The 114,039-nt window shown below is 41.1% G+C and overlaps 2 protein-coding genes and 1 long non-coding RNA gene across 6 annotated transcripts; 2 read left to right on the top strand and 1 right to left on the bottom strand.

Moving 5' to 3' along the window:
- The first annotated feature begins 11,179 nt into the window (after positions 1-11,179).
- On the top strand, positions 11,180-67,661 carry pik3cd (phosphatidylinositol-4,5-bisphosphate 3-kinase, catalytic subunit delta). 4 transcript variants are annotated; one of them, XM_021616137.3, is made up of 23 exons: positions 11,180-11,689; positions 12,769-12,943; positions 14,246-14,474; positions 14,912-15,144; positions 15,881-16,060; positions 16,695-16,850; positions 17,440-17,529; positions 18,814-19,035; positions 32,652-32,748; positions 34,108-34,238; positions 34,464-34,514; positions 34,821-34,988; positions 36,729-36,850; positions 37,680-37,823; positions 40,740-40,839; positions 44,018-44,196; positions 44,464-44,573; positions 46,962-47,040; positions 50,116-50,283; positions 54,350-54,473; positions 63,373-63,518; positions 64,028-64,160; positions 64,653-67,661. In XM_021616137.3, exons 2-23 carry the CDS (start codon positions 12,803-12,805, stop codon positions 64,788-64,790), a joined length of 3,141 nt encoding a protein of 1,046 aa, XP_021471812.1. In that variant the 5' UTR covers positions 11,180-11,689; positions 12,769-12,802; the 3' UTR covers positions 64,791-67,661. The 4 variants fall into 4 exon arrangements, with proteins under 4 accessions (XP_021471812.1, XP_021471810.1, XP_090040727.1 ...); XM_021616135.3 differs by having other exon boundaries at positions 54,347-54,473; XM_090184601.1 differs by having other exon boundaries at positions 11,190-11,689; positions 17,443-17,529.
- Positions 67,662-70,364: 2,703 nt separating this feature from the next.
- ctnnbip1 (catenin, beta interacting protein 1) lies at positions 70,365-103,010 on the top strand. The gene is made up of 4 exons (XM_021616134.3): positions 70,365-70,829; positions 81,288-81,402; positions 83,176-83,266; positions 100,911-103,010. Exons 2-4 carry the CDS (start codon positions 81,307-81,309, stop codon positions 100,967-100,969), a joined length of 246 nt encoding a protein of 81 aa, XP_021471809.1. The 5' UTR covers positions 70,365-70,829; positions 81,288-81,306; the 3' UTR covers positions 100,970-103,010.
- LOC149981269 (uncharacterized) lies at positions 83,306-101,010 on the bottom strand. Its single transcript, XR_016483322.1, has 2 exons — positions 100,885-101,010; positions 83,306-84,852 (listed from the first exon to the last, which is right to left on the bottom strand). It is a non-coding gene; the product is annotated as an uncharacterized LOC149981269 (long non-coding RNA).
- Positions 103,011-114,039: the final 11,029 nt, after the last annotated feature.

The raw sequence follows: 114,039 nt of genomic DNA, 5'->3' as shown, positions 1-114,039 counted from the left end.
TAACAAGTCTGTTGGAGGAAATAGATTTTGTGCTTCTGTTCAACTCATGAAATTAGCTTTGTAGTTTCATTATGACCATCTCTAAGACATTAGATGTGTACAATGCATTTTCTATGTTCAGTGAATTATGAGTAGGTTTGGAATTCTGTGTATGAAGAAATATACACTCCCCTCATTTACTTGGGACAGTGAAGCTGAAACTCCTAATTTGGCTCTATACTACAGCATTCTGGATTTGAGATCTTAAGTGGGAGATTCTATGAAAAGCTAGAACCAAAAATAACATTTTGGGGATCTTATCATTTAATCCACAGAAGGGTCCTTTGGAGGAAGGAATGTTTACATATATTTCACATTTTAAAGTATGACTGAGAAATAATTAGTTGGCATATGACATTTTGGGCTTACCCGGGCCTCTCACAACTTCATGTTTAATCTAGGTGCTACAAAGCAGACCTTGGTGTAATATGAAGCTTTATTGCTTGCTCTGTAATATTAGTATTTTGATGTCAATGACACAAACATTTATGAATATTGAAAAATATAGACTTAAATATTGAAAATATAACATTTGACTAATTGTTTAATATTGCTGGACATAATATACTCTACGGGTATATCAAAGTTCCAGAGTGGGATCTCTGCTACTTTTAGAATTTTGATCCAATTTGTAAGCATTTAAAACGGAGTGGATGTGAAAATGGATTCAAAATGGTCGCCTTGATTTGCAGGGCTGTGATTGGTTACATTGCCTACTATGCCAATTTCTATATGTTAAATGGGCCATAACTTTAAAACTAGCAGAGATCCCACTCTGGAACTTTGATATGCACATAGAGTATATTATGTTGAACAATCTATATAGAAACTTTTGCCAAATCATCTAATTGTGTATACAAAGACATTTCTGAAATGTGATTAATGAATGAATTTTCAATAATGAGAGGCATAAATATCATACCCCCAACATGCTAACCTCCCATGTTATTGTAATGGTGAGAGGTTTGCATTTTTTTTTTGGGGGGGGGGGGGGGGGGGTATTATATTTATGCCTCTTTCTCACTCATCATTATTCAGGATTCATTCATGATTATCTATAATCTGGTAGCATCCACATTAATGGAGAAGTGTTCAGGAACATACTTATTTACAATAGAAGTGACTCCATTCATTTGTATTGGGCACATAAGGAGTCTTTCTAAAGATATTAGGGCCTGTGTGTGTCATTGGGATCAAAATTAAAACAAAAATTAATATTTTCATGCAGTTCCACATGTTAGAGGAATAATAGTGAATATATCCAAATTGACCCGTACGTAACTCCTATACAACGACATACAGTGCATTCAGAAAGTATTCAGACCCTTTGACTTTTTCCACACTATGTTATAGCCTAATTCTAAAATGTATTAAATATATTTTTTCCCCTCATTAATCTAAATACAATACATCATAATGACAAAGCAAAAAACATTTTTTTCCCAAATTGTTTGCAATTTAAAAAATAAAAAACAACTAATATCACATTTTCACCTTTTGCAGCGAATACAGCCTCGAGTCTTTCTGTATGACGTAACAAGCTTGCCTCACCTGTATTTGGGAAGTTTCTCCCATTCTTCAATGGAGATCCCCTCATGCTCTGTCATGTTGGATGGGGTGCATTGATGGTCAGCTATTTTCAAGTCTCTCCAGAGATGTTAGATCGGGTTCAAGTCCTGGTTCTGGCTGGGCCACTGGAGGACATTGAGACTTGTCCCGAAGACACTCATACATTGTCTTGGCTATGTGCTTAGGGTCATTGTCTTGTTCGAAGGTGAACCTTCGCCCCATTCTGGGGTCCTGTGCGCTCTGGAGCAGGTTTCAACAAGAATCTCTGTACTTTGCTCCGTTCATCTTTCATCGATCATGAAGAGTCTCCCAGTCCCTGCCTCTGAAAAACATCCCTCCACCATGATGCTTCCACTACAATGCGTCACCGTAGGGATGGTTCCAGGTTTCTTCCAGACGTAACACTTGGCATTCAGGCCAAAGAGTTCAATCTTGGTTTCATCAGACCAGAGAATCTTCTTTCTCATGGTCTGCGAGTCCTTCAGATGCCTTTTGGCAAACTCCAAGTGGGCTGTCGTGCCATTTTTACTGAGAAATGGCTTCCATCTGGCCACTCTACCTTAAAGGCCTGCTTGGTGGAGTGCAGCAGAGGTGGTTGTCCATCTGAAAGGTTCTCCCATCTCCACAGAGGAACCCTGGAGCTCTGTCAGTGTGACCAGGTTCTTGGTCACCTCCCTGACCAAGGACCTTCTCCCCCGATTGCTCAGTTTAGCCTGTTGGCCAGCTGTAGGGAAGAATCTTGGTGTTTCCAAACTTATTCCATTTAAGAATAATGGAGGCCACTGTGTTCTTGGGGACCGTCAACTCTGCAGACATGTTTTGGTATCCTTCCCCAGATCTGTGCCTCGACAAATCCTGTCTTGGAGCTCTATGAACAATTCCTTCAACCTTATTGCTTGGTTCTTGCTCTGACATCCACTGTCAATTGTAGGACCTTATATAGACAGGTGTGTGCCTTTCCAAGTAATGTCCAATCTATTGAATTTACCACAGGTGCACTCGCAAGTTGTAGAAACATCTCAAGGATGATCAATGGAAACAGGATGCACCTGAGCTCAATTTCCAGTCTCTTAGCAAAGGTTCTGAATACTTACGTAAATAAGGTATTCATGTTTTTTATTTGTAATAAATTTGCTAAAAAATCTAAACCTTTTTCCGCTTTGTCATTATTGGGTATTGTCTGTAGATTGAGGAAAAATAATATAATCCATTTTAGAATAAGACTGTAACGAAACAAAATGAGAAGGGGTCTGAATACTTTCCGAATACACTGTAGACCTATTATACGTCCTTTAAGCAGAGTTTGTACAGACATTGGCAAGTCAAATTCAAGGCCTTTCATGGACTTTCTCAAGCACTTAATTGTAATTTTGAAGGACCTCAATGTTATACAAGTGTATAATTTATATAAATGTACATACAGAGCCTAATATAGAACATGCATAAAGTGCCAAAGTAGGCCATTACCACTTTAATAAAAAAATATTTAAAAATGGTCCTGCCAATGCATCGATACTCAAATTACTATTACATTCTAAAATATGTGAGAATAATGTGGACATTGCCTGACTAAATAGTTTGGATGTATGCAAGGCTACAGAAAAATGTTGACGGTTTTTAAATAATAAAGCCATGAATAGCGTTAGAATTAATCTCACCATTTTGAATCTCAACAATGTTTTTATAATGAGAAAGTTACCTAAAACCAGGTTCCTTTTTTCATGGAATGATTTGTATGGGAAGAAAACATTAGATGTTCCCTTCCTCATAATCGGTGGACTATGGGGTCTGTGGGGGCGCAGGGGTGTTTTATTACATTTTTATAAAAAATATTTTTTTAAAGGAACTAAGTCTGGGTTTAAACCTACTCTTCAAAGTTGTAATAGTAGAATGCACAAGGTGCCATTTCGAAGTTGGGTAGTGCATCATCAGTTACACTTGTCATGTTAGTCATTGCATACCTTAGAGAGATATTTATAAATGGTCTGAAATGACCAGATTAGCCAGCCCGAGTTAGCTAACGTTTTTTTATTTAGCCCATAGATATTGTTGTAATTTTTTAGTCACTCAAATATCACATGAATACACATTAGACATGGCAAAATGTATAGAATTACAAATTGCAACATTTTCTTTGCACCCCATGACAAAATGTGTAGAATTGCAGGAAATAAGCTTTCAACCTGCAAAATTCTCTCCAACAACAAGAGTGTGAAGAGTTTATCAAGAACAGTGTTTGTGCCCATAGAAATAGATGTGGGGGATGTTCCACAATGCTGGAAGTGAGGGGCCCTGAGTGAAAAGGTTTGAGAATCCCTGCTCATAATAACACGTGGTTTTACCACAACACTCTTCAATTGAACAAATGAAAGTGGCCACAAAAACGGATCAAAATGGAAATCACTGAAAATTATAAGGCAGCAGGGAGAAATTATAAATTGGCTACAATAATTACAAGGACTTTTCAAGCACCAAATTGAAGACCTGTGTGATTTTCAAGGAAGGCGTAAACCAGTACTTGAATTTCTGAGCTCCAAGTAGGCTAGGCCACTTCAAGACCATTTTATTGTTTAAACTTGCAGGTGTAACATGGAAAACAAAATGAATTTTTCATGTTATTACATTACCAGATCATATTGTGAATAAGATCACTACTCTGATTTTTTGTCATTATATCCATAATAATTAATAGGAATAGCGTTGGGTGTTGCTCAATAGTCTATCCTACACAATTGCGCACAGACTGTGTCCAATCCGAGGCACGAAAACATGAACACATTACCGTGACGTTTTCTCTGTTACATCTAACTATACCCTGCTGTAAATCAAGCAGCCAATGACAGATGATCAACATCAATTCACTAGGAATATTAGATCCTACGTGGATCCAGGCACAACTGTCTTCCCCGCCATAACGAATGAGAGCGACAAATATTCTGGACATTGTTCTCAAAAACCTTTTTTTCCAGCACTTGGGATGTTGAATCACATGCGCTATCATAACAGCTGTTTGTCACTTGACTTGGAAAATTCCTTCCTAGATCAGATTTTGGACTAATCTTTCAAGACAAAACCATGATAAAGGATGAAACAGGTTTTTAATCAACTTGTGAATTTTTTGGAATATATCTATGATCCCCCTTATATTTTAATGTAATGACATGGAAAAAATTGGCAGATTATTATTGCTGATTCATCAACAGCTGTAAAAAGTTGTCAAGTGGTAGGAAATCCTCACTGATACCCTAGTTTATAGAAAGACCCATAATTTGAAACGCAACCAAAACAGACTGCCAAAGTATCCAAGTTTGTAGAGTCACAAGCTTCATGTAGTCATTGCGTTCTAGGAATATGTAACCAAATACTAAGCTTTTGACAACTTTAATAGACTCCAAGATTGTGTTTTATCCCTGTGTTTTATCCAAAAGGCTCAGGGTCTTCTGTTTCCATCTAAGCTGAACGGCACCAGTGTCTCACTGGGCCATGGCTCCGGCACACCTGCTTTAATTTGAGGCCAAAGCCAGGCCACTGAAACTAACCATCCCACATATACATAACAATGGCTAATTTAACATGAACAACTTCTCACAAAGCAACCGTTTTGATTATACAGAGGTTACAATTTCCCTAGTGTGTGTGACACTGGTGTTAGTCAAAAGTGACTAACTTTTGACACCTTCAAAACGGGGGACTAGATACATAGTGCTTTCATTTGTGAACAGTAAAATTGATATTTATGACAATACTCTCATATGAAACATTTGATGTCAAATCCAAAATGCTGGACTATGGAGCCAGTTTTTAAAGTTTTTGCTTCACTATCCAAATAAATACGTAGGGGAGTGTATTTAGTTGATATTTCACTATCAGTACAAATAGACATCATTTGTAAAGATATTGAACAAGACTGACACACATAGCAACCAAACTGAGGTTGAAGACAGTAATACATAGAGCCATGGCTAGGTGGAACTCTATTCCACATCAGGTAACTGAGGCAAGCAGTAGAATCAGATTTAAAAATACACCTTATGGAGCAGCGGGGACTGTGAAGAGACACACACACACAGGCACAGACAAATATATACATGATAAGACACGCACTCTACACACACGTACACATGGATTTTGTATTGTAGATATGTGGTAGTCGAGTAGTGGTCTGAAGGAACACAATGTGTTGTGAAAAATGTTATGAAATGTAATGTGATGTAATATTTTAATTTGAATATAATTGCCTTAATGTTGCTGAACCCCAGGAAGAGTAGCTACTGCCTAAAAACAAATACTGGGAGGCGAGTATAAAGAGGCCAGACAAAAAGTGTATGTTCCAAATGGCACCCTGAACCACAACAACAGATGTGATTTGTTTATGGACATCATAAAACAGTCATGAACTGACTTCAATGTCAGACTGACCCGGATTATGTCCTATGAAATGTTACTCAGTATCGTCTTGATTGAAAATGGCAACTAACAACTGAACATCAAGAATAGCCAGGTGAGCAGGCAACAAAATGATCTCTGCTCCTACAATGTTCAACTATACTAGACAAGTTTGGCCATCACCTTGAGCTCGTGAGCAAAGCCGCTTCCTTGATGCAGACTACGTGCTGCGCTTAGGGCCCCTCGTCTGCTAAGGGGCCCCGACCCAGGGGGAAAAAGGACTTACTGATGAGTGTTAAAACGTTCGGCGGTGCATTAGCAGTTTCCCGGTTATGTCAGTCACTCAATTAGCCCATGTCAGCTAACATTTTTTTACGTTGCTAGGTAAGGTAGTCTAACCAGCTATCAAAACCTTGTGGTAGGCCTAGACATCACCAAATTAATCAACCAGGCACACAACGCATGTGCTCAGGAGCCCTGACCTCCAGGGGGCCCCCATAAATGTTGTTCATCACTCTCACACAGATCTCATATGAACATGGCATTGGTCATAGCAAAATGTGTAGAATTGCAGAGCATTAGCTTTAAAGCTGCAAAACGTTCTCTGACCTGAAGCAAATTGTGAGGAATTGAGGAAAATGTACTAGAGGCATGCAATATTTTGAAACCCCACTCAGCTGTGTGTAACATCCGTTTTTATGGTTCTTCCTCCTCACTGTTAGATTCACGATAAGTTTGCATGCTGTTCCAAACAAGAATGTTGTTGCTTTCCAAATTGCGTCTTAATATAAATAATTATATTTCTATGATTCCAACAGTTCACCAAAGTGTTTTGATCTATAGTATATCGCAAGTCAAATCACAATTGCAATATTTGGAGAAACACAAAACGCAGTTAGATTTTTGGGCCAATATTGTGCAGCCCTAACACTTAGAGACAGTTTCCCAAACACAGTTCAATTGAGATTCCAAAAACTAGGCTAGACCTGTGTCTGGGAAACCAAATCATATCGTGGCACTAAAATGAATCAGAATTGTAGTCATTTCAACTTCCCACTAGGGAACATGCAAACACATGCGACTGGGGACAAATCATATCATATTCACTTCCATTATTAGCCCATCAAAGATGGATACAGTTTGTGGTAATTTAAGATTAAATCTGACATTTTTTTAAGCTTTCATCCATTCTGTATACATTTATCTTTTAGGTAACACTACTTCAAGCCTGAAATTACAATGCATTATGATACAATGCATTGTGAGACTTGTCATGAGCATGTATGATCCCCTTTGTGTCAATTTAAAACTTGCACAAGGCAGTTTACAGAATTGTCCATTTAAAGAAATCTAGCCAATTTATTCATTACCACATTTAGCTAACAGGTAGTTAATCCAGAGATTCTTACCGTTGCCTTGATTTGGCAGTCTCATCCAGATAATCATGGCATTTGTAGTTCTTCAGGATATTCTAATTACCTGCTAATGTGACTGTCATATGTTGGGGGTAAATACAGGTGAATATATTGATAAAAGTCACATTTTCTTTGAGAGATATACAAGGTTATCAAAACGTCCAGGGTAAGCCTACATGAACACAGCCCTTATTTTAATTTTTTTTAAAAATCTCACTATGGGAAAAATGAATGGTGGAAAAACGATTGGAACCATTTCCCTGTTTGACCACTAGGTTTTATGGATATTATGACTCATACTGAGGTACTCTATAGACCCCTTTTGCACCAACTTTTTAAATTTGATTGGATTTTGTCATGCATTGTCTTGCACTTTGGTGACTGCTCAGTGATGGTGGATGGGTAAGGGCTATGGGGTCTGTAACTTTATATGGCTTGCAGTTTCTCTTCTGCACACTAACTTCCTGTTTTCACCAGCTGGTTGTAAGTGCACTCTTGTTACACATTGGTGTGTTTTTAGACTCTGATCCAAGTCCTCCAGCTGTTCACATTGATTGTAAAATGCTATACCTAAGCCCCTCTATCTAATGGTTTCCAAGGTAAGATAATACAGCACCCCTATTAAGGTGTGTGCATTTTGGATTCACTTATATATTTTTGGAATTCTTAGTACTGTCCATGTTTTCGTCTAATATTTGTTTATTCTAATTTGGTATCTTATTTCTTTATACTATATTGTCAGAAAAAAATTCATTTACACTATATCATCCTACATGTTTATATACGTTAAACTTCAATCTTTTTTTGACAGTGGTCTTGGGAATGTGTAAATAAGGAAGAGATTCTTATGGGCATTTCAGATCATGCAGTTCACTGACTTGAGTCTGACGGTTTCCATTTTCTACAATAGTACTATTGTTGGAGCCAAATTCCCTTACTTTCTGTCTCATGATAAATGTTTGTTTTGCCTAATTAGAATCATGAAATGTTGACTAATCAAATATAAATATGAATATTGAATTATGGAGTATGGTTGATGAAATCATGTTACTGGTTTTCTATTATGGTTATCATGGGAAAGCAATATGGAGCCACACCTGGGCACACCCCTTTTTCCCATGTTCCCCTTCACTATACACTGAGTGTACAAAACATTAAGAACATCTTCCTAATGTTGAGTTGCACCCCCTCATTTTGCCCTCAATTCATTGGGGCATGGACTCTACATGGTGTTGAAAGCATTCCACATGGATGCTGGACCATGTTGACTCCAATGCTTCCCACAGTTGTCAAGTTGGCTGGATGTCCTGTTGAGCATGAAAAACCCAGCAGCGTTGCAGTTCTTGACACAAACCGGTGAGCCTGGCAACTACTACAATACCCTGTTCAGAGGCATCTAAATCTTTTGTCTTGCCCATTCACTCTCTGAATGGCACACATAAACAATCCATGTCTCAAGGCTTACAAAATCTTCTTTAACCTGTTTCCTCCCCATCATCTACACTGATTGAAGTGGATTTAATATGGGATCATAGCTTTCACCTGGTCAGTCTGTGTCATGGAAATGTACACTCAGTGCACCTATTTAGTGGTTTGGCATTATGGCTCAGCTAGGGCTCAGGTATGGCGGTACCATACAGTTTTGAACTAAGTACGCTGCTACTATACCCTTTTGTTTTCCTTTGAATCCGATCTATTTTTGCTTTGATCATGGATAGATTCTAACCTTTGAAATGACCTGTGTTTGGAAACGGGGAGCCTTTTTAGCTTGTATTTACAGTAGCGGAGAGTTGAAATCCTTTTTTATGGTTGCTTTGGAAGCACTTCTGATCGCAGAATCACATACCTGTAGCCTCAAGGCAAGTTTTGAATTGTATTACGAATGGCCTTTTAACTATTCTGGTTTAAGTTTCGCTTTCCATGGGAATGGAGTCATTGTTTGCTAAGTCAGTGTGGATTTAGTGGTAGTTTGTGTGTGTGCATGTGTGTACCAGCAGAGGGAACACCCCCCTATCCACATCGATGGAACAGTAGTGGAAAGGGTAGTAAGTTTTAAGTTCCTCGGCGTACACATCACAGACAAACTGAATTGGTCCACCCACACAGACAGCATCGTGAGGAAGGCGCAGCAGCGCCTCTTCAACCTCAGGAGGCTGAAGAAATTCGGTTTGTCACCAAAAGCACTCACAAACTTCTACAGATGCACAATCGAGAGCATCCTGTCGGGCTGTATCACCGCCTGGTACGGCAACTGCTCTGCCCACAACCGTAAGGCTCTCCAGAGGGTAGTGAGGTCTGCACAACGCATCACCGGGGGCAAACTACCTGCCCTCCAGGACACCTACACCACCCGATGTCACAGGAAGGCCATAAAGATCATCAAGGACAACAACCACCCGAGCCACTGCCTGTTCACCCCGCTATCATCCAGAAGGCGAGGTCAGTACAGGTGCATCAAAGCAGGGACCGAGAGACTGAAAAACAGCTTCTATCTCAAGGCCATCAGACTGTTAAACAGCCACCACTAACATTGAGTGGCTGCTGCCAACACACTGACTCAACTCCAGCCACTTTAATAATGGAAATTGATGGGAAATTATGTAAAATATATCACTAGCCACTTTAACTATGCCACTTTGTTTACATACTCATCTCATATGTATATACTGCACTCAATACCATCTACTGTATCTTGCCTATGCCGCTCTGTACAATCACTCATTCATGTATCTTTGTGTACATATTCTTTATCCCCTTACACTTGTGTCTATAAGGTAGTAGTTTTGGAATTGTTAGCTAGATTACTTGTTGGTTATTACTGCATTGTCGGAACTAGAAGCACAAGCATTTCGCTACACTCGCATTAACATCTGATAATCATGTGTATGTGACAAATAAAATTTGATTTGATTTGATTTGATTTAGTAGGCCCCTGGTGAATGTTGCTTATTCATCATTTTACTGTTTCTACTATTTCTGTGTATCTTGTGGGTTTTCCTTCACTGAAAGCAGGAAACTGTTGGCTCTGTTAACGGTTAGAGAGAGAAGTTTACTGGAATTGTACCACATGATGAAAACTGGATATCCGTGTTTTTCTGAATGGCTAACGTCATTGAACCCTTTCCTAATTTTGTGCCGAACTGATCTAGTTGGTGGTTTAGTTGTAACATGAATGGTAAGCGCACAGTGCACATCTATTTGGCAGTTTCACCCTAGAACAACTGATCTTCATTGAATAGAGACATAAGGCATTTACATGCTGGGTATCCTGTTTAGGAAGTAATTACTGTGTTTTTTCCCCTTGTCCTTATTTGGAATTTTGAAAATCGATTGTGTTGGTTGCTTGGGGACTGCATGATGTTTGATCTGATCTGTATCAGCTTTGTCTAGTATGAGGAGACAATGTACTGTATACGGTTTGTTGATGGGAAACTACACTCAGGCTACAATCCCTGTTTGATTAAGCCTACACCACACTGAATCAATCTACATGTTGGTATGAATTGTAGCAAATTTGACTTTATCAGTGGCCAATCTTTAAGGAAGCATTTTGTGAAGAGGGTTGTGTTATATGGAGTCCGTTAAAACAGATTTGTGTTTAGAGAAAGCTTGAGTTTAATCTGACATGGATTTTTATGTGAATGAATGCATTATTTATTGATTGATAGATGTTTAACACATTTTGGTTTGAAGTCTTTGCCTCACAGTTGTGTTGCAAATGCTTTGTCCTGATAGGCTATGCATGAATATTATTTCACACACACACACACACACACACACACACACACACACTTCCTAGTCTAAACAAACTTTGTAGACGTTCCCTTGGCGTGTTCCGCGATGATGAGGCAAAGCGCATTGTCGAGCAGTGAGCGCACCTCGCCGTTCCTTTAGAATAGACTGACTACGCACTGAAGGATCTCCTCTCGCCTAGGAACCTTTCAGTTATAAAGCAAATTGCGAAAATTATCTTGTGTCTTGTGTGGGAGAACAGTGATACGACGGAGAACCATAATAATCATTTTTTGGGCACGCTATTTAGCAATGGATGAAAAGCATTGCCAGCGCTGGTAGAAGATGAAGAGATGAGCAACTGGCTTGTAGCAGATAAAGTGACTGAACCATAATACAGTAGCTATGTTGACTTATCTTTTGTGTGAAACATACATTTGCTTTATGTATTGCACAGTCTGACAACGTTTTTGGGGCATGGGACCTTATTTTAATTTTCGTTTTTAGACCATTTTGATGCACGACCATTTGAACTCCTGTAGTTACAGGTATTTTGTTCTTCAATCTTGCTGATGTTTTGTGCTATAGGCTAGTATTTTACTCAATGTATATTGTTGTAGGGGTACATTACTTCCACAGTTAGCCTACGTATAGTTCTACGTAAAATAACGGATAAAATGTTTAACAGAATGTCAGCCTCTGTCTTGGCTGTACGTAAGCACTGCAGGCTGCACTCAAGTAGGTTTAATCATTTCATTAGCACAGAATTGACACATTTTTTGAATAGATACAGAATTCAGAAATTGACAAACACATTCAAATTATGTTTTTGACATTCTAATTTTACATCTCCATAACCCCCAATGTTCTGCTAGTTTGGTATAATCATTTACTGCCATTGTGAGTCTTTCTATGCCCCACTGGTGACTGGCACTATTCGATTCTGAGACAGGGCTGAATGCTTGAAGGGATCTGGTTCATCGTAGTAGGCCTTCACCAATACTTACTATTCAGTAGGCTACCATGTCTTTAAAAATAACATAAACATAATAATTTTCATATTCTAATAATAATTGTATTTTTTATATAATTTTCAGCCATGGAGCTGTTGCCCCCCATTTATGCCTAGAAACATAAGCCTTCCTGTGATATCAAACGTGAGATACGATGTATAAAGTTGGCCTACACATAAGCCTACAAGTGAGCCTACAAAGCTAGCAGCATGTCTACTAAGACCATAACAGGGTTGGAGTCAATTTTATTACATTTCACGAAGTAAACAGAAATTCCAGCCGACCATTCAGACATCATAGCAGACGCAGCACACAACGGGTTATCCACGTAACGGGTCAATTATATTTGTGTTCAGTCTATTCAGGAAGTAAAGAAAGTCAAATGTTCATTTCTTTGCAATTGGAATTCAATTTTACTTCCATATTAGACGGAATTTAAATTGAATTGACCCTAGCCCTGCTATGGTGTTAGTAGGCATGCTGCTAACTTCGTAGGCTCACAAGTAGACCTATGGTAGCTACATACATAACACGTTATATTGAGCATTAATTAAGGTTGCTGCGTTGTCTTTGTGTCCTGAATGGCCGGCTGGGTTTCCTTTCCCGTTATACAGCAGTGGAGCTGACAGTAAATGAGAGACCGTCACGATGCCCCCGGGGGAGTATGGGATGCTGGGCGAGTGGGAGAAGGAGGGGGACCATGACATCATGATGGACTTCCTGCTGCCCACCGGGATCTTCCTGAAATTCCCTGTGTCTCGCAATGACACCATCGGGGCCATCAAAAAAGTAAGTCCTAGTTTCCCGGTCTGTGGCTGCATGACCCACGTTTAGCTGACTGTGTAAATGTGCACACGTATCAAGAGAGACCTGTATGTTGTCATATTTTTGGTACCTTACAGATATTGTTAATTTGCTTGAACATGGAAACAAATCATATTGAATCGATAAAAATTACACGTGCAAATGACAAGAAATCGATAAAAATGCATGTGCAAAAGGTTTGGGTCATACAGTATATTGTCATATATTGAAATTGTTCTATGTTTGTATTGCATTTACTGTTGATTGACATGAGTATTATTCTGTGGAGAGTCTGATGGAGTTGAGCCAGCTCAGTGCAGTAAAGCAGGTCTGATTCCTTTAGTACCAAAATGGAACTGGTATTTTAGTGCCAAATGGTATTCACAATGAATCTCAAAGAAACAGTCATATTTAGGAAATATTGGGTGACTTTGAGATTCTACTTGTAATAAAAAGCGGTATATAAAATACATATATTTACTGTTATTAATATTATGGTTAGTCTTATTTTGAAGTAAAAACCAGGTATAGCCAGGTCATTATAATAACATGTTGTTCTCAGTAACCTACCTCTTTAGATAAATGTTGGATTAATAAATTAACTTCACTACCTATTGAATTGTAGCTTGTTATGGACGGGCATGTTTGGATGTGATGGTACAGCGGTAGAGAGAGTTAATGTCTCATCTCTCTAATACAAATCTGTCTGACAATTTGCTGTAGCAGTCAAAAATGCCCCCAAATCCATTGAATTTGCCTGTTTCTATGCCAACAGTCATGCCTCTTCATACTGTTTGATTTATATGTGTTAAATAAGGATACTGTTGGCAGCTTGCTTCAGAGATTTTGTGGTTTTATTTACAGGCATTTAGACTTTCCCCTGTAAATTACTCAATTGGGTGATCACTTGTTTTATAATTAAATTAATGTTTTGTAATTTTGATTAATTTAAGATGGAGATTTAAAAACCCTGGCGGCGTGACCACTTTTTTGTTGTTTGAATCCCCGATTGCCCCTTTAAAACATGCAATACTCCATTTATAACACCTGATTTGAATGCAGTACCAGTAGTGTTGTAGATGTTCCTGTTCATTTTAAATGGTGTTGTTTCTTGCTCTAGTGTGTGCAGTCAGCTTCCTCTTTCTCATGGTGTGATCAGTTGATTTGTGTGTTTGGGTATGGTCAGCTACTCTGTGTATTTGCCAGTCAGAATGTGACTGGGTGTGTAAATGGTCAGTATTGCTCATATTGGTTATGAACCCTGTGTGTGCTTGTGTGTTTGTATAGATGGTGTGGAGGAACGCTAGCAGCGAGCCCCTGTATGGAGCGCTGAGCGACGCGGACGCTTACGTGTTCACCTGCATCAACTCGACGGCAGAGCGTGAGGAGCTAGAAGACGAGACCCGTCGTCTGTGTGATGTCCGGCTCTTCATGTCTGTCCTGAGGCTGGTGGCACGGGAGGGTGACCGTGTGGAGAAGCTCACCAACACCCAGATCAGCCTCCTGATTGGCAAAGGTCTACATCACCTCTTTCCCTAAGTAGTCATAGGTTAAGTTGTATGTATTTTCTCTCCACAATCTAGTCCACACAGCCACGAGAGAATAACAATTATGAAATCTACGTTTGACGGCCAATCTTCGATGTATGAACTAATGAAAATCACTTTTCTGGTCTACGAGTGCCGTGAGTGTGGGTCATCGAGAGAAATGATTTACTACGTTAGCTGCAAATGCTTTGGGAAACCCACCTAGGCCTGTTAGATCTTGGGTAGAGGTAGCATAAAGTTAGTGGAAAACATCTTAGGACTAGCTTTTTGAAAATGGCACCTAACAAACATAGATGTGAATTGGCATAATTGGTTATTAGCTCATTGTCACTGAATCACCAAATGCACTGTATCCTGCTCGTTTCCAACACCAGACCTTGTGTCCACTCCTGTTCATGTCTCTCAGGTCTGCACGAATTTGACTCCCAGAAGAACCATGAGGTGAACGAGTTCCGGACCAAGATGCGGTCCTTCTGTGAAGAGAAGGCCCAGGACCGCCAGCGGTTGCCATGGTACCAGTGGATGGAGTACAGCTTCTCGTGTGATCTAGAGCCATGTGTTTCCCTGGCAGAGCCTGGGGGCATCAAGACAAAAGGCACTAAGAAGATCTTTGTCAATGTCAAGTTTGAGGCCAGCGATGTAAGTGCCTTGTTCCTCTGGCCTTTTTTACTCTTATTCTTAATGTTTGTCCTAGTAAATCAATCAGTTACTTTTTGTGAATTTGGGAAGGGACATGGGATATTGTGATTGGATTGGGATGTGAATATTCACCTTCTGTCAGCAATGATATCTTTGACTGGAAAATTCAGAATTTCTACCAATGCATAGACCAAGTTAAGATCTGGAGGATGACTTTAGGTATAAAAAAATTTAAAAAACGTTCACACTTTGGAAATTCCCTTCCCCTCCCACACACCACAAACACCACTCACTGTCACTTTACAAGTCTTCAAAACAACAGTTCGGAATCACTATGAATGTAGAAAGAAAAAAGAAACAGTTGAAACAGAAAATCATTAAGATGTGACATTTTTGCACAAAAACGGCCATAGTGACGATGGAAAGAACACAGTTTGACGTTATAGCTACTACATGATATACTTACCAAGCCTACTGTCTAAAGTATTATTTTATAGAGTAGCCTTCATACCAAACGTAACTACAAAATGTACTGTAAACAGCACTCATAAAGGACTTAGCTTGAAAAGAAAGCTTTTTTTTTTTTATCAAGCTACTGCCTTTTCAAACTGCCTATCATCTGAAGCTATGGAAGACCATCGTTCAAGAATTACCAGATCAATATTTTTTCAAGTGACGTTGAAATTCTGATTGTAATGAAAACCGTTATATAAAATGAATCTATTATTTTCTGTAGGAAAGCTTTATGCTTCAGCAGGAGCCCCAGGACCTGCCGGTGATCTTAATGCGCAGTGCCCTAAAGAAGAAGGCCACTGTGTTTCGCTCAGTGCGACAGGAGAAGCCAGAGGACTACACTTTACAGGTCAATGGGAGGTGGGAATTCATATACGGGAAATACCCCCTGTGCCAGTTCAAAGTGAGTAAACACAATAATACAAGCTTACTTCACTTTGAGTTTACCCATTTTCTCCATTGATGTTAACTGTTTATTCAATATGTTGTGCCTGGTATGTTAAGTCTGAGTTGGTCTGTATTTGTTTCTTATTTTGTCTACATGTTGCCTCTGTCTGCTCTGTGAATGTGATCTATTTTGTCTGTATATGCTAGGTATGTAATGAGAGCCTTTGGCTCTCTGGTCTCTAGTGGAATGACTCAATGTTTCGGTGGCAGGAGACTCCGTTGTTGGTTTTGAAACTCCTGCTACCTTCAGACCAACGATGACTCATATCTCTAGCAGCCCTCAGAAGGGAACTGCATTGCACATATTTCAGCTGCATTATTAAGCTTCAGTAAATAACAGCCTCCAGTTCTTGAACATGAGTACACACCAGTGAATATCTGGACAGAGTAGGGTGGAGTCACCCCTAGACGCTGGTCTTGCATTTTGCCCACCAATTGAATTAGGATTGGGGGAGGGGAAGCTGATCCTAGATCTGTACCTAGGGGAAACTTCTCCCCGGAGTAATCTGGACCCCGGGAAATATGTGCGGTTGACATCCAACCCTTCTTCTTCCTCTCTTCCCTTCTTCCTTTCTCTACTCCTTCCTCAGTACATCTTCTCCTGTTTGAGAGGGGGTCAAACCCCCCACCTGACCATGGTTCATCACTCCACCGTTGTCAAATACCAGGAGGAGCAGGGCTGCCTGGGCAGCCAGGTGTCCAAGAGTCGCTCCTTGTCTAAGCCCCCCCCTCTACCTGTGAAAAAGGTGAGTGGTCAGCCACTTGGGACCACAGTCATTTTTTATTAACAGAATGTCAACCTTTTTTGTACCTCTTACAGTTGTTCCTCAGCCAGTGTTATGGACTTTGACATGCCATGCTGGGGGGGGGGGGGGGGTCTGCCTGAAATCATTTACTTTTTACACTTTTTACGTGCATGAACTTTGCTGATTTGAACTCACTGAGTTTTCTTGTTGTTAGTGGTTTTTACTGTCTGCCTTAGTTGTATGATCTTCAGTGTAGCTTTGAAATGGTAGCACCTATCTCTCCCAATTATCACACACAATGCTGCTAAATGACAATACATTTGTGTGTGTAGTTTTGTATTGGTTAAAACTCTACTTCCCATAATTGATACCAACACAGAAAAGATGAACCAGGTTAGCCTTGTATCAGCTTCAGCTTTTGGAAGCTTTAGTTCCTCTTTTCTTCTCATGTTTTGTTGTTGTTGTTGAAGGTAAAAAAAAAATCACATTTTGGGCCTTGCATGTCACGCTGACATTAATAATTCACACAAAGCAGGAAACAATTTCAATGTTAATCTAAGCACATGTCCTATTTCTTTCTTACTATCAGCAGAACACGTCGTCTTTGTGGTCCATTGAGGAGCCTTTCCACATTCACTTGCTACAAGGCTACAGAGTCAACGCAGATGAAGGAATGAAGGTTGGTGTGGTTTCATGTGGGCTTTCGCGCTCTGACTGTTGCTCAATGAAGTGCAGCTTCGAGTTGTTTACCAATATCTCACTTTAGGGTGTACAAAGGAGAGGTGAAATGTAAACGATGGGGGTCATATGACCCTTACCGCACATTTCCCATAATTCATCAGAGGCAGTTGGTTAAAACTCTACAAAACAGGAAGTGGGGAGGGCCTATCTGGCTTTCACGTTACACTCTGGTGCCTAGATTCTTAGAAAAGGACAGGCTTTGCGCTCTCGCTCGCCACTTTAACTTTTTTTGTTGATAGGAGAGATGGTTGTCGTTACTATTGCAGATAGGGCATGTTGATGGCTCTGACCTATCTTGAAATTTGTTGAGTTTCTCCGCCCTCTAATTACTCTACATAGAATTGTGATACTGTACTGTTGATATTGCATTGAATAACTGGGCAATATTATGTAGAAATGGACTATGCTGCAAATGATTTGATATACATGTCATATTTTCATTATAGAAAGGTTGTTTAACTTGGATCCTGTGAATTGGATGTAAAAGAACAACCAAGAAAAACACATGGGGAATTGGCTTAATGTTTTGTCTGTGTGTGTTTGATTCAGCTTTTTTCTTACTGTTACTGTTTAGATTGGTTGTTGTGTAAGTGCACTTCCGGACTCTTACCTCAGAGCCGAGCATGACTCACAGTAAATTATTTGTCCTGTCACATTGTTGGCAGGCAGAAATTTGCCAAGATACCCTAGGGGGAAATATCCACTCATACAGGGTGCGTCCCAAATTGCACCCTATTCTCTATGTAGTACACTACTTTTGACCAGAACTCAATGGGACCTGGTCAAATGTAGTGCCCTATGTAGAGAATAGGGTGTCATTTGGGTCATACGCACACAGTACTTTTCTAATCTGGCTACAACCCAGCCTGGTTTGAATATATCCAGGGTAGGCAATACACTGAACCTTGAGGAATTGACTGCTTGATATTGAATTAATCACATTGGAAAAATAGACTCCACTGTTCATTCATGATTTTTCATTTACTGTAGCCATTTATTGTTCTTATGAAGGCAGTATGCATTGCTTATGAAAGAACAGATTCAGACACCGTACCATACCTTACCAAAAGCTATTTTATTTGCTTTGTGGAAAAAAAGAAAAAAAACAGATCAGTTAACACAAGGATGTCCAACTCAGTCTCTCATGTGGGTTCTTATTATTTGTGTGTGTGTGTGTGTACGTGCGTGTGCATGCGTTTATGCACGTGTTTGTGTCTCCCAGCTGGTCGTCCAGGCAGGTCTGTTCCACGGCAGTGAGCTGCTGTGTAAGGTAGTGACCAGCGGTGAGGTTAACGTGTGCTCCGAGCCCTTGTGGGACCAGAAGCTGGTGTTTGACATCAGCGTGAGCGACCTGCCTCGTATGAGCCGCCTGTGCTTTGCTCTCTACGCCGTCATCGAGAAGGCCAAGAAGCCCCGCTCCACCAAAAAGAAGAACAAGAAAGCTGTAAGTCTGCAGCTGTGAGAGCTGTTACACCTTGATCACAACGACAGTGTCATTGCGCAAAATAGTACGCAGCATCATCTGGATATGTGTGCAACAAAAGTTAACCATTCACCTTCTTTTACAATTTCTATCAACAAGCCGTCTACGCATACAGTTTGACGCATATGTTCGATAAATCCAATGTATGCACCACACAGAGCGCACTGCAACTGCCCCTGCAACGCAATGCTGCAAGGCAAATGCAGCGTTCCATTGGAAATGAATATGCTTCTGGTGTGCCAAAATGCAATGTCGATGTGTAAGAGCTCAAGAAAGCAGAGTTTAAAAATATCTATTTTGAATGAATTTGACAAGTTTTATTGACAGAGAGAGAATTAAAAAAAGAGAGTTAAAAATGTAGATGAGGATACAGTAAGTGGCAGAACGGGGGTTTCGTACCACTGCTGCCAGGGGTATATGTGGTCTGGGGGAGGCAGCTCTTAAAGCAGGGTTTTGTTTCGTCAAATTATACAAAAGCTCTAGACCATCACGTTAACAGCTACCTGTTAACGTGATGGTCTAGAGCTTTTGTATAATTTCAATCCCCGAAAATGTATATTTTGTAAGTGCGTAACCCTTTACTCTTGTACCTGTATACGTGTTGAAAATTGCAGGATTTGGGCACTGATAAGTGCCTAAATTGGAACTCAGTGACTGTACACTAACATAATATAAATGACGTCAGAGCTCAGGCTCTGTGCTTCACATCGCTTTATGGGTTTTGACTGACAGACGTTCTGTTCTTGAGCACCGCACGCGACAAGAAGTTGCCCCCATCCCTTAGGGGGACTATGTATTTTGAAAGTTTAGACGCTGATAATTATAATAAATATCGCTATGATGTCATACATGCAAGCGAAACACCCATGAGTCTGAATGTGCACTTCAATTTTCCATATCATAAAACTCATGTCATATACAGTGCCAACGTTTATGATCACTATGTTTGATGTACAGTTACAAGATGACATGGCGTCAAACCTTGAGTTGTTCTGAACAGAATGAGCCTATGTTAGTCTATTGTGAAGAAAATGTGCCATGGAACCCGCACCTGAATACACGCATATAAACTCCTTACTATGCGCACTGAAATTAGGATGCGTTTCTCTGAATTGCGCTGTGGAAGACTTAGACTGTAAGATCATATTTTATACAGTGCCTTCAGAAAGTATTCAAACCCCTTTACCCTTTCCACATTTTGTTGTGTTACAGCCTGAATTAAACATTTCTTAAATTTAGATTTTGTGTCACTGGCCACACAATACCCCATAATGTCAAAGTGGAATTTTTACAAATGAATTAAAAAACTAAAAGCATTGAGTCAAAAAGTATTCAACACCTTTGTTATGGCAAGCCTAAATATGTTCAGGAGTAAAAATGTGTTTTACAAGTCACATAATAAGTTGCATGGACTCATGCTGTGTGCAAGAATAGTGTTTGACATGATTTTTAAATCACTACCTCATCTCTGTACCCCACACATACAATGATCTGTAAGGTCCCTCAGCCGAGCAGTGAATTTCAAACGACAAAGACCAGGGAGGTTTTCCAATGCTCGCAAAGAAGGGCACCTATTGGTAGAAAAAAATAGATATTGAAAATCCCTTTGAGCATTGTGAAGTTATGAATTACAATTTGGATGGTTTATTAATGCACTCAGTCATTACAAATATAACGGCGTCCTTCCCAACTCAGTTGCCGGAGAGGAAGGAAACTGCTCAAGGATTTTACCATGAGGTCAATGGTGACTTTAAAACAGTTACAGAGTTTAATGGCTGTGATAGCAGAAATCTGAGGATGGATCAACAACATTGTAGTTACTCTACAATACTAACTTAGATGACAAAGTGAAAAGAAGGAAGCCTGTACAGAATACAAATATTCCAAAACATCCATCTTGTTTGCAATAAGGCACTAAAGTAAAACTGCAAAAAATGTGGCAAATTAATTTGATGTCCTGAATACAAAGCCTTATGTTTGGGGCAAATCCAACACATAACTGAGTACCACTCTTCATATTTTCAAGCATGGTGGTGGCTGCATCATGTTTTGATGGCAGTCTAACAAGGAGCAACAACCAATTTGATGATTTTAAAAAGAATAATGGGCAAATGTTGTACAATCCAGATGTGCAAGGCTCTTAGTCTTACCCATAAAGACTCACAGCTGTAATCGCTGCCAAAGGTGATACTAACATCTATCGACTCGGGATGTGAAAACGTATGTAAATGACATATTTCTGTATTTCTTTTTCAATACATTTGCAAACATTTCTAAAAACATGTTTTCACTTTGTCATTATGGGGTATTGTGTGTAGATGGGTGAGATTTTTTTTTATTCAATCTATTTTGAATTCAGGCTGTAACACAACAAAATATGGAATAAGTCAAGGGATATGAATACTTTCTGAAGGCACTGTAATTTAGCTAGTCATATTGGCAGTAGAGCAAGCTTTGAAATGATGCCCACCTGAACCAGATTGCAATTTATAATGGACTGTTTTTGGATTGTGTAAACAACAACAGCAATTGTGTGAGTGCGAGGATGCAGGGTTGTGTTCCAAACAAAACAATTACAAGTGTGCTTGCTCTTGTTCCTCAACGGCACAGCTAGTAGAGCTCAAAAAGCTCCTATAGTTGAAGAGTCTTCTTTGAGTCGTAAGTGCATTGAAATTACTTATGCTTATGCATATACTTTTCATATTTCTTCTGTAAGAAATATTTCACCCTATCCATATAGGCCAATTCCCACGAGTGTTAAGGGTTAAGATCCCGGACTGCACCTTTAAGAAAACTGACTGAGAATTCAGTATAATGGGGGGGGGGTAGGGGGACACTACAGTTTTAGTTGAAGAACATATGTCACTGTTCATGAAATCCCTATCTGAATTCGGAAGAAATGTTGGCACGTAAAACTGCTTTACAGTGAGCTCCAAAAGTATTGGGACAGTGACACATCTTTTGTTGTTTTGGCTCTGTACTCTAGCACTTTGGATTTGAAATGATACAATGAGTAAAAGTTAGAGGCATAAATATTATACTCCCCAAAAAATGCTAACCTCCCCTGTTATTGTAATGGTGAGAGGTTAGCATGTCTTGGGGTATGATATTTGTCTAACTTGGGGGGGTGCCTGCTATTTTTGCAGCTACAACCATGTTGCTATTTCAACGTGCTCTGACACACTTTGTGTTTCTGTGGTTGCATGGGTGTCTGTGTGGGTGAGTGTCAGTGTGTGTATTTGTTTGCCTGAACAAAACATGTTTCTTTGTGTGTGTGTGTGTGTGTGTGTGTAGGAGGCGGTGTATGTTTTGCTGTTGGATTGTGCAAGCATTTTATTCGCTTCTACTCTTATCTGCTACACTATCACTCCAAGGAAGGAAGAGTAGAGCGTCAATTTCAAGGAATTATAAATGACGTTTCTAAGCCAACCCACAGATATTTGTTGTATGTACCTCTTCTCTTAAGTACTTCCACTTTCATTGCAAAGACAACTTCCTTAAAGTGGAACTGACAGTGTGTTAACTACTTTACAGATATGAAACAATCATATCAGTACAAAAATACCAAACTTTCTAAGAGATTTTAAAACTAGATTATATTTGACTGAAAATTCCATCACGTACAGTAAGGCATTGTTGGCAGAATAGATGGATGCAGTTCAATGCATGGTTAATATAATTCATCAATACATTTCTTGGTAGTCCAAAATATATTGTTATCAGGTTATAAATCACAGCTTGTCTGGTACATTGTTTGCTGCCTCCACCCATTCGGGATGCACTGTTTAAGTTTCAATGACTCAATATTTTGGACAAGCATGCATTGGCAGGCAAGCTGCAGAAGGACGAGCAGGCTACTATTCCCCATTGTTTATCAGTGCAATTAAAAAAAATGTTTGAGAGCGTTTAACTAATATTCCCTCATTAGATTTCAGCTAATATAGCTCTGGCTAGCATGTAGTTGTTCATCTTGTTGTTGATGTGGGAGTGAGAGGATACATTTTCATGGTTCTTTGGTCAATAGGACTGTAAAGTTCCCAAATGTAAGATGACTCCCGTGGTATTTACAGTTACACTAAGTTGACTCTTCCTTTATTAAACAGCTTGGAAAGTTCCAGAAAATTATGTCATGGCTTTTGAAACTTCTGATAGGCTAATTAACATCATAAGTCAGTTGGAGGTGTACCTGTGGATGTATTTCAAGGCCTACCTTCAAACTCACTGCCACTTTGCTTGACATCATGGGAAAATCAAAAGAAATCAGCCAAGACCTTAGATAAAAACAATTGTATACCTCCACAAGTCTGGTTCATCCTTGGGAGCAATTTCCAAATGCCTGAAGGTACCACGTTCATCTGTACAAACAATAGTACGCAAGTATAAACACCATGGACCCACGCAGCCGTCATACCGCTCAGGAAGGAGACGCATTCTGTCTCCTACAGATGAACATACTTTGGTGCGAAAAGTGCAAATCATTCCCAGAACAGCAGCAAAGGACCTTGTGAAGATGCTGGAGGAAACGGGTACAAAGTATCTATATCCACAGTAAAGCGAGTCCTATATCGACATAACCTGAAAGGCCGCTCAGCAAGAAAGAAGCCACTGCTCCAAAACCGCCATAAAAAAGCCAGACTACGGCTTGCATCTGCACATGGGGACAAAGATCATACTTTTTGGAGAAATGTCCTCTGGTCTGATGAAACAAAATTAGAACTGTTTGGCCACAATGACCATCGTTATGTTTGGAGGAAATAGGGTTAGGGTTGCAGGCCGAAGAACATCATCCCAACTGTGAAGCACGGAGGTGGCAGCATCATGTTGTGGGGGTGCTTTGCTGCAGGAGGGACTGGTGCACTTCACAAAATAGATGGCATCATGAGGAAAGAAAATTATGTGGATATATTATAGCAACATCTCAAGACATCAGTCAGGAAGTTAAAGCTTGGTCGCAAATTAGTTTTCCAAATGGACGATGACCCCAAGCATACTTCCAAAGTTGTGGCAAAATGGCTGAAGGACAACAAAGTCAAGGTATTGGAGTGGCCATCACAAAGCCCTGACCTCAATCCCATAGAAAATTTGTGGGAAGAACTGAAAAAGCGTGTGTGAGCAAGGAGGCCTACAAACCTGACTCAGTTGCAACCACTCTGTCAGGAGGAATGGGCTCAATTCACCCAACTTATTGTTTGTTGGAAGCTTGTGGAAAGCTATGCAAAACGTTTGACCCAAGTTAAACAATTTAAAGGCAATGCTACCAAATACTAATTGAGTGTATGCAAACTTCTGACCCACTGGGAATGTGATGAAAGAAATAAAAGCTTAAATAAATAATTCTCTCTACTATTATTCTGACATTTCACATTCTTAAAATAAAGTGGTGATTCTAACTGGCCTAAGACAGGGAATTATTACTAGGATTAAATGTCAGGAATTGTGAAAATGAGTTTAAATGTATTTGGCTAAGGTGTATGTAAGTATTTGTGAGTCGTTTCAGGAAACAAGGTGTATGTCGCGCGTCACTACTTCATAGGAGCGTTTTTTGGCATAAATGCCTTCTGGAACATGTGACCTTTCATGTGCCTTTATAGCAAACTTGTATGCCATCTGTAAATACAAATAAAGTTGTTATATTATGAGCCTAGTTGGTTTAGCCACGGAAACTAAGCAACCTCCCCGCTAGCCATGATTGGCTGAGTTAATGAGTTGGCTGGACATGCCGACAGATGAGTTCGGATTGGACTGCCATGTAGCACGCTTCTGTCTATAATATGAGCTGGTCAGTATGTGTAGGTAATCCTTTATAACGCAGCTTTTTTGAAAGATATCACATAGTAGAACTGCATAAGTGTTGCTCTCCACTTTCTGGAGGATTGAGTTTTTAAATCAGTGGAATTAGAGTATGATAGCTAAAGAGATTAGCTAAGGAAAATTCTGGCGTTTGATTGCAAATATGCAGACGGAGTAGAAAAGAGAACACACAAAAGGCTGTTCTATAAAACACCTGTCTCTGGATTACATTTTCAAACTAAGGGCAACCATGGCACCCGTAACAGAGAGGTATGAGGAAGAGAGTCTAGCTAGCTACATTTTCAGATATTACATGTTTCTAATTTTGTCAGAAAGTCATTTATTTCATGTTAAAGTGTACTGATGCTAACGTTGCGTGTGATTTGTTTAGTAATATTATCCGTATCTCAGAGCCATTTGCATTGCTAGTTATAGCCTAATGTTAGCTAGCTAATTTAGATCCTGCTTGGTTGGTTAGCTACCTGCAGATTCAGGCAGGGTAGTAATGTTATAAATTGGGATTATGGTTAATTGTTTAGCTAGCTAGCTGTCTAAACAAAAGACTCCACTATGCAAGTAACTACTTCACTGCGACAACTGTCGATAGACAGTAAATTCACTCTGGCTATCTATTCCGATTTCAGAGCACTCTCGTCTGAGTGTGCCAGAGCGCAGAATAACTGATGAATTTACGAACGCTCAACCCCCCTTGAATATGGCCGGTGTCAGTAAACTTAGGCAAAAAAACGTAATTCAATTGTTGCCATTCAGCACAGTTGCAGTCACCTACGATCTGGATAACATAAAAACAGCCTAACCAGCTCTGCTAAGGCGAGTAAAATGGTCAGTGAGCTGTTCTCTCATTTGTGACTGGAAGTAGTTAGCAAGCTAGCCACCGTTAGCCGGTTAGCTTGGATGATTGACTGCTGCTGTTAGTTCAGAATGCTTGGATTAACCCTACTTTTAGGCCAGAGCGTCCAGTGTGCGCTCTGAACGCTCCGAGAGCGAAACGCTCTGAATGTACTAAAGGCCAATCTTTCTGGTAGGCTTTCCAGTAGGTACCAAAACATTCAAGGGCCATTTTCTCATAAGTAAGGTTATACAGTGCCTTGCGAAAGTATTCGGCCCCCTTGAACTTTGCGACCTTTTGCCACATTTCAGGCTTCAAACATAAAGATATAAAACTGTATTTTTTGTGAAGAATCAACAACAAGTGGGACACAATCATGAAGTGGAACGACATTTATTGGATATTTCAAACTTTTTTAACAAATCAAAAACTGAAAAATTGGGCGTGCAAAATTATTCAGCCCCTTTACTTTCAGTGCAGCAAACTCTCTCCAGAAGTTCAGTGAGGATCTCTGAATGATCCAATGTTGACCTAAATGACTAATGATGATAAATACAATCCACCTGTGTGTAATCAAGTCTCCGTATAAATGCACCTGCACTGTGATAGTCTCAGAGGTCCGTCAAAAGCGCAGAGAGCATCATGAAGAACAAGGAACACACCAGGCAGGTCCGAGATACTGTTGTGAAGAAGTTTAAAGCCGGATTTGGATACAAAAAGATTTCCCAAGCTTTAAACATCCCAAGGAGCACTGTGCAAGCGATAATATTGAAATGGAAGGAGTATCAGACCACTGCAAATCTACCAAGACCTGGCCGTCCCTCTAAACTTTCAGCTCATACAAGGAGAAGACTGATCAGAGATGCAGCCAAGAGGCCCATGATCACTCTGGATGAACTGCAGAGATCTACAGCTGAGATGGGAGACTCTGTCCATAGGACAACAATCAGTCGTATATTGCACAAATCTGGCCTTTATGGAAGAGTGGCAAGAAGAAAGCCATTTCTTAAAGATATCCATAAAAAGTGTAGTTTAAAGTTTGCCACAAGCCACCTGGGAGACACACCAAACATGTGGAAGAAGGTGCTCTGGTCAGATGAAACCAAAATTGAACTTTTTGGCAACAATGCAAAACGTTATGTTTGGCGTAAAAGCAACACAGCTGAACACACCATCCCCACTGTCAAACATGGTGGTGGCAGCATCATGGTTTGGGCCTGCTTTTCTTCAGCAGGGACAGGGAAGATGGTTAAAATTGATGGGAAGATGGATGGAGCCAAATATAGGACCATTCTGGAAGAAAACCTGATGGAGTCTGCAAAAGACCTGAGACTGGGACGGAGATTTGTCTTCCAACAAGACAATGATCCAAAACATAAAGCAAAATCTACAATGGAATGGTTCAAAAATAAACATATCCAGGTGTTAGAATGGCCAAGTCAAAGTCCAGACCTGAATCCAATCGAGAATCTGTGGAAAGAACTGAAAATTGCTGTTCACAAATGCTCTCCATCCAACCTCACTGAGCTCGAGCTGTTTTGCAAGGAGGAATGGGAAAAAATTTCAGTCTCTCAATGTGCAAAACTGATAGAGACATACCCCAAGCGACTTACAGCTGTAATCGCAGCAAAAGGTGGCGCTACAAAGTATTAACTTAAGGGGGCTGAATAATTTTGCACGCCCAATTGTTCAGTTTTTGATTTGTTAAAAAGTTTGAAATATCCAATAAATGTCGTTCCACTTCATGATTGTGTCCCACTTGTTGTTGATTCTTCACAAAAAAATACAGTTTTATATCTTTATGTTTGAAGCCTGAAATGTGGCAAAAGGTCGCAAAGTTCAAGGGGGCCGAATACTTTCGCAAGGCACTGTAAGTTCATCAACTTTCAAAGCAGAATTACATTCCCATTGTTCCTCAGCTGTAGTGTATGATACAGTGAGGGAAAAAAGTATTTGATCCCCTGCTGATTTTGTACGTTTGCCCACTGACAAAGAAATTATCCGTCTATCATTTTAATGGTAGGTTTATTTGAACAGTGAGAGACAGAATAACAACAAAAAAATCCAGAAAAAGTCATGTCAAAAATGTTATAAATTGATTTGCATCACTAGGGGTATATATGAACAGATTTTAGTCAAATGTAATGTTGCTAAAAGGCTGTCAGTTCCACTTTAAATGGCTATTACACTGTGTTTCACATTACATTTAGAGCTGTGGATACTTTAAATGGAGGTGTATGTTACGTTCACCAGCAAGAAAACCAAAAATGTCGCTCAAACAGAAGGGGGAACTAACGAAGAGTCACTGATCAACAACTAAAACGAAAACAGGTGGGGTTTTAGGAGGGATTCTGAAAGACACTCATGTGGGCATCCAATGAAAGTTGGCTAGCGAGAACAACTGGAACCTAAAAGACACCCACCATGAGTGCCCACTAAATTTGCCCAAGAAGAGGCAAACGGGTTAAGCGGGCATTGCGTCAAGAAGCAGTGCAGCTTGGTTGGGTTGTATTTCGGAGGACGCACGGCTCTCGACCTTCGCCTCTCCCAAGTCCGTACGGGATTTGCAGCGATGAGACAAGACTGTAACTACCAATTGGATACCATGAAATTGGGGAGAAAAAAACACACCCAACAAGCAAACCAAAAAAGGTGGAGCAAAATTAAATCACCTTCCCAATAACAAGACTGCAACCAGCACAGGTGTAACACACAATCACGGATTACAAAAAGAAAACCAGCCCAGTCATGGACCAGGATGTCTTGCTCCCAGGCAGACTAAATAACTTTTTTGCCCGCTTTGAGGACAATACAGTGCCACTGACACGGCCCGCAACCAAAACATGCAGACTCTCCTTCACTGCAGCCGAGGTGAGTAAAACATTTAAACTGGCTGGTGTGTTTACGGACATATTCAATCAATCCCTATCCCAGTCTGCTGTTCTCACATGCTTCAAGAGGGCCACCATTGTTCCTGTTCCCAAGAAAGCTAAGGTAACTGAGCTAAACGACTACCGCCCCGTAGCACTCACTTCCGTCATCATGAAGTGCTTTGAGAGACTAGTCAAGGACCATATCACCTCCACCCTACCTGACACCCTAGACCCACTCCAATTTGCTTACCGCCCAAATAGGTCCACAGACGATGCAATCTCAACCACACTGCACACAGCCCTAACCCATCTGGACAAGAGGAATACCTATGTGAGAATGCTGTTCATCGACTACAGCTCAGCATTTAACACCATAGTACCCTCCAAACTCGTCATCAAGCTCGAGACCCCGGGTCTCGACCCCGCACTGTGCAACTGGGTACTGGACTTCCTGACGGGCCGCCCCCGTGGTGAGGGTAGGTAACAACATCTCCCCCCCGCTGATCCTCAACACTGGGGCCCCACAAGGGTGCGTTCTGAGCCCTCTCCTGTACTCCCTGTTCACCCACGACTGCGTGGCCACGCACGCCTCCAACTCAATCATCAAGTTTGCGGACGACACAACAGTGGTAGGCTTGATTACCAACAACGACGAGACGGCCTACAGGGAGGAGGTGAGGGCCCTCGGAGTGTGGTGTCAGGAAAATAACCTCACACTCAACGTCAACAAAACTAAGGAGATGATTGTGGACTTCAGGAAACAGCAGAGGGAACACCCCCCTATCCACGTCGATGGAACAGTAGTGGAGAGGGTAGTAAGTTTTAAGTTACTCGGCGTACACATCACAGACAAACTGAATTGGTCCACCCACACAGACAGCATTGTGAAGAAGGCGCAGCAGCGCCTCTTCAACCTCAGGAGGCTGAAGAAATTTGGCTTGTCACCAAAAGCACTCACAAACTTCTACAGATGCACAATCAAGAGCATCCTGTCGGGCTGTATCACCGCCTGGTACGGCAACTGCTCCGCCCACAACCGTAAGGCTCTCCAGAGGGTAGTGAGGTCTGCACAACGCATCACCGGGGGCAAACTACCTGCCCTCCAGGACACCTACACCACCCGATGTCACAGGAAGGCCATAAAGATCATCAAGGACAACAACCACCCGAGCCACTGCCTGTTCACCCCGCTATCATCCAGAAGGCGAGGTCAGTACAGGTGCATCAAAGCTGGGTCCGAGAGACTGAAAAACAGCTTCTATCTCAAGGCCATCAGACTCTTTAACAGCCACCACTAACATTGAGTGGCTGCTGCCAACACACTGACTCAACTCCAGCCACTTTAATAATGGGAATTGATGGGAATTGATGTAAAATATATCACTAGCCACTTTAAACAATGCTACTTAATATAATGTTTACATAGCCTACATTATTTATCTCATATGTATACGTATATACTGTACTCTATATCATCTACTGCATCTTTATGTAATACATGTATCACTAGCCACTTTAAACTATGCCACTTTGTTTACATACTCATCTCATATGTATATACTGTACTCGATACCATCTACTGCATCTTGCCTATGCCGCTCTGTACCATCACTCATTCATATATCTTTATGTACATATTCTTTATTCCTTTACACTTGTGTGTATAAGGTAGTAGTTTTGGAATTGTTAGTTAGATTACTCGTTGGTTATTCCTGCATTGTCGGAACTAGAAGCACAAGCATTTCGCTACACTCGCATTAACATCTGCTAACCATGTGTATGTGACAAATACAATTTGATTTGATTTGATTTTAACACATGACCAATGAGGTGACACCAATCGGTGCCCCTATGTGCTAATGAGCTATATACGCTAAAGTCCAACCTCAAAACATAAATGGAAAAACCAAAGCATGTAACAATGTATATCTGCTTAGAAACATTACCCAAATGTTTGTTCACTTATCTTTTCATCCTTCCGACCCCATTGTCAGTTTATTTGAAAATGTACCTACTAAGCAGTTTGCATGTGTCATATGGCTGTTATAAGGACATACAGAAAAAAGTAATGTCTGTGTTCTGTGTAGTTTGTTTTGTTTCGATCAAGTCAAGGATATCTCTTATGTTCCCCTTTCCTGCGAAATGCCATAATAGTTTCACTTCTAGACATGAACACACAGTTAACACCACCTCTTTGAATCCCCATGCCATTGGTTACTATGGACTTGTTTGCCATTGCTTTCAGGAAGTGGAACGTGTATGTAGTTGTTGTGTATAATACTGTACACTGAGGCCTGGGCTCAATTTCCCCTTCTTAACGTGGCTCTTGTCACAGTCCTGGGTGTATTCATTAGTGCACACTGTAGAAAAAACCTTTTGCAATTGAAAATGTTTTGCTACAAAAACAAGGCTACTCCCTCCCCGTTTTGCCCTGTTGCTTCCTAGTGAATACGCCCTGGTTTAAAAGAGGCATTGTGCGAGGCCACATGTGTGCTGTGGGGAGCTAGGCCTCAGCGACTCCACTTCTGCTTTCTGGGCCACTTCTCCCTTCCGTCACCCAGAGGAGAAGTCCTCTCAGCAGGCCAGACAGCGGGCCTGCATCCCTTATAGCACCCTATTTCCTGAATAATGCATACTTTTGATCAGGGTCCATAGGGCCATGTTCAAATGTAGTGCACTGTGCCATTTGGAACACACAACAGGAAGCGAGAAGTTATTTTGGCTAGCCATGGCCACTCGCATCGGCTTATTTTAATTTAGCTTGTTTTTTTAGCAAGTTCACAGCTGAGCGATGCACTATATTGGTTTTCCCGCCTTAGCTTGAGAAGCGCTTTCCCCTGACCATTTACCACAAGTCATTCTCATTAAACCTTGTGCCAGGAAGGGAGATTTGGACATTTATGATTCATTACAATCATGCAATACTTACAATACAATGACAACTCAATTAACCTTTATTTTATAACTCTAATATCAAGTGTTTAACAGTTTCTGAAGTTAATTGAAATACTTGTAATGGCCAATTAGATATTGTGTCTTGTATTGTTTTATGTATGCTGTATATTGAAATGCATTTCAAGCAATTTAATGTAACCATAGAGGCCTACAACACAAATGGCTTGCGAGACATAATGATATCAGTTATTATACGAATGAAGACCTGTTCGTTAACCACAGTGGAAACTCTTTCGCAAAGTGACTGTGCTTTTTGGTGGTGCAAGAATAAGTATGTTGTTCATTGCACCATTGCCATTCTCAGTCATTCATTTCAAGACTGGAGGCTCCATTTAATCAATCTGGAAGTTTCCAGTTTATGGCAACACATCATTCCTCCCATGCAGCCAGGTATCCAGTTTGAATTTAATATCAAGTTGTATTTATTTTTATTTCACAACGTGTGTTATTGATTGAAAGAATCCAAACTTCAACTTAGTGACACTGTGGGCCACATACTGATTTTGATTGAATGAAGCCCAAGATGTACTCACACACATTTGGGTTCTTCTAAACAGATGTAAATGAAAACAGGTTAGAAAGTTTGAATTTGTAAATAGTGTGCTAATGACTATCAACCTTGGTCGTGTTCATTAGGGCACACCGTAGCAAAACGTTTCGCGACGAGAAAAACAGTATTGTTCTTATTGGACTAGTTATGGTAGTACCTCCCATTCCACTTTTTTTTCCCCTCCTTTACTGAACATGACCATGGGGTTTCTCCCATAGAATTAGAATGGACGTTCCCATTCGAGTCATGATGCTATAATGGATGGACTGGGGCCATTTTGAGGGTCCCAATTGGAGCAAAGCTAGGTTGAAGATATCCAGGTTAAGACAACGTCCAACGTCATTCACATGCGGAAGCATTCAAAAATAAACAGATTCATGGTCCCTTAGTTTTAGAATTCTTCCGCATGAATGCAAAGAGTTATGGGATATTATAATCCTTTTGTCTTAACTTTTGTTATCCTCAACCTAGGCGCAAAGCAGAAAGTCAAAGCATGGAAGTTCGGCATTCAATTTGTGCTTTATTAACAGTCACCTCATTATGTGGTTTCTTCCACCAGGACTGTCCACTAGCCTGGGTAAACACCATGGTGTTTGACTATAAGGATCAGCTGAAGACTGGGGAGTTCCTTCTCTCCACCTGGCCTTCAGTCCCTGGTACAGTAGAAACACACACACACACACACACACACACACACACACAAACTAGTTGTTTTATGAACTGCAAAATGTACGCCATTGTTCCGATACAATTTTAATCATTGTACTATTTACCTACAGTTGTTTAAAATGTCATAAAATGGGTAGTAATAATACATGTAAAAAGCAGCAACAACATTTTTTACATTTGAATTACAACAAATGTGCAACTTTTATTTATATATATATATATATATCTGGGATAAGGAGTGACATTTAAATGCTGCAAAAATAAAGATTTAAAAAAACTTTTTTACGTGTTAAAAAAAATGTAGTTACTGATATACTAAAAAAGGAGTGAGGCTGGTCAAAATCTGTTTCACATTTACACTTTACCACTACATTTACTGAAAATATGCATGTAAGGGTTTTATAGTGCCATCGACTGGTTATGTTTGACGTAGCCACTATTCCTTTACAAAGTGGTTGTGATGATTTTGGAAATATCAATATGTGCTTCGGAGTGAACGTTTCTTGTAGTGTCCTTAAGCCGCTCAATCAGTATCATGTTGATGAATCAAATAACAGTTCAATCGTTTTTAGTTTAGTTGTGTTTGGGGTGGGGACAAATTTGACATTTTCTTGGTCATCTGTTGATGACATTTTTTGCTTTTCGCAAACTCATTAGCGACAGGGATCGTTAAAATATCGTCATACTTTTGAGTGAATCAAATTTTTGGTTCATGAAATGTTTCAATGTTTGTTCAAACATACAAAAGGTAAGAAAATCAGATATGTTGGAGGTCATATGTCCTTTAGGCAAATTTTTTGCCATATGCTGAGAAACACTTTTGTACAGACTTTTGAAGCTCTACGTCAAACAAAGTGGTGGGGCTGCGCTTTTGACATTGAAGTGCTCATCATATCATCACCTATGGGCCATTCAGTTCGGGATTTGGCCCCATAATAACTCCATTTGTGTTATATGTGTTTTCTATTTATTTTACAATCTGGCCTTTAGATATTTGCCCCATGCAATGACAAAAAATACAAGGCTTCCAACCACTAAGGCTTGGAACATTAAATAGGAAATCAGCAGTTGGTACATCCATTTAGCAGTTGTTACATCCAAATTATTGATATGTTCCTAGAATCCCAATTATTTTGTAAACAAAGTAAATGCAATGTTATTATCATGGATGGACAGTCATTGCATTCATAGCTCTGTCTGTGAATTTGAGAATGGTTACATTTCTCCAGCCCCATCTCACAGTGGTGGGGAGAACGCTGTATTGTTTCTACTGCTGATTGCAGCTTTAACACATCGATTTAGCTAATAGCTGAATATGTTTATTTCGGTTTAATTTGGCCTCACAGATGATAAAGGCGACCTCTTGAATCCAATGGGCACAGTGGAGAAAAATCCCAACGTTGATAGTGCAGCAGGACTCCTCATTCGCTTCCCCAATATCCGACCTCACCCTCTCTACTACCCCCATTTCGACAAGGTACACCTTATATTGCACACACGTTTCAATAGTTGACATTGTACATTTGTAGCCAACCTCGTACATTTGTAACCATTACACTTGTAACCATCTTGTACTGTACATGTAAAAAAAAAACATCTATATTAGATCTCACTATAGATTTTATGAAATTAGACATTAGAAATTGTATTTTTAGAACTATATTAAGATATCTACACATTTGTATGCTCCTCCTATTTTCAGTTGAGGGACCTAGAAAAAAATGGAGGGAAGGTTATAGCCACCAAGGTAGAGGTAAGGGACTCTCTATTGTTTGTTTGAAATGTATAAGATTACATTAAAGTAATCCTTTGAAAACCACATTAAACTTTTAAAACGCATAAACCATTTATTATTTGTATTATCTTATTGTATGTTTGAACTTTGAATTCATTATCAATACCATTACGTATAAATTATGTTCCTCACAATTACCAGTGTTTTTTCCAATTACTTTTGCAAGTATAGATTCATTGCTAAGAAATTACCATTCTAGTACCTACAGATCTACAGTATGTTCACTCAACCCCTTCCCTGTTGTCTTTGTATTGTGCTGCCCAGCATATGAAGCTAAAGGAAATAGTAGACAATAAGAACTACACAGAGTTCTTTGAGGACGAGAAAGAGCTTCTGTGGAAGCTACGCGGTGTGGTGCGGGAGCGCTACCCAGAGAGTCTGTCCAAACTTCTCCTCATCACAAAATGGAATAAGCACGAGGATGTAGCACAGGTAGGACACTTTCCTCTCGCAAAGACAACTGAGGTGTGAGTTAATGCAATGCAAGTGAAATTATCATCTGCATCTTGACTTAAAAGGTAACTTCCAAAATAAGGGACACCAACATAAATTGTCTAAATAGGGTGTTGGGCCAACACGAGCCAGAACAGCATCACTGCACCTTGGCATAGATTATACAACTCTTGCAGGAATACGACACCATTCTTCCCCCATTTATTGATGGTGGTGGAAAATGCTGTCTCAGGCGCCGCTCGAGAATCTCCCATATGATTTGAGAACTAGTGACTGAGACGGCCGTGGCATATTGTTTACATTGTTTTCTTAATTACTTCATTAACTCAAGAACCACACCTGTGTGGAAGAACCTGCTTTCAATATACTTTGTGTCCCTCATCTACTAAAGTGTTTCCATTATTTTGGCAGTTACCAGTATGTTGTAACTTTTCTTTAAAAAATTCCATGAGAGGAACTTTGGTTGAACCAGAGATTTAGTTACCTTGGGATACATACAGTGCCTTGCGAAAGTATTCGGCCCCCTTGAACTTTGCGACCTTTTGCCACATTTCAGGCTTCAAACATAAAGATATAAAACTGTATTTTTTTGTGAAGAATCAACAACAAGTGGGACACAATCATGAAGTGGAACGACATTTATTGGATATTTCAAACTTTTTTAACAAATCAAAAACTGAAAAATTGGGCGTGCAAAATTATTCAGCCCCCTTAAGTTAATACTTTGTAGCGCCACCTTTTGCACATCGAGAGACTGAATTTTTTTTCCCATTCCTCCTTGCAAAACAGCTCGAGCTCAGTGAGGTTGGATGGAGAGCATTTGTGAACAGCAGTTTTCAGTTCTTTCCACAGATTCTCGATTGGATTCAGGTCTGGACTTTGACTTGGCCATTCTAACACCTGGATATGTTTATTTTTGAACCATTCCATTGTAGATTTTGCTTTATGTTTTGGATCATTGTCTTGTTGGAAGACAAATCTCCGTCCCAGTCTCAGGTCTTTTGCAGACTCCATCAGGTTTTCTTCCAGAATGGTCCTATATTTGGCTCCATCCATCTTCCCATCAATTTTAACCATCTTCCCTGTCCCTGCTGAAGAAAAGCAGGCCCAAACCATGATGCTATCTCGGACCTGCCTGGTGTGTTCCTTGTTCTTCATGATGCTCTCTGCGCTTTTGACGGACCTCTGAGACTATCACAGTGCAGGTGCATTTATACAGAGACTTGATTACACAGGTGGATTGTATTTATCATCATTAGTCATTTTGGTCAACATTGGATCATTCAGAGATCCTCACTGAACTTCTGGAGAGAGTTTGCTGCACTGAAAGTAAAGGGGCTGAATAATTTTGCACGCCCAATTTTTCAGTTTTTGATTTGTTAGAAAAGTTTGGAATATCCAATAAATGTCCTTCCACTTCATGATTGTGTCCCACTTGTTGTTGATTCCTCACAAAAAAATACAGTTTTATATCTTTATGTTTGAAGCCTGAAATGTGGCAAAAGGTCGCAAAGTTCAAGGGGGCCGAATACTTTCGCAAGGCACTGTATGCAGTGCATCTGTTTTTGCAATTATTAAATATGTAATTATTTTCCATTATCATGTTCAAATTGATTCATGCCTTCAGTATGCATTAGCAATGCTCATGTATGCTGAAAATGAATTTAAAGTTCCAGTAGGTTCAATGTCAAAAAACCTGACCTGTGCCATTATGTCCAGATGGTGGCATTTCTGCAGAAATGGCCGGACCTCCCTGCTCTCCATGCCCTGGAGCTGCTGGACTACAGTTTCCCTGACCCAATGGTCCGCTCCTTCACCATCAGATGCCTAAGGAAGCTGAGGTATTGTAACCTTAGGCGTAGTTTCCCAGACACAGATTAAAGTTGCACTATGCAGAAATCGCTCTGCCATTTCCTGGTTTAAAAAAAATGTGAATAGGTTGCCTAATTTCAGTTTATGTGACAAAACAAGCATAGAATCTAAACCGCTGTGAAATATATTTTCCATAACCAAAAATATTGTATTTTCATCTGTTTGAAGCTGGTGTACAAATCCACAAGTAAAAGACACAAAAACTAAATGTAAGAAGTATAGAAATACCACACACAGAACAGATCTACTGCTTCTTACATTTGCTTTTAATGAGAATGACAGATCTATAACATACATTTTTATGTGAATTTGGTCGGGTCCCCCAAAAAGTTACATATTGTAGCTTAAAGCCTAGTCCATGACTAAAAAGCATGTTCAATGGAGAATTGTCATTGAAAGTGCTTTTTATTCCAGGACTAAACTCAATCCATGTCTGGGAAACCAGCCCTAGGTGACTAGAGAGCTATCCTTTGGCGTTCGCCATGGCCTCTTTTCTGCTTTTCATTTTGATAGGTACTCAAACTCCAGACAAAAAGTGACATGATTAAATAGGGATGTATAGGTTTTTTCCTCCTGAAATACAAACAAGTGGTACAAATCAAAAATCAAAACAAGTGGTACCTCTTTAACAATGGTGAGAAAACAATGTTAAGAATTGGTTTTTAGAAGTGTCAACAAGTTCCAACCATACTGGATGCCTGTAAATGACTTGGTTGCTCAGCTGGCAAAAAATAATTGTTTTCACAACATTGTGAAAATGTTGCTGTAAATGACTCTGTTTAATCTCCCTCCCAACAGAGATGAGGAGCTGCTCCAGTACTTGCTGCAGTTGGTTCAGGTTCTGAAGTATGAGTCTTACCTGGACTGTGACCTTGCTACTTTTCTGCTAGAGAGAGCCCTCTCCAACAAGAGGATAGGTCACTTCCTCTTCTGGCATCTCAGGTGAGTGAGTGAGTGAGTGAGTGAGTGAGTGAGTGAGTGAGTGAGTGAGTGAGTGAGTGAGAAAGAGAACAACATATCCTAAAAACAGGACAGATCAATGTAAAATGGACAGTATGCAATGTAATCAGGCTACTCACAACTGCTGTCTATGAGTTAAATCCTGTGGGCTAAATTGTTATGATCGGTGGTTTCAAGTTTGTATCTGTCTATTTTTGACGAGCTGATCATAGCGAAAAAGAAAGCACCTCTGCATTTCCCGCTGTGTAAACACATTGCAAATAAAGTTGGGTAGCTGATATTCAGAGCTTAAATAGCCAAATTGATTAGTCACAGGAAGTGTCAACCCATTTTATTTTCATGTCACTAAGACACGTGATGCCCAACTTCCATCAACACATCTCCAATGCCACTAGCATTAACAACCTTCCCTCGTCTGACATTCAGCAAATCAGATCATAACTCCATACTCCTGCTTCCTGTTTACATGCAGAAACTCAAACAGGAAGTACCCGTGAATCACTCTGTTGAGAAATGGTCACCAGAATCACAGATTATGCTACAGGACTGCTTTGCTAGCGCTGATTGGAATTTGTTTAGATACTCCGCCGTTAACATAGACGAGCTAACCACCTCCGTCACTGGCTTCATTAGAAAATGCATCGGCGACGTTGTCCCCACGGTGAGGGTTTGCTGCTTCCCCAATCAAAAGCCCTGGATTAACACGGAGGTTGGCGCTAAACTAAAAGACAGGGCTACCGCACACAGAGCTATAGTAGACAACCATGAGGCTACGGCCGAGGACAGGAATAAGTACGATAAGTCCCGCATTGACCTCCGCAGAGTCATCTAACGAGCAAAGGACAATATAGGAGTAAGTTGGAATCATATTACATAGGCTCCGGCACCTGCGAATGTGACAGGGGCTACAGTCCATAACGGTTTACAAAGGAACCCAACCGTGATCTGCCCAACAATGCTTCTCTACCAGACGAACTCAATGCATTTAAACATGATAACAACAACATCGTGCCAGGTGGGAGTGTCGTCACAGACTCAGAGGATTGGGTGATCTCACTCTCCAAGGCCGACGTGAAAAAGGTCTTTAATCATGTCAAGGCTGTGGGGCCCGACTGTATAGCAAGCAGGGTGCGTTCTCAGAGCATGCGCAGAATAGCTGGCAGGCATATTCACTGTAGTTTTCAACCTCTCATTGTCCCAGTCTGTAATCTCCACATGTTTTAAGATGACCAACATCATTCCTGTCCCCAAGAACATGTCATATGGACTACAGCCCTGTAGCATTCACTTCTGTAATCATGAAGTGCTTTGAATGGTTGGTTATGGCACACATTAACTTCACCATCCCAGACACACCACTCCAATTTGCATACCGCCCCAAAAGATCCATAGATGATGCAATCTCAATTGCTCTCCACAGTGCCCTCACCCACCTAGATAAAAATACCTATGTGAGAATGCTGTTCATTGACTACAGCTCAGCGTTCAACACTATTGTCCCCTCCAAGCTCGTCACCAAGCTAAGGAGGACTCTGGGTCTGAACACATCCCTCTGCAACTAGATCCTGGACTTTCTGACGGGCCGACCCCAGGTGGTGAAGGTGGCAACATTACCTCTGCCACGCTGACCCTCAACACTGGGGCCCCACAGGGGTGTGTGCTTAGTGCCCTCCTGTACTCCCTGTTCACCTACGACTGTGTGGCCACGCCCGGCTCCAACACCATCATCAAGTTGGCTGACAGCATGACGATGGTAGGCCTGATCATCAGCCGTCCTACAGTGAGGAGGTCAGTGACTTGGCAGTATAGTGCCAGAGCAACAACCTCTCCCTCAACGTCAGTAAGACCAAGGAGCTGATGGTGGACTACAGGAAACAAAGGGGCGAGCACGCTCCCATCCACATTAACGAGGCTGCAGTGGAGCAGGTCGAGAACTTCAAGTTCCTTGGTGTCCAAATCACTAAAGACTTAAAATGGTCCTAACACACATGCACATCGTGAAGAAGGAGCGACAGTGCCTCTTCCCCTTCAGGAGGTTGAAAAAGTTTGTCATGGGTCCCTCAAATCCTCTAAACCTTATACAGCTGTACCATTGAGAGCACCTTGACTGGCTGCATCGCTGCCTGGTATGGCAATAGTACCACACACACTCACTGCTCACTCACACATAATATGCACATACATTTATGCACACCCACTCACATACAAGCTGCTGCTACTGTTTATCTTATATCCTGTTGCCAAGTCACCTTACACCTATACATATCTACCTCCATCACTCCAGTATCCATGCACATTGTAAATATAGTATTGGAATTCACCCTTTATATAGTATGCTTGCTTACTTACTTATTGTGTTCTTCATATTTATTTTTATTTCTCGTGTTTTTTCTAGTATTACATTGTTATTGATTATCACATTGTAGGGTTTTGAGTTTGCAAGAAGGCATTTCACTGTACTTGTGCATGTGACAATACAACTTTAAACTTGAATCAGGACTAATAAAGCCAATGGCCTGTTTTACAAACGGTGGTCCGACATGGTAGGCTACACCCCAGTAAGCATCGACCGACGCCAACATCTTTTGGACGTCTTTTTTTGGTATTTTACAAACGGTAGGCCTACCACATAGATGGGCATTCATAAAATTAAATATCACTCGACACTGTAGGCTATACCTCAGTAAGCACGGACCGACACCGATGCCTTTTAGATGTCTATGTTTGGTTCAGATTTGGTCCAGATAGGATTTTTTTTTGTTGTCTCGTCTAGAACGGCCCGGACCAGCCATGTGTGTGCTCACGATTGTGGAACAAGCACTTATAACTCTGTATATGAATTGAACACTAAGGTGGTGTTGGTAGAAGTTGTGACAGAAGCCTTTGTTCTCACTCCAGGTCAGAAATGCACGTATCCTCGGTCAGTCTGCGTTTCGGCCTGATTCTAGAGGCTTACTGCAGGGGCAACATCTATCACATCAAGAGCTTATGTAAACAGGTGAGCACACCTTGAGACTATATACTTGTTAATTCTTAGACATCTGGCCATGATATTTGACCATGTCTTTTGTTCAATGGCCAGATTCCTTAGAAATAGCATGTGTAGAGGACTAGGGGAGACTGGGGACAATTGTAACATGTTTTGTATTTGACTTTATTGCTCAGAGACCACTCGAACTAGGCCACTAATGTTTTTATATGAGAAACGTACATCTGTCCGCTAATCATTCATACCATTTATAGGTCTGTATATAAGATGGTCTGATCACAATATTGATTTTAATCCGAAAAGTCCGGATGTTACATTTGCCGCTGTGTCAGAGGCAATTGCAACAGTAGGTGGGGTTAAATGTAACACCTAAAAAATAAACAAAATAAATTCACTTAACTTTGATAAAATGAATGTTTATGAATTATCATATTATAGACCTACTGTATGTAATAATTTTGCAAGAAATATAAGTATTTCTATGTACTTAACCAACATTTACAGTAACAGTATGCATGGCCATTCGGTAGCTCTCAAAACATCTGAAATGTCTGATGGTGTCCAGAATATATCTGTTTACAACTTATTTGGCACTGTACAGGACCCCAAGGCTATTTAAAGTTAGTAATTGTATAGTTAATGTATAATTCATACAACCTTAAAGTTAAAAAAATAAATACAAAATAAATGTTGCTGCTTGGCTCAGGATCATTTTAACACTGTGTTACAATTACCCCCAACCCAGCAGCCATGACAAAACCTCATGTGCCTAGCAATAGACAACACATGTCAATCATGCCAATGTTTAGCCAACACATAGTGATGAAAATGTTGCTATTTTGAATTCTTGGACATTAATGCTCAAGACAGCATAAGAACAATACAACCGGTGGGGAAAAAATACTACATTCACCCCTAAAAAACAAACATTTGCTCATGACATATTTTTATTTTTTAATTTTACCACCTTTTCTCCCCAATTTCGTGGTATCCAATTGTTAGTAGTTACTATCTTGTCTCATCCCTACAACTCCCATACGGGCTCGGGAGAGACGAAGGTCGAAAGCAATGCGTCCTCCGAAACACAACCCAACCAAGCCGCACTGCTTCTTAACACAGCGCGCATCCAACCCGGAAGCTAGCCACACCAATGTGTCGGAGGAAACACCGTGCACCTGGTGACCTGGTTAGCGTGCACTGCGCCCAGCCCGCCACAGAAGTCGCTAGTGCGTGATGAGACAAGGATATCCCTACCGGCCAAACCCTCCCTAACCCGGACGACGCTAGGCTAATTGTGCGTTGCCCCATGGACCTCCCGATCGCGGCCGGCTGCGACAGAGCGAACCCAGAGTCTCTGGTGGCACAGCTAGCACAGCACTAGCACTGTGCCCTAGACCACTGCGCCACCCGGGAGGCCCAATAGTGAGATATTTTGCTGAAACTTTTCAAGCAATAACCTAAATGGGCATGTACTGTGTGAGTTTAATCTCTATCTTGTTTATGTTTGGAGAAAGTCAAGATGTTACAATTGCCCCTTGTTACAATTGCATGGGCTCCCCTACTGGTTTTCTTCCCATTTGAAATGACCAACCAGTAGGTGCAAAAATGAAACAATACAGTTTTGAGTCGAGAACACAAAGAATGTGGTTAGCAAGGTTTGAGAATGACACAAATATTAATTTCCACAAAGTCTGCTGCTTCAGTGGCTTTAGATGTTTTTGAAGTATAACTGAAGTATAATTACAAGCATTTCATAAGTGTCAAAGGCTTTTATTGACAATTACATGAAGTTGATGCAAAGAGTCAATATTTGCAGTGTTGACCCTTCTTTTTCAAGGCCTCTGCAATCCGCCCCGATGGCAGCCCATTCTTGCATAATCAATGCTTGGAGTTTGTCAGAATTTGTGGAGTTTTGTTTGTCCACCCGTCTCTTGAGGATTGACCACACGTTCTCAATGGGATTCATGTCTGGGAGTTTCCTGGCCATGGACCCACAATATCGAAGTTTTGTTCTCCGAGCTACATAGTTATCACTTTTGCCTTATGGCAAGGTGCTCCATCATGCTGGAAAAGGCATTGTTCATCACCAAACTGTTCCTGGATGGTTGGGAGAAGTTGCTCTCGGAGGATGTGTTGGTACCATTCTTTATTCATGGCTGTGTTCTTAGGCAAAATTGTGAGTGAGCCCACTCCCTTGGCTGAGAAGCAACCCCACACATGAATGGTATCAGGATGCTTTACTGTTGGCATGAGACAGGACTGATGGTAGCGCTCACCATGTCTTCTCCGGACAAGCTGTTTCCCAGCTGCCCCAAACAATCGGAAAGGGGACTCATCAGAGAAAATGACTTTACCCCAGTCCTCAGCAGTCCAATCACTGTACCTTTTGCAGAATATCAGTATGTCCCTGATGTTTTTCCTGGAGAGAAGTGGCTTCTTTGCTGCCCTTCTTGACACCAGGCCATCCTCCAAAAGTCTTCGCTTCACTGTGCGTGCAGATGCACTCACACCTGCCTGCTGCCATTCCTAAGCAAGCTCTGTACTGGTGGTGCCCCAATCCCGCAGCTGAATCAACTTTAGGATGCGGTCCTGGCGCTTGCTGGACTTTCTTGTGCGCCCTGAAGCCTTCTTCACAGCAATTGAACCGCTCTCCTTGACGTTCTTGATGATCCGATAAATGGTTGATTTAGGTGCAATCTTACTGGCAGCAATATCCTTGCCTGTGAAGCTTTTTTTGTGCAAAGCAATGATGACGGCACATGTTTCCTTGCAGGTAGCCATGTTTGACAGAGGAAGAACAATGATTCCAAGCAACACCTCCTTTTGAAGCTTCCAGTCTGTTATTCAAACTCAATCAGCATGACAGAGTGATCTCCAGCCTTGTCCTCGTCAACTCTCACACCTGTTTTAACGAGAGAATCACTGACATGATGTCATCTGGTCCTTTTGTGGGCTGAAATGCAGTGGAATTTTTTTTGAGATTCAGTTAATTTGCATGGCAAAGAGGGACTTGGTAATTAATTGCAATTCATCTGATCACTCTGGAGTATATGTAAATTGCCATCATACAAACTGAGGCAGCAGACATTGTGAAAATTAATATTTGTGTCATTCTCCAAACTTTTTGCCACGACTGTACTATCCCAAAACGTTATCAATATTCCCTCCTCCTTGTCTCTCGGTGCAGAATGAGGCTCTGAACAAGATGAAGGCTCTGAATGACTTTGTGAAGTCGGGCTGGCAGAAGACGTCGCGCCAGCAGATGACAGACGACATGAAGCTGTGTATCAAACAGGAGGCCTACATGGAGGCCCTCTCATATCTGCTGTCCCCGCTCAATCCCAGCATCATGCTCTCAGAGATTTGGTGGGTACCTGACACACACAGATGAAGGCACGCACTCACAGACACACACAAAGTTGCAGACAGACAGACACCCAGGAATGCACACACACACGGAAACATCATGCACCTCCATGTTTTAAGGGCACTGATAGCCACATTCAGCATCTTCTAATTAATGATGTGTTAAAAATAACTATGTTGTGTATTTTTTTCCCTACAAATGGGTAAAATTATATTATATAGGGAGAAGTATTCTCCCAGTGTCAACAAATTTGCTTGATGTTGCAGTGCGGACAGATGCAAGTTCATGGACTCCAAGATGAAGCCCCTGTGGCTCATGTACAAGAACAAATGGGTGCAGGGGGACACTGTGGGCATAATCTTCAAGAACGGAGATGGTGAGAAATCCAAATAACACAGGGGATTCCACATGATACATAATTTTTTTAGGTTATATTTTGTATTTGCATTTTTTGGGGGGCACTGTAATGGTGACCGGTGGTGTTGGTTCTGTATGTCGCCTTAACTATTGTTATATTATATGTATTGTATGTGTATGACTGTCCTCTTCGTGGGAGTGTGTTAGTCAACCGATTATTGGAGGACCAAAGAAGCCGATACCGATTAATCGGCCGATTTAAAAAATATATATATATATTTGTAATAATGACAATTACAACAATACTGAATGAACACTTATTTTAACTTAATGTAATACATCAATAAAATCAATTTAGCCTCAAGTAAAAAATGAAACATGTTCAATTTGGTTTAAATAATGCAAAAACAAAGTGTTGGAGAAGAAAGTAAAAGTGCAAAATGTGCTTTGTAAGAAAGCTAACGTTTCAGTTCCTTGCTCAGAACATGAGAATATATGAAAGCTGGTGGTTCCTTTTAACATGAGTCTTCAATATTCCCAGGTAAGAAGTGTTAGGTTGTAGTTATTATAGGAATTATAGGACCATTTCCCTCTATACCATTTGTATTTCATTATTAGATGTTCTTATAGGCACATTAGTATTGCCAGTGTAACAGTATAGCTTCCGTCCCTCTCCTCGCTCCTCCCTGGGCTTGAACCAGCAACACAACGACAACAGCCACCCTCGAAGCAGCGTTACCCATGCAGAGCAAGGGGAACAACTACTAGAAGGCTCAGAGCGAGTGACGTTTGAAACGCTATTAGTGCACGCTAACTAGCTAGCCATTTCACTTCGGTTACACCAGCCTCATCTCGGGAGTTGATAGGCTTGAAGTCATAAACAGCGCAATGCTTGACGCACAACGAAGAGCTGCTGGCAAAACGCACGAAAGTGCTGTTTGAATTAATGTTTACGCGCCTGCTTCTGCCTACCACCGCTTAGTCAGATACTTAGATACTTGTATGCTTGTATGCTCAGTCAGATTATATGCAACGCAGGACATGCTAGATATTATCTAGTAATATCATCAACCATGTGTAGTTAACTAGTGATTTATGATTGATTGTTTTTTATAAGATAAGTTTAATGCTAGCTAGCAACTTACCTTGGCTTACTGCATTCGCATAACAGGCAGTCTCCTTGTGGCGTGCAATGAGAGAGAGGCAGGTCGTTATTGTGTTGGACTAGTTCTGTAAGGTTGCAAGATTGGATCCTCGAGCTGACAAGGTGAAAATCTGTCGTTCTGCCCCTGAATGAGGCAGTTAACCCACCGTTCCTAGGCTGTCATTGAAAATAAGAATGTGTTCTTAACTGACTTGCCTAGTTAAATAAAGGTATAAACAATTTTTTTTGTCAAATCGGAGCCCAAAAATACTGATTTCTGATTGTTATGAAAACTTGAAATCGGCCCTAATTAATCGGCCATTCCGATTAATCGGTCGACCTCTAATCTGAAGTGCATCCTTGGTGGTATCCATGGAGATGCAGAATGCAAGCAGTATCCAGATTGAGAGAACCAGGGGCATCGGGACTAATGTCGAGGCTGGAGAAGAACCAGTACTGGCTTCATGGGCAATACCATTGAACTGGAGAGCTAAAGAGACTCACCCTGGACCCTCCAGATTATCTCAAAGTTCCGTCAATGTAGTTAGCTAGGTTAATTAGCTGCCTATCTGCTAGCCAATGTCTGTAGCCTAGGCTACGCACAACCCACTGCTCCATAAAGTATTTTAGATATCTTCCTCAGCTAAGATCAGAGACACCATGGCCAACACCATGGAGAGTAGCACTATTTTTTAAGTTTGCTTTTTTATGTTGTGCTATCGTCGTCCAGTCAGCCTAGTAGCTAGGTCTACTGTGTGTATCCCCAAGCTACTATGTTAATTTCTTTATTTTCTGAACCACTCCAAAAAGAAGATGCCTTCAAGAATTTTAAGTTATTCTGTTCTTACACCGGTTAGAAAATATACCCTTTTTCTACTGTATTTACCTAATCTATGGCCATGCAGTTATTTGAAAAGATGCAACAAATAAACACTTGTTCATAGATTAATCATTTGCGGTGTAATCCCCCACTCCATGGCCCATCGATTTGTGTGTATTGAGTTATGTCGCATTTATATTGGTCCAATGCGGGAATATTAGCTACTGTCACTTGTAATTTAAAGTTATGAACTATTTCTCTTCAGACCGACCTTTAATCATGCTAATTTTGCACGAATGCCATTGGGAGCATTAATCATACTGGCCTAAATTGCAAGTCTGGCCACCTGGAGAAAATTCTATGGAGTCTGCATCTGGGATATTCATCCCATTTCGGTTAGATATAAATGTACCTTTAGCCTGACATAACCTCTATCCTTTCAGATCTCCGACAAGACATGTTGACCCTCCAAATGATCCAGCTGATGGAAATCCTTTGGAAGAAAGAGGGACTAGATCTAAGGTATGTGTTAGCAGCAGGGGTTGGAACCAAAATTATTTTCCAATCGTTTCGTTCTGAACAGAACCATTATTTGTTTTGTTCCATTTCACTGTTTCGACCTGCAAAATAAAGTTCTAAACTGGTTCGAACCAAAAATAAATACTGTTCTTTATCGTTCCTTTCTGTTCCTTTTTAAACCTCTAAAATCCTTTTATATATATATATATATACACTGCTCAAAAAAATAAAGGGAACACTAAAATAACACATCCTAGATCTGAATGAATAAAATATTCTTATTAAATACTTTTTTCTTTACATAGTTGAATATGCTGACAACAAAATCACACAAAAATGATCAATGGAAATCAAATTTATCAACCCATGGAGGTCTGTATTTGGAGTCACACTCAAAATGAAAGTGGAAAACCACACTACAGGCTGATCCAACTTTGATGTAATGTCCTTAAAACAAGTCAAAATGAGGCTCAGTAGTGTGTGTGGCCTCCACGTGCCTGTATGACCTCCCTACAACGCCTGGGCATGCTCCTGATGAGGTGGCGGATGGTCTCCTGAGGGATCTCCTCCCAGACCTGGACTAAAGCATCCTCCAACTCCTGGACAGTCTGTGGTGCAATGTGGCGTTGGTGGATGGAGCGAGACATGATGTCCCAGATGTGCTCAATTGGATTCAGGTCTGGGGAACGGGCAGGCCAGTCCATAGCATCAATGCTTTCCTCTTGCAGGAACTGCTGACACACTCCAGCCACATGAGGTTGTCATTGTCTTGCATTAGGAGGAACCCAGGGCCAACCGCACCAGCATATGGTCTCACAAGGGGTCTGAGGATCTCATCTCGGTACCTAATGGCCCCCCAAAGAAATGCCACCCCACACCATGACTGACCCACCGCCAAACCGGTCATGCTGGAGGATGTTGCAGGCAGCAGAACGTTCTCCACGGCATCTCCAGACTCTGTCACGTCTGCCACGTGCTCAGTGTGAACCTGCTTTCATCTGTGAAGAGCACAGGGCACCAGTGGCGAATTTGCCAATCTTGGTGTTCTCTGGCAAATGCCAAACGTCCTGCATGGTGTTGGGCTGTAAGCACAACCCCCACCTGTGGATGTCGGGCCCTCATACCACCCTCATGGAGTCTGTTTCTGACCGTTTGAGCAGACACATGCACATTTGTGGCCTGCTGGAGGTCATTTTGCAGGGCTCTGGCAGTGCTCCTCCTGCATCCTCCTTGCACAAAGGCGGAGGTAGCGGTCCTGCTGCTGGGTTGTTGCCCTCCTACGGCCTCCTCCACGTCTCCTGATGTACTGGCCTGTCTCCTGGTAGCGCCTCCATGCTCTGGACACTACGCTGACAGACACAGCAAACCTTCTTGCCACAGCTCGCATTGATGTGCCATCCTGGATGAGCTGCACTACCTAAGCCACTTGTGTGGGTTGTAGACTCTGTTTCATGCTACCACTAGAGTGAAAGCACCGCCAGCATTCAAAAGTGACCAAAACATCAGCCAGGAAGCATAGGAACTGAGAAGTGGTCTGTGGTCCCCACCTGCAGAACTACTCCTTTATTGGGGGTGTCTTGCTAATTGCCTATAATTTCCACCTGTTGTCTATTCCACTTGCACAACAGCATGTGAAATTGATTGTCAATCAGTGTTGCTTCTGTAACAGTATAACTTTAGACCGTCCCCTCGCCCATACCCGGGCGCGAACCAGACCTCTGCACATCAACAACAGTCACCCACGAAGCATCGTTACCCATCGCTCCACAAAAGCTGCGCACCTTGCAGAGCAAGGGGAACCACTTCTTCAAGGTCTCAGAGCAAGTGACGTCACCGATTGAAACGCTATTTAGCGCGCACCACCGCTAACTAAGCTAGCCGTTTCAAATCCGTTACACTTCCTAAGCGGACAGTTTGATTTCACAGAAGTGGGATTGACTTGGAGTTACATTGTGTTGTTTAAGTGTTCCCCTTATTTTTTTGAGCAGTGTATTATTATTATTATTTTAACATTTAGCTCAACATTAAATTACTTTGTGGATAGAAAAGCTTGCTATGGAGAGGGAAAGCTATAGCTCAGTGAATTATTTACATTTGTGATGGAAAGACAAGCGAGAGTGAGTGGAGGAGGCGGCTTGGCTTGAAGCACTGGGCATCTTGTGATAACATGCATTATCTAAATTAGGCACACAGAATTATACCTACAGAGGAGTGGCTTCTATGCAGGAACTTTTAATGACTTCAGAGTTGGCACCAGAATTAAAAACACATCTTACCTTTTTGTAGTTAATAAAGCCAATGTGAAATGTGATAATTATAGTATCCCGAACTAGCATTGAAAAAGTTAATCCATTCTTCTCTAATAAAAAATCTCTCCCTATTTTCTGAATCATGCTTATAATGTAAGTAGACTACAGCTTTGCTTCGGAAGGTGACGAGCAGGTAGCCTACACACATTCACTGGCAAAGATTTTCAGCTGGCAGACAGACACTGGAAAAAGTTTCTGATTGACAGAGGGGAGGGCTTTGCATTGGTGCTTTATTGTGTTTGTTGTGGGACTGGAAAAAAATCCTGTAATGTAAAATAACATTATTAACCGGTTCCCATGCTTTTAAAATAACGGTTCTGTTCCAGAACAGTATAGACCACTTTCGTTCATGGTTCTGATTCTGTTCCTTGAAAAACTGGATTATTTTTCTGTTTTTGGTTCTGTTTCATGAACTGGTATCAACCCCTGCTTAGCAGTGGACCTAGTTGTGGGTTCAGAGGTGGGTTCAGTGAACCACACTTACAGGATGAGTAACCTTGCTTGAGACCCATTGAATACCTGCATTAGCCCCATAAGCTAATACCTAGGGTTTTGCTTGTGGCGCGCAGGAATCCTGGATTTGAATTCAGTAGGTGACATTGCAGTCAAACGGTCCTACAGACATACTGGGAACAGGTTCGGGGAAAATTTATATGATGGTTTTGTAACAATGTACTTAGGGCATACAGTTATACGTTATTAATTGTTATGAGCATATAATAGGCCTTATAATGTTTTATGAATTAACTTTTTCTACTGTCTCTGTAAGGATGATCCCCTACGGCTGCCTCTCCACCGGGAACAAGACAGGCCTCATTGAGGTGGTGAAAAACTCAGACACCATCGCCAACATCCAGCGCAACAACAGCAACAGTGCCGCGACTGCTGCCTTCAACAAAGACGCCCTGCTCAACTGGCTTAAATCCAAGAACCCAGAGTAAGTGTGACAGAGACACTGGTCTAGCAGTCATGTCTACGGTGACGGCATGGGTTTGTATGGAGCCTACTGCCCTTTGACACAACCTCTCTCTATCTTTTCCCACTGTCATCCACTGTCTCTATCTGTTCAATACACACTGAGTATACAAAACATTAAGAACACCTGCTCTCTCATGACAGACTGACCAGGTGAATCCAGAGGAAAGCTATGATCCCTTATTGATGTCACTTGTTACATCCACTTTAATCAGTGTAAATTAAGGGTAGGAGACAGGTTAAAGAAGGATTTTTAAGCCTTACTACAATTGAGACATGAATTGTGTACCATTCAGAGGGTGAATGGGCAAGACAAAGGATTTAAGTGCCTTTGAACGGGGTATGGTAGTAGGTGCCAGGCGCACCGGTTTGTGTCAAAAACTGCAAAGCTGCTGGGTTTTTCACACTCAACAGTTTCCCGTGTGTATCAAGAATTTGCCACCACCCAAAAGGGTATCTAGCCAACTTGACACAACTGTGGGAAGCTTGGAGGCAACATGGGCCAGCATCCCTGTAGAACGCTTTTGACACCTTTTAGTATCCATGCCCTGATGAATTGAGGCTGTTCTGAGGACAAAATATATACACTAAGTATACAAAACATTAGGAACACCTGCTATTTCCATTATATAGACTGACCAGGTGAAAGTGAAGCTTTTAGGGGGGGATTAGGAAGGTCTTCCTAATGTTTGGTATACTTAGTGTAATCTGAAAATATCTTCAACTACACTACCGGTCAAAAGTTTTAGAACACCTTTATTTTTAATATTTTCTACATTGTCGAATAATAGTGAAGACATCAAAACTATGAAATAACACATATGGAATCATGTACTAACCAAAAAAGTGTTAATCTATTTTATATTTGAAATTATTCAAATAGCCACCCTTTGCCTCGATGACAGCTTTGCACACTCTTGGCATTATCTCAACCAGCTTCATGAGGCAGTCACCTGGAATGCATTTCAAATAACAGGTGTGCCTTCTTAAAAGTTAATTTGTGGAATGTCTTTCCTTCTTAATGTGTTTGAGCCAATCAGTTGTGTTGTGACAAGTTAGGGGGGGTATGCAGAAGATAGCCCTATTTGGTAAAAGACCAAGTCCATATTATGGCAAGAACAGCTCAAATAAGCAAAGAGAAACGACAGTCCATCATTTTTTAAGACATGAAGGTCAGTCAATATGGAACATTTCAAGAACTTTGAAAGTTTCTTCATGTGCAGTTGCAAAAACTGTGATGAAACTGGCTCTCATGAGGACCGCCACAGGAATGGAAGACCCAGAGTTACCTATGTTGCACAGAGGATAAGTTAATTAGACTTAACAGCCTCAGAAATTGCATCCCAAATAAATGCTTCACAGAATTCAAGTAACAGACACATAACAACATCAACTGTTCAGAGGAGACTGTGTGAATCAGGCCTTCATGGTCCAATTGCTGCAAAGAAACCACTACTAAAGGACACCAATAGACTTGCTTGGACCAAGAAACACGAGCAGTGGAAATTTTTCCTATGGTCTGGAGTCCAAATTGGAGATTTTTTGTTCCTACCGCCGTGTCTTTGTGAGACGCGGTGTGGGTGAACGGATGATCTCCGCATGTGTATTTCCCACCGTAAAGCATGGAGGAGGTGTTATGGTGTGGGGGTGCTTTGCTGGTGACGCTGTCTGTGATTTATTTACAACTCAAGGCACACTTAACAAGCATGGCTACCACAGCATTCTGCAACGATACGCCATCCAATCTGGTTTGGGTTTAGTGGGACTATCATTGACCCAACACACCTCCAGGCTGTGTAAGGGCTATTTAACCAAGAAGGATAGTGATGGAGTGCTGCATCAGATGACCTGGCCTCCACAACCTCTGACCTCAACCAAATTGAGATGGTTTGGGATGACTTGGAACGCAGAGTGAAGGAAAAGCAGCCAACAAGTGCTCAGCCTATGTGGGAACTCCTTCAAGACTGTTGGAAAAGCATTCCAGGTGAAGCTGGTTAAGAGAATGCCAAGAGTGTGCAAAGCTGTCATCAAGGCAATGGGTGGCTATTTGAAGAATCTCAAATATAAAATAGATTTAGATTTGTTTAACACTTTTTTGGTTCCATATGTGTTATTTCATAGTTTCATTATTCTACATTGTAGAAAATAGTAAAAAATAAAGAAAAACCCTTGAATGATTAGGTGTTCTAAAACTTTTGACCGGTAGTGTATATCTTCGAAGAAACTAATTACAGATAGGGTAGCTCTCAAACATGCTAAACTGGACCTATGATTTGACCTTAGAGGTGAATTGCACCAGCTCTGAGCTTATTAGCTGTTTAAACCTCTAAATCCAAGACAATCATACTGGCTAGTTGTGACAGCGTTTTTGCAGTTGCCTTTGATGCTGACTGGCGGGACCTCAATCCTAATCTCTCATAGACAGGCACACGTAACATAGGATGGTATCGTAGCGTCTGTCAACAGGCTGTGGGAGGCGACGACTAACAAGGAACTTTTTTCCCAGTGCGCAGATGTTTGTCACTTATCATTTAGACAAATCACGATTTCGCAGGTGAATTCAGGTGTATTCATCTTTTGAATTTCGGAAGGCAAGGGGACATTTGGCCAATTCTTTGGCTCACAGTTTCCATTTAGTGGGGTGGAGTCTCATTAGTATCTTTTCTCATACATTTCCCCCAAGAAGCTAATCGAGCATCTGATGCAATTACGCAAAAAAAATTACATTTCTGGCTTTGCAAGATTAATCTGGAGGCAAAAGAAACGCACACCTGTTTAGGCGAGGTGCTGGCTAGTGGAGTAGAACACCTGTTTAAGCGAGGTGCTGGCTAGTGGAGTAGAACACCTGTTTAGGCGAGGTGCTGGCTAGTGGAGTAGAACACCTGTTTAGGCGAGGTGCTGGCTAGCGGAGTAGAACACCTGTTTAAGCGAGGTGCTGGCTAGTGGAGTAGAACACCTGTTTAGGTGAGGTGCTGGCTAGCGGAGTAGAACACCTGTTTAGGCGAGGTACTGGCTAGTGGAGTAGAACACCTGTTTAGGCGAGGTACTGGCTAGCGGAGTAGAACACCTGTTTAGGTGAGGTGCTGGCTAGCGGAGTAGAACACCTGTTTAGGCGAGGTGCTGGCTAGCGGAGTAGAACACCTGTTTAGGTGAGGTGCTGGCTAGCGGAGTAGAACACCTGTTTAGGCGAGGTGCTGGCTAGCGGAGTAGAACACCTGTTTAAGCGAGGTGCTGGCTAGTGGAGTAGAACACCTGTTTAGGTGAGGTGCTGGCTAGCGGAGTAGAACACCTGTTTAGGCGAGGTGCTGGCTAGCGGAGTAGAACACCTGTTTAGGCGAGGTGCTGGCTAGCGGAGTAGAACACCTGTTTAGGTGAGGTGCTGGCTAGCGGAGTAGAACACCTGTTTAGGTGAGGTGCTGGCTAGTGGAGTAGAACACCTGTTTAGGCGAGGTGCTGGCTAGCGGAGTAGAACACTTGGAAAAAGAAAAGGAGAGACACACACTCTATTATTGCTCAGATGCAATAATTGAATAACCTAATAACCAATGTTTCGAACAGACAAGCTAAACCTTTAAATAATGTATAAACTATTGGCGTTATATAAGTAATGTTGGGTGGGTGCAGTACAAGGGCTGTCAAAACAGCTCCACATCACACAGAAGCTGCAAAGTGTTAAAGCCTCTTGGTTAGAATGGAATGGGGAATAGCTGTAATAGTTTAACATAGTGAACCCAATAGATGTCTAGACAGGACCGTGTAACATGGCTGTCAATCATCTGTCACCCTCCGAATCTTCCCTGCAAATATATAATACGAGCTGTGACAAAAACCTGCCTCATGCCTCAACTATATTGAGAGAGAGAGGGTCAAGTGTGTGCGTGCGTACCCCACTGTGTCCACTTGACTTGGGAATGTGAGAGAAAGGTAAAGAGATATAACATTCAATGGAGGAAGGGATAAAAGAAAGTGCGGAGAAAGCAAACTGATCCCATGTGGTCTCTCCTCTCTCTCATCTATTTTGTCAGCAGGGATAAACTTGACCAGGCCATTGAGGAGTTCACACTATCATGTGCTGGTTACTGTGTAGCCACTTACGTGTTGGGTATCGGAGATCGCCACAACGACAATATCATGATCAAGGAGACTGGGCAGGTGAGATGCACAGGATTTCTTTTTATGTGTAGAAACTTGATAATTTGTATAAGTCTGATTAGAGTGGGCATTCCTGGTAGGAATAGAACTCATTGTTTATACCTAAGAAACAAAAATGTTTAGCATTTTTATCTTACACAATTAATCATTCATAAAGTAAACTGATTAACACTTATTCTTAGACAGACAATGGAAATGCCAGTAAGTCAAAATAATCACACTTGACCTCTCAAAAACTATGATACTGACTCTACTACATGTGATAGGTGGATGGATCGATAGATGACAAAAGTATGTGGACACTTGCTCGTCAAACATCTCATTCCAATATCATGGGCATTAATATGGAGTTGGTCCACCCTTTGCTGCTATAACAGCCTCTACCTCTTCTTGAAAGGCTTTCCACTACATGTTGGAACATTGCTGCGAGGACTTGCTTCCATTCATCCACGAGCATTAGTGAGGTTGGGCACTAATGTTGGCCGATTAGGCCTGGCTCGCAGTCGGACTTCCAATTCGTCCCAAAGGTGTTCGATGGGGTTGAGGTCCGGGGCTCTGTGCAGGCCAGTCAAGTTGTTAAACACTGATCTTGAAAAAACATTTCTGTATGGACCTCGCTTTGTGTACAGGTGCATTGTCATGCTGAAACATGAAAGGTCCATCCCCAAACTGATGCCACAAAGTTGGAAGCACAGAGTCGTCTATAAAAGGCTGTAGCATTAAGATTTCTCTTCACATGAACTAAGGGGCCTAGCCCGAACCATTAAAAATAATCCCAGACCATTATTCCACCAAACTTTACAGTTGGCACTATGCATTGGGGCAGGGAGCATTCTCCTGGCATCCTCTAAACCCAGATTCATCCGTCGGACTGCCAGATGGTGACGCGCGTGATTCATCACTCCAGAGAACCTGTTTCAACTGCTCCAAAGTCCAATGGCGGCGAGCTTTACACCACTCCAGCCGATGCTTGGCATTGCGGGTGGTGATCTTAGGGTTGTGTGCGGCTGCTTGGCCATGGAGACCCATTTCATGAAGCTCCCGACGAACAGTTATTGTGCTGACATTGCTTCCAGAGAAAGTTTGGAACTCTGTAGTGTGTGTTGCAAACGAAGACAGACAAATTTTACGTGCTAAGTGCTTCAGCACTCCGCGGTCCCTTTCTGTGAGCTTGTGTAGCCTACCACTTTGCGGCTGAGCCTTTGTTGTTCCTATATGTTTATACTTCACAATAACAGCATTTACAGTTGACCAGGGCAGCCCTAGCAGGGCAGACATTTGAAGAACAAACTCGTTGGAAAGGTGGCATCCTATGACGGTGCCATGTTGAAAGTCACTGAGCTCTTCAGTAAGGCCATTCTACTGCCAATGTTTGTCTATGGAGATTGCATGGCTGTGTGCTTGATCTTATACACCTGTCTGCAATGGGTGTGGCTGAAATAGCCAGATCCACTCATTTGAAGGGGTGTCCACATACTTTTGGATGGATAGATGCATATGCGTAGTAGTTAGTTCTACCACAAAGTGACACGTCTTACTACACACAGCAATGCTAATTGTCTTGAAAACACAACCCTAGGCAACAGCAGTGACAATGGTTTGGGATCAATGACAGACTTTCTTAGTAACTTCAAAAAGGGAATCAATCACAAGGCAGACATGCCAGAATGTCGTCATCTAAAACCAGTGGTGGAAAAAGTACTAAAATGTCATACTTGAGTAAAAGTAAAGATACCTTAACAGAAAATGACTCAAGTGAAAGTTACCCAGTAAAATACTACTTGAGTAAAAATCCCAAAGTATCTGGTTTTAAATGTACTCAAGTACAGTGGTAGAAAAGGTACTCAATTGTCATACTTGCGTAAAGTACAAAGTAAAAGTAAATGCTATACATCAAATTCCTTATATTAAGCAAACCAGACGGCACGATTATCTTATTTTTTTTAAATGGACAGACAGGCACACTCCAACACAAAGTGTTATATTGATAGAGCCACTAATACTGTCCTGGTTGAGCATTATAAATGTAAATAAGTACTTTTAGGTGTCAGGGAAAATGTATGGAGTAAAAGGTACATTATTCTCTTAAGGAATAGAGTGGAGTAAAAGTAAAAGATGTCTAAAATATAAATAGTAAAGTACAGATACCCCCAAAAACGACTGAAGTAGTACTTTCAAGCATTTTTACTTACAGTTGAAGTCGGAAGTTTACATACACCTTAGCCAAATACATTTAAACTCAGTTTTTCACCATTTCTGACATTTAATCCTAGTAAAAATTCCCTGTTTTAGATCAGTTAGGATCACCACTTTATTTTAAGAATGTGAAATGTCAGTATAATAGTAAAGAGAATGATTTATTTCAGCTTTTATTTCTGTCATCAGATTCCCAGTAGTCAGAAATTTAAATACACTCAATTAGTATTTGGTAGCATTACCTTTAAATTGTTTAACTTGGGTCAGACGTTTCGCGTAGCCTTCCACAACCTTCCCACAATAAGTTGGGTCAATTTTGGCCCATTCCTCCTGACAGAGCTGGTGTAACTGAGTCAGGTTTGTAGGCCTCCTTGCTTGCACACACTTTTTCAGTTCTGGCCCACAAATTTTCTATAGGCTTGAGGTCAGTGCTTTGTGATGGCCACTCCAATACCTTGACTTCGTTGTCCTTAAGCCATTTTGCCACAACTTTGGAAGTATGCTTGGGGTCATTGTCCATTTGGAAGACCCATTTGCGATCAAGCTTTAACTTCCTGACTGATGTCTTGAGATGTTGCTTCAATATATCCACATAATTTTCCTACCTCACGATGCCATCTATTTTGTGAAGTGCACCAGTCCCTCCTGCAGCAAAGCACCCCCACAACATGATGCTGCGACCATGCTTGTGTTCTTCGGCTTACAAGCCTCCCCCTTTTTCCTCCAAACATAATGATGGTCATTATAGCCAAACAGTTCTATTTTTGTTTCATCAGACCAGAGGACATTTCTCCCAAAAAGTATGATCTTTGTCCCCATGTGCAGTTGCAAATCGTAGTCTGGCTTTTTTATGGCGGTTTTGGAGCAGTGGCTTCTTCCTTGCTGAGCGGCCTTTCAGGTTATGTCGATATAGGACTCGTTTTACTGTGGATACTGTGTATTTTACTGTTTCCTCTTCACAAGGTCCATTGCTATTGTTCTGGGATTGAGTTGCACTTTTCACACCAAAGTATGTTCATCTGTAGGAGACAGAATGCGTCTTCTTCCTGAGTGGTATGACGGCTGCGTGGGTCCATGGTGTTTATACTTCCGGACTATTGTTTGTACAGATGAACGTGGTACCTTCAGGCATTTGGAAATTGCTCCCAAGGATGAACCAGACTTGTGGAGGTCTACAATTTTTTTTATCTAAGGTCTTGGCTGATTTCTTTTGATTTTCCCATGATGTCAAGCAAAGAGGCACTGAGTTTGAATGTAGGCCTTGAAATTCATCCACAGGTACACCTCCAATTGACTCAAATTATGTCAATTAGCCTATCAGAAGCTTCTAAAGCCATGACATAATTTTCTGGAATTTTCCAAGTTGTTTAAAGGCACTGTCAACTTAGTGTATATACACTTCTGACCCACTGGAATTGTGATACAGTGAATTATAAGTGAAATAATCTGTCTGTAAACAATTGTTGAAAAAATTACTTGTGTCATGCACAAAGTAGATGTCCTAACCGACTTGCCAAAACTATAGTTTGTTAACAAGAAATTTGTGGAGTGGTTGGAAAAAAAAAGTTAATGACTCCAACCTAAGTGTATGTAAACTTCCGACTTCAACTGTAAGTACTTCAAAAAAAAACAAAGTTTGAAAGCAAAACCTTTGCAGTGGTTTTAGTGAAGACAAATGATGCAAACTAGCCACTTTATAAGAATTTATATCATTCATAATAATCTGTAAAGCATTTAAAAAATCAAATGAAATGTTATTTGTCACATGCACGAAAGACAACAGGTTTTTGTTAAATGCTTACTTACAAGCACTTAACCAACAATGCAGTTCAATAAATAGAGTTAAGAAAATATTTACTAAATAAGCTAAATAAAAAATAAATAAAAAAAGTAACACAATAAAATAATTATACCGAGGCTATATATATATACTGGTACCGGTAGGGGTACAGGTTAGTCGAGTTAATTTGTATATGTAGTTAGGGAAAGTGACAATGCATAGATAATAGCAAGTAGCATCAGTGTAAAATCAAAGGGTGGTAGGGGATGTCAATGTAAATAGTCCAGGTGGCCATTTTGTTAATTGTTAAGCAGCCTTATAGTTTGGGGGTAGAAGCTGTTAAGGAGCCTAGACTTGGCGCTGTGGTACCGCTTGCCGTGCGGTAACAGAGAGAACAGTCTATGACTTGGGTGACTGGAGTCTTTGACAATCCTCTGACACTGCCTAGTGTAGAGGTCCTGGATGGCAGGAAGCTTGGCCCCAGTGATGTACTGGGCCATACGCACTACCCTCTGTAGCACCTTACGTTTGGATGCTGAGCAGTTGCCATACCAGGCGGTGATGCAACCGATCAGGATGCTCTCAATGGTGCAGCTGTAGACCTTTTTGAGGATCTGGAGACCTACGCCTAGGGCTGTTGCGGTGACCACATTACCGTCACACCAGTGGTCACGAGTCACGAAGGCAGTCAAATTCCAAATGACCGTTTAGTCACAGTAATTAGGCTTCTCCAAGCTCTGATGGTGCTGCTGGTCATTAGTAGCCTACCAAACTTGCTTAACTGCCTGTTACTCAGCACTCTATTGTCCCTCTAATCACTCTGACATCAATGCAAATGTACAGTGCCTTGCGAAAGTATTCGGCCCCCTTGAACTTTGCGACCTTTTGCCACATTTCAGGCTTCAAACATAAAGATATAAAACTGTATTTTTTTGTGAAGAATCAACAACAAGTGGGACACAATCATGAAGTGGAACGACATTTATTGGATATTTCAAACTTTTTTAACAAATCAAAAACTGAAAAATTGGGCGTGCAAAATTATTGAGCCCCTTTACTTTCAGTGCAGCAAACTCTCTCCAGAAGTTCAGTGAGGATCTCTGAATGATCCAATGTTGACCTAAATGACTAATGATGATAAATACAATCCACCTGTGTGTAATCAAGTCTCCGTATAAATGCACCTGCACTGTGATAGTCTCAGAGGACCGTTAAAAGCGCAGAGAGCATCATGAAGAACAAGGAACACACCAGGCAGGTCCGAGATACTGTTGTGAAGAAGTTTAAAGTCGGATTTGGATACAAAAAGATTTCCCAAGCTTTAAACATCCCAAGGAGCACTGTGCAAGCAATAATATTGAAATGGAAGGAGTATCAGACCACTGCAAATCTACCAAGACCTGGCCGTCCCTCTAAACTTTCAGCTCATACAAGGATAAGACTGATCAGAGATGCAGCCAAGAGGCCCATGATCACTCTGAATGAACTGCAGAGATCTACAGCTGAGGTGGGAGACTCTGTCCATAGGACAACATTTAGTCGTATATTGCACAAATCTGGCCTTTATGGAAGAGTGGCAAGAAGAAAGACATTTCTTAAAGATATCCATAAAAAGTGTTGTTTAAAGTTTGCCACAAGCCACCTGGGAGACACACCAAACATGTGGAAGGAGGTGCTCTGGTCAGATGAAACCAAAATTGAACTTTTTGGCAACAATGCAAAACGTTATGTTTGGCGTAAAAGCAACACAGCTGAACACACCATCCCCACTGTCAAACATGGTCATCATGGTTTGGGCCTGCTTTTCTTCAGCAGGGACAGGGAAGATGGTTAAAATTGATGGGAAGATGGATGGAGCCAAATACAGGACCATTCTGGAAGAAAACCTGATGGAGTCTGCAAAAGACCTGAGACTGGGACGGAGATTTGTCTTCCAACAAGATCTACAATGGAATGGTTCAAAAATAAACATATCCAGGTGTTAGAATGGCCAAGTCAAAGTCCAGACCTGAATCCAATCGAGAATCTGTGGAAAGAACTGAAAACTGCTGTTCACAAATGCTCTCCATCCAACCTCACTGAGCTCGAGCTGTTTTGCAAGGAGGAATGGGAAAAAATGTCAGTCTCTCGATGTGCAAAACTGATAGAGACATACCCCAAGCGACTTTCAGCTGTAATCGCAGCAAAAGGTGGCGCTACAAAGTATTAACTTAAGGGGGCTGAGTAATTTTGCACGCCCAATTTGTCAGTTTTTTATTTGTTAAAAAAGTTTGAAATATCCAATAAATGTCGTTCCACTTCATGATTGTGTCCCACTTGTTGTTGATTCTTCACAAAAAAATACAGTTTTATATCTTTATGTTTGAAGCCTGAAATGTGGCAAAAGGTCGCAAAGTTCAAGGGGGCCGAATACTTTCGCAAGGCACTGTATATGAAAATCGAATCAAAAAGAGCCCATTACGCAACATTTCTATAGGCAATGCAATTGCGGGAGAAAACAGAGTGATGGCCGCTAATAAAAAGACTAGAATCCCATCAGCTTTCTATAGGCTAGGCCAACTATATTTTTTCTCAACTTTCCTAATATTAAGCACATTGCTTATATTTACAACAGGAGTATAGCCTATCTGGCTGGCATGAAAATAAACTACGGGGAAAATTGTCCTCCATTCGCTATTTAAGTGCATAGATGACAGATTTTTTTTCCCACTGCCCCTGTTTCGATACAGGTGCATGATAATGGTTCATTCTAAATCAAAACAAATTTCACACATATATTATTTAGTATATGTAAAGACAAGATGAAATCAAGAATAGTCTGATGGGTGACAATATTAGCCTATCAATTGTGAATTATATATTATCACTTGTGAATGATGCCCAACATAAGAAACTATGTATTTTTAAAAAACTTTTTGGAATCATTGTCGCACACCTCACGTGGCCTAGCCCATAGGCCAATGTGTTTTAATGAGATTTGTATCACAACTAAAGTGGCCAATACTTCTTAAAATTAAGCACATTAATTTGTTTTACAAGCCTAACTGGCATAGATAAGCAACGCTGAGTTTCCAGTTTGGGGAAGATCATTTTCACCATAAAAATGCACCTTTATAATATTAGCATTACATTAATAATTGCATTTGCAGTGACTTTTGATAATGGTGTTTTCCGCTAATGGAACATTCGCGCTTATAATTTGAAGAAATAGCCAAATAGTTTATCAACATTTTAAGTTCAACTTTCTGATCTGTTGCGTCATCCACATTGCATAAAAAATGTTTTTTTGATGCTAGTGGTTGTATTAATTTGGGATCTATCGCATCCCACAACTGTCCCCGAATGTTTGGAATATTTATTTATTGCACAGAATAGAATAGTTTGACTTTTGTGCTATGGGGATAGTAGATTGCTTTTGCTGTTCATTAGGCAGCCATCTTGTTGGCTGATGAAAAGTAAATGTGGACAGTTCTTCCAATATCTTCTCTATGCACCTCGGAATTGAATAAGCACGTGTGGAGTTGGGCAATGTGTCTCTTCACTTGTAGCCTGTGAGAAAGATCTGATCACATGATGGAGTGCGCAGCCCTCAGGGAGAAGGGCACAACGGTCACTGGCCGCAAAAGGCATAGATTTTTTTTTAAGGTGCATTACGGCCACACAAAGGGGATGCTGCCGTGAAATTCTAGCCATTATCAAGTCCTGGTCAAATTGTGAATGATTGACTGATGTAGTGTCTACAGGCTGCACAAAAAAACAGAGCAGAGTTCATGCCATTCAAGCAACTTTTTTCAATTCATCATTAAACATACAGTACCAATCAAAAGTTTAGCCTACTCATTCCAGGGTTTTTCTTTATTTTTACTATTTTCTACGTTGTAGAATAATAGTGAAGGTGTCAAAACTATGAAATAACACATATGGAATCATGTAGTAACCAAAAAAGTGTTGAACAAATCTAAATATATTTTATATTCTTCAAAGTAGCCACCCTTTGCCTTGATGACAGCTTTGCACACACTCAACCAGCTTTACCCTGAATGCCTTTTCAACAGTCTTGAAGGAGTTCCCACATATGCTGAGCACTTGTTGGCTGCTTTTCCTTCACTCTGCGGTCCAACTCATTCCAAACCATCTCACTGGTACTTTCTGCTTTATTTTTTGCTTGTAAGCAGGAATCAGGATAGAATTATGGTCAGATTTGCCAAATGGATGGCAAGTGAGACCTTTGTATGCTTCTCTGTGTGTGGAGTAAAGGTGGTCTAGAGTTTTTTTCCCTCAGGTTGCACATGCTGGTAGAAATTAGGTAAAACGGATTCAAGTTTAATGTCCCCGACCACTAGGAGTGCCGCTTCTGGATGAGCATTTTATTATTTTCTTATGGCCTTATACAGCTCGTTGAGTGCGGTCTAGTGCCAGCATCCGTTTGTGGTGGTAAATAGACGTTTACGAAAAATATGGTAGATAGTGTGGTCTATAGTTTATCATGAGGTACTCTACCTCAGGCGAGCAATACCTCGAGACCTGCTTAATATTAGAAATCGCGCACCAAATGTTATTGACAAATAGACACACACCAGACGTAGGTGTTCTGTCAATGCACAGACAACCCAGCCAACTGAATATTATCTGCGTCGTCGTTCAGCCACGACTCGGTGAAACAAGATATTACATTTTTTAATGTCCCGTTGGTAGGATAGTCTCAAGCGGAGATCATCCAGTTTATTTTCCATTTAATGGCTTGTTCATGAGTTATTCAATACTTGTGTTACCAACATATTTAATCTGATCCATTTTTAAGACCTCACTTGCCTGCAGCTACAATGGAAATCTCGAATAATGATGTTTCATAATAATGTTTGGATGGTGTGGAAAACATCTGTTAATCTCCTGCTTGTCTTCCCTCTTTTTTTTCTCTTTTAGCTGTTCCACATTGACTTTGGGCACTTTCTGGGAAACTTCAAGAGCAAATTTGGGATCAACAGGGAACGTGTGCCTTTTATTCTGACGTACGACTTTGTCCACGTCATCCAACAAGGGAGGACCAACAACAGTGAGAAGTTTGAAAGGTAAAACATGAAATCTATCAATCCCCTATCATGTGTTAAATTCCCGCTGGGGCCAACCATACGAAAAATGTATGCACGCATGACAGTAAGACTCTTTGGATAAAACCGTGTGCTAAATGGCATATTTTGTGTTATATAGTATTATATAGTATTTATATTGTATTATATATTGTTCATATCCAACACTGTATTGTCTCTGTTAATATAGAGTTGTATCTAGATAAAAAATAAAACAGAAAGATACATAATGATGTTTTACAAATCTGTCACCGTATTCATGTAATTCCATTTGTTGTTTTGTTTTTACTCCAAATCAGAGACTATAGGGGGCACATCCGATCATCTTAATGTATTTGTCAATCTCATATTATTGGTGATTTGTTAGCACCCAACTGTGAATAATTTTACTTATACCTGTACGTACTTATATAACCATGCATACTTATTTTACGGTGATCCTGAAGCTCCATTATAATGGTGTGGTACATCTCGTATTGTGCCACCAACAGGTTCAGAGAGTGCTGTGAGCAGGCCTATAAGATCTTGTGTCGCAATGGAACTCTGTTTGTTAACCTGTTTGCCATGATGAAAGCAGCCGGACTGCCTGAGCTGAGCTCCTTCAAGGACATCCAGTACCTAAAGGTGAGAGGGGCGCCTCCTTTTATTGCCGGATATGTTGAACGGAGCATTATGTATACTGTAGTACATCACTCCTACACACACAATGATTTATGCTATTTTACACTTGTTAGTTCCTCTAGTTTTAGCCACAGTAGTCAGATAACGTCTATGCAAGGTCCTACACCTGAGATCAGTGTCCTTTTCAAAATATGGTTATGATTTGGTGATGGTTACAAGGATACGTCTGCAGCTAGTAATGATGGTGATGATGTTGATGACTAGTGTGATTGATGATAATGGTGATGATGATGTTGGTTGCAAGGACCTCAATGATGGTGATTATGATCATGTTGATGGTGGTGGTGGCAGGGACCTTGCTAACAATGATGATGATAATCTAATGATCATGATATTGATGATGATTACCAATATAGTAATGTGAGTTGTTTTAAATGGTAAAGGCACATCCGTCATCCTTCTGATATTTTTGTTCTTGTCTCACCCTTTTCTAAGGACTCATTGGCTTTGGGGAAATCGGAGGAAGAAGCGCTGAAGAATTTCAAAGTCAAGTTTAACGAAGCTCTGAGAGAGAGCTGGAAGACCAAGGTGAACTGGATGATGCACTCTCTTGCCAAAGATAGCAGACTTTGAATAAAAGCCACTGCCCGGAGAAGCGTTCTGAACCTTAATACCCTGATTTGTCGATCTGATCAGGGTTTTCAGCTTATGGAGCCAAAAGGAATGAAAATGCACTGAAGTCTTTGTCGTAAAATAAGAGCATTTGGCAATGTTTTACAGATGTTTACACCTGACTGGCAGTCATGGTTATGGTTTATGAACTGATGCAAAACTGCAAGTACTTGTTGACAGTCACATTTCATTGGGAGTAATTGCCATTGTTACTATATCATACAGACAGTACAGGGTTGAAAATCATTTGCACGTGGGCACGCCCCGTGTCAACCAGACCTATCACCACATGAATAGCGCCCTGAAAGTGACAGTCTCAAACCAAATTGGGAGCAAACAACATAATAATGATGCCTAATGAAACAATGTATGAACATTTTGTCAGGAGAGTAGTAAGAGAGAGGAGTTAAATTATATGTGAAATACTGTAATAGGAGATTGATTCAATGACTTGATAAGTTGTTCGCATTGATTATAGTTAAATGACCAGGCCAGCGAGAGGTACGTAGGACCTCAAGTGTTTCATGCGGTTTACATTCATTCTATGATTTTTTTTAAAAAATTTAAACTTTTGAATTTTATTATTTTCATTGAAATATACTGTATCCTCTGTTGTACAGTGAGCTCCAAAAGTATTGATACGTTGTTTTGCTGTTTTGGCTCTGTACTTCAGCACTTTGGATTTGAAATTACACAATGACTACGAGGTTAAAGCACATACTGTCAGCTTTAATTTGAGGGTATCTTCATCCATATCGGGTGAACCATTTAGAAATTACAGCACTTTTGTAAATAGTCCCCCCATTTTAGGGGACCCAAAAGTATTGGGACAAATTAACTTATGTGTATTTAAGTAATAAAAAGTGAAGTAGTCGGTCCCATATTCGTAGCATGCTGTGACTACAAATTGGTTGGATGCATTTGCTGTTTGTTTTTGTTGTGTTTTAGAATATTTTGTGGCCCAATTAGAAATAAATGGGGAATAATGTATTTGGGGGGATGATACTTGTGCATCTGTAAATTTCTCACTCATCATTATTCATGATTCATTCAGAATTATCCGTAATCATGGTAGCATGGTCCACATTAATGTAGAAGAAGTGTTTAGAAACATATTCTATTCTTATTTACAATAAAAGTGAGTCCAAAATTACTCACTACATTATTTACCATCAATTTCTATTGGGCACAAAATAATCTGAAACACAACCAAAACAAACAGCAAGGGCCTCCAACAAATGTGCAGAGTCACAAGCTTGATGTTGTCATTGTGTGCTATGAATATGGGACCAAATACCTAACTTTTTACTACTTAAATACACAAGTGAATTTGTCCCAATACTTTTTGTCCCTTACAATTGGGGGACTATGTACAGAAAGTACTGTAATTTCTAAACAGTTAACCCAAAATACCCTCAAATTAAAGCTGACAGTCTGCACTTTAACCACATAGTCATTGTATAATTTCCCATCTAAAATGCTAGAGGACAGTCTGCACTTTAACCGTATAGTCATTGTATAATTTCAAATCCAAAGTGCTGGAGTACAGAGACAAAAACGAAACAATTTGTCACTGTCCCAATACTTTCGGTGCTCACTGTATTTAAAATCTTGAAAGTGTGTTAAAGGTTTTTGTACAAAGAATCAAGCTTTCTTTGTAAAGGTACTTTTTAGGTTTTGCCATGATAATGTCATGGAATACGGTCTTATTTGTCTATTGTGTATGTATGAGATTTTGCCATCTGGGATGTTTTATACCTTGTGGAATGAGATACCCCAGTCTGTTGTTTGTAACAGAGATGGAGTCAAGAGTATATTTCCTTCAACAACATTGCATTCCAGCCCTGCTCCCACATAAGTAAAGCAAGACGTTTTGCCAGCCAGGATTTTGAGTCACTGCTACTTGGCCATTTAACTCAGGAGTTGATATTCATACGGTCTTGTCAGAGACTATTACACGAGACCCAGACCCATACACTGGTGCCAGGACTCAAGCCCAAAACTTGGACAGTGATCCCCAGACCAAGTGATCTTGTGCGGTTCTTCAGACCAAGAACACAAGTTTGAGTCTATAATAAATGTGTAATAAGCCATAGCTCTTTATCTCAAGTGTCGCTCTTCAATGTCTCTATGTGGTGTCATTATACATAAGCTACCTGCTACATGCTGTGAAATGATGTAGGGTCGATTCTCATGATAGGTCAGTTGAATTGATCTACAATACCTTGAAGAAAATGCAGGGACAGTTCTGTATGTTTTAGCTTTCAGATATGCACTGTATGTTGTCCCCAGTGGCAGTCCTGACCTATGTGCCTCTCTATGCCTTTTACTTTTATGCTTGAGAAAATTATTCTAGAAAATAATACTGTACATACCTAGCGGGCTTTATCTCTCATCTCAAAATGCTGTGTCAATGCTGTGTAGAGTGACTGATGTTCTGTGAAAACAAACCATGATATTACTGTATTAATGTACATTTGTCGTTTAATTATGCATTCTGTATCTATTCTCTCCTGATCAGAGTATACTGTGGACAGAATCCACTAATGATTGTTTTAACCATAGGATGTGTGTGTGGGGGGAGGAAGCGTTGCTATTGAACACTGGTGCCTATTTAATTGATTTATCTTGTATGTCCATTATTTTCTGTTGTTGCAGATTGCAAACAAGGGTCAATTGTAAAACATAGGGCATTGCTGTGTGGAACACTGAAAAGCATGAATTGAAGAATAGCTTTTATATGCATTCCATTGCTTAACCTGCTCAGTAATATCTGCACTGAATGTTAATATAGCCAGGTAAATGGATATTTTAATAAATTACTATGTTTTAGTATTTTGTTAATTAGTCCACAATCCCATCTCTTGTATTTGCATGGCAGCAGTCAACTTTTCAAGATGGAGCACTTTCAGTACAGAGTAAAAACTGTGATTATGGGTTTATCTTGAAAACTTGACTGCTGACATGCACCATTTGGGGGGGGAGTAAAAAACAAGATTTTAAATATATTTTCACACTAAGGTTGGAATAATACTGGGAAAATGATGAAAATGCCCTTCTAGTTTGAAAAGACCACCTGAAATGTCAGCCTGTTATGGTGGGATGGCGTTTTGGCCTGCCAGGTTAATTAGTCCAAATTTCTCTGCCAATAACATCTAGTTTTCTGTTTTTACCGCCCCATTCCCAGACAGTCCTAACAAAATTCTTGCTTGAGAAATTGCACTGCTAAGAAGCAATTTTTGTTTATTTTTTACTACGTTAATTGAAAACAATCACAGTAAGGTATTTAATTGTTACCCAGAAAGGATTTGATATTGAGATAAAAATGTCTGCATTGGACCTTTAACAGTGGAATAATGAATAAATTACCAATAGTTTTTGAGTACGGTGATCATTTAAGTCAGGGCTCTCCAGCCCTGTGCCTGGAGAGCTACCGTCTTGTAGTTTTGGTTGGATTGAATACCTACAGGAGTGTCGCTCTCCAGGAACAGGGTTGGAGAGAACTGCTTTAAGGGTGTTCCAGAATACCCATATTTCCAGAATAGCCATATATTTTTAAAGGCCAGTGTGGAGCAAGATGTCTTTGTTAGGCATATGTGCCTTTTTGGTTTTCGCTATTGATAATCTTTATGTGCTGTGAAATACATGACCGTGTCTTTATTATTATTACGGCCATCATTATCATCAATATTATTGTCATCATCATTTCAAGCTTTATAAATTGATGGTGGACAGCCTCTGTGCTTTTCATTGCAGCATCTTTTTATGATCAAATATATTTGTATTTATGACCAGGGCTCTGAACATGTGCATAGACTTATTCTGAAAAAAATTGGAATTTGAGAACCATAGTTAATTTCCCATGAACCTTGTGCTCGCAAGTATACTGGATTGGCTGGAAATGTATCCCTGCTTTTGAACTACCTGAATCAATTATCTGAATGAGTAATACTATTAATCAATGTTTTACCATCATGAAGTTCAAGTGATAGACTCAAACATACTGTGTTATACCTATTCAAGTTAATGCGCTTTATGGCTCTTTCAACTCAACACAAATACACTGTAGACTTGAAGGAGGGAGGGCCTTTGTTTTTAATTTGGCATTTGCTAATTTGTTTAAACCGTGTGGAATCACGTTTGTGAAATAAAAAGGGGACACTATACCCTGTGTAGGCCAATTACTACTATTGACCTCTATAATAATCCTCATTCGTTCTTTAGAAATAAGCAGTCCTTAAAAATATCTACATCCCTATAGACGGGTTGGTTGTTTAACAAACAAAACCGTTGCGTGTACAACCATTGGGCAAAACCGACAGGGTTGGCTTTGATTGTTGACATGAAAACTATATTTTGTCTCCAAGGTTTATTGAAACCAGAAATACATTTGCACTTGTCTCTCCCATACATCGTTACCGTTGTTGGATACCTAGTTTGCGAATTTTAGCCATATTAGCATAGACGTAACATCGATCAAAACGCATCAAAACAAGACATGGTATCTAATCAAGAACAAGATATAAAATAAAGCTGCAAGCAGAAATTCTGGAATTCAGCTGTGGGCCTACTGTGCCACCATTAGGACAAATTGGATATCACCCTAGGATGAGCTACTTCTGTGCTGCTAACCACACTTGGCCAATATCAGAACTCAAAATCAAACTGATCATGCAATATGCTTTTGATGTATTTCTGACTATTTTGTATGATATTGACTACTTTAAACATCTTCTCCAGAACCACTGGACTGATCGTCACATTTTGTGCATCACATCGATGGATGCACATCTTAAAACACAATATTTTCCAGGACTAGCTGAAACAATATGGCCACTATAAGCCAATGAGCTTTCATAAATGTTTTTTTCCTGTCCAACTGCGGCACCATGCAGCCAAACTGAACTATAGTTTACAGGTTAGCTAGACACATCCCTGAGCATGTGTGCCAAAGTTCATCCTGAGTCAAATTGACCAAGAGATATAAACATGTGCCGGTTATAGCGCCACCATGTGGTCCATCTGAATGTGCCCGCTTATGTTGAGTCTTCAGTGTTTGGATCTTTTGTACCAAGTTTTGTTAAAATACGAAAATCCATATCTGATTTATATGCATTTATGTTTCAGACCACGCCCACGCGAATGTTTATTGATCAATAGCAGTCATGTCGTTTGAGATGTTAGCCTGGAAAATATTGCGTTGCGAGGCCTTGGTCTAAAGATACTATATATCGCGTTTTGTGCAGATCCGTCATTCGGTGCTAGAGGAATAGCATTTAGAATGTTTTTCACACAATTCTAAATGGCGAAAAATCCTTTATGGCAGACATTATTGGTCCTATAGCAAATGTGTTCCTTGTGAGCAGAGGGACCTATGTACCGAATTTCATGTCTCTAGGACACAGCATGAGGGGCGTTCGCGTTCCAAGTTTGCATTTTCAATTGTTTGTTATAGCGCCAGCATGTGTCCAATTTGCATCGCATGAGAGGGTGTGGCCCATGGTCCTTTACCATCATGCAAAATTCACGGGAATTAGATTTGTTTTAACCAAATTGACGGAACCAGTATAATAATAAATACAATCGAGTTACAATCGAGAACCCCCAACTAGCTGACATGAGCCACCTATACTTCCCTACATGACAGCTTGTCGCTATCTATCTTGCCATCCAGAATCACAACACACGGCCTTCTTCCCCTTTGAAGCTTGCGCATAGTTTTCGTGACGCCAGTTAACCTGTCTATAAATTACTTAAATGTAAATAACAAAATAATGAATAAAAAAAAGTCAGTCACAAAATTACATTTTGGGCGGACGGCTCCCCTAGTGGTCGCCTGGAACTAAAACAACAACGGGAGCCAGCTCCACCACGCAGCTCCAACTGGAGGGTTACACCAGATTCCCAACTGGAGGGATGTGACCCCGGAACAGGACGCCTTCGTAAAACAACACACCATTACAATAAAACACAGAAGAAAGGAAAACTGGACCAGGAGGGGTAAGCTCAAATGTAAAATGTTCTGACGTCGGGTAATTCTCCTCCGAGTTTGGGGGACGCTGTATTGTTATAAATATCGCATTTACTCCGTTGAATACTTACAATCGGCTAGCGGTACCTGGATGGAATTGCACCCCCCATAGCATAGGAACTTCATTCACAAGGCTTTTGTCTCGAGCCTAGTGCTGTTAGCATTATTTGGTGGCAAAGGGAAGCTCTGTTGTTACAGACACATGTAAAGTTTGCACGTTAGTAAGTAGTGTGGGTTTCGTAATATATTTCCAATGCTTTCAGTCCTGGTTTGCATGAGGGGATTTGCAACGATCCACGAGTTCGTCAGTTAATAGCAACCGACCAAGCTATACTGGGAGACAGGAAACGGCGTTGAGTGATTGCTGGCTAGCTCGCTAACAAGCTACAATGTTACACTTGGTATGCTGCAACAGTAACAACCAAGTAACTAATAGCTAGCTATAACCAGTGTAGTGTTCGTTTTACACTCAATACCATGTGTACAAAACATTTACGTTATCCCTATCAGGAAAATGGAACTTAGGAGTTTTCTGTGATTTCCTCTAGATATTTCTTATAGCCAAATATGAGATATTATATTGAGGAGATATATTCTATCAAATAAGCCTCATGTAGCAATTTAGCTATTACATTTTTTGTTGACTCACTTCGTGGTCTATTTTTCGTAGACAGATTTTGGGCAGAGTAAACCCTCTTGCTTCGCCTCGTCTGTTGTAGCTTATTGTTTGAATGTTTCAACATTCCGGACGTAACGTTATCAGTGATTTACGTCCTGATATCAAACAAGGGGTCTTGAATCGAACAAAAAATAGGGATGTGTTGGGTATGAGGTGTTATATTTGCCACATAATTAAAATAATAAAAGTTACTGACTTTAATGCTCAACCTATTTGTATATATATAGTCAACCCTATTGTTATAAATGAAATTGTCCTTTTTCAACTTTCCTACATTATTTTCAATAATATAATAGCCAACAGTAATAATGTTTTGTTGGGGCATTTAAAAATAAAGCGCTCTACCTAGCTAGGCTACCTCTTCTACTTCTAAAACCTCATCACATTGACTTCTGTAGGCTATTTTAGTCTCTCTCCACACCCATGAGAGCATTGTGCTCAGCCTTGCAAGGTCTTATTTCCCCAACTGGCAGATGGCTGACAACACATTCAGCTGTGAAGCTGGCATATTGCCTGCAGTGGAGCATTGACGAGTGGGTGTTAGGGCAGGCTACGGACAGGGGCTTGAGATTCTCCTGGAAATGTGTGAACTTGGTTGAACCGTATGGCTCTCTTAGTCTGCACATTCCCCTGTGTGTCTGGGGTTTGGAACCAGATTAGGGCCCTTGCCCTACCCTCCCTCTCAACCCTACCCCCCCCCCCCCCCCCTCTCATTATGCCAGGGAGGTGCTGTTATCAAGTACAAGTAGGGTACTCGTACATACAACACCAAACCTAGTGTAAAATGGACAGTGGACTCAGTCCACCACCATAAGGTGTTGGACTTGCTGAAAGTACTGAACTAGGAGGATGATGCTTCGTCCTAGTAGATTGTATGCAGCAGATGCCTTTTCAGTGTAACTGGGTAGTTGGTTCAAATTGTCCTGTTGCTGTCATTTCCCCCTAAAATGTCTTCTCAAATACTGGTAGTATCAGCCCAGATCTTACCTTGGCAGTAATAGCCTATGCCATTCCTTTTGTAGAGCTGGCACTGATTTGCAGAAATTATTTTATTATTTATCTATATCATTGTTTAATAGGTGCCAGACATCTTTGTCTCTTTCAGATCTCACAGCCATGTCCCAGTGGGACCAGATTACTGCTGCCACTTCTGTCTCAATTCCTTAGAGGTTGTGTAGAGCAAGAGGAAAAAGCTATGCATTGTATTTCGTAATGCAGTAGTCCAACTTCGTCTCTGAAATTCTTTATTTGATGAAGATCAACTTGTGTGTATGTAGTATGTACTGACGTATGTGTAACTGGTGCACAGACACTACATGTTGATGTTTTTACATGTATGGAAATTGTAACGTTTTTTTGTCTGTGATGTATTTTTTGTTATGTATCGGAACCCAGTAAGACTAGCTGTCGCCATTGGCGTCTGCTAATAGGGAACTTAATAAATCAAATCAAAAAGCAATCATGGAAAAAGGGCAGGCAAATTTTTACTCAGGTTAATTGACACAGTCACATTATTAGTCAAGTTGACACACAATATTTCTAGTTTGCTGCTGTTTGTAGGCCCTTCCACTTAGCTTTTCAACACAGACTTAGTCATAATGATATCATTTTGTAGAACTATATGAATTTATGCCTCACATGGTGATAACAAGACATGACCTACTTATCAATCATATTTTCACAATCCAGTTCATCACCATTGTCTTCAAATACTGTGGCCATTGTTGCTGAACTGCAAATGTGAAGAGGTAGACTAGCCAGTAGTCACAAAAGCAGCCTGCTGCAGATATACAGTAGCCTAGATCAGGGATGGGCAATTGGTGGCTCATGGGCCCTTTTGTAGGCCACAGACCAATTTCACCAAACAAATAAACAAAATGTATATATATTTTTTGCGTGGAACTCAGTCGGGGTCTCAACTTACTGTTGAGAGTTAGAATACACAAGGTGCTATTTTGACATTTGGTTGTGCATCAGCAGTCACTCAATCAGCATTATTATTTTTTTGATTGGTAAGTTAGTCTAGGGGCCAACTATCTAAACTAGTAGCATGGTTGAGTTATCAACCGGGGTGGGGCCCACTGATCATTGGTTACTATATTAAGAACGGCACATTTTTCTCTCCGCCACATGGAAAAATGTGTAGAATTGCATGAAATTTACTTTAAACTTATAATGTTCCTCTTCGCTGTCACGAGGGGGGCCACCCAAACATTTTTGCTCGCAGGTGGGGATGTGGGTACGCAGACCCACCCCACTGCAGCCCCTCATGAAGAGTTCAGTTTTTTTTTTACCCCCCCACCCCCATCAAAGTTGCCCATCCCTGGCCTAGATGGAGCCCTCCACAGCCTGGCCTACATCGAATGACCCTCTCCAGTTGAGGTCCTTTTTCAAAACAAGCCTGCATTTTATAAAAGCAATTTCCTTGATGTGCTACTTAGGGCTTGTTTTCACAACCATAGAAGGGATTGTTACAGAAAGCAGGAGTTGGTGATCAAGTGCTGATTTTAAGAGAACATTTTCATGAGAAGTTGTCTGATCAATTGGAATTGACCTGCAGCTCTGTTCACTTCCCAAATGGAAGAGAGGCCCGTAGGGCCTAGGCCCTATGTAAATGTGTTACTGGTCCATGCCTGGACCTGCTCGGCCGCAGAGAACGGCCTAGTAGTTGGCAATCAAGCTGCCAGTGTGCATACAGGACTTTTGTTTCTGACACATTGCTTATGAGATGGACTTAGGCCTAAGATAACTCAGAGAATTCAAGCTAAGCCATTTCTGCCCATCAACCCTGCCTACAACATGATTTGGTTTATAGAAGGAGTCCGAACTTCACTCAGTGCCAATTCCCAAGTCAAATTCTATCGCTCCTATTTGGCTTCTTTCCCAGGCCCACTGTACAAGCATACTATTTCTGAACAATCAGACATTGTGAGTGACTTTAATAACAGGTTAAATGGACAGATATGATGTGTGGAAAGGCCTCCTATTTGTCATCATTGGGTTGGTGCACCGTGGAGGCCTGTGGCCTTCCTGACCCTGTCACATGCGAAGGCCTATCGTATTGCACACTAATCCCTGGCTGTGGTCCCTTCCCTGGCTGTGGTCCCTGGCAGCTAAGGGTTGAGTGTAAGGGGAGTAGGCAGTGTCAGAAAGCTCCTGAGTAACTGTGTTCTTGTCTCTCTCACACAAACTCAGTCATGCATGCATGCAGAAGATGCTTGGTGGATAATCGCAAATGGATCTTTAAGCATTTCCTCTGTTTATGACGCATTTAGGCGGCTCTGCTTGTAGCGACTTATTTCAAATGTCACATCCCTGTTCTATAGACAGTCCAGACTTCAGATGGCACTGGATGTGTCCCAAATGGCACCCTATTCCCTACATAGTGCACTACTTTTGACCAGAGCCCTATGGGCCCTGGTCGAAAGTAGTGCACTATATAGGAAGTAAGGTGCCATTTGAGATGCAACTACTGTTATTGTTGTTAGGATCCCTGATATTAAGCTGAGATTTAACAGCGCTGCCCAGTAAGTCTCAGACAGCTAGCCTCCTGGAGTGCCTGCCTGCTCCGTGCTGCAAAACATGGCAACACTGACAAGAGCCCAAACAGAGTCAGAGACAAGGATTAGTTTGGGCCTAAAGCAGCGTTTGATTGCGTCTGGCTGGGTTATTAACCCCGTTGCTCTGAGCACCCCTTGTGGATCAGTGTTCATTTACCACAGAATTAGCCTGCCCATTAAAGGGATGCATCAGGATTTTTGAAATGAGGCCCTTTATCTACTTCCCCCAGAGTCAGATGAACAGTCTATGGGTATCTGCTAGCAGAGATGTTCTTGTTGTTTTCTTAATGTTTGTGGTAAAAGCAAAGAAGAATCCCATTTAAAACAGTGCCATTGTTAGCTAATTTCAATGAAAACCAGCTGCATATTTTAATAATATACTGAACAACGATATATACACATGTAAAGTGTTGGTCCCATGTTTCATAAACTGAAATAAACGTTCCCTGAAATTTCCCATATGATTTTGTGCACAAATTTGTTTACATCCCTGTTAGTGAACATTTTTCCTTTGCCAAGATAATCCACCCACCTGATGCATGTAGCACATCAATCATGATAATGCATGGCCTCATGTTGCAAGGATCTGTACACAGTTCTAGAAAATGGCCCAGTTCTTCAATGGCCTGCATACTCACCAGACATGTCACCCATTGAGCATGTTTGGGATACTCTGGATTGACGTGTACAACAGCGTGTTCCAGTTTCCGCCAATAACCAGCAACTTCGCACAGCCTTTGAAGAGGAGTGGGACAACATTCCACAGGCCACAATCAACAGCCAGATCAACTCAATGCTAAGGAGATGTCGCACTACATGAGACAAATGGTGGTCACACCAGGCACTGACTGGTTTTCTGATCCACGCCCTTACCTGCTCTGTGACCAACAGATGCATATCTGTATTCCCAGTCATGTGAAATCAATAGATTAGGGCCTAATTAATTTATTTCAATTTTCTCTTTTCCATATATGAACTGTAAATTAGAAATTGTTGCATGTTGCGCAATTTTTTTTTTTTCAGTGTAGTTACATAATGAATGTTTGTTTTATATTACCTCGTTTTGTGCCTGCCAGTTTGCCTTAGGCTACACCGCTAGCAGCTTGCTAGCTAGCTAAAAACAGCAAAAGAGCTAGCCTTTTAGCTTCCCACATCTCCCCAATGTGCAATGATCAGATTTATAATTAAATGTACCCTGGCCAATATTCTTTACTTGCCAGTGTAACCTACAACTTTATCCCAGTTTAATGTGCACAATGTCATGTTTTGGTCACGGAGAAAAAGCATATCTCGCAGCTGCTTTTACCAATAGCCTTCACTAGTTATTACTTTTAAACAAAATGCATTTTGGGGGGGATTCTAATAAGTTAAATAAATGTAAAAATAAAATAAATTAAAAAGTAGGCATAAAGCATAGCCTATAGATCAGATCAAGGAACCAGTTAACATTAACCAATTAAAACATTACTATAGCAATGGGGTTTGTTCAGTAGGCTATACGCCCAATACATTATTGTCACATTGGCTTTGCTTGAATTACAATGCATTGTTCTTCTCAGACCTCTATTTAAAAATGTTAATTTCAAAAAGTGATGTAGGCTATATGGTTACACCGGTAATAGATCAGTTGTTGTATTACTTGAGGCACAGCTGAGTGATCATACATTTGAATAACTAGCATTTATATATTTTTTTCTGGACTGATGTCTGCATCTGATGGTCTGTCTCAAAGGAAGGCGAGAACAGCAGACTGAGGGTCCACTTCTCAGCATCCCTCCACTCTACCTTTCCTCCACTGACAATTAGCAGCAAGGGGACATTGTCTTCCAGCTGACGGCATTATTTCTGCCTCATGCCAAAAGTCCCAGGCCGCCAATAATAACAACGTAAGCCTATCAATACACTTTCGTACTCATTCATTGTAGCTGCAGTGCTGGTTGTAAGCACAAGTGGAAGTAGAGAGAACATGTATTTTATGGCTTATAAAAGTGTTGATAGTGCTGAGTAAACTTATGAACTCACTCAATCAGCAAATCTTTATTGTATTTGTTGACAGTCTCTAGTTATGGTTTTGAAATCTCACAGACCCTCTCAACGTAGACTTTTATCGGAAGCCATTCTTGTGATTTTGCTATTGTAAATGTTTGTAGGCTTATGTAACCAAATTGTATCTATGATCGTATGGTATCCATTTATGTTTTTTGTATGCTATTTTAACATATGACAATTAACTAATGATATCAGGCCACACCTGGCCATGATTAGACACCTGTGTGTGTCTTTTGACACTATATAAATGAGTCACCCCGCAGTGTTTGTCATTATACCCTGATGAAGACAGCTTTTCTGTCGACATGTTGGACATTGCATTTTTGCATCTGAGCTCCTAGTGTGTGCGGCTCTCCTTTATTTTTTTTAAAGGCTCCAGACAATTACAGATTATAAAGGGAACGACAGCCATGTCGCGGTCACCATAGCCTTGCTTCCGGACGAACTAAACACCTTCTTCGCCCGCTTCGAGGGAGAAAAAAACACTAATCCGCCGATGCGGGTCCCGGACGCTCGTGCTTCGTGGCTGAAGTGAGTAAGTCATTTAAGCGTGTTAACCCTCGCAAGGTTGCTGGCTCAGACAGCATGTGCAAACCAGCTGGCTGGAGTGGTTACAGACATATTCAATCTCTCCGTATCCCAATTGCTTCAAGATTACCACCATTGTTCCTGTACCGAAGAAACCGAAGCTAACTGAACTAAATGACTATCACCCTGTAGAACTCACTTCTGTCATCATGAAGTGCTTTTTTTTTGGCTAGTTAAGGACAATATCACCTCCACCTTACCCGACACCCTTGACCCACTACAATAAATATATTGCCCCAGATCAACGGACGACGCAATCGCCATTGCACTGCACACTACCCTATTCCATCTGGAGAAGAGAAATACGTATGTAAGAATGCTCTGACTACAGCTCAGCCTTCAACACCATAGTGCCCTCAAGCTCCCTGTGTAACTGGATCTTGGACTTCTTGAAGGGCCGCCCCCATGTGGTGAAAGTAAGCAACAAAAACACCTCCGCCACGCTGATCCTCAACACGGGCCCCATAGGGGTGCGTACTCAGCCCCTTCCTGTACTCCCTGTTCTCCCATGACTGTGTGGCCACGTACGTCTTCAACTCAATCATCAAGTTTGCTGACGACACAACAGTGGTAGGCCTGATTATCAACAACAATGGGACAGCCTACAGGGAGGAGGTGAGAGCCCTGGTGGGGTGGAGCCAGGAAAATAATCTCAACGTCAACAAAACAAAAGAGCTGATTGTGGACTACAGGACACAGCAGAGAGAACACGCCCCCATCCACATCGACGGGGCCGCAGTGGAGAGGGTCAAAAGCTTCAGTTCCTCAGCGTGCACATCACTGACTTCCTGAAATGGTCCTTTCACACAGACAGCGTAGAACAGTGCCTTTTCAACCTCAGTCTGAAAAACATTGGTTTGGCCCCCAAGACCCTCACAAGCTTCTACCGATGCACCTATGAGAGAATCCTGTCAGTCTATCACCGCCTGGTACGGCAACTGCACTGCCCGCAACCACAAGGCTCTCCAGAGGGTGGTGCAGTCAGCCCACTCTCTGCCCTCCAGGACATTTACAGCGTCCAGTGTCACAGGAAGGCCATCAAGGACCTCAGCCACCCGACCATCTAGAAGTCAGTGACAGTACAGGTTTTAACTAGGCAAGTCAGTTAAATTCTTATTTTCAATGACGTCCTAGGAACAGTGGGTTAGCTGCCCTGTTCAGGGGCAGAACGACAGATTTTTACCTTGTCAGCTCGGGGATTCGATCTTGCAACCTGTCGGTTACTTGTCCAATGCTCTAAACACTAGGCTACCTGCCGTCCGCTACATTGAATATGCATCAAAGCTGGGACCAAGAGACTGAGAAGCAGATTTTATCTCCAGGCCATCAGACTGTTAAGTCACCGCTAACCGACCTCCTCCCAGTACCTTGCCCTGAACCTTAGTCACTGTTCTATCCGGCTACCACCCGGTTCTCTACCCTGCACCATAGACTACTGCCCTGTGTATACAAAGTCATTGAACACTGGTCAGTAATAATGTTTACATACTATTTCACCCACTTTATATGTACACTGATCAAAAATATAAATGCAACCAATAAAGTGTTGGTCCCATGTTTCATGAGCCAAAAAAACAGATCCCCAACATACACCGAAAGCTTATTTCCCCCCCTGCAAAAATTGCTCAAATTTGTTTACACCCCTGTTCGTGAGCATTTCTCCTTTAATCCATCCGCCTGACAGGTGTAGCATATCAAGCTGAGGAGTATTTCTGTCTGTAATAAAGCCCCTGCCCAGTCATGTGAAATCCATAGATTAGGGCCTAATTTATTTCTTTAAATTGACTCATTTCCTTGTTAACTGTAACTTCGTACGTTTTTTGAAATTGTTGCATTTATATTTTTGTTCAGTGTATATACTGTATTCGATTCATGGCTCATCATATATAACTCATTTATTTTTCTGAATTATGTATGTGTTGTTTTTTTGCTAGGTATTACTGCACTGTTGGAGCTATTGTATATAACATCTGCGTATGCGACCAATAAACTTTGATTTGATTTGACATATTGCTGTCTGTGTTTTTATCATGCATTGCGTGTCGTCGGCTGTTAGGCCTCTGCCTTCCCAGAGTCCTGGCTGACCCATTTGTGGGGAGGGGGGGGGGGGGGACAAGGGAGGGACATTTGATCAAAAGTGTCACCACTAAGGCTCTGAGCTACCATCCCAACCCCATTTTTCTCAAACGTGTATGTCTTTAATGTTCTTCTCACTTTGAGTCCTGTAAAAAGCAGGCTCTCTGTCTATCCATCTCTCTCTGTCAATATGAAGAGCTTCTATTGAAACCTTTTGTTTACGTTTATGTTGCACTGCATCATAGATATCTTGGGTTTTTAGTGTGTAGGTAGCCTAGTGGTTAGAGCGTTGGGCCAGTAACCGAAAGGTTGCTAGATCGAATCCCCGAGCTTATAATGTAAAAATGTAAAAATCTGTCATTCTGCCCCTGAACAAGGCAGTTAACCCACTGCCTACATTAATGTGTATTTCTGTAGGCCTTTTGCTTGCTTGCAGCATGCAGCTAAGAGAGTATAAAATCAACCCACCGTGTAGAAATTATCCACATACAACTAAGGTCAGGTGACCAATGTTTTTTTGTTGCCAATGTCTGTCTGTCCCCCTCAATGACACCCCAGCTAACGGCAGCCGCAGCATCCTTCTAAAAAAGGGGTCTGATCCAGCTTTTCGATTAAATCAAACAGCCTGTCAACATGTGTTAGCAGCCCTTTGTATAGAAAGAGGCCCAACAAATGTGAAAGAAACCCTATCAGACTCGGTGTCTCCCATAGGATTCTCCTGTGATACCCAGCCCCAGGGAATTTATTTGTAAAGGATTAATCTTTCTCTTCTTGGTTATCCAACTTTTTACTATCCTTTTCAGTATTCCACTTTGTAGAAAACAGCTTTAGGCTTTTTTGGGAAAATATGGAAATATTTATTGGTGTACCACGAGAAAGAAATCAAATTCGACAACAACAAATCTTGTGATCGGCAGCAGCCTGTCACAAAGGAACCTATCCCTTCTGTCATTTGCATTAGCAATGGAAGGGCTTTTTATCGCCTCTGTTCCCTTCCCATTTCTCCGCAGATTGACTGTGAAAATAGGTCATTAGTAACAGAGGGAGAGATGGAGGGAGCAAGCAGGGGCGAGAAAGGGAGCTCTGTGAAAACTCCCATGCAATATTAATGAGAGCTGTTTCTACTGTGATGTACCAACCTGCACTGACTTAGCATGCATCCTAAATGGAACCCTATTCCCTACATAGTGCACTATGTAGGGCATAGAGTGTCAGTTGGGATTCAGCGTTAGCCCATGATAGGCCTCGACTTTCAGCATCATCATTGACCCGCTCTCAGTGGTTTTAAATAGGGGGGGTCAGCATTACAACTCCTTGAATTAACTACTCCTTCTAGTTTGCAGCTTTCTAAGAAAACACTATTAAGTGAGTTTACATTACTCTATTTATACTTGGGATATTGCTTTTCAACAGGAAAGTTTAAAAAATAGCTGGAGGATGTCTTTCACTTTCTAAAAATGTACTTTGTGTCTCAGAGCTACAGGAGCAGGGGGGATGAACCGTGAGGAGGCCCCAGGGAAGTCTCCTGAAGAGATGTACGTCCAGCAAAAGGTGCGGGTCCTGCTCATGCTGAAGAAGATGGGATCAAATGTACGTATACCCATATATTGTATTAGTAGCATAGATATTTGGTGCATTATCAATTTCAAAGGTCTTGTGGTTATAAATAATTGATTCATTTTTATGTGCGGCGTCACTACAGTCTGGGGTTTGATCTCAGGCTGTGTCATTACCGGCCAAGACCGGGAGTCCCTTAGGGCGGCGTACAATCGGCCCAGCGTCATCCGGGCCAGGGGAGGGTTTGGCCGGGGGAGCTTTACTTGGCTCTAGCGACTTCTTGTGGCGGGCCGGGCGCCTGCAGGATGACTTTGGCCGATACCGATTATTGGAGGACCAAAAAAGCCGATACCGATTAATCGGTCAATTTTTATTTATTTGTAATAATGACAATTACAACAATACTGAATGAACACTTATTTTAGCTTAATATAATACAGCAATAAAATCAATTTAGCCTCAAGTAAATAATGAAACATGTTCAATTTGGTTTAAATAATGCAAAAGCAAAGTGTTGGAGAATAAATTAAAAGTGCAATATGTGCCATGTAAGAAAGCTAACGTTTCAGTTCCTTGCTCAGAACATGAGAACATATGAAAGCTGGTGGTTCCTTTTAACATGAGTCTTAAATATTCCCAGGTAAGAAGGTTTAGGTTGTAGTTATTATAGGACTATTTCCCTCTATACCATTTGTATTTCATTAACCTTTGACTATTGGATGTTCTTATAGGCACTTTAGTATTGCCAGTGTAACAGTATAGCTTCCATCCCTCTCCTCATTCCTCCCTGGGCTCGAACCAGCAACACAAAGACAACAGCCACCATTGAAGCAGCGTTACCCATGCTCTGAGCCTTCTAGTAGTTGTTCCTCTTGCTCTGCATGGGTAACGCTGCTTCGATGGTGGCTGTTGTCGTTGTGTTGCTGGTTCGAGCCCAGGGAGGAGCTAGCTAGCCATTTCACTTCGGTTACACCAGCCTCATCTCGGGAGTTGATAGGCTTGAAGTCATAAACAGCGCAATGCTTGACGCACATGCTGTTTGAATGAATGTTTACGCACCTGCTTCTGCCTACCAACGCTCAGTCAGATACTTAGATACTTGTATGTTCAGTCAGATTATATGCAACGCAGGACACGCTAGATAATATCTAATAATATCATCAACCATGTGTAGTTAACTAGTGATTATGATTGATTTGTTTTTTATAAGATAAGTTTAATGCTAGCTAGCAACTTACCTTGGCTTACTGCATTCGCGTAACAGGCAGTCTCCTTGTGGAGTGCAACGAGAGAGGGGCAGGTTGTTATTGCGTTTGATTAGTTAACTGTAAGGTTGCAAGATTGGATCCCCCGAGCTGACAAGGTAAAAATCTGTCGTTCTGCCCCTGAACAAGGCAGTTAACCCACCGTTCCTTGGCCGTCATTGAAAATAAGAATGTGTTCTTTAACTAACTGACTTGCCTAGTTAAATAAAGGTATAAAAAAAACGGCAAATCGGCATCCAAAAATACCCATTTCCAATTGTTCCGAAAACTTGAAATCGGCCCTAATTAATCGGCCATTCCGATTAATCGGTCGACCTCTAGACACTACCTTTTCCTCTCCCGAGCCCGTTGGGGAATTGCAGCAATGAGACAAGATTGGGGAGAAGGGGGGGGGGTAAAAAATTACTAATATATATATATATATATATATATATATATATATATATATATATATATATATATATATATATATATATATATATATATATATATATATATATATTTTTTTTTTTTAATACGTTATTAATGAATTGTTTCTCAGCTGACGCCGAGTGAGGAGGCGTTTCTACGGAATTACGCAGGCGTGGTCAACGCTCAGATGAGCCAGCTACCACAGCACAACATAGACCAGGGTAAGGGCCACACCCATACACACAGCAGATAGAAAAGCATTATGTAGAACAGATTTTATTGTCTGTCACGTGTCTGTCACGTGGAACTGGAATTTCTGTTTGGTTAAATTTTTATCTGCATTGTTGTAAACGTTTCACTTTAGTGAACACACCCGTGTGCTCTGGTCTACCAACCCTGATGGATTACTCACCAGACCAACAGGCTGTCTGGGTGGAGCTGTCAGTGACTCAGAGGTGTCATTATTCCCTGCCAAGCACACATTTGGGGAAATTGTTTGTAGACACTTAATTGATGGAATAAAGTCATATCCACTGTACATGAGTCGCTCAGCAAGGCACAAGACGTTATGGAGCCTCTCTCGCTCTTGCCGATACACACATCAACACAAGAGGGCGCCAAGTCAATAGAAATAAGGACTTGGTTGGTTGGTTGATGGATGTCACTGCCTGCTGGTGCCTGTACTTCAAGGAGCAAACAAATGCATTGGTGAGGTCCTCTTGATTCGACCAGACTTATCAGTTGCCTTCCAGGCTGAATCCCAAAACGGCTGTGACTGGAGCCTTGAAAGCCCTTGCTGTCCTTCTTCCGTGACCCTGCTGGGTTTTGGGCCTAGTTTATCCACATATTTTATTATTGCCTCAGGCCAGCAGTGGCAACCAGAGAAAATTGCCTGTGACACCATACCTGAAATAATAGAATCTTATCTCCCTCTGTCTGGGTGGTTGCTGTTTGCTGGAGAGTAGTTATCTTATGGACTGGACTATTGTGAAAGATAAGCTGGTTTATATGATGTATTGGGAAGCAGCATTGTACTAGACCAGTGGTATTCAAAGTCTAGGTCAACTGCAGTGGTGTTGCCAAAATTAAACAAATATATACACTGAGTGCACAAAACATTAGACACACCTGCTCTTTCCATGACATAAACTGACCAGATGAATCCAGGTGAAAGCTATGATCCCTTATTGATGAAGAGGAGGAGATGGGTTAAATAAGTATTTTTAAGACTTGAGACGTGGATTTTGTATGTGTTGCACTGAGGGTGAATGGGTAAGACAAAATATTTAGGTGTGGGGTATGGTGGTAGGTGCCAGGTGCACCGGTTTGGGTGTGTCAAGAACTGCAACGCTGCTGGATTTTTTTAATGCTGAATCAAATCAAATGTATTTATATAGCCTTTCGTACATCAGCTGATATCTCAAAGTGCTGTACAGAAACCCAGCCTAAAACCCCAAACAGCAAGCAATGCAGGTGTTGAAGCACATTGGCTAGGAAAAATTCCCTAGAAAGGCCAAAACCTAGGAAGAAACCTAGAGAGGAACCAGGCTATGAGGGTTGGCCAGTCTTCTGGCTGTGCCGGGTGGAGATTATAACAAAACATGGCCAAGATGTTCAAATGTTCATAAATGACCAGCATGGTCAAATAATAGGTCTGGGACAGGTAGCATGTCCAGTGAACAGGTCAGGATTCCATAGCCGCAGGCAGAACAGTTGAAACTGGAGCAGGAGCACGGCCAGGTGGACTGGGGACAGCAAGGAGTCATCATGCCAGGTAGTCCTGAGGCATGGTCCTAGGGCTCAGGTCCTCCGAGAGAGAGAAGGAGAGAAAGAGAGAATTAGAGAGAGCATACTTAAATTCACACAGGACACCGGATAAGACAGGAGAAGTTCTCCAGATATAACAAACTGACCCTAGCCCCCGACACATAAACTACTGCAGCATAAGTACTGGAGGCTGAGACAGGAGGGGTCAGGAGACACTGTGGCCCCATCCGATGATACCCCCGGACAGTTTCCTGTGTGTATCAAGAATGGTTCACCACCCAAAGGCCATCCAGCCAACTTGACACAACTGTGGAAAGCATTGGAGTCAACATGGGCCAACATCACTCAACATGAATATAAAAGCAACATGTAAAGTGTTGGTTTCATGAAAAATACATTTGAAAAAATCCCAGGAATTTTAAATATGCAGCTTATTTCTCTCAACATTTGTACCCACATTTACATTTACTTTACATCCCTGTTAGTGAGCGTTTCTCCTTTGCCAAGATAATCCATCCACCTGACAAGTGTGGCATATCAAGAAGCTGATTAAACAGCATGGTCATTACACAGGTGCACCTTGTGCAGGGGACAATAAAAGGCCACTCTAAAATGTGCAGTTTTGACACACATAATGTTACAGATGTCTCAAGTTTTGGGGGGTGTGCAATTGTCATGCTGACTGCAGGAAAGTCCATCAGAGCTGTTGCCAGATAATTTAATGTTAATTTCTCTACCAAAAGCTGCCTCTATTGTCATTTTAGATAATTTGTCAGGACCTCCACATCCGGCAGGCTTCACCTGCAGGATGGTCTGACTGTAATAAAGCCCTTTTAAGGGGAAAAACTTGTTCTGATTGGCTGGGCCTGGCTCCCCAGTGGGTGGGCCTGGCTGCCAAGTAGGTGGGCCTGTGCCCTCCAAGGCCCACCCATGGCTGCACCCCTGCCCAGTCATGTGAAATCCATAGGTTAGGGCCTAATTTATTTATTTCAACTGACTGTGCCTTTAAACAGCTTGGAAAATTCCAGAAAATGATGTCATGGCTTTAGAAGCTTCTGATAGGCTAATTGACATCCTTTGAGTCAATTGGAGGTGTACCTGTGGATGTATTTCATAGCCTACCTTCAGACTCAGTGCGTCTTTGCTTGACATCATGGGAAAATCAAAAGAAATCAGCCAAGACCTCAGAAAAAATATTGTAGACCTCCACAAGTCTGGTTCATCCTTGGGAGCAATTTCCAAATGCCTGAAGGTACCACGTTCATCTGTACAAACAATAGTACCCAAGTATAAACACCATGGGACCACACATCCGTCATACCACTCAGGAAGGAGACACGTTCTGTCTCCTAGAGATGATGGTGCGAAAAGTGCAAATCCGTCCCAGAACAACAGCAAAGGACCTTGTGAAGATGCTGGAGGAAAACGGGTACAAACGTATCTATATCCACAGTTAAAACGACATAACCTGAAAGGCCGCTCGGTAAGCCACTGTTCCAAAACCACCATAAAAAGCCAGACGACGGTTTGCAACTGCACATGGGGACAAAGATCATACTTTTTGGAGAAATGTCCTCTGGTCTGATGAAACAAAAATAGAACTGTTTGGCCATAATGACCATCGTTATGTTTGGAGGGAAAAGGGGGAGGCTTGCAAGCCGAAGAACACCATCCTAAATGTGAAGCATGGGGGAGGCAGCATCATGTTGTGGGGGTGCTTTGCTGCAGGAGGGACTGCTGCACTTCACAAAATAGATGGCATCATGAGGAAAGAAAATTATGTGGATATATTGAAGCAACATCTCAAGACATCAGTCAGGAAGTTAAAGCTTGGTAGCAAATGGGTCTTCCAAATGGACAATGACCCCAAGCATACTTCCAAGGTTGTGGCAAAATGGCTTAAGGACAACGAAGTCAAGGTATTGGAGTGGCCATCACAAAGCCCTGAACTCAATCCTATAGAAAATTTGTGAGAAGAACTGAAAAAGCGTGCGCGAGCAAGGAGGCGTACAATCCTGAGTCAGTTACAGCAGCTCTGTCAGGAGGAATTCACCCAACTTATTGTGGGAAGCTTGTGGAAGGCTACCCAAAACGTTTGACCCAAGTTAGACTATTTTAAGGCAATGCTACCAAATACTAATTGAGTGTATGCAAACTTCTGACCCACTGTGAATGTGATGAAAGAAATAAAAGCTGAAATAAATAATTCTCTACTATTATTCTGACATTTCACATTCTTAAAATAAAGTGGTGATCCTAACTGACCTAAGACAGGGACTTTTTACTAGAATTAAATGTCAGGAATTGTGAAAAACTTGAGTTTAAATGTATTTGACTAAGGTGTATGTAAACATCCAACTTCAAGTATGTATGTATGTATATGTGTATATATATATGTATGTATGTATGTATGTATATATATACAGTGCCTTGTGAAAGTATTCGGCCCCCTTGAACTTTGTGACCTTTTGCCACATTTCAGGCTTCAAACATAAAGATATAAAACTGTATTTTTTTGTGAAGAATCAACAACTAGTGGGACACAATCATGATGTGGAACGACATTTATTGGATATTTCAAACTTTTTTAACAAATCAAAAACTGAAAAATTGGGCGTGCAAAATTATTCAGCCCCCTTAAGTTAATACTTTGTAGCGCCACCTTTTGCTGCGATTACAGCTGTAAGTCGCTTGGGGTATGTCTCTATCAGTTTTGCACATCGAGAGACTGACATTTTTTCCCATTCCTCCTTGCAAAACAGCTCGAGCTCAGTGAGGTTGGATGGAGAGCATTTGTGAACAGCAGTTTTCAGTTCTTTCCACAGATTCTCGATTGGATTCAGGTCTGGACTTTGACTTGGCCATTCTAACACCTGGATATGTTTATTTTTGAACCATTCCATTGTAGATTTTGCTTTATGTTTTGGATCATTGTCTTGTTGGAAGACAAATCTCCATCCCAGTCTCAGGTCTTTTGCAGACTCCATCAGACTCCATCATTCTTCCAGAATGGTCCTGTATTTGGCTCCATCCATCTTCCCATCAATTTTAACCATCTTCCCTGTCCCTGTTGAAGAAAAGCAGGCCCAAACCATGATGCTGCCACCACCATGTTTGACAGTGGGGATGGTGTGTTCAGGGTGATGAGCTGTGTTGCTTTTACGCCAAACATAACGTTTTGCATTGTTGACAAAAAGTTACATTTTGGTTTCATCTGACCAGAGCACCTTCTTCCATATGTTTGGTGTGTCTCCCAGGTGGCTTGTGGCAAACTTTAAACAACACTTTTTATGGATATCTTTAAGAAATGGCTTTCTTCTTGCCACTCTTCCATAAAGGCCAGATTTGTGCAATATACGACTGATTGTTGTCCTATGGACAGAGTCTCCCACCTTAGCTGTAGATCTCTGCAGTTCATCCAGAGTGATCATGGGCCTCTTGGCTGCATCTCTGATCAGTCTTCTCCTTGTATGAGCTGAAAGTTTAGCGGGACGGCCAGGTCTTGGTAGATTTGCAGTGGTCTGATACTCCTTCCATTTCAATATTATCGCTTGCACAGTGCACCTTGGGATGTTTAAAGCTTGGGAAATCTTTTTGTATCCAAATCCGGCTTTAAACTTCTTCACAACAGTATCTCGGACCTGCCTGGTGTGTTCCTTGTTCTTCATGATGCTCTCTGCGCTTTTAACGGACCTCTGAGACTATCGCAGTGCAGGTGCATTTATACAGAGACTTGATTACACACAGGTGGATTGTATTTATCATCATTAGTCATTTAGGTCAACATTGGATCATTCAGAGATCCTCACTGAACTTCTGGAGAGAGTTTGCTGCACTGAAAGTAAATGGGCTGAATAATTTTGCACGCCCAATTTTTCAGTTTTTGATTTGTTAAAAAAGTTTGAAATATCCAATAAATGTCGTTCCACTTCATGATTGTGTCCCACTTGTTGTTGATTCTTCACAAAAAAATACAGTTTTATATCTTCATGTTTGAAGCCTGAAATGTGGCAAAAGGTCGCAAAGTTCAAGGGGGCCGAATACTTTCGCAAGGTACTGTATGTATGTGTATATGTATGTATGTATGTATATGTGTGTGTGTGTGTGTGTGTGTGGGGCAAAAAAGTATTTAGTCAGCCACAAATTGTGCAAGTTCTCCCACTTAAAAAGATGAGAGAGGCCTGTAAGTTTCATCATAGGTACACTTCAACTATGACAGACAAAATGAGAAAACAAATCCAGAGAATCACATTGTAGGATTGTTAATGAATTTATTTGCAAATGATGGTGGAAAATAAGTATTTGGTCACCTACAAACAAGCAAGATTTCTGGCTCTCACAGACCTGTAACTTCTTCTTTAAGAGGCTCCTCTGTCCTCCACTTGTTACCTGTATTAATGGCACCTGTTTGAACTTGTTATCAGTATAAAAGACACCTGCCCACAACCTCAAACAGTCACACTCCAAACTCCACTATGGCCAAGACCAAAGAGCTGTAAAAGGACACCAGAAACAAAATTGTAGACCTGCACCAGGCTGGGAAGACTGAATCTGCAATAGGTAAGCAGCTTGGTTTGAAGAAATCAACTGTGGGAACAATTATTAGGAAATGGAAGACATACAAGACAAGACCACAACCCTCGATCTGGGGCTCCACGCAAGATCTCACCCCGTGGGGTCAAAATGATCACAAGAACGGTGAGCAAAAATCCCAGAACCACACGGGGGGACCTAGTGAATGACCTGCAGAGAGCTGGGACCAAAGTAACAAAGCCTACCATCAGTAACACACTACGCCGCCAGGGACTCAAATCCTGCAGTGCCAGACGTGTCCCCCTGCTTAAGCCAGTACATGTCCAGGCCCGTCTGAAGTTTGCTAGAGAGCATTTGGATGATCCAGAAGAAGATTGGGAGAATGTCAGATGAAACCAAAATATAACTTTTATGGTAAAAACTCAACTCGTTGTGTTTGGAAGACAAAGAATGCTGAGTTGCATCCAAAGAACACCATACCTACTGTGAAGCATGGGGGTGGAAACATCATGTTTTGGGGCTGTTTTTCTGCAAATGGACCAGGACGACTGATCCGTGTAAAGGAAAGAATGAATGGGGCCATGTATCGTGAGATTTTGAGTGAAAACCTCCTTCCATTAGCAAGGGCATTGAGATGAAACGTGGCTGGGTCTTTCAGCATGACAATGATCCCAAACACACCGCCCGGGCAACGAAGGAGTGGCTTCGTTAGAAGCATTTCAAGGTCCTGGAGTGGCCTAGCCAGTCTCCAGATCTCAACCCCATAGAAAATATTTGGAGGGAGTTGAAAGTCTGCGTTGCCCAGCAACAGCCCCAAAACATCACTGCTCTAGAGGAGATCTGCATGGAGGAATGGGCCAAAATACCAGCAACAGTGTGTGAAAACCTTGTGAAGACTTACAGAAAACGTTTGACCTCTGTTATTGCCAACAAAGGGTATATAACAAAGTATTGAGACCAAATACTTATTTTCGACCATAATAAATTCATTAAAAATCCTACAATGTGATTTTCTGGATTTTTTTCCCCCCTCTTTTGTCTGTCATAGTTGAAGTGTACCTTTGATGAAAATTACAGGCCTCTCATCTTTTTAAGCGGGAGAACGTGCACAATTGGTGGCTGACTAAACACTTTTTTGCCCCACTGTGTGTGTGTGTATATATATAATTTTTTAGGCCTATGTATGGAGCCTTACTGTACAATATGTCCCTTTTTGCCCTTGAATTTACAGCTTGCAGAGCTCAATCTGGGAGCCGTACTCTGTCCATAATGCGCTCTTCGTTCAGGGAAGAGCCAAGCCTCATCAATTATACACTAGCATGACTCGTCAAAGGTGCACACGAGACAAATATTTAGGTTATGTCCCAAATGGCACCCTATTCCCTACAGTGCACTACTTTTGACCAGGGCCCATAGTGTTCTGGTGAAAAATAGTGCACTATGAAGGGAATAGGACGCCATTTGGGATTCAGAGTTAGTCAATTGGCAGTGTGCCACCCACTCAGTATGATAAATTATTAGTAATTTAGGAGTTGTTTTAAGGACTGGGATTAGGAAGAGCGGCGATAACAACTAAGAATAGTGGCTTAATCACTTTTAACGAATATCCCCCAGAGCCCAAAGATCACACTAGATAAATGCTACAGTGCTACAAGGCTGCTTTCATGTGTGGTGGCTCCAATATATCATTTTAAGAAGGAAGTCCAGAGTTGTATGGACAAATGTAATTAAGCACCCAATCATTCCTCAAAAGGGAAAATCTTGTTGCTATCAATACCTAGGAGAGCCAGGGTAAGGAAACCAACATGTACTTTGGGTGAACTATTCCTTTAAATAGTAGATGGTTGCACTTTGTAAAAGCTATTTTCCTCCAGCACTGCTTATGCTTTGTGAAGGTTCTGCTATGTCATAACTGTCCTACCAAGCTGTTGACCTACTTACCAATAGAGTACAATACAGAGATGGGGTATATTTTTGACAGCATCTCCAAGAGTGAGGTTGTTTCTGTCTGCCTCACCACCCAGTTATAGTTCAGGCCAAAGCCCCACTGGGACCCATTACTACTTTGGTAGATGAGTAGCAGAGAATGTCCTCATATATTAACGGTGTAGAGGTTTTGTACAGGTTAAGGAGGGATAGCTATATCATTTTTGGCAAAAAAATTAACATATGACTTCAAATATTCTTTCTTGGCATGCTTGGTTTGGTGGACGAGTGCCATTTTATATATACGGTACATCTTGTAGCTATCTTCATTTCATCCCACCTCACGTAGGCCTAAATAGCTACAGTACTTACTAGGTTACCATAAGAATGAGGCCTATATAGCTACAGTACTTACTAGGTTACCATAAGAATGATGGATAATCCATTATCCTAGATTTCTCTGTACCACTGGGCTAATGTAAAACTGCATAGGACTACATACAACTAGATTACTTGTAGAGGTCAGGTGGACTTCATCCAAAGAGCCAAAGGTGTCTTTCTGACTGCATAGTGAAACGGAATCCGTCTGCCCAGCTACTAAAAGCTGAAAAGGGATGAGGTCCTTGGTGCTGAATCCTGCTGACTGCAGGGGGTTTGGTATGAACTCTCAGGGGTGAGTCTAGGACTGTCCTGCAGTGACGGTGTCATATGTCAGTCATGGATTTATTGATCCAAAGAGAGCTCGGAAAGTACAGTTAGACTCCAGAGGACGTAATGGAGACCTTTATGAGGCAAATTAGCATCAAAACATTTAGTGAATTATTAGTATTTAGTGCTGTAGTTTGCTCTTGTAGGTACATCATATTGTGGGTTTGGTGATACAAAGGGGTATTGGTAGGAAAATGTTCCTCCTTGGTCCTTCTTTATAAAGAGAGCCTGTAGACCGCTTTATGCATAAAGTGAAGCTTTGTGTTCACCATGAAACACTTTTTCTGTTTGGATATTGTGTGATTTTTATATTGACGACTGGTCTTCCATCCAAGCAGTTGGATCATGAACAAGATGCACTATTCGGTTTTTATACAACTACAGATTCCAGATTCAGCATAGGGACTGTGAGATTGGTGTCGTGCAGTTCTGAAGTGTTTCTCCCAAAGACTGAAATGGTTCTGCTGCTGGCGTTAATGAGAACGGCATAAAGGAAAGCAAGTTTTGAACAGGCAACAGTGAACTGTTTGTGAATGGATGCCAGCAGCAGCAGAATAGGACTCTGTCACAGAGTGAGGCCTCTGTTTGCCTGATAGTCTATGCTCCCCCCTTGCTCTTTCTCGCTCTCTCTTTCCCTCTCTCTCTCTCTCTCTCTCTCTCTCTCTCTCTCTGTCCCCTCATCCTTTGATGTGCATCAAGCAAGCTTATATGTGAGAATTTTCTAGACAAGTGCACTGGAATGCATTTGTGAGTGTCTCGGGCATCGTAATGCTTTTCACTCTTTGTCATGCTCGGTTTGGAAATATTGCCTAAACACAGAGAGATCTTGATTATAAATCATCACATTTATTTCAGAGCATGCACTGTCAGAGGTAAGAGGGAACTGGTGCATATGCTGCGAGTCATGTTTCTTTTAGCGACTGGGTCAATGAATTTGCATTTCAGGTGGTTTTAATTGGCAGATTAGCATATATGCAAAATAGGATGTTATGCTATTTTAATCAGGCATGAGGAATGTTGCTCCTGACACTGATGCTGTGAATTTTTTCAGATGAAACACTGATGATATTCTGTCTCAGAGCGGAAGCTGGTGGATGAAGACTGTGTGCTGTGTATATGTAGTTATTTTGTCCTGAGTCAAAGCTTTAAGGGCTGACGCATTAAATCAGGCCCAAGGGCTTAAAGGACCCTGCTGCTGGACACTCCCTTCATTTTGCATAATTATCTTGAATAAACATGACTGTTAACCTAGAAAGTAACAGTAATTTGGAGCCAGATTCACGGTCATTTGACGCAAAAGGCTGATAATACTTTTAGACAGGAAAGGAGCATTCTTATTATAGGTTTTGTTCCTAGGCCGTCATTGAAAATAAGAATTTGTTCTTAACTGACTTGCCTAGTTAAATAAAGGTAAAAAAAATTTAAAAGGTAGTAAACCAACCTACCTCCGTTTCCATACTGTTTTCCCGGTTGGCTCTACTGAACGCAACCCATGCAGTCTTAATGAGCAGCTTAGTTCGTTATTTTAGACCTTAAAGTTATCGTTCTTTACCCTGACTGTAGTCCATGGACCAGGATAAACTGTAATCCAGTAACCAATAGCAAGAATGCAATTCTTCATCTTGGTCTTCAGGCAAATTTCTTGTATTTTTTTTTAGGAAGTGAGCTTTATGTAACATCTTTTTGAGTGTAGACACATCGCACCTTTTTGCTGGTATTCAGACTTAAAAATTGAGGATTATCACTTATTGTGAGCCACCACCAAATGACTACCCTTAATGATACAAAGGGAGTTTCCTCAATATTGCAATAAATCTAGTCTCCATCAAATCAAATGTATTTATAAAGCCCTTCTTACATCAGCTGATATCTCAAAGTGCTGTACAGAAACCTAACCTAAAACCCCAAACAGCAAGCAATGCAGATGTAGAAGCAAGCAGAAGTCTCCATCAAGTTATGGTGAGCATTCTGACACAAAATAGCCAGCCTGGGGGAAGTAAATTACCGCAAGGAGTTGCCCCATTTCAATATTGCAATAAATAACAACTTTATACTCCATTATAAACTGGGTAGTTTGGGTCCTGGATGCTGATTGGCTGGAAGCTGTGGTATATGAGACATTATAAACTGGGTGGTTCGAGCCCTGAATGCTGATTAGCTGACAGCCGTAGTATATCATACCCGTATACCATGAGTATGACAAAAACATTTTTTTTACTGCTCTAATTACGTTGGTAACCAGTTTATAATAGCAATAAGGCACCTCGGGGGTTTGTGGTATATGGCCAACACACCACAGCTAAGGGCTGTATACAGGCACTCCGCGCTGCGTCGTGCATAAGAACAGCCCTTAGCTGTGGTATGTTGGCCATGTACCATACCTTCTCGGGCCTTATTGCATGCTATGAGAAAATGGCTACCGTGGGTGTGGTGTATTACCTACTGACCACATGCAAGCCCCTATCTCAACGCCTCTTAACCCCACTGGAGTTTCTGCAGGGGATTCCATGTCTTTATCCTCTCGGCCTGCACAGATTGTTATCTCTCTGCACTAATAACACAGTCATGATTTTGGTCAGCCTGTCTGCGACCTCATGTAATAAGGTGGTTTGGTGAACCACGCTTGCGTGATGAGTAACACTTGCTTGAGACCTGGAAACTCCTTCAGCTAATGCTTGAGCTTAGTGGGATAACATGGGGTGTGCTTGTCCGGAGAGTGAAACGAGATTGTTTCAGACACGTAGACCGCATATTAAAATGTTTCTCCTTTTAGTGCATGAGGATATTTGAACAAGTCATATGTGTAGATGAATAAATTGCTTTTTAATATTTTGTAAATATGAAGAAACCATGTAATTAGTCAGTGTGTTAGTGAAGGTCTAAACAAATGGGTCCAATATCTAAAAAGGCGCAGTACGTCATGTAGAATATTTGTGTCACAAAGGCATGTTGCACATTTTGTGGCAAAGCTCTTCCGTCATACTTGTACAAAATGTCCGCTTCAAGAAGAGCAACCCAGAACTGTACACAAAGGTTTCTATGGCAAAATGTTGCTCATTTTGTATTTTCATTTGCAAGGAGGTAGGTGTTTCTTTGCTTAGTGGGGACAGGACTGGTCGGTTTTGCTTTCGGCTTCTCACATACCACACTCCTCACATGCTATATACATAAGGGCGGGAGGTAGCCTAGCGGTTAGAGCATTGGGCCAGTAACAAAGGTAGCTAGTTCTGAAAAAACAATTTCCAATTCACACATGCTTATTAATACACACTTGTGTAAAATAGGACAAATATAAGCACCAAATAAATAGTCTGGTGGTGCATAGGAGACCTGGGTGTCAGCCCTGTCTGTCACTCTGACCAGCAAGACATCAACTGAAACATTGCACCATCTCCCTTACACAAATATTTCAGTTTAGAAACAGCAGTAGAAATGCAGTAACTGCAGTCAACTGGTATTTTGGACACAGTAATTGCAGCATACTGCACTCTAACTGCAATATGTTTCTTAAAACCTCTAGTGACTCCCCATCCCGCATGCGGGAGCGTAATCATCGCCTGACACTAATTAGCATAACGCAATGGACATAAATATCCCTAGAAAATATTCCTATTCATGAAAATCACAAATTAAATATATTGAGACACAGCTTAGCCTTTTGTTAATCACCCTGTCAGCAAAAGCTAGACAAGCATTTGTGTAAGTTTATCGATAGCCTAGCATAGCATTTTGTCCAGCTAGCAGCAGGTAACTTGGTCACGGAAATCAGAAAAGCAATCAAATTAAATAGTTTACCTTTGATGAGCTTCGGATGTTTTCACTCAGGAGACTTCCAGTTAGATAGCAAATGTTCCTTTTTTCCAAAAATATTATTTTTGTAGGCGAAATAGCTCTGTTTTGTTCTTCACGTTTGGCTGGGAAATCGCCCGGAAATTGCAGTCACGAAAACGGCGAAAAATATTCCAAATGAGCTCCATAATATCGACAGAAACATGGCAAACGTTGTTTATAATCAATCCTCAAGGTGTTTTTCAAATATCTATTCGATAATATATCCATCGGGACAATTAGTTTTTCAGTAGGACCGATTGGAGTAATGGCTACCTCTGTATTTTATGCGAGAATCTCTCTGGCAGCATCAGGTGACCACTTGCTCAATGTAGCCGCTTACGGGTGTTCTTCAACATAAATGCGTAAAACCACGTCACAATGCTGTAGACACCTTCGGGAATACGGAGAAAGAGTAATCTGGTTGATAGCCCATTCACTGCTCAATAGGGACTCATTGGAACGCAGCGCTTTCAAAACATGGGGCACTTCCGGATTGGATTTTTCTCAGGCTTTCGCCTGCAACATCAGTTCTGTTATACTCACAGACAATATTTTTACAGTTTTGGAAACTTTTGAGTGTTTTCTATCCTAAGCTGTCAATTATATGCAAATTCTAGCATCTTGTCCTGACAAAATATCCTGTTTACTACGGGAAGGTTTTTTTCCAAAAATGAAAATACTGCCCCCTAGTCACAACAGGTTATTAAGAGCTCTGACTTCAATCGATATTACGTTTGTACATTTGGTTAAAAATGATGTTTTTATTTATTCTTGCTCTGGGCTGTAGTAACCTAGTAACCTGCTTGTTGAACATCTCAATCCAAAATCATGGAGTATGGAGGTTGGGCACTGATGTTGGGCGATTAGGCCTGGCTCGCAGTCGGTGTTCCAATTCATCCCAAAGGTGTTTGATGGGGTTGAGGTCAGGGCTCTATGCAGACCAGTCAAGTTCTTTCACATCGATCTCAACAAACTATTTCTGTATGGACCTCGCTTTGTGTACGGGGGCATTGTCATGCTGAAACAGGAAAGGCTTTTCCCCAAACTGTTGCCACAAAGTTGGAAGCACAGAGTCATCTAGAATGTCATTGTATGTTGTAGTGTTTAGATTTGCCTTCACTGGAACTAAGGGGCATAGCCCGAACCATGAAAAACAGCCCCAGACCATTATTCCTCCTCCACCAAACTTTACATTTGGCACTATGCATCCCGGCAGGTAGTGTTCTCCTGGCATTTGCCAAACCCGGATTTGTCCATCAGACTGCCAGATGGTGAAGCGGGATTCTTCACTCGAGGCGGCGAGCTTTACACCACTCCAGCCGACACTTGGCATTGCACATGGTGATCTTAGAGAGAAAAGGCTGAGGTGGGGGATCAGTGAGAGCGGAGGAGAGAGAACAGGCTGATGTGGGGGATCAGTGAGAGAGGAGGAGAGAGAACAGGCTGATGTGGGGGATCAGTGAGAGAGGAGGAGAGAGAACAGGCTGATGTGGGGGATCAGTGAGAGGGGAGGAGAGAACAGGCTGATGTGGGGGATCAGTGAGAGGGGAGGAGAGAACAGGCTGAGGTGGGGGATCAGTAAAGGAGGAGGGAGAACAGGCTGAGGTGGGGGATCAGTGTGTCGAGGAGAGAGAACAGGCTGAGGTGGAGGAGGAGGAGGGTGAACAGGCTGAGGTGGGGGATCTGTGAGAGAGGAGGAGGGAGAACAGGCTGAGGTGTGGGATCAATGAGAGAGGAGGGAAGGAGTGAGAGAGCAGGATTGGAGCAAACATTAGCCAGCAGCTGTTTGCTCATAGGCGGTAACAGCCTGCCGGGCAGTGATGCAATCTGATTTGACTCGGTTGCTAGGCAATGGCTCCGAGGGCCTGACGTTTCTATCCTGTCGGCTAGCGCTTATGTGACACTGCAAGGGAGCGTGTGTGTTGACTGTGCAGCAGGGTGCGGCCCACACATTATGACTGCGAAACAGAGGGCTCCTATAAAGCAGATCCCCTCTTGCTTCAGTTCATCAGTAGTCCAGTGGTGTATTCCACTCTAATGGCCGTCGGCCCTGTATCTCTGTCGGTTTATTCTGAGCCTTTCTGCTGGTCTGCCTGCTCGAGTCCTTGTGCTAGACACGTGCTCAGTCTGAGCTGCCCGTTACGCAAGAGCAAGCTCCCTTATGCAACCACAAGATCAGGGATTTTTCTTTATCAAAATGGGGCTTAGGTGATGGGCGTAGCGGGGGCGTGGCCAATGGTGCGGTCACTGACCAAATATTTTAGAGGCCCTCCTGTTGGCCGCAGTGACAATGTAGCTGTTTCAAAACACATTTCCTGCAATTCTACACATTTTGCCATGTCAGGGAATGTTGCAATTTTAAGCTTATTCCCTGAAATTTTGCTAGGGCTGTCCCTGACAACAAAATAATGTTGGTTGACCAAGAGTGATCTGTTCTTTTTACCAATTGATTGATCTAAATTTAAAAATCCAGCATTTTTCAATATAGACATACAGTACCCTATGTGTTTTAATCAAATCAACTATGTGCACTGAGCTTGTCTGATGCTTTAAGCACACTGTTTGATTAAATAATTAAGATACACTAATGACTCAAAAGGGAGCCAGATCAAGATGGCCAGAAGAAAAAAAACTTCTTCCCGAACCACCACCTCCCGCTTCCCTTTGTAGATGCCGGTAATACGCTACACCAGGGGCCGGCAACCTTTTTCATGTCGAGTGTTAATCTATCTTACCATTTCTACCGATTTGCATGCCAGGTATGATTTTCATATGCATATTTTTATAGAACAGTTTCATAGTCTTTGTATCGCAAAATCATTGTCATCTGGTTAATGTAAACTATAGAAATGTACATTTAAAATGATACAAATCTAAACGTAACAACTATGTAAAAATAGCCTACATAAAGCCAACAAATAAAATCAGGTATTTTATGACAAATAAATGTATTATCATTCTGATTGGGTGTGCCTGGCCTTTTCCCTCCCCGTAATGTATTTTTAAAATAATAATAATAATAATAACACTTAAATATGACCTTCTCTGTTGTCTTCTCCCTGCACCTTTATAATGTTTATTGTATTGTTGCATTTATTTGATCCTTGTATGATTACTGTGTATGCCATTTTTATGAGCTTTTTAACATTTTATGTGTCAATTGAATTTGACCATTTTATGGGCCAAGTCCATTTCATGTGAAGTGGAGAAGCATATCAGTTCAATATTTTTTAAATAAAATTTGTCAAAACGTGTGCCACATTCAAATTCAGTCAGGATTTGTGCAATGTATTTATTCTGATGTGCCGCGTCTCGTTCTCCTTCCCTGGCAGGGCCATTTTGTAGCATAGGGCTGTTCTTTGCCACATCCTCATTGGATGAGGTCTATAGGGGACAAGGAAACTGAAAGGAAGAGCAAGTCCAAAAATAAAAAGATCCTTCCCCAGATCCTTCTCTCACTTAGATTTAGATTATGCCGACCCAAGAGCACCATAGAAACATCTTAATTATCTCCTCTTTAGAAACAACCAAACTGAACACAGAATCTACGCCTGGTTGTGTCTGCGCACAATCTTCTGAAAAGGGTCCACCCTATGAGCTAAACAGATATGGACGCAGTCTGTGTGACCTACTTTCATTTCCCCCTGTAATAATTAAATCTAACAAGCAATGATACTTTTTATAGCAAAAGTTGTGAAAAAAGAAACCTCTGTTACGAGTGCACCTCTCCACTTTCAAAAGTGATATTCGCATTCTGATAGCGCTTGACAAATCGGTTTGGTAAAACTTGAAACAAGACCAGCATTTACTGGCAATTCAAATAATTTACCATCAATGAAAAAATGCTTACCATCCATCAGTTGCAAGTGTGGCAGCTCTGCCTCCTCTGATGTTGACATTCAAGTATGACTGGGCAATATTCATTTTGATACCATCAAACCTATTCAGCCTAAATCTAGGAAAGTTAAACCTTTTGGAAATAAATGCAAATATGATGAAAGTTACTAATGTAAGCAAAGTCTATTGTTGAATAGCTAAAGGTTACAGAATATGCTACAATCAGATCATGCTTCAACTCAAAAATGTTTCTCTAACTTCGGAAAATGGGCAGGGCAGTCTGAAGGTACTCAGACTGAGGTCTTGGTGTAGAGTTTGGTTTTCTGTCGTTTTCTCCCAACTCCACACCCTGGCATGTTCTCTTTTGTTAACTTTGGCACGGCAGAATTTGTAATCTGGGATTGGTATTGATTAACCCTCAACATGATCGAAGTAAATAGAATACGAAGGGAAGACAAGCCAGACCTCCCAATGTACACCAGTGATCACTGCATTTGTCTGCCTTTTGGTACCTATATACTGTAGCACAGCATTGCTTTTCTTTCTTCGCAATGATATCTCATGGCTTAGTGAGATTGGCTACGCCAGCTGGACTCTAGCATTAGCTCTCCACAGGTATTCCATGCCTCCTGCAGTTTGGGTTGGAATAGAGATGTGGGTGGAAGGGTCGTTTAAGGCCTCCGATGTATTGCTTATCAGGGCAGGACGCAGGACTGGATTATGTCTGCAGCTGGGTACTCCTAGGGAGACCTTGATTTTGAGATGTGTGATTGAGAAGACTGTGCCTCTGGACTGTAGGGAACATGGCAGTAGTTTGGAATAGCTAGATGCATTTACCTATCCCTAAAACAAGTGATGTCGAGAGACTTTCCTATTCCATGTGCGATGTGGAAGTCTTGTGGCACGGTTATATAGTGTAGTGTGTGCTGTCGCTTTGGTGATTCACCGTATTTAACCTCACCACACTCAGTCATGATGACGTCAATTAAGTCAATGGCACACCCAACATGAGCTCAAAGTCAGAAAGTAAACAATAAGAATAGGCATACTATTAATTCATTCATACAAGCAAAGATTTCAAGAAATTCTCCCTAAATACAGAATTTATTGATATATAATGTAGATTCAGTTATGTTACTCATGCTTATGATTACTAAATGTTTTATTCACATATATAATAGGACTTGTGTAGGTGGAAGGAATATCAAGATGGAGTTTGTTGTTGATATCTACTGACCTCTGTTTGTGGATCTGGGTCACCAGGTGCGGAGGATGTGGTGATGGCTTTTTCACGACAAGAAACCGAAGACCGGCGGCAGTGACCCTGGGGCACTCCCCCATCGTCTACGGCAACCCAAACTCCACCGACCGACACAACACTGTTGAGTTTCTGGGGAGAGGATGGGCACCTGTGATGGATGGAAGGAGGGTGGGAAGGAGCACTGGGTGTTGGTTACCTTTCGCTCTATCCCTCCCTTTCAACCAGCCTCCTTCCCATTCAAACGGATACACCATTGCCCCAGCCACAGTAGGTATGCATTACCATGGGTTAGGGCCTTGGTGTCGAGCAAGTCGATGAAAACACTTACAAGTTGTGTGAATGCAAACCTTGTCTTTTTGTCTCGTTTTATTTTTAATTTTTTTATCGGGCAGTGTTGTTTTCGTATCTGCTCTACTCAATGGTAGAACTGACCAAGGACATAATTTTTCCGTCAAATGAAAGAGAGAAGCGTGAGTGTTTTAACTAATGACCTTGCGGGAAAATAATTCATTACTTTCTTTGGTTGAATTCTATATATTTTTTAACTGTACACAGGGTCCCTGTAGGTGGAAAGGTTAAAAACGTGTTTAATGGTTTTCATATTCTTTCAAACCAATTGTACTTCTTCCTGCTTATTGTTGATTTGAACAATAGGCTGTTGAGATGTCAACTTGGCTTCCCTTTCGGGACATTAGAATCAATGACACTAGCACAAACACACACAGTTCACATAGGTGCAAATGGCCTTTCCCCAAGCAAACAAGGTCTTGGGGTTATTGTGAAATTATCTAACTTTTTTTATTGTACAGATATTAGAGGGAAAATACAATAATAATGAATTGATTGTGCCAATTATTATTTTATTTTTTTTATCTGTAAAATAAATGTAACATGATTTTTAAAAGTTGCCTGACGAGGGACATAGCGTAGTTCTAATTTATTATTGATAGAATTGACTCTCTCCCAAACTATTGTTTAGGAAAAAAATCATCATTAGAAGAAAGTCTACACGGATCGAAACGCCTAATCTTATCAACAGAATCCAATAGCATAATATTGTCACTCTTTAGATTGGACAAAGCTTACTCTTGACTCACACTAATATAATTATATCAACTCGAACCACATCCATGGAGCTACTAGAAACATGGTGAATACTCACAAAAGAAACGACAGTGTTTTTACTGCCTCCTCCTACCCTTCAGCAATTGACGTGCTGTAAACAAAACCGATCCGTTTTCTGTGTTCGTTGATTGCAACTGGAATCTTTCCATTCAATTGAATATTTGTAGTTTTTTTTTCAATCCGACTGTTTTTTTTTGTTGTAGTAAGATACTCTATATTTAATGTGTGTAAGTACCTTTTTGTTAACTCGCTTAACTTAAACAATTGTGACTTGATGTTTTGAAACCAAGCATGCCTGCCTTGTGGTTAACAGTGTACATTTTAAGTAGATCTGGGAGGGTCTTGAAAGCCGTGCCACAATGACCATTGCTTGTACATTCTCAGTTTATGGACGCTACTAGCTCTTTAAAAAACATTTCAGAAAAATAGTCAGCTATTTAAAAAAACAAAAAAAATGTCATCCATGTTATCCTGTTGGCAATAATTTCAGGATCAAATTTCCTCAGCGATCATGGCTACATACATTGCCAACAAATAGTTACAGTATCTGCCTATGACAAAAGTTTGTCCTTTTTAATGTTTACTCTTGTTTTAACTTTCTTGAACCTAATTTCTCTGTGCATTGTTTTGCTTTCATCTTAAAGACAACAATGCAAAGGTATCTTATATACTATACCTGTCATAGTTGACCAACAGCCTTCATTTGTAATCTTTGTGTGTGAGTGCGTGCATGTGTGTGATTTCCTCTGTTCAAAAATTATACAAATCAGATTTTTCAGCATGCTGTTCAGTATGACTAGAGCTGTGTATCTTTCAATGTGATGACCTGTCTTTGCCTAGTTGTCGTTTGAGTTATTTTGTGTTGCCTTTGTATTTCTCTGTTGACATCGATTAGTTGGTCCTTGCTGTATGGCTGCTGACTAAATGCTTCCAAATCCTATACCAATTGAACCATTAAAGGAATTTTAAAAAACAAAGACTTATTTCATCTCATCATTGCAGACATTGTTTTGTGAACACTGCCTTTAGTAGCGCTCTGCCCACATATCAACCTTTCAGTCTATGAAATTAGGCAGAAGATTGACCTATTTCCTTTCGGTGATGAGAAAGTGGGAGTAGGTTGTCCCTAGACACTAATCTTAGGTGTTTCGAATTTTTCCCACTGATGTTTATGGTTAGGATTGGGGGAGGTGAAGCTGATCCTAGATCTGTTCCTAAGGGTAACTACACCCCAGAGTGAGAAAGGGACACTTAAAAACAAGTACAATCGGCTTATCACACTCAATAGAACCTTGATAATAAGGGTTACATCTCGTCTTTTGAACTCTTCCTTTACAGTTGCGGTCAGATAATGATGCTGTTCAATCTGATACATAAAACAGTTGTACATTTGAGCTATTTAGCAGACACTCTTATCCAGAGAGACTTACAGGAGCAATTGGGGTTAAGTGCCTTGCTCAAGGGCACATCAACAGATTTTCACCAAGTCGGCTCGGGGACTTGAACCAACTACTTTTTGGTTACTGGCCCAACACCACTAGGTTACCTGCTGCCCTATACAATAATGTGGCTTGTATACAGATATGCTGTATGTAAGTAATTATGCAATACTGTCTCAAATTGTTCTTCAGTTTTCTCACCATGAACATTTGGAAGTCGTTTCTCATCATTTAGTCTGGCAGTCTATTTAAATAGATTGTCATTCACAAGAGGCCATATCGGTTAAGGGCACACCTGTTTGCCACAAATTAGTGAAAAGCACCTCTGCCATAGGGCGGCGCACATTTGGCCCAGAGTCCTCAGGGTTAGAGTTTGGTCGGGGTAGGCCGTCAATGTAAATATGAATTTGTTCTTAACTGACTTGCCTAGTTAAATAAATGGTATTAAATATCATCTTTTAGGTCTACTCACGTTATGTAAAACAGGAATGACAGCAAGTTCCTTTGGTACCATTTTGTGAAATACACCTGGAATAATGACAACAGTAATAGCTTCCCTCTACTTCGATCAAGAGTTATCTATCGAAATAGTCACAGCCTCTTAAGGGTAGCTATCAGGTGGTAATTGCCGAAGATGTTTGAGGATTGGTGGCATGTTTTTCCTCTGCTAATGACGAACATCTGTTCACTGTTCCTATGCTATCTTTCACAGATGTATCAAAATCCTGCGATTTCAAGAGAACTGATTCTGGGAATAAAACGACAGCTGTTGGTGAATATTAAATGCTGAGCTGAGAGTGGGAACGAAGACTGGTTATGTGTGTTTGAGTGGCGTGCGCTACCTCTGGAGGAGCAGTTAAGACGTGACAAGTTCGCAAGTTTACATTGCAGTAATATGTATAGGCAAAGGTATTTTTGTGAATTAATTCTTTATATATACACTAGATGACTACAGGGGTCGCTGTTTTGAAGCCACCAAGCCTCCATCTTGGCATCCCCACTGTTAAAAATATTTGGGAAGGTATAGAAATGACTTTATGTCCATATTTATTTTCCATGTTTGTTCTATTACAGACACCTTAATGCATACATTTTAAATTACATTATGTGAGCTAAACATACAAGCACAAAACTGTTACTGTCCCCACTACATTTTTTAAAAATGGGATCAGCAATCCAGGGTTTACTATATATACTGTAGAAAATTGGTGAAGAACCTCTAATAGGCCCACTAGCTGAGACTAGAGTCAAACCCCTGACTCTACCTAAGACAATGGACCACTTGTTATAGATCAGACCATGTCAAAAATACAGTGCATTTTGTTACGTTGCAGCCTTATTCTAAAGTGTATTGAATACATATTTTTCCTCATCACTCGACACACAATACCCCATAATGTCAAAGCGAAACAGTTTTTAAGAAATGTTTGCAAATATATAAAAAATGTATAAATATATATTTTTTAAATGAAATACATTATTTACATAATTATTCAGACCCTTTGTATGAAATTTGAAATTGTGCTCCGGTGCGTCCTGTTTCCATTGACCATCCTTGATGTTTCTACAACTTGATTTGAGTCCACCTGGGGTAAATTCAATTGATTGCACATGATTTGGAAATGCACACAACTGTCTATATAAGGTTGACAGTGCACGTCAGAGGAAAAACCAAGCCATGAGATCGAAGGAATTGTCCGTAGAGCGCCGAGATATGAGTGTGTTGAGGCACAGATATGGGGAAGGGTACCAAAACATTTCTGCACATTAAACGACCCCAAGAACACAGTGGCCTTCCTCATTCTTAAATGGAAGAAGTTCGGAACCACCAAGACATCCTAGAGCTGGCTGTCTGGCCAAACTGAGCAATCGGGGGAGAAGGGCCTTAGTCAGGGAGGTGACGAAGGACCCGATGGTCACTCTGACAGAGCTCCAGAGTTCCTCTGTGGAGATGGGAGAACGTTCCAGAAGGACAACCATCTCTGCAGCACTCTACCAATCAAGCCTTTATGGTAGAGTGGCCAGCAGGAAGCCACTCCTCTGTAAAATGCACATGACAGCCCCACTTGGAGTTTGCCAAAAGGCACCTAAAGTCTCTCAGACCACGAGAAACAAGATTCTCTGATCTGATTAAACCAAGATTGAACTCTTTGGCCTAAATGCCATCTTCCAACAGGACAACGACCCTAAGCACACAGCCAAGACAACGCAGGAGTGGCTTCGGGACAAGTCTCTGAATGTCCTTGAGTGGCCGAGCCAGAGCCCGGACTTGAACCCGATCAAACATCTCTGGAGAGACCTGAAAATAGCTGTGCAGCAACGCTCTCCATTCAACCTGACAGAGCTTGAGAGGATTTGCAGAGAAGAATAGTGGAAACTCCCCAAATACAGGTATGCCAAGCTTGCAGCATCATACCCAAGAAAACTTGAGGCTGTAATCACTGCCAAAGGTGCTTCAACAAAGTACTGAAGAAAGGGTCTGAATACTTATGTAAATGTGATTTTTCAGTTTTATTTTTAATACATGCAAAAATTAAGATAAAAAAAAGTTTTTGTTTTGTCATTATGGGGTATTTTGTGTAGATGAGGAAAAAAAATATTGAATCCATTTTAGAATAAGGCTGTAACATAAAATGGGGGTCTGAATATTTTCAGAATGCACTGGACAAGCTTTTATTTTATATTGATTGTCACAAGGACTAAACTACGAAGAACACAGTTCCTGTTGTTACATTATCATGGAAGATCAACCAAATTCAAGGATGGTTCCATCAAATTGGAAAGTTAGAAGAAACGTACCATAATTCAGAAAGAATGTAGACTGGATTCTAATGTAATTCTAGGAAATGTAAATGCTTTTCATTAGCGGGTTATCTGAAATGGCAATAAGGCACCTTAAGGGTATATGGCCAATATACCACGACTAAGGGCTGTAACCAGAACAGTAAACAAGTATTTTTGCCCGTGGTATACACGTGATATATTGTCTGATATACACATGGTTGAAAGGGTTTTAGCCAATCAGCATCCAGGACCCAAACTACCCGGTTTATAATGGCCAATATACCACACACAACCCCTTGGGCCTTATTGCTTTAGTAGTCTACCTTTGGAATTAAACAAAAGGTTTATTTATCCTTTAAACAGCCAGTCACACCTACGCAATAAATATTAGGAACTTTCCTCCTCAGACCTCACCCCAGCCATGTCTCAATCCTGCACTAGTCAAGCGTCACTCTTCAACCCTCAGCCCTGCATTACTCAAGGATCACCCCTCTGCCTCACCTCTCCCACCCTTCCACCTGTGCATCACCACTGCATCCTGGCGACACTTGACTAGTGCAGGTTTGAGACATGACTAGGGAAGGGGTGAGTTCTGAGGAGGAATGACAGTTCTTACTGTGTATTCCGTAAGTTTTGTACTCTTTACACATCCACAAAGAGAAATCCCACCACCCCTGGAATTTGTGAGGAAGCTCTGGATATCAATTAGAGATTAAATGGAAAAAAACTCCTTTCATCTAAAAGCAGAGGTTGCTCAAAGCAGAGGCGCTGCACTTGAAGAAGTGAGTGAGGCTAGCCTCCCACCCACGTATGACTCAACACTTATTGAAATAAGCCAGGAGTTAGATAGCTACTCTATACACCAAAGAGAAAGAAGAGGCGTATTGGTAGAGGACATGTAAAATTATACTCACGCCTCTCTCACAAAGCACTGCAGATACACTCTAGTCCACCCGGAGCCTCATGGCTTATAGATGACTCTCTTCTCTCTGTCTTTTGCTGAGACAAGTTTGGCCTCTTTTTACATCACTAAGCCACAACCCTCTTTTGTGCATCGTAAGCCACAATCAAGAGTCTGTAGTTCAGCCTAATGGCCACCTTAACCGAACCCTGCCACTTGATTTGGAACAGAACAAGCTAGGCTTACACTGTCACAGAATCACCCCCAAATTTGGTTATTGTGGATAGTTTAAACCTATTTAGCTACACCTAAACCTATTAAAGAAGAATTGTCATATTTATGAAGTAAATTTATATTGAGGTAAGTGGCATGTTATAGAAAGGTCCAGACACTTTTTGTGATTTGGCTTGTTTTTGAGAAACTTAACCCAGCCGCGATTCACTTCCTCGTTGCTCATTCTGCAGTATCAGCGCACGCAAAAGACATGAACAAAATCTCTAAAAACACCCAAATACGTCCCAAATAATAATGATTAAAAAAACGAAGTACAAGCCAAAACAAAAAAAAGGGGTCTGGACCCTTCTTTACCACGCCATCTACATGTAAAATGTAGATTTACTTCAGAAACATATGCAAAATCAATGCATATGTCATTAATTTAAATAACAATTTAACAGATATACATGAACAAAAATATATAAATGCAACATGTAAAGTGTTGGTCCCATGACCTGAAAAAAAAAATAATCCCAGAATTGTTCCATGCGCACTATGTGGCAACGTGGCATCGATTTTAGACAAACATTTATTGCACAACCTCAGTTACACAAATCTCACAAAACTGTTTTGGAATATACTGGACTTTGTTTTTGTCAATTTTCTGTCTAATATCGATGCCACATAGGCCATTTTCAACCAGAGAAGTAATTTTGTTTGCGTTCTGTTGCGCTTTAAATAGGACACCCCTTACCCAGAATGCATCGCAAACCATACCAATTACATAATTGACAATCAACTTCAATAAAGGTATGAAAAGGTATACAAACACATTCAGGTAATATATTCCACATGATCAATATCCACACCTCGATTACAGTGATAAACAATGTTTTAAGCTTCATTATAAATTGGGTGGTTCGAGCCCTGAATGCTGATTGGCTTACTATTACAGTAAGATACTTAATTGTTACCCAGAAATGATTAATATTAAATGGCTGCATTGGGCCTTTACACGCAACATTTATTCTGCTGCTGTAATGTTATATATTTTGATGGAAAGATATCATGCCATCCAAAAGGCAACGTACTGTAATTTATGTTATCTATGAGTACCACCTCACCCCTAGTATCAGAAGCATCACTGTTATAGAGGTGCCAACATGCTATTTAGCACTTTGTGACAACTGCTGATGTAAAAAGGGCTTTATACAATAAATGTGATTGATTGATTGACATTTCTACAGGTAATTGAAGAATACAGACATCTGGCTAACCACATACAGTAAGCTCTTACAATAACTCTCATTTTACCAGGCTTTGACAGACTATCATTTCCACAATATGCTGAGGATCAACAAGCCTGTCCACCTTCAATCGTTCCACTCATTGCCTCCCACTTTGGCTGGATTTATTGCCATCATCGTCTTCCCACTTCCGCCGGTGTCTTGATACAGTTTGTGTGGGAGAAAGGCTGTATGGAGATGCCATCTGTAGTTTAGGTGGTTCACATACTGCAGCAGTGTGCCTTACTGTGAGGAGGTGGATATCTCTGTAGAAAGGATCTAGACATAAGTTGAACCTCTGGGTCACCATCTGTTGATTTGGTTCTGCTTTTCTTATAATTTTAATGGAAAGGCATGAGAAATTATTATTTATTATTATTTATTATTCTAGCAAGTTGATCTCATCTCTCTGTTAAGATGGAAAGATTATTTTGCTAGTCTTCCTTGGCATCTTTGTCAAATAGATTGATTAAGGCTGTATCACAACCGGCTGTGATTGGGAGGCGCACAATTGGACCAGCGTTGTCTGGATTTGGCCAGTGTAGGCCGTCATTGTAAATAAGAATTTATTCTTAACTGACTTGCTTAGTTAAATAAAGGTTAAATAAAAAATACACAGACAGCACGATTCTGGTATTTTTCCACTAATTGGTCTTTTGAACAATCACATCAGATCTTTTAACATCAGAACTTTTTCGGGGCTGATCTGATTGGTCAGACGCAGCCATAGTGTAACTGACTTGGTTCAAACCCAGGTCTCCTGCGCCTCTGTGCGCCAAAATACTGTGTTAACCTGTTGAGCTAAAGCCTAGAAATTCTCTGAGAAATGTGTGATCAACAAGAGTGGCAGAAATGTACTGTTTAACTAGTGCAGGGATGAGACGTGACTAGGGGAGGGGTGAGGGTTAAGGAGGAAGAATGACAAAGTATGTATCAATATATATCCTAATATGTGCATTGCGTTCAAGGGCTGCTGCTCAGGATCAGTGTCAGTGGATTTGCAAATGGATGCACCAGAGACGCTTTGTGTTGGACAGGAGAAGCAGATGGGAGCTGAGTGGGTGACAGAAACCGCTTTAGATGCTGAACCGCTTTTGCTAACCTTGTTGCTTTACCAAGAAGGGGAGGCACTGGTCAACTACTCTACTGTCAACTACTCTACTACCACATATCTACAATACAAAATCCATGTGTTTCTAGAGCATGTGTATGTGTATGCGTGTGACTGTGCCTGTGTGTCTCTTCATAGTCCCTGCTGTTCCATAAGGTGTATTTTTATTTTTTAAATGTATCTGATTCTACTGCTTGCATCAGTTACCTGATGTGGAATAGAGTTCCATGTAGCCATGGCTCTATGTAGTACAGTGCGCCTATCATAGTCTGTTCTGGACTTGGTGACTGTGAAGAGACCTCTGGTGGCATGTCTTGTGAGGTATGCATGAGTGTCCGAGCAGTGTGCTAGTAGTTTAAACCAACAGCTCAGTGCAGTCAACATGTCAATACTTCTTACAAAAACAAGTAGCGATGAAGTCCATCGCTCCTCTACTTTGAGCCATGAGAGCGGCAGGTAGCCTAGTGGTTAGAGCGTTGGACTAGTAACTGAAAGGTTGCAAGATTGAATCCCGAGCTGACAATCTGTCGTTCTGCCCCTGAAAAAGGCAGTTAACCAACTGTTCCTAGGCCGTCATTGAAAATAAGAATTTGTTCTTCGCTGACTTGCGTAGTTAATTAAAGGTAAAAAAAAAGGGTTTTAAAGAGATTGACATGCATATTATTAATGTTCATTTATGTAATGTACATTTAAGGGCCAGCCATGCTGCCCTGGTCTGAGCCAATTGTAATTTTCCTAAGTCCTTCTTTGTGGCACCTGACCACACGACTGGACAGTAGTCCAAATGCGACAAAGCTAGAGCCTGTAGGACCTGCCCTGTTATAATAAAGGCAGAGCAGCGCTTTATTATGGACAGACTTCTCCCCATCTCATCTACTGTTGTATCAATAGGTTTTGACCATGACAGTTTACAATCCAGGGTTGCTCCAAGCGGTTTTCATTACAAGATTTAATTCAGGTTTAGGGTTTAGTGAATGATTTGTCGCAAATACGATGATTTTAGTTTTTAAGACACATTTATTTTTTGCCACCCATTCTGAAACTAACTGCAGCTCTTTGTTAAGTCATTTCACTCGCTGTAGTAGCTGATGTGTATAGTGTTCAGTCATCTGCATACAGTTGAAGTCGGAGGTTTACATACACTTAGGTTGCTGGGGTTTCACAATTGCATTGGCTAATTCAGTACTGTAATACCATAATATACTAGTGGTGGCTATTCAGAAGCCTGATGGTCTGGGAGTAGAAGCTCTTGACCAGTCTTCCAGTTTTTGCCATGATGGTCCTGTACTACCCGCTTCTTAGTGATGCAAGCAGGGAGAACAGGCCATGGCTTGGGTGGCTGAGGTCCCTGATTATCTTCTTGGCCTTCATGTGTCCTGGAGGACAGTCAGTGTGCACCCAATGGTGCATTTGTACCACCCTCTGTAGCGCCTTCCGGTCCACAGCGGTGGAGTTGCCGAACCAGGCTGTGATGCAGCCCAACAGTATGCTCTCGATGGTGCTCCTGTAAAACACTGTGAAGGCTCTCTGGGACAGACCAAATTTCTTCAGCATCCATGATCGTTGGGAGCCCCTGCCACATACGCCTCGTGTTGACCCACTGAATTGCTCCTCTATGTTTCGCCATCTTGATCGATCTGTGTAGGTTGTATTTGTGCTGTTTAACCATACTACTGTTCATGGTCACCTTGCCGTGTTTATGATCAGCATCTCTCTCCAGCTTCGCTACAAGACTGCCATCAATCCACATTCTTTTTATTTGGGTACCTTTTGAAAGACATTATCGGTATCACATCATCTATGCATGAATATGCTGACTCAGTCCGGTGACTGAGTCAGCATATTCATTGATGTTATCCCTAGAGGTGACCCGGAACATATTCCAGTCTGTGATCAAAATAGTCTTCGGGTTCTGAATGGTCGGATCAACGGTGTACACACCTGATCACCGGGACCTTCCCTCTTGATTCTGTTTGTAGGCGGGGAGAAGCAAAATGGAGTCATGGTAAGATTTTCCAAAGGAGGGCGAGAGAGGGCCTTCTACCCGTTTCAAAAAAAGGCGTGTATCAGTAATCAAGCATCGCATTTCCGTGAGTTGAAGAGTCAATGTGTTGGTAATAATTCACGAGCACGGACTTACTGTGTCGATGAGAACCTATGTCCAAATGCTCAAGACAGGCTTGATTCAAACTAGTGCCTGCTAAACATAATGTTTATTTCATTTAATTACAGTACAACTGTAGTGTAATTATATCTAAACAATTAATTTATATTTTGCATCAACGATTGTCAAAGATGTCTTCAATGAACACAATGGGATATAAATGATATTTTCAGTCAATTTTGATGGGTAATGCAAGTGTGTAGCCTAATGTGAACAGCAGGGTTGGGTAGGTTACTTTCTAAATGCAGTCTGTTACAATTACTTTTTAATTGTCCATAATTTAATCAGTAACATAACTTTTGGATTACCCAAACTCAGTAATGAAATCTGATTACATTAGAAGACAAAAATGTGTTACCAATTGAACGACATCTATTGCAGGATAAATCAATGTTAAAGTTGACATAGCTAGCCATATTAACTCAGCAAAAAAAATAAACGTCCCTTTTTCAAGATCCTGTTTTTCAAAGATAATTTGTAAAAATCCAAATAACTTCACAGATCCAGCATGACAATGCCACCAGCCATACTGCTCGTTCTGTGCGTGATTTCCTGTAAGACAGGAATGTCCGTGTTCTGCCATGGCCAGCGAAGAGCCCGGATCTCAATCCCATTGATCACATCTGGGACCTGTTGAATCGGAGGGTGAGGGCTAGGGCCATTCCCCCCAGAAATGTCCAGGAACTTGCAAGTGCCTTGGTGAAAGAATGGGGTAACAACTCACAGCAAGAACTGGCAAATCTGGTGCAGTCCATGAGGAGGAGATGCACTGCAATACTTAATGCACCAGATACTGACAGTTACTTTTGATTTTGTGGCATATTACTTTCAGCACTTCAAAGGGAAATTTCAAAACATGCATCTTGCATTTTTTGCTATTGGATTAACTGCTTGTTAAAACCGCTACATTGAGAAGATATCATTAAGTTGTGTTTTAGTGATTAAACCGATGTACAGTACCAGTCAAAAGTTTGGACACTCTACTCAAGGGTTTTTCTTTATTTGTACTATTTTCTACATTGTAGAATAATAGTGAAGACAAACTATGTAAGAACATATATGGAATCATGTAGTAACCAAGAAAGTGTTAAACAAATAAAAATATATTTTCAATTTGAGATTCTTCAAAGTAGCCACCCTTTGCCTTGATGGTGGTTTTGCACACTCTTGGCATTCTCTCAACCACCTGCAATGCTTTTCTAACAGTCTTGAAGGAGTTCCCACATGCTGAGCACTTGTTGGCTATTCTTTCACTCTGCGGTCCAACTCATCCCAAACCATCTCAATTGGGTTGAGGTCGGGTGATTGTGGAGGCCAGGTCATCTGATGCATCACTCTCATTGGTTTCTACATGATTCCATGTGTTATTTCATAGTTTTGACGTAGTCACTATTTTTCTACCATGTAGAAAATAGTAAAAAACCATTGAATAAGGTGTATTCAAACTTTTGACTTGTACTGTACTCATTTCACAGTAAACAGTTGTGTGGTGAATGCAGAATTAAAGGTTTTGAATATAAGACTGGCTGCGTTACCAGTTTGGCAAATAGTACCAAACTATAATGCACTTGGAGCCTTTAATACCTTAATATGACTTCAAAAAAGAACCTTAAAGTGAGGAAATTGGCAGGGGGAAATATGCTCTGCCATTGAATAATGAAAGTGACTAAGTTGGAGTTCAAAACGGCATTTACTCTGTGTGAGATGAAGGCTAAACAACTCAAGAGCCACTTACTTCAGTGAAGGCCGAAGAGCTTCAAAAATGGCACTTCCGACATTACCTCAAACTCGATTTATCCAGGACATGAGAACCCCAAGCCATATCCTTGACTTGCTTTCAGATAAAACTCGCAAGACACATTTTACAAATCGTGTCAGACCGTTGAAACAGGATAAGGTACTGTGACCAAGAGAAGATTACAGTAGAGCTAATTGTGGACCGTATACTAATTTGGGCATGCAGTAAGGCCTGAGAAGACTCCTACTGAATAATGGGAATGCTCTGAATGACTCAGCATTCTCAGGCTGACCTAGCTGGGGATCATCCATCATAGTGAGAGCCATTGACTGTACAAGACTATTGCTGCTTCCTAGCTCCGGGGTGA

This window comes from Oncorhynchus mykiss, chromosome 9, assembly GCF_057628025.1.
Source record: "Oncorhynchus mykiss isolate SJ-2025 chromosome 9, ASM5762802v1, whole genome shotgun sequence".
NCBI classification, from domain to species: domain Eukaryota; kingdom Metazoa; phylum Chordata; class Actinopteri; order Salmoniformes; family Salmonidae; genus Oncorhynchus; species Oncorhynchus mykiss.
The sequence above is the reverse complement of the archived record's forward strand: the minus strand, read 5'-3'. Positions and strand labels throughout refer to the sequence as shown.

Coding starts and splice junctions, on each gene's coding strand:
- pik3cd (XM_021616135.3), top strand. CDS start 12,803: ATGCCCCCGGGGGAGTATGGGATGCTGGGCGAGTGGGAGAAGGAGGGG. Junction 36,851..37,679: donor AGATGCCTAAGGAAGCTGAG/GTATTGTAACCT, acceptor CCCTCCCAACAG/AGATGAGGAGCTGCTCCAGT. Junction 44,574..46,961: donor AATCTTCAAGAACGGAGATG/GTGAGAAATCCA, acceptor CTATCCTTTCAG/ATCTCCGACAAGACATGTTG.
- ctnnbip1 (XM_021616134.3), top strand. CDS start 81,307: ATGAACCGTGAGGAGGCCCCAGGGAAGTCTCCTGAAGAGATGTACGTC. Junction 81,403..83,175: donor TGAAGAAGATGGGATCAAAT/GTACGTATACCC, acceptor ATTGTTTCTCAG/CTGACGCCGAGTGAGGAGGC. Junction 83,267..100,910: donor ACAGCACAACATAGACCAGG/GTAAGGGCCACA, acceptor CTGGGTCACCAG/GTGCGGAGGATGTGGTGATG.